Genomic DNA, 144179 nt, shown 5'->3' on the forward strand with positions numbered 1-144179 from the left:
GATTGATTGAAGTACTGATACCCCATTAAAAATTTTGAATGAATAGTAAATCTATGCCAGTCCTGAAAATAGGAATACCTCTTAGAGATATTTGTCCACGCCCGACTTTAGAGCTGAAAAGACAAAATGAATGTGTCAACAATGTCAGTAAATCCTTCTGGGTTTGTTGAATTCATCACAGCAAAAATAAGACTGTTGAAATCTTCTGCAAAAAAAATATGGATCTGTGCCTTCATGTGTATTCAGTGAATGCCAAGGGAGATACCACACAAAATATTCCTCATGAGGGAGTCTAATCAACAGATAAATAGCCTGTCCAAAAAAGCCAGTGGGTATAACAAAGCAAGAAATCAGGTCACTTTGTACTGAGCCCATGTATCTGAAAGAAGTCACACAAATCATACAAAGATTTACTTTGGATTTCTAAGATTTCTTACAAATTTGGAAGATCATTTTGTAGCCAATAGCCTGAATATTCTCTGTGACTTTTCCAAATAATTTGTCTGCCAAACCATTTATTGCCTTCAGCTCAGGTCATCTATTGCATATGTTGATCTCACAGCCAAACCTCCTTAGTCTGTTATGAAAGGAGGTTTATTTCTCCCCTTCATTTGCTTGGGATTTCCCAAGATCTCCATTAGCTCCACCTTGATTTCTTTGATATATTCTTTTCACTGAGAAAGTTACTGCAAAGTGTACTGTTGTGAATTTATAGCACAGTCATTCTCCTGCACTTAATCCCTCACAGTGCTGATGCTCTAAGGACAGAGGCAGATAATTTCTTTTTACTCCAGCTGTGCCTAAGGAAGGGGTTTCTATCCCCAGGTACCAAAAGTTTTTAGCTGTTCCTCTGAATGAGGTGCTTTCATGAGTATGTCTTAGCCTGCTCTTGGAAAAACGAATGGGAGTGGGTTATGTCTAAAATGTGGTTGTTTTGGGGGCTTTTTTTTGGAATTCAACCCACAGATCTGGTGATGGTAGGTCTCTGTCCTTATGGTACAGCTGTATTAAATGGTATAACCCAATTTCATGGTTTACTGCAATTAAAAGGGGTCATCTTGCACTGTTCAGGTCTCAATTTCCTCTCCCTCACTCCCACCTAAACTTTATGCTACCACTGACCCCCTTAAGAGAAGAGGTGACACATCTGGTCCTCTGACTGTGGAGTGCACTCATTCAGTTCACTGAGCCAGCAGCACAACCCCACAAAACAGTCAACAGTTTTTGTTGGCTTAACAAACTCCACCGACTCACTTAGGGGTCAAATGAGTGCCAGATCTGTGCAATGGAGAGGATGAGACCACACAACTTGAAGGGCTGGAGAAAAAGTGGGAAAACGGGGCCTTAGAGAAACGGACTTCCTCTTTTGGCAGCAGCGAGCTGTTAGAGCAGCTGAACTGTCTGTCTGAACGGCACCCTCACCGTGCACAAAGGATGCCCATACGAGAAAGAATGCAGTAGTGTGCTGTAAAAGTCACACCCCTGTATACTTTGCAGTAACTTCACTTGAGCCATAACTCTTTTGTTCTGTATTTGTTCTCCAAATTCCCTCCCTGCAGGCAGGTAAGGGAAGTAGCTTCAGCTAATCCCCTTAGCATACCTATTGTCTGTCTAAAATACAGTCATTATGTTCAACAAGCCTCCATTGTAACGAGTCTGGAAGAGAGAAGACACAACCCATGTGAGTTGGATACCCATTTGCCAGGGCATTCAGAAATACAGCAAACCTGCAAGCTCACTGCACCAACCAGAAATCCTAAATCTTACCCATTCACCCCATCGCTGCATTATGTCAGAGTTCAAATTACTAGACATTGATTAGGTGGGAGAAAGGTTTGCCAGAAAACTTTTCTGGCTGAATGCACATACATTCCACAGCAGAACATGTCTGGCCCCTTATCTAATTAATTCTGTAATTAACAGACATTGCCCTGTTTTGGAGAGATCAGCCTTTTTGTGAGCACAAGTAATGCCAGTGACTGGGACAGAAAATGTGGGTTTGAATTAAATTTTCAGTGACCAGTTTTGACCTATTCCCTTCAGTAATTAGCAAGAATATTCTACTAGAATCAATGGCTTAACAACAATAGAGGCAGCTCCAGGATATGACTATTGGGCTGTAAACAACCATTGCAGATGAAATGGAGTTATTTTCTAAGTCTACTGCGACTTGTTTATCTCTGCACTCCCATGTCTCTTCCCAGAAGTAACTAAATACCATCTCTTCCAGGAAGATCCCCCATCTAAATCACTTCTGCCTAAATTGATTCAACTACTTAAGCAGTGAGGAAAACAGTTTTGCTAATTTGCCTCATTTTTGTTGAAATGATCTAGAGAGTGCTCAGGTGGAGGGAATATGATGTACTGTCCCTAGGCAGATGATGAGTTCTACCTCTTCAGTGGCACAGCTATTTGCAGAGTACATTGTTTACCTCTACTGCTGCAGTCTCCCAGGAAGACAAACCAGGGATATCTTCAGCATAAGAAACTTTTAAGGTGCAATTAGATATATACTGGGTAAACCATTAAAACATTATTTCATTTTAATGATTTGTACCAGCAAGAGGACATAAATTAGTAATGGCTTATCAAACTTTACAGTTAAAGTTACTTAAAAAGACTTCTGAATAGTAGGTGATAGCAAAATATGTGTATACATGTATGTATATATGTATATTCATATACTTATATAACTACAGAAAGAGCTAAAATCACTATTTTTTTGTCTCTCACAAAAGAAATGGTTCACACATGCTGTCCAGCTTGAAAGTTTCCAAGAGAGCTGATTGCCAGCAATTATTTTATGTTTTATGATGCATTCTTTCACTCTATATTTGGTTTTGTTCATATGGAGTGCACAGTGCAATACAAAGGTTTGTAGGGGTTTGGAATTCCTAGATTTCTTCTGAAAGCTTGCTGCTATTAACAGAGGCTGCTTAAAAAAACTTTTCCATGGCTGCTGGCTGCTCCTGAAATGCATAACAAGATTTCAAGGGAAAAAATCCCAACCTGTAAAGAGAAAAAAAAATGAGAAGACACTAATTTCCCTCACTCTGAGTAGGAGGTATAATGTCTTTATAAAGTAATAATTAAAAAAGTACAAAACAATAACTGGTGCCTTATCTGGACTTTGCAGGTGTACTTCCCTCTTTTGCATTAGCAGTGTGTGTTCTAAGGTTATGAAAAACCATGAAAATTGCATCTTAAGAGGAGTTTTATTCTTTTTCCTAGCATTTGATTGAAACAGACAGCTACATTTTGTGTATATATAATTAGGCAGTAAAATAGGCTTTGAAGGCAGATTTCTGTTTAGTATGTGAGTCACACGCACAACAGTCTTTCATTCACCAACGAAAGACTGATCTTTTTAATGCCTCAACTCGCTCAACATGTTTTCTGAATGCTACATCTTGCAGGAAAGAAAAAAAAAAGGAGAGAAGGGGAAAAAAAAAAAAAAAAAGACGACACAAGCAGCTTTAAAGCCATATTTCTCTCTTTCTTTCTGGTTTTTTTCCTTGTTTCCCCAAACGAAACACAATCTGAAAAGCCAATCTAGCTAGTCTGTAGTGATTTAACCTTATGACAAACTGATTTTTATCGTCTTTCTTTCCAGATGGTTGTCCAGGGCAGCACTGAATGCTGCACCAGCTCTAGGCGTATCTAATCCCTCTCATAAAAGGCCATTGTGGTAGTAAAACTGAGACCAATGGCTTTTTCATTCTCCACATCTCAGCTCTCCAAAGTAATGGCAATGGGGTCTCCTCTTCATGTTTTTCTTTTCAGATGCATAATTTCTCCTTTTAATAAGGCTAAAATAGAGAGAAATAAAAGGAACACAATCACATTTTCCTCAAAGCTCTTTCTATAAATACCTTCTGGATAACTGAGCTTAGGAACAATTATCTGCATTCTGAGTTGTTGTGACACTGTGTGAATATAGCAAAGCATTCATGGAAGTTTCTGATCATTATGAAGTATGTGAACATACTCAAATTTTGGGCAGATATCACTTAGGGCTTCATATTTTCTGCTTAAGGTCACACTGGCATTCTTCTTCATCCTAAAGCCTAAGGTTGCAATAAGGGTAGCGCTCAACACCGGGACAGTTCTCATACTTATTCCTTGCAAAGTAATAATGTAAAAGCAATTATCCACTTATTTTGTGCATTTGCAATGCATTATTGCCAACAACATTTTCCTTAAATCATAATCCATATATTTTTACAAAGAACAACTAAGAAGGTCAGACAGCAAATATTCTCTGGGAAAAAAAAAGTGCGTTTTCCCTTTTTTTTCTCCCCCAAAAAGCCTTGACCTCGGTGCTAAATGTTTTTATTAACAATATGTTAACAGATTATATTTCAGAACGAGTTCACCATTTTGAACAGCAGTACGAGAGAGTTGGCCTGCATTTAATTACAACTTTTTATTTGACCTCAGAGGAATGCTTTTAACCAGCAAAATACAAAGTGCTAGATAAAAAGATTTACAGCCAGAAACAGTTCATATAAACTCATTTCTCCAAATAAAAAACCACTGCATTTTAATACACCTGGTTAATATTGATGTACTTACAGATATCTTTTTATATTACCATTAAAATTAAAACCCAGCAACACTACTTAAACTTTGATTTGGGCAAAATATTAATACAAATTTTTTAATTCTGAGAGAATTACATTAGTGCCCTTACAATTATAGAAGTGTAAAATGAAAAAGCAAAATTTTATAATAAGAAATATACAATTTATTTCTAAATTTCAAATGTGGAGTCAAAAGGAACGAGAGGTATTTACTCTGAAAAATAAAATTCCATAGCATGGAATAATTCGTAAGTATCCTTGTCTTTTAAATACAAGAAATCTTCTGGGCATTCTTGATGAATATGAGCTAAAATACGTTCTGTAGAAGCAGTGATCCTCACAAGATTTCTTCCAGGTTCTTTTATAGTACATCTGTGGGAAGATGGTTGAAGCAGCACTTCTGGCTCCAGGACAGCACAGACAACCTCCAGCCAGAACAATTCCTAAACATCTCTCTTTCAGGAGAATTACAAAAAGTGCACCAGATTTTCTTTTTTTACACATCCCCAGGCCGTTCAGGGAACAAGACAAAAAGTCTGCTTCCATCCTGGCTTAAAAGGTTTGAAAGGACAGAGCATCTTTACATAAGGCAGATAAAACTGAGACCCCTGTGTGACTCTTGGAACTTGTCATTCTTTTCTCTAGTCCCAAAGAAGAGAGCAGTTGCAGTCACTCGAAGGTCTGCTTTAATAGCAGCTATTTGCAATACACGTCTAAATCTAATGCAGATGTTCTTAATCACATTACACTTGATCTCAATATGCTTAACAAACACAGTCCTCAGGGCACCCTGTAAGGTAAGTAATCACTGTTACACAAAATTACAAGTGAGGAAGCAGAAGCTTTGTGATGAGAAGACCTGCAGGTTTCAAAGCCCAGACTGTGCAGAGGCTCACCAGCTAAACAGACCACCTCTGCCTTGTTGTCTGACATGAACAGTGCTATGCTTGAGCACACACCACTGCTTTAAAACAGACAGATGTGAGGTGCTCTGTTTAGCTACAATCACAACTTACTTCCATTAATAAGAAGAATGATCAAGCAGACATGATGATGTTACTTTCTTGTACCACAGCTGCGGCGTGTAACACCAGCTATGTTTCATGGCCCCTGCTGTGGTACAACTCCTCAGTGTTGACCATAACAAGGTGCATAACAAGACTATTGGAGTATTATAAACATACCACATATTAACAGTAGGAAGTCACTGAAATAATTTTGCATGTTGTATAAAATACTCTAGATTCCCAGGTGTTTTGTTGCCTTTAGCGGGAAATTCTCACTGCAAGTTTTTGGGTTTTTTTACTTGATGTTCCTTACTTCTGGAATGTACTTCTCAGTGCATTCCTTGGAGTTTTTTTATTTTGGTTTGTTGTTGGTTTATTCTTTGGGGTTCTTTTTGGTTTTTTGCATTTTCTCTTTTATTTACCAGGCTTCTTTTTAAATTAAACTTTTGCAATCATACCTCTGCAGAAAATATCTAAAAACTTGATGGGTCTTCTCCTCAACCTTCAGGAATGCAGTTCTGCAATGTTTCAGGTAGCTCCATGGAGAATGTAAACCTTGAAATGAGCAATGTCTCACCTGATCCCATTTCATCATCCACTAAAAAACATAGCTGAGCTACTTTTGGCTAAAGGAATCAATGATATTTTTACATCCACTTATTGTTTTACTTACTATTTCAAGGCAAGATGGCCAAATCACAGCTGTCACAAAATGATTGTGAGACAGCTGAGAACAAACTGCCCCAATTCCCCATCTTCTGTACCAACCTTCCCTTTTTGTGATTACAGTGTCCTCTTTACTGTCTCCCTCTCTTGGTCTCAACCTCCCCTCCCTTTCTCTCCTACTGTCTTGCTCCCTGTTTCCTCATGCTGTTTTTAGAGCAAGTCCGTTCTTGTGTAGTCGAGGGTACAAAGCTCTCTTTGTGTTTCTCTCCAGCCCCAATACAGCAAAGGAAACAACAAAAGAGCAACAAGGACAATCAGGAAAGCAAGAGGGCACAGTTGCCTGCTCTGGTACACATAAAGAAGTTCTTAGGGTTACTCTCTTCACTTGCAGCTCCAGTGGCCAACATATTTAGTTTGTTTAAATGCTTCTCATCCAGATTATCAAAATTTTAGGTATTTGTCTTGCCCCAGAGCATAGGTTTTCTCCTTCCTCTGCAGTTTTTAAACCTACTGGGCTTAAACCTACACCCAAATAGACTCTGATACTTCTCTGGTGGATTTTCAAGGGTCATTCCTCTTTGAGCTCATTTCTGTCAGAAATGTAGCAGCATGTTTTCCTCATTCTTCCCCCAAGGATGATATACCTAACCTTGGTTCTGAAAACTTTCAGTCATTCCTCACTTTACAGACAGTATGCATTCTGACTGTTAGTCACCTTTATCTTATTCCTAGTATATGCTGATTTCATATATGGCCTATTCCTTCTGCTTGTCCAACATCATGCTTCTTGCTCTCCTTTCACATTGGGAAAGCCCCTTGCAACCTGCTTCTGCTGCAGACTCTTTATGCCTAGCTGGCTACTCCTCTGCAAATTCCATTTCAAGACTCATCTTCCCTCTCCCTGGCCTATGACTCCTAGCCTTTCGTCTAATAAAGCAATCCAATCCTATTCACTAAGCCTCAGTTTCATTTCCCCATGCTCATTTGTTCTCTCTGAAAATCTGAAGTATGGTACCCAGCCACTGGCCTTTTGTGCATTTTTCACCTTAGCATGATTATAACGTGGACACACTGTCCTACTAAAATACTGAAACTGCATCCATCATTTCTATTACAAATTATAATGGACTGTGAAACATTAAGCTAAGGCTATGACAAGACCATAACAGATTTTAGCATGTATTGCCTGTTTCTCAGAGCACACTCTCTATTATGAAAGAAATAAATGTTTTTAATATTATCTGAATGTTTACACAAAGCACTACATAAATAAATAATCTGTTTAAATTACTTGAGAAATTTACTACCTATACTGAAGTCTATACTCATGTCTAGGCAAAGGGTTTGCAATACAAATTCTACACTTGAACTTCAGAGAGCTGTTAATTTACAAAACAGAAAAGACTTACTAGGTCATTCAGTCCACTCTGATGCCGAAATGGAGTAATTCCCCATAGTATTTATTTTCAGTGCTTTTTCCAGCCTAATTTTCAAGTCCTATGCCATGGGACTTAGGAACTTCCTTCTTACTTATTCCTTCCATATTTATTTCACTGATTAGCACATTTCACTGTTAGGATTTTTATGTATTTATTTTCAACTGCTGCTGTTCTCTTTTCCTCTTTCCTTTTTATTTTCTCCATTTTCTTTTCCTTTTTTTATTTTCTTTTGTTTTCTTATTTTTTATTTTCTCTACTTCCCCTGTGCTCTCAGAAGGATAGTTTCTATCCTCTTTACATTTTACACTCACTCTGTACCCCCAAATAAATACAAATACAGACACAGAGGCTCTTTCATAAATCATTCCCTCTAGTTGTCAGGTCATCTTTGTTGCTCTTCAACAAACAACATAGCAGCACTTTGTTTCCATATAGAACCTATATTTGTGTGCTGAAACATCAGAGACACTGACCTCTAGATTAGGTATCAAACTGAGACTCCTTGTGAATATGCAGATAAATGTAAAAGAGTCTACGGACTGTTCTAAAGAAGAAGGAAACATTGCCAGTATTGCCTCCGAAAAAAAAAGTATCTAGCAGGAGTATCTGCCAAGTGTATAATGACTCCTCTGTAGTTTGTATCATCAGTTCCCACACTCTGATCTATGGATCACTGGCAGTCAGCAATGCTATAATAAATTACCCACAACTAATCTGCAGACCAGTAGTTTGTGCACATCAATTGAAAGTTCGTCCATAATACTGTGGGATACTCCGAGGGTTCTAAGGATGCGCTAATCCAAAGTTCTTGGGTCAATACAATTTCCAATGTACTGCTTTCAAATCTTGCTACGAGAAAACTTTTATGTGTAAAACCTTGTACAGGAGAGAAACGCCACTCATGGTTTACATAATTAGTCTGACAAATAAGTCCTGATGAGAAATGGATTTTTGTCCTCTCTTTGGTGCGAAGTTGAAGACAAAGAAAACGATGGTTCACTCTTTGCAGACATGCTGTCTATAACAGCGAGATTGGAGGCGCGGACGCGTACCCGTGCTCCTGCAACATGGAACGAGGGAACAAAGGGCGCAGTAGAGAGAGGCTGAATGAGGGGAAGCAATTAAGGCTCTGCTGTAAATGACGGTAGGACTACGTGGCATTACAGCAATTTACCCCATCAAGTTTAACCCCAGTGATGTCAGCAGTCCTCCCTGCTGGCTGTGCGGGGCCGGGGCGCGCAGCGGCTCCCTCAGGCCCGGTGCCGCCGCTCCCCAGAGAGCTCGCCCGGGGCCCGCGCGCGGGGGCACGGCGGGCGCGCGGCCGCCGCCCCGCCCCGCCCCGCGCGCCGCCGGCCAATGGCGGGCCGCGAAAGCGATTTCTGGCGCGCTGATTGGGCGCCGCCCGCTCAGCGCCCGGGGGAGCGGGCAGCGCGCGGGGTCCGCGGCCGCGGGAGGGGCGGGAAGGAGCCTCTCCTCACGGCACACGCGGGCTGCAGCCGGCCCGGGGGCAGGGATCCCCGCCTCGCGTCCCTCCACTAAACAAAGAGACCTTTGCCGGTGATTTTCCTTAGCGTATGCAATGCGTATGTCTGGAAAGGTTAAAAAAAAAACCCAAAAAACCCAAAACAAACTCCCCAGCAAAACACAAAAACGGGACGGGGGGCAGGGAGGGTGAGTGGTGATCTCTTGGTATTATTAGCGGTCTGCAGCTGCATCAATTAAACCCGCATTTCCTATTGTAGATAAACATCATTAACTTATTTGCCTGTCGTCTGTCGTCTTGTAAAACGCACAGAAATACAAAGTTGTAATTTAATTTGGCAAGCAGGTAGAAATTAAGGCGGAAAAACCCCTAAATCACACAGCGGGCCCTGGCTGCTGACGTTCTGAACCTGACAAGACAATGTGAATTAAGCGGTCCTTTTGCAGCCACTCATGGGAATCGGCTGGTGCAGATGCACCCACGGGCCTGCGAGCAGTCTTGCTGTAATTTCTGCCACAGAAGTGGATAAATAAAACCCTGCTTCGGTAACCATGTGGTACGCTGGGCAGGCTCCTTCCCTGTAGAGTCATGCACAATAGCCAGGAGGGAAAGGGGCGAGAGAGGAGACTCCCCTTAGAATTTTGTGATCTAAGGAGGTTTTTAAGGATGCTTTACCCATCAGGTGGCCTCTGTGGTTGGAGAAATGGCTCTTCCACTGACCGTTGCTTTCAAAAACTAAAATGATGGTGTAAGGCAGATAAAGCAGAGGCATTTTTGCAATCTCTCCCAGTGACTGTTCCTTGGCTAGTTAACAGACCATCTATTCAGAAGCAATTTTCTTTGGGCTGAAATTATGTGCTGACCGTAGCAGATCACTTCCCATAATACCCCTTCCCCCACCCAACGCTAAATACAAACCGTCTCCTACTCACTGTATAATAATGTGAAAATGACTGTAATTTCGCAGACGAGAAGCAGCCCAAAGTTAAACGTGTCTAAACAGTGGTCGATACTGAAAAATCAAGGCCATTACCTAAATCTGAAAAATACATACTGTAAAGAAAGAGGAATAGTGATCCACGACTAAGTAGACCAAAAGCTTGGTGTTGCTGATCTTAAAATTTTGCTAACCGCTGAGTGACTCAAGAGCTACCCCGGGGAAACTGTGTTTTTCGGTACCTTGTAATATTATACATGCCCACTCCTCCACGAATTGCAAATGCTGGGCACAAGTGTCCCCTCCCTGGGGGGAGGCTGGCAGCGCCCTCCTTGCGGTTATCCCTGCGTTGTCCAAACGCCCGGGCGGGAGAGTGGGGATGTGTTCACTATTTACACCTCAGCATTTCTTCTTTGTACTACCCACATGCCATGATTTTTTTTTTTTTAGCTTCGTTTCCCCTCTCCCCCCACCCCCGCTTTGTAACGGCTTAAACATTTAATGTGATCAAGGGCCTCCTTGACAATGAACTTATCCCTGCTAATAAACCCTTCATTATCAGCCCCTGAAGGGGAAGTATTTTTGTACAGGAGAAATGGAGCAGTCTCAGACCGGGCAGCCTCAAGGCCTCCCAAAGGAGCGTATGTTGGTGACCCCAATGCCCGCGGCGTGAGGCCGGAGGGGCAATCGGGAGCCGGGGCTCACAGGACCTGGAGGGCAGCCTTTCCTCCCGGGGCCCCTGGTCACGGTGACGTGGTGGCCAAAGCGCGGTCGGCTGCCATGCCACGGGCGGTTTCTAGCTCCACTAGTCTTGTTTCACCTTCCGCAAAGCCTCCTCAGCAAAGCCGGGTCTGGGGGGGCTTTGCTTCTCTGGTACCTCTCCATTAATCGCCCCTTTGAAGGGAAGAGCGCAACGCGGGGACGCTGACGCGCGTGATTTGCTCAGCTGGATGAAATCCAAAGAGGTATTTTGTCACCCTGTCATGGGTGTGCAGGACATCGTAAATGCCACTCTTTGACTTCTTGCCGGAAATTTTGACTTGGGCAATGCGTGCGCTTGGCAAGAAAAACATCCCGTATCGATTTTCACAGGGAGATCAGTCCCAGCGAGATCAAGGGGAAAAGGAAGGGGGGAAAAAAAAGTAAAAGAGAAAAACAAACAAAAAAAAGTAGATCGTGCTTAAGGGTATGAAAAGGAACAGGGTGCCTGCGGGGCCAGGGGCAGTGCCCCCCACCTCCCGACCCCCCCCGTACCCGCGGGCGGCGGCGGCCGCCGCCGCCCCCATCCCACCCCCGCCGTCCGCGAAGGGTTAAACGCAATTTAACGCAGTGGTGTAGCATAATGGCTCCCAACGTAAACAAAAGGAATGATTAAGGGGGATATTTTCGAGCTACACAAAGCCCGATAGGGAAGATTTGTGTTACTAATTCCTGTGAAAGGATGTTCACGTGGTAGTTATAGGGTCGCTGGCATTCACACTTCAGTGCGTGCGGCAGTAAATCAGCAGTCTGGAAACAAAAGGGTTATTTTCTGCTCCCCTTCCTTCCGAAAAAGAGGAAGAAAAAAAAAAAAAGAAGAAAGAAAGGAAGAAAGAAAGAATAAAACCCGACCTGCCTAACTTAAGCCATATTGTAAAAACGAACATGTAGTAAAATACATGAGGAGCTGAAAAAGTGAATACAAGAAAGAGGGTTGATCCGAGAGCGGAGCAGCGCCTCGGTGACCCCCAAGCAGAGGTGGAGGTGCTGCCCTACCCTGAGCCTCCCTTCAGCCCCTTCCTCCAGACACTGTTTGCTTTTCTCCTCCACTAAGCACGAAAATAATAGCACATGTGTATCAGCAACCCTCTCTCGCTGGCTTCAAGCTGTTATAATTTTGAATGAGGGGGCATTTAAAAATTATGACTGAGATTCTAAATTGCCTCTTTGAAACCGGCACAGAAAAATCATTCATCATGGCTTCGAAAACTGCCCTGAAATTAAATTAAAACGAAATGAGGGAGTCTTCCTCCCGACGTGTGAGTCTTGGCAGAGCTACACTCCACCTTGGTTTTCTATTTTTTTCCCCTCCTCCCCCTCTCTCTTTTTTTTTTTCCCCCCCTCATTTCTTTTCCTCTCCCTAAGCCCTAAATGCTATGTAGGATAATTGAAATGGGAAACACGATTTGTATCTGGCTGCAGAAAGGAGGCTCGGGGTAGGCTGCGGGCTGCAGAGAGAGCGGCTGCGTGCGTGTGAGTGCACAGTGTGTGAGTATACAGTGTGGGGGGGGGGGGGTGTGAGGGCACCGTGTGCGTGAGGGTACAATGCGGGTGTGTGAGGGAACAGTGTGTGCGGGTGTGAGGGTACAAGGCGTGTGAGCGAGGTACAATACGCGAGCGAGCGCGGGTGCCGGGGGTGCGAGCGGGTGCGTGTTTGTGTCTCTCGCCCTCGCCGGCAGGCAGGAGGAGCGGCGGGCCAATCGCAGCGCCCGGTTTCATAAAAGCTGGGTGCTGATTGGCCGGCAGCGAAAGGGCATCGCGAACAAAGAAAAGTCCCTCTCAGGTACCGCGCGGAGCGAGGCTCCCACTCCCCCGCCTCGGCCGCTGCCGTGGGGGCAGCGCCCCTGTCCCCTGTGCCTGTGTGTCAGCCCGTGAGGGGACAGACACACATGCCGGGTTTTCCTTCTCTGGCCCGTTTTTCTTTTTATTTTATTTTGGTTTCTTTTTTTTTTTTTTTTTTTTTGGTTGTTTTAATTTTGTTTCTAGAAAGAAAGGAAGGTTCATGATATCTGGTGCTGTCTTCCTCCAAACACAATAAATCTGTTGAAGACATTAGAATTTTTTTTCCTAAAATAAAAAGCGGCTGCAACAAAAACACACTCAATGCAGTTAGAAGGAAAAGGTCAACTCGATCCAATACAGACCGTAAGTACGGTTGCGTGGTGTGTCTATAGCACTTAGAGGGGATTTTTTTTTTTTTTTTTTCTCTGCAAACGGGAGTGTTGAAGAGTTTTGGGAGTTGAGATAACTAGGGTTCTTGGGGATTTTAAAAGGAGGAAAAAAAACCCCAAAACAATCCCACAAACAGGGTGAGTTATTTGAGGGAATGAAAGCACTGTAGCCACACAAACCATACCTGACGGTGCACTTGGGGGGCGTTAAAGCGTAGTGCCTTTTTTGGGTTTTAACTAACGCAGGGCAGGGGGAAGGGGGGGAATAAAAGTGACACCATTACAGCCAAGCCTGCATTGCTTCCCCGCCCCCCCCGGCCCCGAGAGCACGGCGCTCGTTAGCAGGAGCGATGGGGCACCGACAGACCGGGAGGCACCTCGCCTGTCACACCGAGACACCGGAGACGCGAGGTTGGAGCTGGGGGGTGGGAGTGGGATCGTCCGTCGGTGGCTGATGCCTTGGCCGCTTCCACCGCCGTCTCGTTCTCCCGGCCCTGAGGTGCGGGAAAGGGAAAGCCCCGAGGTAAATGCGCCCCCCGGGGAGGCGGCGGGGGTTCGGCGAGGTGTTCCTGGGGGACACCCCGGGGCTCCAGTGCAGGCGGCGGGGCCGCGGGCAGGGCGCGGCGCAGCCCGCCGGGTGTGTTTGGGGCGGGCCGCGGCCCGGCCGCGCTCCGCGCCCCGGTCGGCGGCGGCCAATGGTGCCTGGCGGCGTCACGTGACGCGGGCGGCGGGACCGCCGCGCCTCCCCCCGCCCCCCGCCCTCCCGCCACCGGCAATTCATTACGGCTTTTAGCTTCCCATCGCCGGCTAATTAAAAATACTAAGCTAAAGCTCCGAGACCGTCTGACTTGGGGAGGGGGGAGGGAGGCCGAGGGAAGGGGGAGGGGGTGATAACGGTAGACTGCGAGGTTTGCTGAGACAATAAGGTGGGAGCGATCTGTCCTGACAAAAAGGTCGTCTGCTTTATCTCCTCGGACTCTAATTACTGAATTACTTACCGCATGACTGACTAGCCCAAGCTCACGGGTTTTTCGTTGTTATTATTTTTTTTCCCCCCGAGACAGCAATTCGAAACTGATACGTGCCTATGCTGATTTTTTTTTTTTTTTTTAAATTTTATTTCCTATTTTTAAAAAGCGCTGATCTAAGACTAGAGGGGGGAGGGAGGGACGGAGGGACGGGGACAGGCACCCCCCTCCCCGAAATCTTACCCTTGGGAAAATTTAGTTCTTTTGAGGGCACGCAGTCCTTCCACTCCCACAAAATGTTTTGATAACCGGTTTATCAGATCAGTGATTCCCCCCCTCCCGCTCCTCCTCCTCTTCCTCGCCCCCCCTCTTCCTCCTCCCCCCGCCTCCTCCGCCCGTTTCCCCTCAAGTTACTTCAAGAAATCAGATCTGTCAGGACGGGCGAAAAAAATGCCACTTCCCAACTAACAGGCGGAATCCAGCCCAGATTTTCAGTCCTTTCTTCTTCTTTTTTTCCTTCCTCCCTTTCACTAATTTATCCCGATGTTAGCACATTCTGTCTTGTAACACCCGGGCGCCTGTAGGTTTGTTTCATGGGATCATTACTTACTGATCGGGATGGCTCCCAGGTCCGGGGCTGAAGACGGAGTGTGAAGTTGGGGAAACATTTCTTTTTTCTTTCTTTTTTTTTTTTTTTTTTCTTTTCTTTTTTTTTTCTTTATTTTTTTTTTTTTTTTTTAATATTACTGTGATGATTATTACCTCTCGGTGCTTATCCAGGAAAAGCAAACAAACAAAAATCTGGTCCTTGATGCTCCACTTCTGAATGTGAAATATTACCTCCCAGCTGGTAAAGTTGTGAGGCGCAGCATTTTTTTTTTCCTTTTTTCTTTTTTTTTTTTTTTTTCTTTAAGCAAGGACGAAAAAAACCTAAACAAACAAACAAAAAAAAGGACTTCTGATCCGTGGGCCAAAGTAGGGGGAGATATGTTATTGACCGATTTATACTGGCTGAGATGATACTTGCTTTCTACTTGATCACTTGCTCTTTAAGTAAAATGAGGCACAGAGTTGTTGCTGAGACGAGTGGGAACAGCATTTTGATTTGCTGGTTTAATTAAAAATGATAAAGGATTTAAAGGTAAGAATTATGCATATATATGTATAAATATTTCGGCAGTCGACTGTAAAAGGGAGAGATCCCTTTAAAAATCGTTTTAACTAAGCTTTGTCAAACACACACTCATTTGCGGTCACTGAGGCCACCTTGGTGCAGATCACTTAAAGTGTATGTCTTAATCAGTTTCCTGTACAGTCAGTAATACTATATTTAACAGACCTAACAATTGTGTGACCTAGGAATACATTAGAGCTGCTTTTAAAACTGTTATGTTAAGAATATTTTCTTAAAGAAAAGAAAATTTTTATTTTTCCTCACCTTTTTTTTCTTTTTATTTTAACCTATGGACTTTAATATTTTGCAGTTAACATTTCTGTTTGTAGGTTGTTGTTTTTAACAGAAGGTGTATTGTGGCAGGGAAAATGAGGTTTCCCACTTCCCTTAGCACTCTCCTCCCCCCACCCCCCCCAAGAGACTAAGTGGAAGGGGGGTGAAAGATAATATAGAAGAGTCACAAAACTTCAAGGGTTTGGTTTAAAGCCACAAAATCCATGGAATGCAGTGAAGAGTGAATCCGTGTCCTTCCTTTTCTCCTTTTCGTGCCTAGGTGGTGGTCCAAAGGGTTAGATTACAACATGTGCTCCAACAGCTAGGCACCGCTTCTATGACTGTATTTCCTGAGCATTGTGGATTTAAATCATGTAGATAATTTTTTTCTTCTTTTTTCTTCTTTTTTCTTCTTTTTTCTTCTTTTTTCTTCTTTTTTCTTCTTTTTTCTTCTTTTTTCTTCTTTTTTCTTCTTTTTTCTTCTTTTTTCTTCTTTTTTCTTCTTTTTTCTTCTTTTTTCTTCTTTTTTCTGGGCATGGCTTTTTAAGAGAGATTGTGGATATTGGTATACAATTGGATTAAAGGTGCTTGTTAGAAAAACATCACAGGTACTGCCTCTGGTTTAACGAACTTAAGAACGTGGCAATGGTGAATGTTTTCGCTCCCCCCTACCTTGCCCCCTCTTTATTGAGTGACGTTATATCATGGTAACACCCAGACAAATACTTGACTTTCCCTCCTCACAGGACAAGGTGGACGTGGACTGCAGGTTGTGAGCCTAGACACACCTAGGGGAGGAAGACAAGAGTTGAACTTAAGAGAGAGCCCAACGGAGATAAACGAATGTCCCCACATCTCCAAAGGAAAGTTCATCGGATTTTTACTCTAGAGATCTCATCTTCAGGATGTCATTGAACACTTCCACTGCAGGAAAAGGTGTGGATCCAAACGCAGTTGACACTTATGACAGTGGCGATGATTGGGAAATTGGTGTTGGGAATTTAATAATCGATTTGGACGCCGATTTGGAGAAGGACAGACAGAAATTTGAGATGAATAATTCTAATACCACCAGCAGCAGCAACACCAGCTCCAAGGATTGCGGGGGTCTGGCTTCCAGTGGGGCTAATGCTACCTCAGCCTTAGCTGATGGCCTAAAATTTGCTTCTGTTCAGCCCTCTGCTCCCCAGGGGAATTCCTCTCACAAAGAGACTAGCAAATCAAAAGTGAAAAGGAGTAAAACTTCTAAGGATGCTAATAAATCTCTGCCTTCTGCTGCCTTGTATGGGATTCCTGAGATCAGCAGTGCTGGCAAAAGGCAGGAAGTCCAAGGGCGCCCTGGAGAGGCAACTGGCATGAATTCAGCACTGGGTCAAAGCGTGAGCAGTAACCCAAACGGCAATAATAGCAACACCAGCAACACCACCACCATTGCCTCTTGTGGGAAAAACAAAGAGGAGAAACCAGGTAAAGCCCCAGGCAGCAGAGGCTCCAAGCGGGATAAGGATGCAGGAAAATCCAGGAAGGACAAGCAGCATGACCTGCAGCAAGGCCACCCCAACGGCAGTGGGGGTGGCAATAGCCAGCTTCCCTCTGGGCACCTCTATGGCTTCGGGGCCAAGGGAGGCAGTGGTGGAAGCAGCAGCCCCTTCCACTGCACCTCCTCTGCTGTGGGGGAGGTGAGCAAAAGTACCCCGGATTCAGGGTTAATGGGGAACTCTATTTTGGTAAAGAAGGAAGAGGAGGAGGAGGAGAGCCACAGGCGAATCAAGAAATTGAAAACAGAAAAGGTAGGACAAAGCTCCTCTCCACCTCTTCTGTGTTTCCCCATGTCTATAATAAGTGTGCTGTGAGTGTCCCATGACCATATGTCTGGCTCCTCTGTCCTCTGCTGTGTATTTGTGACATGTGTATGTTCTTCCTCTTTCCCTTTCAAAAAAAAAACCAAACGAAAAAAACCCAAAACAACCCACAGACCTCTTCCTTACACGGACGACACCACGTTTCCAGTGTGCTGCTCTTCCTTGTGGTTTCCTCTCCCTGTCTTCACCTAGAGAATGTTTCTGTTTTGCCTGTTTGTTTTAATTGCGCTTGCCCAGAAGGAGAAAGGTAGAGAAGACCCTGACTGAGCTGTCCCCAGTTTTAGCAGAGAGCAGCGGTACCAGTGGGATGGCATGTGTTTGCATATGGGGGTGCATAGCTCAGGCTCCAGGTGCAGCAGGTCTTGTATGTGCTGACTCTCTTCCACAACATCAGCAGGCATCTGTGGCCATTCGTCTCCCAAAGTCTAAAGGAACCCCTCTCCTCTCTCTGACCCACTGCCTGGAGCTGAGATTGTGCTTGGGGGAGGAAACAGGAGCTATCAGCAGAGACCCAGGCTCTGCCGTTGCGCTTCGTGGAGACGCAGGATGCTTGTTGTGCTGGGGGGCTCCCGTGGCACTGTAGCCCAGAGGCCCCAGAAGCTGGTGTAGCAGCTGGGAGGAAGGAGCCAGCAGGCAGGCGGTGCCTCTTGTCTTCCTGGAAGGAGGATGCTGGGAGGAGGGAAATGCACCTTGTGCTGAGAAGCGTGTGTGCGAAACAGCTTTTGAAACAGAGGGGAGCAGTTTGTCTCCTGTCTTGGGGAGTTTTCCTCCTCTCTGAGCCAGGCTGCCTCTTGGATTTGAACTACTTGTTTGTTGAGTGGTTGAAATGTATGAAAGAAATCAGATGGGCGTGTGTGATTTTATTCCTTTCTATTACCTTATGAAGGATGCTTTCTGTATGAATAGATGGCCACTACTCTATTCTTCGGGAAGGGTGGAGTGAGACCTTGTTGTCTTGTCAACTGCTGGTTCAAGGATGTTCTGGTGTTGGTGGGAGTTCTGTTCCTAGGGCAGAAGGCATCTCCTGGGGGACCAGAGGGTGAGTGTTGGCCCAGGATTACAAGTATGATAAAATTCTACAGGTTGTTAAACGAAGACAACCTGCTCTGCCTGAAAAATAAAGGAAACCAACACCCTCCAAATGAACAGTCTCAGGGTGTTAGATTGTGACACTATTGTCAGATGTTGGTCTTAAATTACCTGCTTTTACAACTTCCCCCAGTGAACGTTCAGCGATGGGGCAACTTTTGGGTTGGTGTTAACTGTATGGTCTGCAAGTGTCTGGGAGGGCTGAAGGTCTCATGGAGGGGGGAGTTATATCTTTTTATGACTTGTTACCAGCTTTTTGTATTTCAGTCAAGAAGTTTTTGTAATTCTAAGTTGACTGGAGGATTAGATCTGTGTTTTTGTGACATCAGATATTTGTTAGTACTGGAAGACAATTCCAAGGGACTCTGTTAAAGGCAAGGAACAAATTAGATTTCATATTGTATGCATATTATTGCTTTTAAGATAGCATATCTATGGATGAATTTGAATGAGCCTTATGACCTTGTCTAAATGCAGATGAGAAAACCAGATTGCTGTGTAATTCATGTATATATGTTTGCACTTTGATTTATGAAAAGTGCTGCTCGCGGCAGAAGGTGTCTAAAAATCTCATGGTCTCTTTATTAACTTAGTACAGTAGGCATTTACTTCTGTTGCCAATAGTCTTCAAATTGCAGTTCTCTAATCTGTTTTAACTATCTAGATAAATTGCCCTAATCCGGTCTTCACAATGGCTGTGGTTAAAGAGTCAGAGCCATTTGATTGGATTCAGTGGCTGCCTGGAATGTGGGAGGTACTGCCCTTTTGCAACCCCCTTAGCCTTTTAATCTCTCAACCAAATGTTCACATTCAACAATTTTGTTTAGCTGGCAATCTGAACATTTCAGTATCTCAAAGGCTGCTGCCATGGCAACAGAGATTAGAGGGTGGTGTGGTTTCTCCCTTTTTTGTGTTCTTTCAACTCTCTAGTCACACAGGAAATTGTATGAAGAATCCATATACGTACGAGTAATTTTATGTGCAATGTAAATGGGATGGCATGCAAATTCAGAGCAAACGTGTATGGAGGAGTTCAGCGTCAGTGGCACACTCTGTGTGTTATAGATGTCGCTCCAGGAGGAGGTCTGGAGCTTGCATTTCCAGCAACAGCCGCTGCTGTTGGCACACACCGACTTTAATACAGGCTTTGCACATCAGAGTCGTGCAGCCTTAGCCATTGTCTGGCACAATGGTGTGCTTGCTTGCTGTCTTAAGTAATGTCCCTTAGCGTTTTTCTTTGCCAAGAATGTTCCCTTTTAGACGAATAATAATAATGTAGCTTGTTGCTGATAATGGTTGATACTTTAAGTCCAGCCAATGGCAATATTAGTAACACTCGAGTGTTTTGTGTTTGTTGTTCTGTTTTTGGTTTGGTTTGTTGTTTTTTTTTCCCCCAAATGATTAACAGTCCTTGGAAAGAATTCTTTAAAGGTTTCAGACTCCTGAAGCGTTATTGCTTTGACTGTTTATACACTAGAATATATATGCCATGCTGACACAAAGCACCTTGTATCTGTAGCTAAATACATAATTTTCAGCCTGCATGTTGAAACCAATGTTCAGTTATCTTACTATTGTGCAAGACATGCCTCATGAATTTGGAAGTTTCCTCTTAGAATCAAATGAGTTCATGACTGCTGATTCAAAATCTACATGTTTTTATGTGTGGCGTGGAATATAATACTGCATTTGTTTACTATTTGTGAAAAGCTTGGAGCAGATTCCCAGGAGTTGTAGTCACTGTTTAGCTTTCACAGCATGCTTCAATTCTATTTTTAGTCTAATTATTATGTTTTCTTGCTGCAGAAAGTCATGTAAAACATGATAAATTGGATCTTATGAAGCCTAATTAAATCAATGACTGTGTTCTGCTGGCTCTTTTATGCAGAAACCACAAATATGTTGTAAAAGTCGCCACTCCCCTAATATGTGGATAAAGTCAAAGTATGCTGTAATTCTAAGATGTTTGAGCTATATTCGTGCAGTCCATTTTGTGGCTAAGCCACCACTGACATGTCTGAATAAGTAGCTTTGACAGGTAGGCTAACCACTCCTAAGATTTTTGGTGTTAAAACCTGTCTCCATTTTCTGTTTCTCATCCATACTGTTTTTAGCACAGTTAGTGATTGTTTGTCAGCATGAACTTTTCATCTGTTTCAGCTAAGTTTTTTGTATTTTTAACAGCTGTTACATTGAAAATTGTTCAGAATAGCTACAAAATTTTCTTTGTGTGCATTGTGAGGAGGTTTTGGAATTCAGTCAGTCATAATTTACTCTGAGATATGGGAAAACTGTATTTGGTGTGTGAAAATCAGTATGTTTACATGAAATTAATGCAGAAGATACAAAGTTGTAATCAGAAGGGATAAGTTACAGTTCTAAATGTATCAGTCTAGTGATCCTTCAGGATTGACTTTTTCTCTTTTTTTAGCTTAGTGCTTCTCATTAAGACTTCATTTCACATTTGTAAGTTGTCTTCAGCAAATTAACATGTTGGCTGGTATTATTTATTCACTTCTTTTGTTGTGTTTTAGTGTTAGGATTTGAGAATGTTTTGTACGCCATCAGGACTCTCTGGATGAATTTTACCTATTGATGTAAATCATGATTAATGATGTTATGGAGATATGCTCTTCATGTACTTTTCTTGCCGGCCTTGTGTGTAGTTTATTCACTGTGAAATAAAAGGGCAGGGAGGTCACTTGCTGTAATTAAAGAACAAAGTCTATTGTTGTTTGACAGCAAACTGTTTTGAAAGCTACATAAGGGATTTAGCTGTTAAAAACATTGATAAGTATGGGTGTCTAACAATAAGCACAACTCAAGGTTCTTAAAGTTCTGTAGTGCTGTCTAGTAGTGTGACGGTGCTTTTCGAGCTGGGTGAAGAGGTGTTGCCCTTTGGCCGAGGAAAGCTTTCTGTGTGAACCTACTGACCTCTGCCAATATGTATGACCAGATCTGCTATTGAATTCCTGTGCAAAGCAAGAGTTATTGTAGCACAATGGAGGCTGGTCTAGAACATCTATCAAATGAAGTAGGGAAGCTGATAACCATACTCGGAACTACTGGAAAAATATTTCACCTTGGGCATTGGTAATTTTACAATTTTAATAACTTCATAAATACCCAGTAAAAAGGAAAGGATTGATTGTCCAGATGTCATGAGGTTAACCATGTTCTCCATGTTAAAGGGCTTTCCTGCAAGATTGTTTTAATTATAGCTATATAAAGACTTGTTTTTCCAAAGTAGCATTTTATAGTCCAATAAATGAAATGTATGTTAAAAGTGCTAAGCAAAATCTCCCGTAACCATAGAGGTGTTCAATAACCAGATTCAAGTAACATGGAAAGTACCATCTGTTTCTAGTTTTCAGCATAAGCCCAGGAATTGAATAGCTGAGATTTGCTCGTATTTTTCCTACTCTCTTTCTTTTTTTAATTATTATTATCATTATTTTAAAAAGTTCACCTGGCACTTTATAGAAGCTTTCTGAAATGCAATAATACAGGAGAGACTGTGAAAACACATGTTCGTACACACAGTTAACCAGTTCCACTTTCATTTAAAGAGATTTCCAGAAGCTCAGTCATTGAAGAATTTATAATAGTGAATCACCTCCTGCAGGCAAACACAATAAGGGTCAGTTCTTCAAAGGTCTTGCTATTGAGGTAGAACCTGATTTACTCTTTCCTTATGAAGTAAAAGGAAGGGAAAGCCCCCCCCCCCCAACAATAACAACTAAAAAATCCCACCCCAACCTCTCAAAGGATAACTTTAGCAAGCTCTTATCAGGCACTTAATTGCATATGATAAAACTATTGACTAAAATTTTCCATGCAGACTTTACTGCTGTTCAGGGAAGTGTTCTGGAATTGTTGATAGGGAGAAAATCACTCTTTTAAAGATAACTTGTTCTAAACTGATAGGCAATGAGATTCTTGGCTGTAGCCTATGAGCCCTGGATAAAACGCCATCCGGCCCTTGTTTGAGGTCTTTTACTAAAGCTAATGACTGGTCTTGTGCCGCCCTGAGATAAATGACATTATCTCTGAGTGGTCTGACAGGAAACAGACATGTTAATGGTGAAGCTGCGGGGAGGATCTGCTGTAATTCTGACAAAAGAGTAAAGCTTGGACCCCTGGTTGTGATCATTAACACAGAATGCATTCCTTCATAATTGGAAGGCTATTTTATCGACAACAACGTAAATCATAAATCTGAAATGTGCAGGGTTTTTTGTGTGCTAAAACTGGTGCCTTTCCCCTCCCCTCCCCGCCGTATAAGAAATGGGTTATCTCCATAGTACTGACATTAGTGGGAGAGCCTGGGGTCTGCTTTCTGTTAACTGGACACATCCTTTGCACGTTGAATGCAGGTTCCCCTTTATGTGCCCTGTGATGTTGGGGAAGATGAAACAGGAAAGCCTTATAAATATGATTGCCTGACAAAAGATTTTGGGAATATGAAAACTATAAGCGACATCGAAATGAAAGCCACCTTTGAATTACCAAGTCTTAGTTACTGAACAACTAGAAAACAATGGTATGGCCGACTGAAGGTAATCCCCTCTTGATGGAGCAATACCCTCTGCTTGCAGGCAGGTCCAAGGGTCAGAGCAGACCCTACTAGCTCAGCAGAAGGGGTCCAAAGAGTAGTTTTTAGAAGTTAAGATGTAACACTCTATGGTAATATAAGAACTCTTATAGGCTGTATGTAAATGCTGTAGGATTTGTATCTTGTATTAGATTGGTTAGTGACAATTAGAATATTCAGTACAGAAGATGATTTATTGTATTGTAACCAGGACTTCAGACACTCTTACTTTCTCTTACACACTCTTATTACTTCTTCTTCACTCTCATTCCTCTCGCTCTCCCTCTCTCTTTACTTACCTGCTTACTCTCTTGCTCTCCTGGGCCTGCTCCGAGCTGAGTCTGGCAGCTCTAAGCAGTGCCCCTGTACCCACACCCTTTGCAATAAACCGCATGTTCCAAGATCTGACTTCAGAGATCTCTCGTCTCCGTCCGTCCCGACCGTCCAACCCACCCAGGCACCCGCATGTGTTAACCATGTGATTTGCATTTCTAAGAGAATAAAATAACACCTGTGTTTCTTCACATCTTATGCTGTTATTGATACACGTGCTACTGAGCACGTTTTACAAGCATCGTCAGGAGTATCATTGCAGAAGTATTAACATTTCAGCTATCTCTTCACCCTTTCACCTTTACTCCCATTTTGGATAAGGACGTATATATCTTTTGGATTTCAGTCACCCACCTTTTTCAAAGCAAATATATTGCCTCTGCATCAGTTTGGGCAACTTTGTGTTATTTCCACATGGTCTGTATTTCTCAAATGTAGAATTCCCATTTTGAGTGGCATGTTCCAGATTTATTCCAGGGTAGACAGTTGAAATTGCTGAATGTAACCATGTTTCAGTCTCTCCTGCGGTCTGAGCTAAGATACTTTGTACAAATGATCCAACAACCAGGTTACTATTTTTATCATATGATTAACACTTTACCAGCTTTATATTGTACCTATATGACGTTCTACTTCACATGGTGATATATTGCTATGTTCTCTGAATGGCTGGAGAGATTGACTTCTTAACTGTGCTTCATTTTTTACAACAGAAATACATCTTCCCCTGAGTCCTCAGATAGGCTCACACCTGTGGATGCAGTGGCTTCAACTGAAGGGCTGGCCATACTTTTTGCTAAAAACTAGCATTTGTTTTAGTGTGTTTACATATCAAGGAATTATTTTTATTTCTTAACAAACAATCACAGAATATATATATATGGATATTTTTTAAAAAATATGGTCTGTACATAACATTTCCTGTTGGGTGAAAGACAGCAAAACGGTCTTCCATGAAAATTTCTGATGATGACATAATTGCAAAAAGTAAATACCTTTCTAAAAATCAGAAAAGTTAATTTTATATATATATTTTTTTTTTCTGTTTCATAAACCTTTTTCTTTTTCTGTTTTTGTACCAGTGTTTCTGCCAGTGCAGCTCTTTTTCAGTGCAGCCTTTCACCAAAGTGAACAATAACACAATCTATCATTTTATAATTTGCTTAAAAATATGTTTGAAATGTGATAATTTTAATAAAGATAATTGCCTGTTGTTATAGGAGGACTTGAGGGGTTTTCCTAAAGGAGATTTTAAATCATGATTGTTTAAAATTATTATTACATTCTTGATTTAATACCACAATTTACTGAAGGAAATGAGTAGCCATTTGGGCAAAGAAGAAGGTCAGACAATGACTTTTGGTTGTGCTGTAGGATTTCAGTAAGCATTCTCTGTTGCACTTTCTCTTTTAACTCTTACAAAATGGTCTTGGCAATTGGAACAAAGCCTTTACATTTGAATGAAAGGTTGTAAAACTATTCAGAGCGACTTGACTGACAAGCAAGTTCTTTGTAATATTTTTTTTCTGTTTTGAAAAAGCTGAGAGAAATATCAAGCTGTGGGAATAGGTAGTTTGCTCTGGCACCCTATCTACATGTACGCTTCCATAATATATACGCATATAAATATAAGACTACTTGATTAAACAATTCAAGTGAGCACGTAGGGCAAGTTGCATGCAATGAAGTAGGATTCATGTCTGTATATATAGGATTTCCAGCCCTAGGGTCACTATGGTGTTGATTAGATTTTCTGAAATCTTAAGCCAACTCTGCAAGTAAGAAAGGTGCATTTAGTGACAGATTTATAATCTTACTTTTACTGTAAGTTGACAAATACTGCTAAATCTCAAGGTGAAAAAATCAACTTCTCTAGCCTGTAATATCTATTGGGAATTAAATGTGAAGCTCTTTGTTTCACTAATTTTGAAGTGCAATTGTGCCATGTTCAGTTGTATGTCCTTTATGATAAATCTTCATCAACCACCTTCAGAAAAAAATGCCAAACATTTGGTTCCCTTATCTTCTCACAGTTTCTGAGTCTTCCTAGACTAAATCGCACTCTTGTGCACAAACCCAGCTTGGCTGAGGTGTTTGTCTCCAGAGAAACTCCACCAAATAATAATGGATGGAAAATGACCTCATGAGGATTTTTGAAGCATATGCCAATAATGGCATGTGAATGCAGTTTTTGCAGTCAAAAGAGCAAACTAAAATCTATTGATTGTGGTTACTCGGTGTTTTCAAAACACTAGCATTCGAGTTGTTGAATTGTCCTGTCATGTTAGCCAAGAAGCAGATGGCATAACACCACAGAAGTGTATTTTTACTTAAAGAAACTTTAGAGGTTTTGATGTGTTTTCTTTTCCTCTTATTTCCCCGATGGCTTCTTTTTATTGAAGAGTAACATGAGGAGACCTGGTAGCAATTTTATTGCTTTCCCATAACAGTTTAAAATAATAGGTTGGTCTTTGGTTGCCAGTCAAATTTCTACCAGTCAGTTTGATTCTGTTTTTTATCATGTGGCAATGGAATATAAAAAGTGTATGTTTGTAGTTTACCCTCAGAAACTAGCTTTTTTCTCCATGCTTCAATTAGCAACAGAAGACTAAGCTTCAATTGGTCACACTTTCATAAACTCTGAGAGCTTGCTTTCTTCATTCTGATAAAAGAAAGTGCCAAGTTTAGGCTCTGTTTCCCAGGAAATTTTGAGGCACATCTGGCCTCTTTAACTGTGTTCACTAGACAGTTTGATTTTGCACACATTTAGTCATTTGCATTATCCATTGAATTAATTCAGGGGTTTTGTTAAGCCCATCCCCCCTGCAACACAAGTTCATGCTATTCAAATGCCACCTTTACTCATGAATTTCAGTGATGCTGTGCTCAACTGTGGTAGAAAGAGGTCTGTGGGTACCATAGTTGCTTGTTACGTAAGCACAGCTTTCATAATTTTCACCGCTTCCCTCACCCAGTAAGAAGAGTGAAAAGCAAACTGTAATCTCCTTTCTCATAGTACGCAGGGCCAGACCAAATTATTTTTGGATTTCCTGTCACCTCCTTGGCTGATTTCTGTAGATGGCTTATGTTAAAAGCAACAATAATGTTTGAATTGGAAGGGTTTTGGTCTTTGGGTTTTCATTCTTCATGGAGAACTGTTTATTTGAGTGTGGTTCACCACACTACATGGATAGTACTATCAAATCTGTGCTTTATTATAGGCTTGTAGCAGTGAAGTAATGGCTGTATTTGCATGTTTCAGGGTTTCATGTTCTTGCCAATTCTTTCTTTTTGAAGGAGGGAAATGAAACTAGATCTGTATCTCTTCAACAAAAGGTAATAGTTAGAAGCAAATACAATTAGAAATGGACCACATTACTTCATTGAACTTTGTTTTGCTGGTAGGAGTTTTAAATCTGATTTAGTAAATATTGAGGGATTTGTTTAGTTAGCTTGCACTGACTACAAGGATCTAATATTCCAGGAATATTTATGGGTATAATGAACATATTTGACATTAAGTTTTGATGGTTAATTTTTGCCCTGGGTTTAAGGTTAGGCACTATATGTTGTATTGCACCAGAGTTCTGAAATTTGAAGGAAAAATACTGCTGCATTTTGAGAACAATGAAGGTGGTTGTTCCACACCCAGTTTTACTGAAAACAAAAATTGATGTTCTTGCCCACTTCATCTAATAGTAAGGTGCAATATTATGTAATAGTGTTACTAGTTGCTGTTTAAGGAAATGGTTGTGTACACATATGTGTGCGTATGTATATCAGTACAGATATTCACATATATGCTGGAGGTGTGTGTATATATATGTATATACATACATGGACATACATACACAAGAAAAAAGAGCTGCTACTGTTTTATAAATACAGCAACTGAGTTTTGACTAATAGTTTTATTTACATTTCATGTCCAGATCTTTTAACAGTTTTTCCTGTGACGCTGCAATGGATGCCAAGCACTGAAGGAGAAAGCTAGCAGCTGTTTCCATTACAGCATTGGTACATTAGCCTCTGCACTTTATTTTCATTTTATGATCTCCTCCAACCTTTCCTAATTACCCCTTAAAAAGGCTTTTCCCCTTCTGCCTCTGATTTATCTGTCTGCAGGGTTCTGTGTTTTTCTTAGCTTTAAAAATGTAAAAATCTGTGTGGGTTGTTTTTTTTTTTTTTCCTAAGAGCTTAATGCTTTGACTCTTACCCACACTGAGCAAGGGCTTATCATCCTTTCTCCATTCAAGTAAGTAGTTCCTTGTGTTATGTCTCTGTAAGCCCTTACTTGAGATGAGTCCAGGTTGCAAAACAGGACCCACTGTGACCAATTTGATTATTCTTGTAACAGCTTGAGCCACTGTATGATTTACAGGTTTTTTTGCATGCCACCTGAATAGTGTTTTGTTCATTCTTGCTCTTTCCTTCGCCATCTCTCTGAAAATAATTGTTTCATGGCTGTATGCTCTTATTGCTGAGATATGACTGAAAACTGCATGAAGTACAGTGAAGCACATTCATTTTCATCTAGTACCCGTTTATTGCCTTGAGCACTGTAAATCTGTCAGCTCTTCACGATGCTTTCACCTCTTTCTTCATTTGCTCCAGCTTCTAGTTTGACAATGTTCCCCTGAGGCAGAATTCTAATCTGCTTCCAATTAGTTGCAAAATGTGACTCAAATTTCCACATTATGGCTGCTGTTTTACTTGCACGAACACATCTAGAAACAAATTAATGCTCTTGAATATTTATTTTTGAGCCTTCAGATTTACTCTAGGTGGAAAAGTTGCCAACTACATTCAAACTACGTCCAAGATTTATATTTTTTTCTCAAACTGAAATATTCCTTAAAGGTTTAAAATGCCTCTTAGTGCTTAATTTTCACAAACCGTTTTCAACTGGTTGGTAATTATTGAGGGTACATTGTATTGTGATAAATTAAACAAGTTTGCAATACACATAATTAGCGTTTAAATATGGATGGGATTGCTGTGTCAGTTTAGGATAAGAGGCATTTCTTTTCTGCAGGGCCAGCACAATCTTTTTCGGAACCTTTAAGTAGTTTTTCAGGACGAACATACATACTTGACACCTGTCTGACTGCCATCTATTATCTGCAACTTCAGAAGTTGTCATTTGGCTGAGGGGGAGGGAAAGAGACTAATTTGATCTCTGGTGAGTCTTAATAGGTACAGCTAATTAAAATCTTTTTGTGCGTCCTTTTGTAAGGATCTGCGCTTGTCTATGCATCCATATAGATGAGTGCATGGGTGTACATTTAAAATACGATCTCTAAATTAAGTTTCCAGGGTTTTCCTGTAGCGTTCATTTTCCTATGAGTAGCTGCAGTAGGAATATGTTGTATTCAATGGGGAAGAAGTCAAATTTTCTGTGGAGAGTGTGGAAATCAGGATTAAAACACCGAGGAGAGGACTGGAATCTAATGGGAGTCTGAAGTTCATTCCTTATTCAGGCAAAACTAGCATGAGAGGCTCCATGACAATTCTGCTCTATTGCCCATCCACCTCTAATGCCTTACATCTGAAGTTGCCTATATAGAGAAACACAGAGTATTTAATTCAAATATACCAGTAGCTGAACTTGTAGGTGAAAATCTTTAGAGGAGATTAGCACTCTAAAGCCTGGCAGATTGATGTCAGAAGTTGTAATAGACTTTAAATAGGCTTGCAGAATTTCATTGGAAGTATATTGCTGAAATTGAAATAGCTAAGTACCTGTCATTTCTAAATGATATTAACACCTGTAAATTTATCTTTCCATTTACAATACGTTACTTATTTAAAGTATTAAGTATTAAAAACATACAGACATGTTTTTAAAAAAAAAATTTAATTGTCTTTACTGTCCTGCGTTGAGGTGGTAGCCTGCTATTCCTGTGTTATATGTAGAAACATGTCCGTGAAAGCAAATATACGCATGCTGTGTTCTGGTTTTAATCCCTGAGAACTTATTTTCCAGAAAGAAAAAAACTTAAAAATAGAGATAAAGCAAAATTATCTCAATGTTATTTTATTTTCTCTTGAGTCATGAGTGACTTTTAACTGCAGAGATGAAAAAGCTAACGTTATTTATTTCTCTGAAGGTTTCACTTACTCTAGTAGACTCCTGTGATTCACAATGTCATTCTATAAAGAAACAGTATTTGCAAACATTGTGAAATGCTGCAGCAGCATGGCATTTTTTTTTCTCATACAATATCAAAGTACTTGAGGTTCAGCTTTGTAGCCATGGTGAATCACAGTTCCTGTGATTGTCAGTTGTTGATAAAAAGTACACAGACAATTAAAATTCAAGTGAAATGCATGTATTTGTAGCTTAGAATAACTGACTTAAAGACATGCAGAGTGAATAACCAGGCCAGTACATGAAAAACCTCCTCCACCATATCCACGCGTATGTGTACACATATATAAACATGCAATCACACATTATTAATTTTTCAGGCAAAAACCACAGTACTTCAGAGAAGCATTAAATGCTTTTGTTGATAGCTTATAGTTTTATAAACTCTAAATGAGCTTATTGCCTTTTAACCAGCACTAAATAATAGAAGAACCTATGAGCCTCCACATTGGACAGCAGCCAAGCAGCCAAAGAAAGAGAGGGTAAAAAAAAAAAAAAAAAAAAGTGAATGGCTTAATTGTAGAGCAAATCATTTGTTTACAGATTAAGAACTATTTGGTAGCTAAATCCTATGGACAAGGTGGTGAAAGAATGAGGCACTAAGGTACAGGAAATAAGCTTTATATTTTGTGCCCAAGTCCTGCTATTTTTGCCGCCTCCTAAAGCAGAGGAGGCAGGGAAAAAATGAGTTGTTTAACAGCAAAGACTGCTGAACAAACCGTACATATTAAGTAGGAACAAAAGGGTGGGAGAAGGGAAGTGTTGATGAACTTACGTGCTGACAGGAACCTGACAACTGGAGCTGCTTCCAGCTAATGGGCACCAGTCTGTGGCAAGATGAGCTGCCCTATTTTGTTTTCCTTCTGAATGGGGTGGGGGAGAAATGCTTCTGTTAATTTGAGCAAACATAATACATTTTCTTGAAACTCTCTCCCCAATATGCCGTTTGGCTTGCTCACTAGAACTGCCTACCCCCCCTTTTTTTCCTTCTCGCTTTTTATCCTCTCTTCTTTTTAAGAGCAAGGTTTTTTTAATAGGCCTTTGTTTCAGTATCGTAATTAATTAGTTGACAGTTTCAAATGGTTAAGAATTGCTTGTGGTTCCTGCTTTATTGTTGTACAACATTTTTTTAAAGACCCACTTACTGGTGGCCTGTAAATTTGAAGATATCATTTTCATGAGTCATTGGTTTAAAGATCAAAGCCAAGAAAGCATTATAGCAGGAATGGAGTAACCTCTGCAGTAAATGTTGTTTAAGTTTCTTCAGTTAAAACTCACTTTTTCAGTAATTCATAATCTTTCAAAGTTCTTACCTTCTGACTAGAATTTTCTGTGGCTTCTTCTCTTCATCACTGCTGTGAAAATGAATTTACGAAGTCTGAGTAAGGAAATAGGTCCATAGGTCATGGAAAATAAATCATTTTATTTTACAGAACATCCCTGCTGTCAGTATCTTGGTAGGCAAAGCCTTCTGAGAAAATGTGCCATGATTATTTGTGTGGAAATTGGCTTGGATTTGATCAGATTATAAACCATCTGAAGAACATGTTTGGCCTGTGTAAAACAACTATTCCATTTTCCATCTTCAGTGGCTGTACTAATTTACATGGGAAAAAGAGTAGACATAGCTGAGTTCGGTAAATTGTGTCTGGTCATCTGTACTAATACAATACATTTCTAGTTTGATCTCCTTAACTTATAATAAAATGGACATTTTTATCCCTTTGGCTAGTGGCAAGTTTGTGTAAAGAAAAATCAAAATATGCATGAAAAAAAGAACTTGTCAGTTGTTCTTATTGAAATCCAGTATAGGAAAGTTTTTAGTGTACATTATATTGACTAATTTTCATAAGGGGACAAGGAAAAAGTTAATGAGCTTCAGGAGTGACCTTTTAAGTGCTTGGCAATGCTGTGCCTTGTTTCTTTACATATTGCTTGATTGAAGTTCACTGATGTGATATAAAATGTTGTGCTCTTCTTACGTATAAACAAATGTAGAGTGTGTTGCCAGTAGGTTGTTCTATTAAGAATGTATCTCCCTCCAACTAGGAGTCTACTAAGTAGTAACCTCAAGAAAAATATTCTTAATAGCACTTCTTTCTTCAGATTTAGTTTCTTCTGCATTTCCTGATCACAAGAATGAGGTATAGTGCATGGAAAAGTGCTCCCAGCTGCATTTCCTAGTCACAGGCCACTTCACCCATTGCATTTAGGCACAGCAGCTGATTGCTTCAAAATGAGCAGCAACATGAGCACTGACATCTCTGCAAGAAGAATGCTGCTGTGAAAGTTACGTAAGAATTGTGTCTTTTATATGCAGTCTAATTATAAACATATTTGTATATGTTCATGCCCCCTTTGTGTTTTCCCTAGGCTCTGAAATGACTGTGTCTGTTGGAACATTAAACCAGGCTGTTATCTGATATCTGTTTGGTAAAATGAGCATTGACATATTTGACGTGATTGAAAGCAGTGTTCTTAGTGGCGATTAAAGAACTTTACATTATGTGCATGGCATTGTGATTTTGTTCACACTGTACTTTAAAATGTGTATAATGTGACTGGCAAAACTATAACACCTGTTTGTAATAAGAAATTTGCAGCAGGAAATTTTAAGGCAAAATGGTAGTAATTTTTGCATCTACTTAGACATATATAATTTTCTTGTTATTATTGCTTCTAACAGATACACAGTTGGTCTTCAGACTACAAGTTAAAAATTATAACATTGAAATAAAAACTGAAGTTTCATAAATTTTCAAAACAAAATTGCTCTTTTTTTTGTGGGTATGCATATGAAGCTTAACTACCAGTAGACAAATTCACTCCAGAATAAGTATTTCATTTTTGATAAATGTAGTGAAGTAGGACCATCTTTTTCTTTATCATTAGTACCTTACCAAATGCTTGATGGACTTAATAGACTTGTTTGTATCCTTGGCAGAGTAAAAACCAATGATTAAGCAATGTTGCCCTGACTGTGGGTCTCAGTAAATTCAAAAGGAAATGTGCATTCTAAATCAACAATTATAAGACAAAGAAATAATTTAATCTCAGGATTTGGGAAAATTTGATTGACATTTTTTTATTTTTTGTTATTGTTTTTCTTGTACTAGAAGCCAAGGGTCTGGTAAAAGTCTGAGAAAAAGGAAGTTGCTGACATTAGCTCATTAGGATAACAATAGCTCTGGATAATATTTATGGTGTCATAAGAGCTCATCTTTCATATAATTATGTTTATCAACTTTTAATTCTTTCAGGAAGAGCCATGCTCTTTATTTATTTATGTATTTACAATATTACTTTCAGAACTGAACGGGGAATGAGTGGTGTGACTTGCACTAACAAATTTCAGTATTTTGCATGGGACAAGCCTTTGATAAGTTTAAGTATAGAGGTCAGAGCACAATTTTCTCTGTCCTGTTCGGCTTGCCATTGTTGCACAATAAGTCATTGTGTTTGCTTTTGTGAATAAAAATCAGCTCCAAGGATGAGGAGTATGACACTTTCGTGGTTCATTCCTACACTTGTAGTATTTTCAGTGTTTTGACTTGGAGAAGGTCATTTGATCTGGAAGCCTTAAAGCCGGAAGTCAGTATACCAGGTTTGTCAAGTAATTAGGCTAATTTGTTTTAGTTGTTACTGAATTTGTAGAGCATTTGCTGACAGACCAGGCTATGAGCAGTGAGGAACTATTACTTAGAGATCAAGTAAATCTCCTTTTAAATTGTGGCTATATTTAAAATTAAACTTGTAGCCCACTTTAGAGTTGAATTACTGCATTTGTTGGTTTGGGGTTAAAGTTAGGCTGCACTTAGAGGAAACAGCATCTCCAAGACTAAGTCCTCTTACAGCACTACAGAAATTCTTCAATCTGGCTTTTCCACTGTGGAAGTGGGCTATGGTAAATCTTGTTTTCTTCAGCTCTGGACACAAAAGGTCATATTTTTGCTCAGTTCTCCCACAAAAGGAGCTCATGCAAAATAGTGTCTGCACAGGTCTTGGCTGTACCCTAGTCTTTGCATCTAGATAAGCAGTGAAGCTGTATCTGTGACATGGGTAGGAATGAAGCAGTGCCAGGACAACACTGTAAGCTGATGACCAGAATATGCCTCAGCCTGCAGGTATCAGTGGAACAGTTTTGTTAGGTTTCTGAAAAAGAAACTTGAGCTGTAATACCATGTTCTAACAGCATCTCCCCAGAATACTATCAATACATATCACTGAGGAGTATTTCTACAAGGTGGGCCATTCTCTAGCCTGCTCCAAAAAGATGTCCAGGTGATCCACAATAGCGTGCTTTTTCTAACCTAGTGTCCAAGTTGACTAGGGTGAAAGGGGAGGGTATACAGACAATGTAAAGGGAAAGGCAGTTATCTTCAGAATAGGTGTGTTTGGGTTGGTGATGAGTACCTAGCTTTGATACCCTCATTTCTATTTACCTCAGCTGTAAAAAGGTATGTGACTGCAGCCTAAATCTGTTGAGTTTATTTGGCCATTTAAACTGATGTTTGGAATCTCCTGAATAAACAGAGCAATTTATTTTAAAAAGTAAGCTTTACATTTTTTCATAAAGGCCATCACGACTCGATGTATCATGCTTTCTCCTTCCCATGAGATGAATGATCATTCAGACTTTTCCTTGAATTTGTGAGATACTAGTTCCTTGCACACTGTAGTGCCTTCTAGTATTTTTCCCATCTTACTCCATATTCAGTGTTAGTAAAAGAGGTGGAATTTAAGAATAGAATTACCTCAAGACTCCCCTGTTCATTTGACAGATTGTGTATGAAGTCAAGTCTCTGGTTCCATGGTGTATTATGTCTGTCTCCCCTGTTGTTTCTGTGAGCTTCCCAGCTGGTTACTGAGGAGAGAAAAGTATTTCCAAATTAATAGGAAAATCTGTTGTGAAACCTCAAAAATGTACAGAAGTCTCGAGGGTAAGCTGTGTATCTGGAGCACTTTGTCAGGGCTTTCCTTTTTTAAAAGCTTTCATTAACCTGAAGGGATAGTGCTTGTAGAAACCTAATTGCTGAAATCCCTGTCTCCCGTTTGCTGTCCTGCTTTGGAGCTCTCCATCTCTTTAGCAGCATTTGAAATTCTTATCTGGCTGTCTGGTGGCTAAGTGCTCTGGATATAACTAGGAAGAATATCACAGGTAGCAAGGAGGACAGATTTTTCAGGCATGATGGTCAGAGTTGGAACTGAGTCACTTGATATAAATGAAGCTCACTTATCTAAGATTAAAATTCATGCTTACGTTCTTCAGGGAAATCTCTTGGAGTGAGGTTGGAGCGGGGGGGGGGGGGGGTGGAGATTGAACATCTGTTATCTGGCCATGAGGAGGGTTTTTTTTGTTTTGTTTTTTTGTTGTTTGTTTGGGGGTTTTTTTTTGTTTGTTTGGGGTTTTTTGTTTTGGTTTTTTGGGGTTTTTTTTTCAGGTTTTGTTGGTTATTTTTGGTGGGTTTTTTTTTGGGCCATAGTTTTCACACTTACCACCAGACTCTGGAAAACATTTTCTGTAGGTGGCACAAGATAGGAACACCCTTGTCTTTATGTTTAACAGTCTTTTGCTTCTTCATTGGTCTGTCGATTGTCTTGTGTATCCAGTGAATTAGTTTATGACAACTTATGGAAATAGGCAAGCATACAATTCCTAGTGTAAGTGATGCAATTTGACAGATTCTGTGTTTATGTGTAAATCTCTGCTGTTTAGGAGACAGGTGTGACATTCTTTTCCTCTGCATTTAATACACATTAACTAGCTTTCTATAAGATATTCAGTGATGAGGAAATTAAAAATCACCTCTTTGTAAAGGAAGAGGAAGCAAGTGAGTGTATGCCTTTGGCAAGGGAAAGGCAGTCTTTCCAATGACTCTGTTGCCCACTTGAAGCTGTAGCACAAAAGTGACTCTTGGCTATTTCGTCCCTCTGTGGCCTGAGCCAGATACTATTGGTGGTGCTGTGTTTAATGCTGAAATGTATCTCAGTAACCATTATAAATCAACAAATATTTGGAAGTTCCTTCCTGTTAGATGTGTTTTCACAGTGCAGAGAAGGCTATGGCACTAATTGTTGAAGAGTTAGTTTTTTCTTCAGTATGCCGGTGTTTCCATATAGATGCTTATGTGTGTAGTTACTTGGATTTCAAGCTATTTTCATCGCATCAAGAGAAGCCTAAGAAACATAAGAGATGTATACTGGCTGTGTAAGTACTGAGGGCTGAAATCAAAACACTATCTTTCTTTCCTGGTTACAGTTAACCTCTGGTTGAACTCTTGACAGCTCAAACTGGCACCAGCCCCATTTCTTCCAGAGCTTCCTCATCCAAATTTGTACATGCAGATATGTGGGAGTTACTAGGATGATGACAGGTGCCATTTACAGGACACTGGAGGTCTAGCTTGATTGACCTGACCTGAGAAATGTGCTTTAAGTAGCCGTAGAGACAAAGGTATTTAATGTGTGAGTCAAACAAGCCTAGTAATGACAGTAGTTTCCAGACTGTTTTCCTTTGTCTAGCCTAATTAAATATCCAGAGAGTTGTTTTATAAGCTATGTATTGTTCAGAGAGCCATAGTTACTTCCATAAAAGTAAGCTTAAAGAAATGTGCATAATTGGAGAAAAGATTGTGGTGGCATGGGTGTGGCTGCAAATCTTGAGTTTATAGACAGGGAAGCTGTCTTTGGTTTGCCCGCAAAATCTGTGGTTAATCTAGTGGATAATAACGTAGCTTTTGATTATCAAACAGTTTCAAAGTACGGTGACACAATGTTTGTTTCCAAGCTGTTAACTTTCTGAAAAGTCACTGTATCTCACTTAATTAATAATGTTATAGGGTCAGCATGTTGCTCGATAAGCAAATTCATCACATTAATTAAAACGTGAGTGTTGTAATCTTAAAATACAGTTATCTGACCTTTTAAAAGAACGGCTTGTGTGCTACTCCGTGCCACTGTTATAATGAATTAGAAATAAAAATCTAATAATGAGTATGTTTTCTTTCTAGTGGAACTAAGTATGGAGATCTTTTCCTTGTGTGTCACTGCTGTTACAGTCAAGGGTGTTGTCAGTATTAAAATTTAAATACCACCTCCTCCTCGATGTGATGACCCACCCTTAAGGGGAAGGTGGGTCATCACACGCACTCATCACCGCTGAATAAAGTTGTTTTTGATTGTAACTTTACGGATTAGCAGTTCCTTAGTTCCCATATTGCTGTCCAAAGCACAGGGGTAGCCTAAAATGGCTGCAGATTACGATGTATGGCTGCTCTTGTGAAGCTGCAGCTGTGAATCTCAAAGAGGATGTAACCATGCAGAATCGCTCTTTTAGATGGTCATTAGCGCTGCATAAGTACAAGCCTCTTTTTCAGAGAGCATTTATTCTTCACGGTTCTTCTACTAGTATGTGATGGCAATGTCATTTGCCAAGCATTGAATAACAATGAATGTTTTATTGAAGTACAGTATTCTGAACCAGTGCTTTTTTTAAGCTGTTTAAGTGCTTAATTTTCGTTTGACTGCTCCTTTTCATGCAAATGTGAGTGTAGCAGAAAAATCCAATACATCCTTCTCCCTTGTGCTTGTGTGATGTATTGGACTAAGCTGAAGGCTTGTGTGTGGCAGAAGGAAACACAGCATAATTTATCAGTTATCCACTGGCACCCTATCCTATTCCGGTTTTAGTTGTCTTTTCTTCAGTTTGTTTAGAACAAACATGTGCAAAAAACCAAAGCAAACAAAAAAACCCCGAAATTTTTCTGTGTGATACTAAGGTAAAAAGCAAGTCAAGAAACAGTCTCTTCCTTGCCCTTAAAATTCCCGTCAAACAGAGAAAAAATTAAGCACAATATTCCTTTTTTGTGAATGAAAAGTGGAATTAGGTCTAAATATTTCAATGCATGGTTCTTTCACTCTTCTTCCAAGGACCAAGTTGCACGTGGAGGCATTATAACTTCATTTATGAAGGGCAGGTTTTTAATGTTGTTAGCATCTACAGCTTTGGCAAGATTTTTTTGAACAGGCTAGCACCTACTTTTGCCATTATGAGGATCTGAGGCTAAACTCATGCACCCAGTCTGCTTTGTCCTTTTGAGCATCTGGCCCCTTGTTTTGATTTGTGAGCTATCTTGAAAATCTGGCATCAGTCCTGGGGTTTAAGTTCTAATTAAATAAAGTACACAGTCTGGCCATAAGCTTTGCAATACACTGAGGAAAGGAAGAAGTGGGAAAAAAGCTATCTTCCTTTTATAGTCAGTGAAATTGAGATGGCGAGACTACAGAGTTATTGAAAATAGACAATATATTTCCATGCTGAATATTTCTTTCAAAAATGGCTTTTAGAGCTTACATACAGACCAAACCAAACGTGTCTGTGTTCTCAGAATTCCTAGGTTTTAATACCACAAAGCAAGTTATGACATTATGGCATGAAAATTAGCCATGCCATGCCATAGTCCAATACATCATTGTATCCATTCCTGTATTATCATCAGACTCTTTACCATGATTTGGGAATGCAAAGTAATTTTCACTTGTTTGGGGGCAGAACAACAGATACTGTGCTTGTTCCGTGGAACAGTAAACAAATACTTGTCAGAATTCAAGTGCTGTGATACTAATTTTAATAAAACATGTGATCTTTCCTTCCTAACTATAAACAGTATCAAAAGCAAGTGGTCAGTCTTCAGGAGATACTCAAATTGATCCAGTCTAATGTCTCTTAAATATGTACTTCTTTGCTATGTAAGAGCAGAGAACTTTCTATATTATGCGTATCGAGATCAAAGAAGCTTGTGTTTATCTGATTCTTTTTGCCATTTTTTTCTCTATAGAAAAGCTAAGTTGAAATGTAAGAATGTGTATGAAGTTCTTTGCTTATGTTCAAAGGTCCACTAGTTCTACCTCTGTATCTTGGGTGTATGATTTTTCCAGAGTCTGTGTGTGTGTGAGCCTTCTTTCTCTATCCTCAAAGAAGCAATGCATCTTCAGGTATCTTTGATCCATTTTCTGGTTGGCCATTAGTCATATTGATTCTCCAGTGATAAAGGAAGCTTTGTTCTCATTGCAGTTTTAACAGTTCAGTGTCAAGGTCTGTCACATAAACACTGTTGACATCAAAGATAATTAGCAAAAATGTATAATTTTGCAAAAATACAAACTCAGTTATATTTCACCTTTTGTATTTGAGATCAGGAAAGGAAAACTGAGCAGGTTGGTTTTAATATCCAAGAGGAGGGAAATTCCAGGAGCAAATGAAAACAAAACAGCTTCCTCAAAATTGAAAAATAAACATGTCCTTAATTTAAGTATCTGAAAGTAGCGATTTGAACTACTTTGTTCACAGGTAGGCTTTGAACTAAAATACTGTTTACATACATATTGAGAACTGTTGTCAACCGGTGCACTTCTTCTATTTTATTGTAGTACAATGCTTGCTTTAATCCATTTAATCCATCCAAGAGTCAGTCCAATGAGAAGGAAGGGAAAGGCAGCAGAGGTGTAATAAACACTGATTTAATTTTTACAGCACAGTACATTATTGAACTATAAAATTGTGTGATTAGCCAACTCATTAACACTGTCTTAAAGCAAATAAGTGTTTAGAGCTTGACACACTTAGTGCTGAAAACCTCTCTAATAGTAAATTTTAAAAGTAACCAGTGTTGCTTGGAATAAAGATTGTGCTGCTGTGCATCATCAGGAGCTCTGTATTAGGGCTCTCATCCAATGATTCCATTTGAATGCATTCCCTGTTTTACAGCACTCCTGTCTGTACTGCTTTGACACTTCCTTGAGAGTGGTGCCATGTAGAACCTGCAGCACACTTGTACAGGACTGCCACAAAAATAACTTAATAGATTTAAGTACTGCCTTCCACTTTATAAAAGGGTTTCTTTTCACTTGCTCTTTTGTCCTGCATTTATTGGTAGTGACTTAGGAGGCATAGTAACAGCCAATATGAGTCATTGCAGTCACCTAAGTCTGTATCTTTCTGGTAGAATCCCATTGATCTAGTTGCTGAGTTAGTTGTTTATGCCCTTAGCATTTTCAGTGGTGATCTAGGAGAGATCTAATTGCCTGGTATGAGACATCTGAAAATTCCCATATTTTTGTACATAGACTGCTCATGGAGTGCTTTTTGAAAATGATGTATTTGAGCTGAAAATTTAGAAAGTCTTGACCCCTTTTGGAAGAGTCTAAAAATAGATAAACAGTCTCTTTTTAATTTGCTAGATACTGGGAGGCCACTCCTGTCAAACTTAACTCATGTCACTTTGCGAATTAACTCCAACATTTGGTATTAGTTTGTATTAGTTCTTTCAAATTTGAAAACAATGTTAGAGAATGCTTGGAAAACAAATTTACTGTCTCAGCCAGCTTAACAAAGACATATCATCTCAATAAATTTAACTTTTTTTTAATCAGATTTTTTTTTTAAAAGTAATTATTAGCTATACAATGGTGAATCACTTTCTTGTTTTAATCCTGTGCTTACAAAGTTACTGCTTTGGAAGAGATCTGCCTGATGAATGTTTCCCCAGGTTGGCTTTTAAGCAATTGAATTGTAAGATCACTAGTTGTTACAGAATGACAGAAAGAGGGAACACACTGAAATTAACATCTTGAGATGTTTTAGGGTGAGGCTCATAGCACACTGGGTTTTTTTGGGTATATATCAGAGATAATTTTTTAAAACAGATATATTCCAAAAACATGTCTAAGACAAGATAAAATGTATTTCTAAAATTGTGTCAGCCATTGAACCTACAGGTGATCTATCTTTAAGGGCCTGTTGTGTTCCAGGCATTGCTTTTGCTATGGGAAAATAAGTGTAAACCTGAGTGAGCAAGGGACTCTCACACACAGTATTAGGCTATGTGATTTAGCTCAGTGATGCTTAATCACATGAGTTTAGGATGTTACATTTCTCTAGCAGCAGTTGCCATCTGCATGTGCTGACAGAATGATTGTGGGAGAGAGTTCTGTCCCCTTTGGTGCAAAGCACACATGGAGCCTGTGGTTCCGCCTCTGGAGAAGCCAATTTCAGACTGAGCTGTCACTGCCACGCTCTCTCATGGACCCTGTACAATGAACTGACATGTCAAGATGAATGCCACCAAAAGTGTGAGACAAGGTGCGGGCGGGATTTAGGTCAGATCCAAGTTGTCCACAGGTTTGGATGTTAGAGACACGAGTACTGCTACAAGACTGTACCCTTAGTGAAAGTTGTCATTACAAGTGTCCCTGGAGCAGTAAAGCTGTGGAAGCTAGCAGTGCCATGGCTGCCTGAACAAACAGTCTGAGGCTGATACCTCTTTAGTCCAGCTGTTTACTAAAGGAGGAGTTCCACAATATGAATCTGGTGCTTGACATACTTGGTGCCTTTATGTGCTTGCTTGAGTAGTTAAGACCCTCTTAGCTGTGTCAATTTGACTAACAGTATGCCATCCTGAAGTAGGATATGAGATGTGTGGTACTCTACGTAAGAAAAGTAAAGGGAATGATTGTCTGGAAGACCACAGCAAAGTGGGAACTGTTAAAATTGGTTTATGTCAGAACAGAATATGTACTCTGGAGCTGTGCCTAGAGCTACTGGCTCTGGGACAGCGAAGAGTCTAAAAGGTTCTTGCTTCTTGCTTCCTCTTTGCTCAGAGGTTAATTACTGGCAGTAACTGAGATAGCTTGTATAAAGGTAGCTCTGGAAAATCCCTACAAATAAATTCTCTCTTCCCTTAGATACACAGTATTGGTAGGATTGGATTCAGGTTTTTTGCAGCCATGCTGTGAAACCTCTCTATTTTTAGACCCTCGAGTAGAGTCCAGAGAGAGCAGACAGTGATGGGACTAAACCATCCAGCTGAAAGTGCTGCATTTAAAATGTCAGCAACAAGTCGTTTGAGGTCCATCTTCATAGGCATGTTTACTTTTGTACAGAGGAATAACTGTTCCTGTTGGAGTTACATTCTTGGCTTGTTTCCATACATTTATATGCAAGAAGAGTAAACCTCTAGTCAACTACACTCCATAGAAGTCGTTAAAAAAGGCATAATTGTGGATTTTTTTTCCCCACACACATTTGAAGACCAAAATGAACCTGAAAATGAGTTGGTAGTATTTCTACTTCAGTTTTTCAAAGTCATTAGCAATACAGAGTAAATGGATGCCTTTAAGTCTGGCTAATTTGTATATAATGGTAAATAGATCTGAGGATGAGAAAAGTCATCAAACACTTCGGTGTATGGATATTAATTTCCAAATATCTGAATAATGGTTGCAGGATTGATGCGTTCAGGAAAGGAACACACAGAACTTGTTGCCTTTGTCCACCAGCTAGAGCTTTTCCAGCCTTTCACAACTTCCCATATGTCAATGAAAAACATTTTCCGAGAAATTGGCCGCTTCGTGCTTTGTAACTAATGCCAGCTTTTTCATGGACCAGTTCAAGGCAGAGCAAAGGGAAAAATGCCTTGTTTTAGTGCATGAATTACTCTGACAAGCTTTCACATCGCTCCTCCTCTTATTAATATTCTTTTTGATGTGAGCTTGTAAAACAGAGGATTGGCTGTTAATCTCTGGGATCTCAAGGGCTTTTGGCAGTGGCCCATAATTGATGTGTTCACATGGCTGTTGTCTGACTACTAATGATTAGACAGCAGTGTTATCTCCCAGCTAAATCAGTGTTGCTTATAAATCACACTTGATAAAGTGCAGTTTCATTTCTTCAAAGGGTCTGTGCATGTCTATATAGTTTGATGCAACTGCCAGAGCCATTTCATGATTTTGTGACAGGTTAGATTAGGTTTATTTTTATGAGCAAGATATTTGAATTTCTACCAAGCATTCAGAAATGTTTTTGTTTTTTGGGGGCTTTTTCTGTCTTTGTTTTAAGTTTATTGTGCGTGGGTAGAATAGAAAGGATATGCACAGTTAGGGCAGACCATCCTAGAAAGTGCAAGTAACTGGAGAATATAACACATGAAAAGTGGAGTACTTGGACGGTCGAATTCTTTTGCTTTGTTTGAACAGAGAGGGAGCTTCATTTGCAGTAGGTGTTGATCACTCTGTTACACTATAAAAATAGTCTGTGAGAGCATAAGAAAGGACATATGGAAACACAAGGTATTTCAACAATGGTGTCTGGGATTTTCCGGGTGAAACTGGGTCCTTTGCATGCCTCCCTTCTTTTTCAGCAGAACAGGAATGATAAATCCTTTATAAAACTCTTCAAATAAAAACTTCTGTGTTTGGGCTCCTAGAGAGCATGCTAATGAGGATCTTAAGGTACTAAGGCAAAATCAATAGGCAAAAATGTTGAGATAGGGACATGAAAACAGAGATCTCAAGGTGACCTGAATACTCAGCCACTGAAAGGACAAGATTTGTCTGTCTGTTAGGTAACCTGTAATCAGATAACTTGGTGCTGATAGTGAGGATGCTCTCATGAAAAAGAACTAAATCTGGGTTTCTCCTCTCTGCCCAAACTGAATGACCTCAGAATTGAGGCAATTAGGTCAGAAAATTTTGAAAGGTCTTTCTTGCTGACTTTGGTTCTTGTATTTGCCTTCATATTGTAAGATTAATCCTTCAGTCTCATTATTAAGGGTATTGAACACTTTGTGTCAGAAACCGGCGCCAACCCAATAATTTGGAGAGAACAGATATTAGTGGTTTCCTCCTCTCAAGGATTATTTACCCTTAAAAAAATCTTTACTGTACATGTATTATTTTTGGAATTTTTTTAGAGCTCTTATTTGAAATGCTATCTACTTTTCTCCCTGGTAAAACAACGACTACAGTCCAAGCGCTGCCCACAGTTATGCTTCAGTGGACCTACTCTGGATTTATACCAGTGAAGGTGTACATCAGCTGGGAAAAAAAAGTCTTGTCATGAATTGTCTTTCCTGAAGACACTGTAAATAGATCAAACTGCATTTGAGAATAAAGACTTTAACTAGATATCCAACAGTGGGGAATTTCAAGGAGAGCTAAACAATAACGCTTCAGCTCCTTTTTCAGTTGAACTGTCACAATGAAAAGGAAAGCTGAAGGGTCATTTTAGAAATTTTCCTTTAGTGACTTGCTAAATAATCATGAATGTGTATGTCCCATTCTTGAAAGTAATAATACTGTCTAGTCCTTTAAGTAAAATTATGACACAATATCCTACACTTCGTACTGTTTGTAGCTAATAGTGTGAAGTTAGCCTAAGGAATATAGAAAAAACCTAACTGATATGGATCCTACGCGCTATCAAAAAGCACAAGGAGACCTCTAGAGCAATAATACAGGAATATATTAGTCAAAGACCCACATGTCTTGCCTAAAAAGTCTAAGGGCTTTTTAAATTAAAAATTTTAGGGTCTGTAGACATCAATAAATATGGGGCCATTAAGTCAAATGCTTAATTTTCAGAACATGCTGAAAATGCCATCCCTAAGAATGTAGTCAGGCATGTTAAAGCTTTTGGTATGCATAGGCCATCAACAAAGTTCAGTTCTGCTTGTGAGGATTATAGAAGGTCTTTGACAACCTTTTGGAAGAGAAATTAGTTTAGACAATTTTTCTTAACAAAAATGTACTGAATTCAGGGAGCAACAGCCTGAATCATAATGTGTGCAACTTTGCACTCGCAAAGTGAGTGTTCAGAAAGTGGGTAAAAGGCAGCAGTGGGCCGTTGACATGCAGAAAGTCAAAAAAGTACAATGAAGCCATTTCTCTTCTGAGTTTTGTTTGCCACTTTATTATACATTGTCCTGGAGTCCTGGAAAAACTCCAGAAGTTTTATTGAATGTCTTATGTTCCTGTACTCCGGAACGGCTGAAATGGCAGCTCTTCCACGAGGCTGTGGTTGCATCATCAAGTAACTGAAACCATCTTTTGGTAGTGGAGAAATTCTGCTATGGAGTCATAGAGTCATGATTTGGTTGGACATTAAGAATGAAAATTTGCAGTGGAGCAGTGAAATGATGATGCAATCAAATTAAATATTATCTTCCTATATACCATTAAAAATGAGAAAATTTTCCTTAGTCTGTTGGAGTCTTGATCTGTCATAGAGCAACCATGCCTTCCTTCTCGGGTTGAAGTCTTATATGTGTTAGAAATAAACATTTGAAAACTGAGGGTAATATTTATTTATAATGCTATGAGATTTATGTAAGCAAATAACATATCTATTTTCAGGCTCAGAACCCTGGAAGGTTGACTGTGGCAGAAACTTTGGAATAAAAAGAACTGATTGCCATTGTTAAAATGAAAAGTTTTTTTCTTTAAAATGAAAAGCTTCTAAAGGGTCATATAACTTCATAACCCTCATAACATTCATAACCCTAGGAACCTAGCCATCACCAGTAGGTGGACATGCCTTGGTTTTTGCCATATTCAGTTGCATGACACTGACAGATACTGGACATCATTCCGCAGTTTCTATCTAGCCCCAGACAATCCAGAGAAATAGCTTTCTTGACTATTCAGAATAATTCCTTTCTTAATTGTGGACTACAGTGTACCTCTCTACACAGGATAGATATCTTGAGTGAATTTCAGTACTTGTTTATTTTGTATTAAAGCTTAGCAAAGCATAATGGCTGACTGAAGAAAAGTTTGGAAGTGCAGACTGAAGAGCTGACCAGGAGAAATCAAGACTCAATGCAGAAAGGTGTTCTAGAAACAATTATCTCAATGAATGTGATTTACTTAGGCTGAATGAGGAGAAATGTCTCTACGAGAAATTTGCAGGTGGTGATCTGGGCATCCTCCCAGGACTCTGCCAAGTGTTAGAGTTGACATACAATTTTTCACAGACACAGCCTTGGCAAAAGGATATCACTGGCAGCTGTCAAATGCTAATCTTTCTCACAGTAAAATATGTGAATGGCTTGGGAAATCCCAATCATCTGAGCTAGAATGGGAGATCCAAGAGAGGACAAAGAAGTTTCCTTGCCTTTTGTTCAGCACTGTTGTCCTGCATTAGACCCTACTCAGAACTTTGGCTTTTCATCATAGGCTTCATTAATGCTGTTCTAAAAATAAAATACAAGCATTATCATGTCTTTGGAGGTGCTGCAGATACATAATGTCACATAGTCACATAAGGTCTGAGGAGGTCTGGAGGTCACCTTGTAAAAAGAACATGCAACTGTGAAAAGATGAGTTTGCAGAACTCTGTGTGCTGGTCAGCGTGGCTGATGTGAGTGGCAAAGAATATTTTGGGTACAAGGGGGACTTTTTTTCCTTGTTCCCCATATTGAAAGTTTAGTAGCAGAGTAAGAGTTATAAGTGGATATTTTTTTAGCTTAATAGCAACTGTTCAGAATACTGAAATCATTCCAGATGTGAGTGATTTGCTGCTTTACTAGGGAAAAAAGTGTCAGTTCTGTTAATGCCTTTTTTCTCTCTCCAGCTACTCAGTTGATTGAAGTGGAGAAGTTAATTTTAAGAGTAGGAAATACTTGGAAACTGCAAGTAGACGCTACTTATGTTACTCAGTTCAACAAAATTACGCATCGCGTTTCTTGTTCATAATACAATATTTGTAAAGTATAAGCATTTAAAAAAATATTCCCAAACAGAGGTTTCAAAGTGTGAAACTTGGCTGAAATTTATCAGTTTGAATCATCTTTGTTGTTCTTTTATGTTTAAGCTCTTGTGATTCTCAACTGGGTTCACCAAAATAACTAATTTTCGTAGTATCTCTGATCTTCCTGAGTTTTGAATGTAAAGCTTGTAATAGATATGTCTGTCCTATGGCAGAAATTCCCTTCTACATCCATGTCTTACAGTATTTCTTTTTTTCTATGCTGTCATTTATGGCATTGACTTTTTTCCCCCTCAACAATTTGATGTAGAACATTTGAAGAAAACAAAATATCATTTCTGTTAAGCATGATATCACAATGTTTCTGAGTTGGCCTCTGATATGATTTATAGGCAAGAAATACTGAACTGAGATTAAAATGGGATCTTTTAGACAAAATGGAGATTTTTCATAGTGGTAATTCCTGTCACATGGTAGAATATGAAGGAGTAGCTTTAGGTTTTGGATATGTAAATTCTCTGTAGGGCAAGGTGTGTAGCAAGAGGAGAGTTGAAGATCAGTGAGATGTTTGGAAGTGCAGACATGCTTCTGAGCACACAGGCATTTTTCTCATGTCACATTCTCCCATATTTGTTTTCTTCCAAAGGAGTTACATTAATTTCATTAAAATTACTTCTGATTTATGATGTTGTGCATGAGATTACAGTGAGGTCTTCTGGGGTCACTGTTGCTTTAGAAAATCAAGATGGAGGCAGGTATACCTTATGTAAAAAAAGGCTAGTCTCCTTTTCACTGTAAAATCTAGAGAAAGCAATTTTTAGGACTCAAAACTTCCAGATAGGGCTGAATTCCTTTATTTCCTGTTTTCCTTTCCAGACACAGTGATTCTGTGAAGTATTAATTCAAAACTGTAAAGAACTTCTCAATGTAATTTTCAGAGTTGGAAGTTTCTTAGTCCTTTCTGTCTTCGTGTTGTTGTCTTTGAGAGGGAAGATTTAGGTTTGCAAAGGGCCAGGCTTTGGTTTTCAGTTAGACTCTATAATAGGATTCAGATCTTCTTTTCACATTCTTTCTATTAGTGCAAACATTCCCACTGGGAATGCTTTCAGTATTTTTCTTTTTTTCTCCATTTAAAAATAAGTGCTTTCTGGGAAGGGCTTGTACTCAGACTGAAACCTTCTCCTCTGCCTTTCTTCTGGCTGTGTTGGTAGATGGATTAACTGGCTTTTGGCATATACATTTCAAAATCACCTGGTGTATGACACTGCAGTAGTGTACGACCCACTTTGGCCTTAGATTGGTAGACCACGTTATCGTTGATACATATCTCCAAAGATACACCTTCATGAAATCAGGAAGGTGAGTTTTGATACACAGAACTTGATTCCAGCATGTAAAGTGCCTGAGTAACTGAATGGCAACCTTGCTTATTAGAAAGTCTTGTCTATTTCTTGTTAGTACGATATTTCCTTTCTTTTCCGTGTGTGCTTCCTCCTACTGACAAATGTTATGCAGCCACCAAAATAGACTTTTTTTTTTTTTTTTTTTTTTTTTTCTTGTGGTAAATGTTCAGATAAAGGATTGCTCCATGGAGCAGTGACTAGATTGTTTGGCAGGCAGTCTTCATTTTCTGTGAGCTTTCTGCTACTAAGCATCATAGCTCTCTGATACGATCAAACACTTGGCAGTGGAAAACTGCCGTGAATAACACTGCAGCTTTGTAGCCTTTGTCACCAATCAGCTCTCAAAAGCTCTTGGAACTAGGTGAAGAAAATATTGCTTGAATATTTCTGTCTTTTTGTACTCCTTTGATTATGCGTCTAAAGAGAGCATCTATGTAAATAACCTTCTTCAGATTCAGATTTTCAATCTCATATTGGAATCTCTTGTGTGATAAACAGCAAGGCTACTGTTCAGTATGCGCCAACACCTGGGAATAATAATGAAAAAATAACAGTGAGAAACTGCAGAGCATCTGTTCTTGACATTAACTTTCCTCAGTTTGACAGACTGCCACCACCAGATGTTAGTCTTATGTGCCTTTTTTTCCACTGGAGATGGCGGCCTTCCTGCCTCTCTTTGCCTCTAATAGCTTACATCAGTGCCCTTTGGAGAATTCATGAAAACGATTGTGTCACCACAATGATCTCTAAGAACCACCACTTTGCAGTGCTGTTACGATTATCAAACAAGATGGGATAATTTTAAAACATGGAAATCTGGAGCAATGTTTAAGCTTAGTATATTTTTTTCTTTTGAGTAAGGTCATATATGTGCAATGAACAGGTACCTCAGGGACAGTAAATGTCCACTTATTTCTCAGCCAAAGGTTTAGTGTTTTAATTCACAGAGAAACAGCCCCGTTTAGTGCAAGCGCTCCTATTTGGCCTTGTCCTGGGTGAACATTTCTAGCGGAAAACACGAACGTTTATTAATGGCTCTAAATAAACCAGACCTGAGTACAAATATTTGTTACAAAGAACTTAATAGGATACACTGTCAGATCCATGCTTTCGTTAGCTCCCCCTCACTGTTTATAATACTCAAAAATGGAAAACACATCTGTCAGTTTAGTCTACATTCACTTAAAACATTGGCTAGTTTAGTATGACCACAGAAAACACTTTGGATTTTTTTTCCTCTGGTTTTGTGATGAGTATATTTTACGGAAAAATGATGTTGCATTTGTAGTAGGAGGTTTTGCACAGCTTTACAAAACACCATGTAAACTGTCAAACAGGCTATTCATCAGCATTTTTTGGGTTTATAATGGGATGTGGCTTAGCTTTTCTTAAGTGCTAGGCTCCATTTTCCTGCCAGTTACTGATCCCAGTTCTCTTCTGGCTTGAAGTAAGGTATGTTAAGAACTCCTAAATTATGCCTGGGGTACAGATTGACCCCGTTTCACTGACAGAGCACCATTACACAGCCAGTGCCAGGGAGCAGGGCTCTGTGCCATCCAACCGTGTGCCTCCACTTGGCAGCAGACAGCAGGAGCTGTAGAGCGTAGAATCAGTGTCTCCCCACGCACGGCATACACAGTTATGGTTTTGTGTGATGTGTGCTATTAGATACTGCAAGAAACAGCTGCTGCTGGGGGTCAGCTGATATTTGACTTTCCTGTGTGCATTCAGGTCTGCTCTGCAAAGCATTCTGCCTGTGCTTTAACTGTGCAGCTCTGTTGGCATAAAGAGAAGAATAAAGACATCATTGCTTGAGTGCATTGTTCCTATGCCACAGGAGCTCTGCTTTAACCAGTAGAATGTTGACAGTATTAGTAGATTTTTATCCCTTAGGGACGCTTTTAGTATTTATGTTTTGCTTTGGGTTTGGTGTTGTGGGGTTTTTTGTTGTTGTTTGTTTGTGGTTTTTTGTTTGGTTGGTTTTGGTTGTTTTGTTTGTTTGTTCTGGTTTTTTGGTTGGGTTTGTTTGTTTGGGTTTTTTTACTTACCTTGAACCTGAAGATTTCATTCTAAATAAAAAGAATCCCCTCTAAATGAGGAATACTTTGGAGAAGACTGTGATTATGGGTCCTTCCCCTCTCCTGCCTAGTTCTAATGTAATTGAGATCAGAATCCAGGCTGGTCATACTAAGATCATACAAAACATTTTTACAACATTTATTGAGAAGTGTTCAGCACACATAAGGCTTGCATACACAATTAAAAGCCTTGACTCTCAGTTTGAGTCAATGAATAATGCTAAAAGCAACAGAATTGTTACAAAGGCCAATAGTAACAATTGTTACAATTTTTAAAAAGGTCTTCCTAATTTGTCATTTTATTTTCTCATTATGAAAAGTGTCCATTTGATGAAGTGAGCTGATCTATGATACATGTATAACACCTATTAGTTTGTCCTTTTCTTTGTATCCCCATTTTGCTTTACAAGAAGGCAAAATGAACTTTGATCTACATTAAGATACATTTCAGCAAAACCTAGATGATGTATGGTGAGTCATTATGTCTTTTCTGTTGAGTCTTCTTACAAGGTCCAAAATGAAAAACATAGTCTTGAAGACATCTGATCATCTATTTTGATGCAGCTAAAAAGCAGCTGTTTTTAAAAAAAATTATTATGCTGAAGAGTGGTTTCTTCAGGTGATATCTGTGATCCAGTGGGCCAAATGAACATGAGTTCCAGGTGGTTTAGGTAGTTGAATGGGCACACTCACATCCTTATCTAGCTGTCTTTTATGTGACAAGGGATGTTAGAGCCCAAGTGACATATCGAAAACCTTCAGCCATATCTTTACACAGAAAATCTGCTATTGAGGAGATTGGAAGTTATACGGGAGAGATGATGATGATGAGAACGTCTTCAGTTCATATGCAGATATTGTCTCTGTGAATTGTCTTGTGCATAGACTGATTGTCTGGCGGGATGTATTCTTCTAAATATGCATTTTGGAAACCCTGAGAAATTAGATGGTTTGGCTAGATTCTTACAAAAGTCCTCATCTGTTATTCCAAGCAGAAAGATCTAAATGTTGTCTGTAAGGTATTAGGTGGGTCATCCTAATGTATTTTAAATGATTGGATGACAAGAGATTGTATTTGCTGCCGTATGGATATTAGAATTGTTCCAACTACTAATTTCTCTATGATACACATGAAAGAATGGCACTTGTGTCTTTGTACTGTCTTTATAAATGTTTTTCTTTAAATAGAAAATGAAGTTCCCAGTTCGCAAAATTAATTTCCATCCACAAATCAGTCTCTGTCAGTGCCAAGAAAAAAGTAAACTTAATCCTTGCTTTAAAAACTTATTATTTCATACTAACAGTCTATGACAACAGGGAATAGTCTAGTAGAAACTTAGCAAGTTGCCTTGTTTAGCGTGTATGATAGATATTTTTGTACTTAATTTTTCATGTGCAGCATTTGGGCTAACGTCAAAAGATTGGAACTCATAAGACTGAAATTACCTGTGATACACCAAATCCCTACATAAAGAAATGCAGTCTTGGCAAACTGGGCTTCTTATACTTTTTAAAAAATTTATTTATGTATTTTATTTTTATTTTATTTTACTTTTATTTTTTTAACTCTCACAGCACCATTATAGTAAGTTTGTCTGTTGTTTTCAGGTTGATCCCCTGTTTACAGTGCCTGCACCTCCACCTCCGATTTCCAGCAGTATCACACCTCAGATTCTGCCTTCCTACTTTTCCCCATCTTCATCCAATATTGCAGCACCAGTCGAGCAGCTTTTGGTACGGACACGTTCAGTGGGTGTAAATACTTGCGAGGTTGGAGTAGTTACAGAACCCGAATGCCTTGGACCCTGTGAGCCTGGGACCAGCGTGAACTTGGAAGGAATTGTGTGGCATGAAACTGAAGAAGGTAAATTGTTTTTTCCATTAGGTTTTTCTGTGAGATTTGTTGACAAGGATACATGCTGTATCGGCCTGGGTGCTAACTAAAGGCTTGCTCATCTGTTGGGACACCATTATATACAATGACAGTCACAGCTTTACAGCTCAGCTAGTGAGTTTTTATTTTGAAAACAAATGGCAGGCCTTTCTATTGTTTAAAGCAACTGTGTTTTCCAAATGACCTACCCTGTAACCCCATCTAATAATAGAATTGTCTCCTCTTGCTATATTAAGAAAAGCATATGAAGAAATTGCTAGTAGAATAGCATAAATGTGCTAATTAAATGTACATCATGAAGAGGTGTTTATGTGATGGGAGTTGATATTTGAATAGTTTAGATGAAAACTTAGCTGAATATTTCAGCTGATAAGAAATGCCACCATTATGTAACAATAGAGGCCCCAGAGATCCTGCAAATTGATGTGATTATTTTTGCATTTTGGTTATCTGAAATATGCTTTAAGAGGAAAGCTTTCTTGCTTGAAGAAAAGTGTTCATGTGGTGAAGAAGTGCTATCAAAACCAGACTGATTTCTTTAATATCCTTTGAAGACATTTGTCCGAGTAGGAGTGCTGGAAAGCTTTGGGGAACACTAAACATTGATTTGCTATGATTTAGAACAAAGTAAGTAGGAAGAGGATTATGCAGTGATATGCAGATTTTTCGATTTTGGTTTTCAAAAGCTTATTATTAAAATACCAGCTTTCTCCTGCTAAATGTACTGCACGTGTACACTAAACTTCTGCAATTTTTCGTTAAATAAAAGCAGATGTTTTCATTTATTCCTGTGTGAAAATCTTCCTGTGATAGTTCTTATATTTCTTTTGAGGATTATTTAATTTTTAGTGATCTACCTTCCTCAACAGTGAAAACAAGATTATTTACAAAATGATATAATGACAGAATACAGCAGTGCATCGCTTCATCATAAATCCTGACATGTTTCAGACCGTATGCACAATGGCATTTCGTCCTTTGCAGTGATATATAAGACCTCACCAAAGTGCTCTACACTGTCCTCTCAAAAATCAATAGAGAGAGTCAGATTTACTTGCTTTTATATGCTCTCATCCATCCATCTTTCTCTCTGTGTATGTCTGCAGCAGATTCATAAGGTAGATTGATCCTTTTAGATTGTTTTTAAAGCACAGTATAAATTCTGTTTTAAAATATCCCTGCAGAGATGACTGCCCTTAGCAACTCCAATCTTTCTTGACTGGCCTATATTAACCAGAGTTGGAATGTGTGGGTGTTAACTGTGTTGACATGAAAGAGCAGTAGCTGTTAATGGTGTTATTCTTGCTGAATAAACTAAACTTCTGACCCCCACTGAATTTAAGAGGGCTTCCTTGCGAAAGGTTTGGCACCAGAAATGAAGTATTAAAAAAAGTGCATTCTGTTTACCAGTATCTCAGCACTCTAATGGTTTAAAAACCCTTGTTAGTTAATGGAAATTAACTCCCTTAGCCTTTTCCTAGTTTGTTTAAAACAATTTTCTGAAACAACTCAATTCAGTGATGGCATGTTTGAGCAAAACTGTTTTGAGTGTGCCTGTTTTCATAGCTTTACAAACACTCTTTGGGAACACTACAGCTATGAATGACTGCTAATACAGATAAAATGGGATTGTAAAATACTCTAGAAATTTAACTAGAGTGTAAATCAAGAGACTGAAGATAGTTGATATGATTTCTTATTGTGTGGTTTGTACCATGCTTTTTGTGTTTGAGGGTTTCAGACCCTTCTGACTGAAGAAAATAATAAAAATTTGACTGTTTTGTCCCAGAGTTCACAATCAACACTGTATTAAGAAAAAGGAGTTCCTAATGATGATTTTTTGCATTTAATTAAGTTTTGATGTTTGGAGCACTCATATAAGTATATATTTAGGTGTTTTCAAATTTTCTGACGTGTTCATGAAAGCAGTTATATAGATGCTTGCATGGAGCCATTTCTGTCAAATTCTAGGGAACAGCATGCAGATGGGTCTTCTATTTATCTTTAACAGAACAAAAAATATTACCAGATACTAATTTTCTCCAGTTATGATTTTGACTTTAGGGTAGAACACAACCTTTCCTAAACTGGTGTAAATCCAGCTTACTCTAAGTGAAGTCTTTGTACCTAGGTACATCTAAAACCATCTTGATGTTCATGATGACGTACAAATTTCGTTTGTGATGTTCATATGTTTCTTTAATATTCACTCCCTTTACTGCTTTCCAAAACTTAGTAAAAATACACATACAAACAGACATTTCTTTAGCTGTCTGGATATCCTATAGCTTCTTAACATAAAACAATCCTAAGAAGCTAAGGTATGAAAATTTCTAATCTTGGGTTGTGTTTTGAGATATTTGAATTATTTTATATCTAGTTTAGCCATTCTGTGAAATTAGTTGTGAGGTGATAAGAATAGGCTTGTAGGATGTCTGCATACTGTATTGCATATGAACCAAATATGCTGCTGAGCAGCCCTCATGTCCTGCAGCAAGTAGCTGTGGGAATGCAAATACAGAAAGGATGTGGTGAATCACAGTTATTACAACAAGAATAGTAGTGTGAGTGGGGAAAGATAAAATCAAATCGTTTATGTAGAACTCGTTATTAGCAAAAATGTAATACATGCTCTATAAAAAAGAAGGCATATACTGAGAATTCCTGTTATGAAGGTATCTGAAATAACCAGTTTTATGTATGTTAAACAGGTTGTCACATTCTGTTGCATTTGTTCTTTGAGGTCAGGAAAAGGATGATGTTCAGGTTATGAGTCATATTTTTAAGATAATCACTTCAGGGGTGGGGGGCAGGGGAAGAAAACAACACTGGATTTCAGACAAAATTCTGAAAGACCAAAAAAGGCATTGGTACACAGCTCTTTTCATTACTTCTACACCACTCTATTTAGTTGACTTGATGTAATAAATCAGACCATTTTTCCCAGAGTGTTTTAATCCTAAGAGGTGTAGAAGGAAGCTGGCATCTGAAGTCTGTGACATTTAATTACAGGGAGTGGTAACTAACCATAGCTGGTTACTCCTACAGTTGACTGAGACTGCTGGTTATCACGTGGGAATTTCTCAGTTGCTCCACTAAGCAGTGTAGTGCTTAATTTCTACGTATGTGTGCCAGAGGCATTGTCATCTGCATGACAACCTTGTTTGGATGTAACTTGGTAGTGTGGCCAAAGTGGTGGTAATGTCTGTGAAACAGAGCATTGAAGGAACTATCTGAGGCTACCCTGTAGAAGAACAAAGAGAAAGGATTATGTGGGCAAGTCAACATGAAACTGGCAGTTGATGTGGATATTTGACATCAGAAACTATCTTCAGTAAAAGTCCTTCACAGAAACAAGCTTGGTAGTGTTAACTGGAGTGTATATTCTGGTTTGGTTGGTTATTCTGATGTTCTGGGAAAGAGCTGCTAAAAGTCTCTATTGCTATACTGAGAAAAAAGCTTATCTAGAATCAGGTACTTGCTAAAATGTGTCATTATCTTCTGGGAAAACAATTTCGAAGCAAGTAATAATTGTTTCTTATTGCCTGGAGGAAACATAAATGACCCAGAAGAAAGGGAAACCACCAACCAACTTTCTAAATTGCTTAGAGCTTGCGTTTTTGTTTTGCTTCTCACACGCAGTTGACCCAGTTGCCCTGGGTCGTGTCCTGGTTTTGTTTCTGCATCTAATAGTAGTGTCTGCCTTTAGATGGCAAGCAGTAGTTCTGATGATGTCTTGTTTTCTTGAAAACTGCATAGGAGACAGTCCTTGCTGCCTTTGTGTGCAGAATGAGCTGTCTGTATGAGGTGACATTCTTCCTCTTTGTGCAGCTCGGGTGCAACCTGCTGTTGTTCAGTAACAAATAATGGGGAAATGAGTTGTGTTTTTCAATCAGGGTTAGCTTGTTGGTCTTTATAACTTGAGACTGGTTGTCAAATAAAAGAAACAGGAATCTGCGCGATCTCAGAAACCTGATGGGATCATTTCTAGGGTATTCCTAATTTATCATAGCATCAGTTCTGACACTATTTTGCAGCATTTTTAGAGAAATTTAGTAGAAAGGAGAAGGCTTAGAAGACAAAGAGGTATGCTGGTATTTGTTGTGTATAGGGTTTCCCAGCCTGCCACTTTTGCAACTAATACGCATAGTTTGTTTTGAAAACATTATCTGTTGCACAGAGCTAATGTGGATTCTTCTCTGCCTTACTATGTGGTCTTAGTTTTGCAAAGAATACTTTAAAAGAACAGTCTGTTTTAAATATCTTTGGTTAGATGTGTTTGTACATGTGTGTGTAAATAAGGGTGTGTATGTGTCAACAGAAATAGAAGAATGAGTAGACTGGCTGCCTGTTATTCCTGTTAGCAATTTTTGTAGTTTAACAACCACATTTTCTTACTTTCACAAATACAAAGGCATGATGAAACAATGAAACTTGTAATGGAGAAAGCCATGTCAAATATGTAAGGAAACAAACGTAGGCATTAGAGACTTTTATCAAAGAACATTACAACAATTCGTATAAATTTAGAGAAACATGTTAAATCACACTGTTGTCTTGAGTTCAAGCAAGGTTTATTGAGAGGGGCAATATGTTTTATTAAACCTAGAGGTACATTTGTAAACAACAGGTTCGCTTTTAGACTGGATGCATTTATTTTGCTGTGTGATGTAGACCATTGACTTGCTGGGTAGAGGGAGTGGTGGTTGGGTATTGGTAACCACCATATTTAGTTCAGAATTGTGTATTTATATGACAGAAGCATAAAGATAACTACTGCTCAAAAATCAGGCTTTGTTATGTCCACATTACAGAGAAGTGGAGATAGTAGGGTTTTTTGGCTAGTTATATTAACAGAACAGCTAAAATCCAGCTGTTCTCTACTGGTGCATGGGTCATCTGCTGACCCAGTATGAACATCACCCACTATCAAAATGCCATCGGTTAAGAAAAAGCCTTTACATGTATTTATATTTTTACATGTTATGTTTAATTTCTGCTCTTTCTACTGTATGTGATACCAGACTCAGTAAATCAGTGGATTTATGGAATCCTTGAATATGTGATTTTTTAATAAACCTCAGCTGTCTCATTGTATTATCTCAGGCACTTGGAGTCTGGCACCTAGTACGTGTTACATAGAAACTTGAAGCAGAAGAGATATGCTCTGCATGTCACAATGGAAAGCCACAGTCTTGTGTAAAAATGTTTGTGGTTTGTGGGAGGTCAACCTACTTTACAGAAGGAATCTGGGATGTACACAGACTATCTTAAAAAACCTTTAAGAGTTTAATGTTACAGGATTCATTCTGCAAGATGGATTTAGCTGTAGTTAAACCAAGGTTTGTCGTGTCTGAAGGGGCCATTTTGATCATCTCAGCTCTTTGCCTGACCTTATCAGAGGATGCACTTGTTTAGGGACATAAATTCTGGCATCGTCCTCTAACTGGCTTCTGCACACTGTTTCTTGTGAATTTCCTTGAAACATGAACTGCTGGCCAGTGTTAGAGCCAAGGAGTGCCTACCACTTGTAGCCTGTTTTATACAGGTTTCATCTAAAATCAGTGAAGCAAACAGTAATTTTAGGGTATCCACAGGCACCCCTCAACAGGTTTTAAGCCATTGGGACTGACTCTATGAACCAGGTGCGCATGGTTGTGATGTGGCTTCAGTGAGTTGCCCTGAATCAGCTGGGTCACGATAACCAAACCTTTTCAGGCTCTTTGTTCTCAGCAAACAGTACATGAATCATGTCAGTATAAACATCAGTGAAGCAGAAATTAAAAATAGGCTGTGGATGGTCCCTGCTGGCAGAGGAAGGGATTCAGGAGATATTTTGACTTTCCTGAGTTTAATTCTGTTGCAAAGAACTCCTTTTCCCAAAAATGTTCAATTAGTCATTCATATAAACATAAATTAAAGTTTGAACTTCTTTGTCTAGGTGATGTAAAGCACCACAGATTAGTGAAGGTCTGTAAAGGAAAAAAAATGAGGTGAAAATAGAACCACTGTTAATTTCCAGGCTTTCTAAGTGCAGCAGAGAAGTTAAGCTAGATCATCACCTTTTCCATTTCATCTCAATACCATTGCTTCAGATTTTTGAAGACTGCAGACCAACACTGGAAGAAAAGCACTTAGGAAATTTGTGCTGTTAAATGTTAAATTTGGTATTTAAAAGTCAGCGTTCCTTCTTGAACATAAGCAGCCCACAGGGTCTAGCCAGCTAGTCCTACAGATTTGTTTAGAGAGGCTGTACGCCTCTTATTGCATGGAGGAATGTGCGATTTCTGTACCGCTTAGTGCTTCTCTTGTTGGTTCACCCTTACTATACTGATGTAATGCTAAGCAAAGTGTAGTCCCAGTACAGTCATGATAACTGACCAAAAATATGAAAAGTGTCTTATTTACCCTGGATAGCAACAGGCAACTTATCTAAAGGGACCTGGCAAATGCCACATTTCCAGCTGAGTGAGAACCTGGGTGTAATTCTCTTGGTATAACCCAAAGCAGAGAATGAAAAAACTTAACAAATTCCAGACTGTGCTTACATAAAACTCTGCATATTGCCAGATTCCTACAGAGGAAGACTCCCTGTGCTGCTTGTACATACATAGAAAATTATCCCTTTTACAAACAAGCATATGGGGGCAGGGAGGGTGCCTAGAAAAAGGAAGGAGGATAATTGAGACTGGAAACATTTGCTTGGAGCTATTTGAATGTGAAACTGAGCCTGCTCAAGCAGTGAGGTTATGAACACTGAAGGAGTTTCTTCAAGAAAAGCAACAATTTTGAGCATTTATTGCTCAGAAAGCAAAGTCTCAGTAGCTGCAGATTGCTTAGAAGTGAGACTGTTCCAGTACGAAATACTTGGAACATGCGATGTTTGGATTTGTAGATAGCAGGGGGAGAGATGACTGCTAATGAAGTGTGTGTACATCCAAGTGTTTCCTTACTAAATAAATACCATTGGAGTAAGGAATGAAAGCACAACTGAAATGGCATGTTTAGTTGCTGTGCTTCAGGGATTAATCCACTTATTTAAAGATGTTCTCTTGGTCACTCTTAATTTTGTACATAGTTTAAATACTTAGGACAAGCTGTTGTATTCCAGTGTTGCTGCACTCCTAATCAGTGCCAACCTTGCGCAGTGGTGAATGAGAGGTTCTCTTGGTTGATAAGACCAAGAGAATTTAGATAATTTAAAAAATAATAATTTTTTCCACTGTTTCGGGCTACATCATAAAAAGCTGCTTTTAGCATCGGGACTAACCTTCCAATGTAAGATCAGCGGCTGGGCTAACAAGCATTTCATTTTTTTAGAAATAGTAGACACTTATATTTTGTCATCCTGAGGCGTATTTGTAATTCTTCCCAGTTATTACTGTTATCGTAGTAACTAGATACTAATATGGAATTTTTGGTGACAAGTAGCAATCCAAAAAGCAGAAGGAAAAACTCAATTAAAATATTTTGAACAGTGAAGAGATCTTTGACCTTCAGGGCTAATAAAAATTACTGCTTATGTTTTTGTTCTAAAAGAGGGAGGCAGGAAACACAGAGGTTGAAAAGGTAGAGGTTGAGGGTGAAGAAAAAGAATATATATATAAAAGAGAATATATATAAAAAAGAGAAGCTCAAGGGAAATATCTTTCTTGATTTAGTCTGAAAAAGTAGGTCTAGATTTACAAAAGCTAGTGTTACAATGGAAAACACAATCGAAGTTCATCAGTTTTATATCCCCAAGTGCCATGAAATTTAGGGTAATAAAACCCTCTAGAAACATCTGGGATGAAAAACAAAAGGCCAGTATTAGAGCACTCTGCTTTAATTTGGGTTTGTTGTTTGGTTTTTTTGGTGTTTTGTTTTTTAAGGAGTATCAACTAAAGCAAAACATTTACATGTCCATCAAAATTAGCACTGGTTTGTGTTTACTAGCTGTAAATTTAAAGCTTAATAGAATTTAAAGGGGATATAGCTATGGAAATAAAATTTATAGAATTATAGATTTAATTTTTAAGGGCAGATTTTTACCATCCTTGTTAAAGATTTAAGCAGAATAAAGAAGAATATTTAAGAAAATCCTTCTTTTGCCCTACTTTTTTTCTTTTCCCTGTTTTAAGATGTCAGTTAAGCTTATTTGGGATGTTTACTAGGCCTTCAGTTGGGTTAGTACTTAGTGTATTTAAGTGATTTTTTTTTTTGTTTGAGTTCTGCTGTTGTTTCTGTTTCAGTGTTTAGGGGCAGATCAGGCCATGCTATTTCTGTAGTAATTTAGCTAATAGTGTAACGATCTCCAGTAATGAAATGGGACTGACACTAGTTGTCAGGAGATGGCAATTCTGTAGCCAGATCCTAACACTAAAGATAAGTGTTGTGGAAAACCAGTTTCAAGTGGGGGTAGTTCCAAATCAATCTTCAAGTAATCTAGAGGTGGTTCGTTGATTTTTTGCTTTTTTTCCCGGTCACTTAAAACTTCTTCATTTAAGTAGGTTGAAGCAAGTAATTATGTTTTACTGGCTGTTTACTTTCCCCTGCAGTGACTGAACCTGTACTTCTTAACCTTGCGTTCATATAGAGCTGGCTTTAGTGGATCTTTGAAAGCCCTGAGGCTATGTGACCCGCTCAAGCTGGGATTTAGAAACAGTAAGAAGAGTCTCAGGTTGCACTAAAGGAGCTGTTTTCCTTAGGGAAGAGAGAAACTGACGTCAACTTTTAACAGAGTATGACTTCTAGTGTGTTACAGGTTTTAAGAAGAAGCTTACTTTATAGGTTTTTCTCTACAATTTTCTGAAAGTCCTAAAAGTTAAGACTCTAGATTCTGTGGAGAAAGTTTTGCAATAAACTAATACTGCTTCTTGAGAAATTTTGTTCAAACACCACCTGTGACAGTGAAGGCAGTAAAAGTTTGTCTGCATCCAGGCCAGTTTCATCCAGAAGAATCACTCGCTGTTGGTAGACTTCATATAGTTCCAGACTAGGAAGAATCACTGGTTACAAGACTGAGCAATTTAAGAAAGTAAAAAAAAAAAAAAAAAAACTCCCGTGTTCCAGAAATTTCCAGACAGACACTTTTATTTAGACATGATACAACCTGAAGGAACGCCAATAGATGCTGCTAATGTTCATTATCTTAATGAAGATCAGATTATTTTTGCTGAATGTTGAAACGAGAGTGGCATCTCTACATAGTCTGTGAACTTTTGAGAAAGACTTTCATTTTTCTGTTACTGTGTGAAAGAAAGAAAAAAATTTCCTTGATAGTCTTCTAAAAATTTAAATTCAGGATTTTTAAGCACATGCAACTCCCAAGTGGCAAAATAATTTAGTCCTTTGACAGTATCCCATTTCTGAGCTTTTTCATCAGTTTTTTTGCAAACCCCATCTGGGCCCCATTTCTTTCAGGGTGCGGCCTACTTAAGATAGGAGTGAAAGATCTGGGGTTTGAAACATAATGACACAGTAGTTTATATTTCATTAAACTGCATAGTCAGGGTTGGTTAAAAACAGATTTATCTGGGAAAATGTCCGAACGTACTTCAGGGGTGGGAGAAAAGGCTGCAGCAATGTTGGTGGTGGAAGTGTTGCTGGAGAGATCTCCACAGCACTTGGGCTTTCTCTGGCCAGTGTGGACATCTTGTTTGAGAGCAGTCTCCTAGATCTCTCTTTTTTGTTTTTTTGGGGTTTTTTGGGGGTTTTTTGTTTGGTTTTTTGGTTGTTGTTTTCGTGGGGGTTTTTTGTTTGTTTGTTTGTTTTTGTTGTTGTTGTTTTGGTTTTTGGGGGGTTTTTTTGTTGTGTGTGTATCCCAAAAGCTGGACAGACTGGTTTCCTTCCAGCACCTACACTTCTGTGGGCCTCAGCCGCTGTGCTGTTGTGCCAAGGCACTCCCACTTGCTGAACAGGGAAGCTGTGGGTGCCAGCTGACTTGAGGTGGATTTTGAATGACTGCATCTCCCCTGCAAACACCTTCCTGTTGACAGTGGGGATGAAGTTGTATAACATTTTAGTAATTTATTCCTGATACTCACTGAAGGTTGTTTTGCAGGAACTGACAGTTTCTCCCTCGGATAAAGATTAAAGGCAGCACAGAGGTCCAGATTTATTAACTGGTGCATTTTTATGAAATATGAATGGATAGGCTAATGCCATTTCTTCTTACTTTGATTATGCCCACACAAGTGGAACATGAAATTAGTGAAAATGAGGGGGAAGAGGGACTCTTGAGGGGCAGGAGTAAATCTGTACTTGGTTTTGCTTCAAGGCAGTAGGTGGTGATTGCATTACAAATTATTCTGTTGGTCTAGACAAGCAAGTGACAGGAAATAGCTTAGAGAAAATGTTTTTGTATCCCCAAAGCATTATCTATAAGAAGCACAGTTAGTAATGCAGTTGTGAAAAGAAACCTCCATTTGGACAGACAGCTTGATGTGGGCAAAGCTGCTAATTTGTTTTCAGCTTCAAGGAGATTTAGAGTCTTTGCATCTTTGGCAGTAACACACAACATAATTGTCTCCTTTCCCCTTAATCTTCAGTCTAGATGCATTGGCTTAATGTGGCTAGGAGAGGCTGGAATGTTGACTGAATTAGCTGCACCAGATAGCTTACCCTAACAGGCGAGGAGAAGTTATTCCAGCACTCTTGACTTTGTAGTATGAGAGGAGAACACTGGCTGTTCTTTTCATCATTACATCTAGTGGCAGAAACCCTTTTAAGCAGAATGGAAAATAAATTGCGGGGTATGAAAAGGAGGTGACAGAACTAATGTTCTTGCACTGGCAACATTACTCAGCTATTAGGGGCTCTCTGTAAGTAACGGCTTTGCTTTCATCTATTTTCTGCCTCTTTCTTTCACAGAAGTAATTTCATAACACTGCAATTTTTAAGTACTGCAAAAAAAGCTAACTGTGCACCGGGAGATTTGTTTGCATTCCTATTATTCAGTTTGGCATTGTTGGTGGGCAGCAGCTGCTTACACTTTTGGAATATGTGCCATTAATATGCCACTGGTTTAAAACTAGCTCAATTCACTGAAACTACAATCTTCAGTAAAGGGATATAGCACATCATTGAGCAATTACATTATTTAGTCAATCCAGTGGTTAAGCTTGGGTCAGCTTTGAAGGGTAAATTTCATTGCTGGGATACATTCTTGGCTATGAATGAATGCATGAATAATCTGTCTTTGAACCCTAAGATGCACAATAGACACAATAACTCTAGAGTTGAACTCTTGAGAGTGGGCTGATTTATGGGCAGCTGTTGAAAGTACTCCTAGTCAAATTATTTTTTAATCTGTGAAGTAGAAACCTGAAGTATATTAATTAATGTATACCATTCCAATGGTAGACAGAAAAAAGCTGTGCAAGTTTTTGTGACGGGTTTTTAATTTATAAATTAAAGATTAAAAGGAAAAAGTAATGATTTTGGCATGGTACATTGCCATAAACTGAAAATCACTTGTCAGGGCTCCAGCAGACAAATAGCTGAAGGCGTTGTTGACCTCAACTGCTCAGCCAGTTGATCTGGCTAAGTTGCCTCCCATTTACCAGAGGCAGCAGTGGGGACTGTGCATTCTCCCAATGCCAGCAGGTTCACAGACTTGCACAAGCCAGTTCTACTTTCGTTTACATTAATGGTGTGATTGCAGGTGACCAAGGATCTGACACACATTTATTTCTACCTTCCTTGTTCCAAGGTCCGTAGCCTCAAGCAGAAGGCAGGGGCTGACGTACAGGAGGGTGAGGGTGTAACATTCACTACACCAAGATTTGGCCAAGATGGTCTGCTGGAGGGCATCAAGAGGTCTCTTTTGTGATCAGCAATAGTGGCACAGCACGTTTTCAGTGCTGGGGAGGAGGGAATTCTTCTTGTCTCAGTACCCCTTTCTGAGCTATTGTGTCTACATTACATGGTGTTAACACGGTTTGCTGATTGTTGTAAGGCATTCTGAGATATTAAAATGTGTCATGGAAGTTGGGGGTTTTTTGGGAGTTCTGAGAATTAGTTACAGAAGGAGCAATTTGATTTTATTTTCTTTCAGCTAACAGGCCAAACAGATGGGGAAACAGACCTGGAGTAGTTTTGCTGGCTGGCTGCCACGATTCTGTAAATTTTGATTTGTATGGATATGTAACAGTTTTATTTTTCCCTTTTTAGAAATGTATGCCTTTAAGTCTTTGGGAAATTAATCACTGGTTTCCTGTGAAACGTGCACTTGTAAAACAAATGTTGTAGCAGTGTGCCATGCAGACCCTGTGTTGTGTCAATTAGGAAATGTGACATCAGCAAACTCCGTAGACTGTCAAGGGCTAAAGAACTTTTCAAAGCATTGTTCATTCACAGCTCTCCAGAGAAAGAATTAAAAAAACAACAGAAATTTGAGCTGCAGTTCAGTACAATTTTATTGTTTTTCTTCGCCACTCAAAAGGCACAGCGCTTGTAATTCTACCTAAATGAGATTTTTAGTACCATTTGACCTTGCACTATTTTGTATTTGAAATTAACAAAACATTCATATTTTCAAAATCTGTAGTAATAACCAAGCGTGAGTTCATCAAAATGTGGAAATCCTAAATTTAGAGTTCCAAGGGAGAAAGAAGAAAAATAAAACCCGTGTTTCACCTTTGGTCTGTCTCCCACCACTTCATGCTACTCTTGGCACCTCCACAACAGAACAACCTTCAAGAAAAAGTTACTAAAGCGTTTATTTTAACTGTGGTATCGATGATGACATAGCCACTAATTACACACCAAGAGAGCTACATTTAACAGTAAAAAATGCTAGAAATTTAGGCACATGACTGACAGCCGGGGTCAGAGTTCTTTTTTTGTAGCTTTTCCCCTGGAAATTTAAAGAACTGAGTTTCTTACTGCTCACTCAGCATTTGGATCTTTGAGATCTAAAGGCCTTTCCTTCAAAGAGTTTCATGTTGTTATTTAAATGGTAATTGGATCTATCCTCAGTTTGACTGTGAGCATTTTAACTTCAGTAGACTTGGGATTTTCATTATTTTCAGTTCTGCGCTTCTAATGGAGGAAGTGATTTGGGCAATGACAAAGATTAATTGCAAATTTGGAAGCTAGTTACTAGTGACAAGAGTTTAGGAAGTCACATAGGCTATTTGAGCAACATGTGCTCCATAATGAATGATTTTGCTGCTCTAATAATTTGTCCCTTCTTTAGTGGTGACTTTTGCAGCTAGAGTAGTTCCTTACTGACAGGTTCATATTTCTGTGTAGTGTGGACTGTGAAATATACATAAATTATGAGATTTGTTACACTATTTGCCTGCAAACTTTTGGTTTGATACAGTACTCTCTCAAGAGAAGACCATGGCCATGAAATGCTGATCTTCAGGGGGACAGTGCTTGAAGACTACTTAACTTTGGCGTATACCTTCTACTATAATCTTCACTACTTTCTGGTGAAGAAAAAATGAATGTTGCATCAGTCATCATAGGAGACAGAGCCAACATTCTGCTTTAATTCCTACTCTTTGCTGGACTGGACTTCAGTTCCTCTCTTGTGAAGTCTATTATCTTCAGCTGTCAGTGTGATGAAGCAGCATGAAAATTGCTATCCTTGTTATCCAGGAAAGATGCTTTCCCAAGGAGATGTATTGCTATATGATATCACTATCACTGTAGTAAGTAAAGTACTACTGAAGAACATGACGAGACACAACTGTATTTCCTGTTCTTGGTGACTTGGTTTTCATTTTACTCTGGGGAGACCCCAAAACACCCTCAGGTATAAATACCATTAAAGTGGCTAAACCGTATTCAGGATTAAAATGTCCTTGTGCTAAGCATTACACAAGAACCTGCAGACCTGAGTCAGAGAAACAAGTAGTTGAGTGTGACAGTTTTCAGAACACAACAGTACAACTTCCATGTGTAAAGGAAAGAGGCATCTGCAGAGTCAACAGTGGGGTCTTTGTATTGGTGGTATAGCACCACGGACTGCATTAAAAATCTCTGGTGTTTTCTAATAATATTAGATGTACCTTCCCATTGATAAGCTCATTTTCTTTAGACCACCCAACATCACATCTAACCTGCAGCCTTTTTTCCCCCGCAGTCTCCTTCCTACCCTCCCCCAAATGTATGGTGCATGTGTATTCATGTTTTTGCTTTCTGTTCACGGAGATATCCAGCTGGGAAAATATAGTGTGTACAATAGTTTCTGCCTTCAACTGACATTTCTCATAAATTGCAACAGAAACACTGCTATCAGCAGCTAAATAGCAGGTAGAATACAGCTCTACATAGCAAGTCTCAGCAGGACACAGAAACTATGGTTACCAAATTTCCAAAGAGAAAAGGTTGGGAGGGAGAGTTTTTATATAAGAATAACTGCGGAAGGGGGATGAGAAACATTTAAAATGGATTCATTGAAAGCTGCCTTTTTTTAAAAAAAGGCTTATAGGGGCTGACTCAGTGGCTTCACATTCACTTTTTGCTGAATTGTTGTTTTAGAAGACCTCACAAGAGGTTTCTATTATAAGCAATGCAAAACAGTCTTTCCTAGTTGGTTCTTAAAAACACCCCTACCCTCCACACACATTCCTTGAAATACTTTTTGGAAAATATGTAATACTTAACTGCTGCTGTAGTATAAAGTGTTTATGACAGAAAGCCTGTGTCAGCCACAGTGCATTTACAGTTTGGTGGAAATAGACTAGTAAATATCATTATGCTCTTAATCACAGGATTTAATAAGTTTCATTTGCCCTCAGCTCTGCTCAAACTCAAATCTTGACTCGAAAAGCTAAAAAATAACCTCACAGCATAGTTTAGAAAATATAACACAGTATTTATGGACTTAGGATTTTGTAGGGTTTTTTTCCATGTCTGGGTTTTTGCTGTTTCTTGGGGTTTTGCTGTTTTGGGAGTTTTTTTAGTTGGTTTGGAGAGGATATTAAATTGGATGAGATCTCATTTATAACAGGTTGGTGTGTTCTTTGTGACCATGGCAGAATGGGCAGGAAACAATGATCTTAGGCTGTGGCCAGAGAGATTCAAGTGATATATTAGAAAAGCATTTCTAACAGCAAGGATAATGAGGCTGTGGAGTAGGTTGTCTAGCAGCTTGTAGAGTCTGCCATTAGAGAAAAACCTGTATGAACGTTTTTTAGGATAGATGCTGACACTGCATCAGAAGTAGGAGGGGTGGACTGGGCAGCTCTGGAAGTCTTCTTTACTCTGTAGTCCAGTTCAGTGAGCAGTATAGTTCATAACTGAGTCTAGTTTTCATTTTGGAGTTTGGTTTTGTTGGTTTGGTTTGGTTTTTTTACTTCCCACATGGAGATTTCCTAGGAAATTAGGACATGGTGTGTCACCTTCTTCCTTTTTTTTTCCCTTAGATTAAAAATTAGGTGAACAGCACTAGTGAAATATTTTTAAATGGCCATAAAAAAGAAATTGTTCTGCCTAAACCAGGGCTATATATAAATTATAGCAGACAGCTATTAATCAAGGGCTCATTGGAACCAAATATGGAACAGAGAATAACTCTCTTATGGACAGCTTAGTAATGAAGACCAACTGTTGAATCCATACAGCTAAAGGAAGAATAAGGAGAGAGTGAAGGTACTCTTTGCTGGAAAGTTACCCCTGTGCTTGGCTTAAGCTTTAATTTTTCATACCAGTACCTAGCTAGTAAATACCTCAACATTTTGAAGGATGCCTCTCCAGTAACCTTTGCGTTTGTGCAACATAATCTTTTAAAGCTGTCTTATGAGGAATGAGGGAAGGCAGTGTTATAAACATAGTACAGCATACCAAGATCCAAGAATGCCATCAAGTCTGAGTGAGGCACATAAATAACACTAATCTTCCTTCTGCGAGGACAGCTATTGGTTTCAGTTTGGAGGGTAATGAGGATATACTGCTCTTCTTCAGTTTATTAAACTATTTTCAATGGAATGTTTTTCTAGCAGTAAATCTTCATTAGCATTTTTGTTTGTTTCTTCGAGTGGTATTGGTTGTATGCTGAGTTTTGCTTGGAGAGAACTGAAAAAAAAACAACTCTTCAAGGTCTCAAAGATGTGGCCAGGTCTATTTTATTTATGCCATCCATAAGACAGTTGGCAGACAGCCTTCAAGAGACAGTTTCGCTCTCAGTCTTCCCACTTTTCTCATTCTCCCTGCCATCCAGTGGTAATAGTATTGAAGGTTTTCCTAGTTATGTGCTGTTTTCCCTGTAGCTTATTTCCCCGTGACAGATAAAGAGTAAAAGTGAGCTTTACCACTAATGTTCTTTTTGATTCATCCTTCTTTTGGTTTCTTTCCACAATCTTCCCTTGCACTCCTGAAGTTTTATGAAGTCTAATATCTCATACGAATTTCTCAGTTAGTCAGCCATATAGTTCTGTCAAAGAGCAGTCATTATCCATCTGGTTGTCTAACCATGAATCTCCTTGGCAGTGAGCAACTAGCTTACAAATGCATTACACTTCTCTCTGTACAGACTCTCTAAAAGAAAGAGGATGTTTTCTCATGGACATCAAGAGAAAGCCCCATATTTCTCTAATTGTGTAGGCAGATAGTTTACTAATCTCCCATTGGGAAGACCTTTAAGAAAAAGACCTTTAACCAATAACCACACAGCTTTTGATTGTGGCTGCTACATTCTCTAGGCAGGACAGGTGAGATGAGGAGTCAGAAAAGTAAGTTTAAAGTTTAGAATCTAGACACCATTTCATACTTTACATCTGCATTGATTATAATTGTGAATCTCTGAAATCCAGATAAATTTGGAAGGTTCTTTATGAAATGCCTTTGCTCTCAAAAACAAAGACCAAAATTAGCTTAAATCTTATTGGAAGCGTTCTTCCTTGACTGTCTTGTGACTGTTAAATATTGGAGAGAAAAATTATCTTTCTACTCTCTGAATGTTTCTGACAGCCTTCGATCTCTAGGGTACAGCCTCCTGTCCATGGAGGTCATTTTCAGCAATTCCCAAATATACTGGGAGTGGGCATATTAAACCCCTAAAGATATATATATCAGAGAAAAAATAGGTCTTAATTTTTCTAAAACACTGGCTGTTGGCTTGTGAAATTTAAAAGTACTTGAAATAAACTCATATGGATGTAATTTTATGTGGAATTATTTCTGAACTGCCTTAGTCTAGCTACTGAAAGAATCACTTTACGGTCTTTTAGTTTAAGGATGTTTTACTTCCAGTTGCCAGTTTTTCAAGTTTACCAGATTTGCCTTTTGTCATTTTTTGTCTCAAGTCTTTGAACTAGTCTACTGGTGATTAAAAATAATTTAAAAAATCAGAAAAAAAAGGAAACTTTTTGAAAGGAATAGTTGTTAAATTCATATTTAGGAAATACAGATTTTTTCATGACCGTGCTTATATCTTCAGGATCTTCTCAGTGTAAACAACGTACTTATAGTCCTTGTGAACTCTTTGGTCAAGTTTGCATTTCTAATGGAACAAATGCAAATTTTCATGTTCTTAGAAATAGGTCTTAGTCACCCAGCAGTCTTATCAAGAAAGGGGAAAAAAAGCCTTTTCAGAGGACAGAAGCTAAAAGTAATATAAGCTTGCAAATCTTACAGGAAAGTTAGAATACATCTGTTGGGCAACAGGGAATCTTTGCCCAAGAGGTTTTTCGATAGAATCCTGCTGTTTTCAAAACATTCAAACGAAGGGTAAAGGTAGCAGCTTTCTGCCAGCCTACCAATCCTATCAGCTGGAAAGAGATCGTGAAAACTTGATGTGGATTTCTTTTGGTGTAGCTCTTGTGTATCCTGCAGCCTTCTTCCTTGGAAGCTGATTCATTTCACCAAGCAGCATTTTTATCTGTCTGTCCCCAAAAGGTTTCCTACTAAAAAGCAAATGTTTCTGATTGTGCGTGGGCCTATGCAAAATAAAATAAGGCTTCTAGAAAGTACAATGCTAACTAGGTTTGGGCTGTCTCTAGTATGGTGAAGGGAAAAAGACAAATCCTCTACAAATCTTTTCCATGGACATTGGATAAAATCCTAGTGTACTTTCCTTCTCTTTTGAGTAGTCTGGTAGCCATTTTAGATAGCTTCAGATCTCTGTTAACAAGAATATATCAGTTCCTGTTATTAAATCTTCAGTCTTCAAATCTCCACTGGTGTTTCTTGTTTCAAAGGCAAGTCCCTTCTGTAGAGTTTTCATAGGTAATTGTAATTTTCTTTCTCAAAATGACATTTGCAGAAGATTTTCAACCAGAACTAGAAAGGTGTTCCAGGAGAAAACATCCACTTACCAGTCCTGCTTTTGTTCAGTTCCCAAAAGGGGCAGAAAGACCTCTATGTTCTTGTGTCCCTTAACAGATGTAACAAACGTATGGTCTTACTTTGATCTCTAGTACTCTGTCTCTGTCACAGAGGACAGGCTATGAGAAGAAACCCAGCCTCTGTAATCTAAACAATTATTTGAATAAAGCACTCAAAGATCATTGGGAAGACCTCTGAACACAGTGAAACTGTGAGGAAAAGGTGCCACAGCCTTGGCTGCCTTCTGGGTGAGGAGAGAGGCTTCTGCCGGAGATTTGAAAAAGGCAGCCAACTGTCATTCCTTTCACACCTTCCCAGAGTGTTACAAACTTCTTGTTATGGCATCTGTTGTTACTGCATTTGGTTGTCTACTGCTCAGAGATGCAGTTCATCAACAGGAGCCCATGGGTGGAGACATATGGAGGTCTGATTTTATTCCTCATTGCCACCCTTCCTTTGTCAGTGCTGCTTTTTTTTACCTGATGAAATGAAAGTAGAGATTCTACTTTATCCTTCTTTTTAAGCAGCCTTAATCTTCTGGTGAATATTGCATGGGAAGCATAAGAGAACAAAAAACAAGTACAGTATCACTTTTTGCTAGTACAGTATCACTTTTTGCTGATCACTTTTGTGGTTTCAAATGGTCATCTTCATAAAATCATAGAATATGCTGAATTGGAAAGGACCCACAAGGATCATGAAGTCTAATTCCTGGCCTTATGCAGGACACCCCAAGAGTCACACCATGTGCCTGAGAGCATTGTCCAAATATTTCTTGAACTCTGTCAGGTTGGCGCTGTCATCACTGCCCTGGGCAGCCCAGTGCCCATTCACCCTCTGGGTGAAAAACCTCATCCTGATGTACAACCTAAACTTCCCCTGGCACATTCCCTTGGGTCCTGTCACTGTCACCACAGAGGAGAGATCAGTGCCTGCCCCTCCTCTTCCCCTCACAAGGAAGTTGTAACTGCAGTGAGGTCTCCCCTCAGTCTCCTCCAGGCTGAACAGACCAAGTGACCTCAGCCACTCCTCACACGGCTTCCCCTCAAGGCCCTTCACCATCCTCATGCCCTCCTTTGGACACTCTCTAACAGCTCAGTGGCTTTTCTGTGTCGTGGCACCCAGACCTGCCCCCAGCACTCGAGGTGAGGCTGCCCCAGTGCAGAGCAGAGCGGGACAATCCCCTCCCTTGCTCGGCTGGTGATGCTGTGCCTGATGCACCCCAGGACACGGGTGGCTCCCCTGCCTGCCAGGGACACTGCTGATTCCTATTCATGCTGTCATTGACAGGACTCCCAGGTCCTTTTCTGTGGCTCTGCTCTCCCGCCTCTCATTCCTCAGTCTGTCCGTACATCCAGGGTTGCCATGTCCCAGTTGCAGAATCTGGCACTTTCCCTTGTTAAACTTTATATGGTGGGTGATTACCCATCTCTTCAGGCAACCTTGTCTCCTGAAACACAAGACTCCTCTTTATAAGGCAGGTTAGGTGAGTTAAAAGATTCTAACCATATAAATAATGTGGAGAGCCAAGAGCAGGAGAGCAGTCTTACCATGCAGTTGTCTCTCAGCCAGTAGGAGGGTGAATATCCACCCCAGTGAACCCCACAATCTCTAGGGCTATACGAAAAAGTGCATTGGTTAAATGTATTTATGAAACCACATTCACAGGCTAGGACTGAGGGAGCTAGATTTTATAAGGGTTTGATACATCACCACTGGCATTTCATGAAAGGGGAGGTCCATTTGAGATATGCAGATTATTCCATGTAGTAAATGATGGCATCATTTCCCTTGCTTCCATCCTGACAGAAACCATTAGCTGTAGTGGATTAGCTGATGTCTGAGTGGAAGTTGTTCTGACAAAGATGATCATGTAAGCAGTGAGCTGTAGTTTTATATTAGGAGAGAGATCAGAAAACTAATGCATCAGAGGATTTGAAGAGAAAGAACAAAACACTCTCAGAAGCCTTGCTTTTGTGGTCTGTCAGAAGCAGCTTTCTTCGTGTGGCCAGAAAGAACATAAATGACAATAAAACATGGAGTGAGGAATTGTATTTAATCTGACTTAATGCTGTATATAAAATCTTTATCAGTCTTTTCTGCTCCTGCTGTTACAGGCATATATTTTCAGGCATTCAGTTCATTTCCCCTTCCCTCTTGCTCCTGGTCAGGGGTTGCAAAAATTCAAATTTGTTGGAATTTTCAGTATCATAAATAGAGAGCGAAGGGTAATACTAGTGTGACCCTAGTTCAGACATGACATTTCTTTCCTTCCACCCCCCCACATCAGTTATACTGCATTACTAAGCACAATCGACAGTGTAGTGGTGATCGAGTTTACAAGCACTGTCATCACAAAGATGGGAAATGAAAATGTTTCTTGCCAAAATTTATGAAGAAGTAGCAGGTGAGGCATGGAAATCAGAATTAGGCCCTTGGGGCTTTTGGTCAGTGTATGTTGTACTCTCCAGCGCAAATCTGCATAACAGAATGAAGGGAAGGGTTTTCCTCATTAATTCATGTGACAAGGAAGTGAAACAAACCACACAGCTTGTACTACAAAGTTTTTATTGCTTCATAAATTTTATTGAGATAGAAATTAACCAGTTTCCTCTGTGTTTTAAACAGAATCAGTTTGTGTTTATTGACACAGGGGAAGCTCATCTGTGTTCAAGAATAGATCTGTTTTCAGTTAGAAAAGGCTGCAGAGAATTTTTTAATGGTATAATGTATTAACTTGACACACCATGCTTAAGAATCTGTGGTTTGGGATTTTTAATTTAACAACAGCAGTTTTTTCTACCTGATTGGTTTTACGATAAGCAGTGAAGTATCATGAAAGAGGTATTGAATTATAAGAAAACCACTCTGAGCTGCAACAGATGTGCCAAAGTCAAGAAATACTTATATGCATTTCCAAAAATTTTTCAGCACTGCATCCACACTAAGTCTGCTGCCATGTTTATTGAACCATTTGAATTTTTTCTGCTCATTTAGGGAGGACTGTTTAGGCATGGGCATTTTATGTTGTGGCAAACATATTCACGATTTAAGCTTTCATTTAAGCTGTATTATTCATTAAGCGTTTTAAGCTGCCCTAATACATGCAGAACTTACACAGATTTATTTGGGTGCTTCAATGCAGGCATGTCCATATTTGAAATGGAAGCTTAATGATCTGTGACTATCTGAAAAATGAAAACATATAGGCAGAGCCCTTGAAACGTCACCCATCTTTTTTCTCTTATTTTTACAATAATGATTGTACAGGATGGGATTTGCATCTCTGAGCAATGAGTTAAATACTTCCAAATCTCCTTGAAGTCAATCTTGTGTGTTCATGCATACAGACTGAAAACCATGACTTTGAGATTTACGTTCTGTGAATAAAATTTACGTTCCCTGAAAAGCAAAGAAGGCTGTCATTTCATGCTTCCTAACCTTCATTGTCTATTTCACTTCAGCAGAAGCCCCGTGCGCCTGCGCACAGTCTTGAGGAGCAGCTTTCTGCTCTGTCGATTTTTTGTTTCATAAAAGCCCTGTTTTCTTTATTGGATTTACCTATTACATCTGTAAAATTTATTAAAGCTGTGACAAATTTCTTTTTGGGCCTGGAGTCCTAAGGAACAGCAACCATCGGGCTGTTGGTAAAAGATTTGTTGGCTGTGACTGTTCATTAAATGGTAAGAGTCTGTGGGTGAGGCTAGCTGTCTAAAGCTGCTCTGAGTAGGTGGGTTATGGGCTGTACTTAGTGAATATACATCATCAGAGAGATAAATGTGCTTCAGCAGCCTTTTGTTTTGTTCAACTAAAACGTGTGTTGATTTTGGAAAGCTCAGCAAAATCACTGTCATTTTTCTAAATTAGATATCATTCAGAGCACCCATGAAAAACAGCTTCTAGGTTAAATATAGCAGCATTACTTGCCGGTTTGTAAGTTGACAAGAATAGTATTACATTTATTTCCCTTAAAAAAAACGCTCAAGCTGAACACAGTGCCTGTGAGTGAGAGCTAATTGGCAGCACTGTAAACAGGAACCCTTGCACACTACAAGCCCTGTACAGTCCCAGGTGCTGCAGTGCTTACCTTTTCACACTGCTTGGCTGGTTTTTCTCAGTCACATTTTATGTCCCTGTAGGGAAAAGAAATTTAATGTTGGTACTATTTAAAAGGAAGGAAATAAAAGAATATTCATAAGGATAAAAACTTGAGTTACTAATACTGTGACTGTTTGATCTACAGTGTCTACATAAATAAATTGAAATTTTTACTTTTTATTATGCTATTCCAGCACTACCAGTGCTTACTGCTCTGTTTATTCAGATGTCCACCAAAGTAACTGTGAAACTTAAGCACAATCTGAAAATAAGATATTTGATGGACTACAAATTATGAGTTCTTCTCATTCTTCAGGGTGTAAATATGCTTTCAGCTGAAATCCAGGGAGGGAGGGGAATCCTTCATTTGAAACAAGCTTTTAATCTGCACTTGATCTCCTCTGGTTTTGTATGAAAAGCCACATTGGACTGAATGACAGCTGAAAAGGCAAGCTGCTGTGTCAGAGGATTTAGCAGAAGGAAACTGCTGTTCTTTCAGCTAGCACATTCCCAGAAAGCTCTCTGCATCTTATACCAGTTCAGTGCACTTGTGAAGTTGGAGCACTAAAAATATGTGGATGAAACAGTTTAATTGAAAATATATCTTGCTGCCTTAGTACTGAGATTCAGGTTTAAGAAAGTAAATAAGCCTTCACTTATGGCTGCCAATTTCTTGTCTGTAATTTAAAATGAAACGATCCTTTCCTAAAAGCTGAAGTTACAATGGCAGAATCATCTAAGGCTACAGCTAAGTTAATTTAAAAAAACCCACCACTACCACCCCCCCAAAAAAAAACCAACCAAACAAACAACAAAACAAAAAAAAAGCCCAAAAAGACAAGGACATCTTTGTCAACTGCAAAATCTAGTCATGTTACACAATGTTGAAATTCTTACACAAAAAAGGTTTTTGTGTATGTGGTGACAGCACCTGTTGGTGGTATTAAGATTTATGCATGCAGCTGAAATCATAGTGTCTAATATTAGTAGTAATAATGAAGGGCGAATGTTTTCAAAGATAAGTCAGTGTTCTTTCTTCCCTGTCACACATGTAGAAATCCCGCTTAAATGATCTTCAGACCTCAGAACAAAACTAGGAAAAAATAATGACATCATGATTAGTTCTGAAAGTCTTTTCATTTTGAGCACAATGTGATACTGATCTTGAAATACTATAGGGTGACTAAAGAAGAAAATATTCATTTGTCCACAGTTAGCATAGCACAATTCCACTAGGGATATTTTTAATCAAATCTGTTATGGTCACTGGTTCTCTAATACACAAGCTATGTGTATGTTATGGTACATGGCAACATTTGTATGACAGTTCTGTGTGACTGAAAGGTTATCCTTCTTGGTGTGCATAAAATTATCTTCAAAAATCTTTCTTAGTATGTAAAGATGACAATTCTATCTATGTCAGTGTTGTACCTTTCTTTCACATAAGTCTAAGGACTGATCTTTGTTGCCTATGATTATTAGCAATTAGGAATGTGTTACTTTCAAGAAAAAGGCTTTGGGGCCATTGTTGTACAGCTCAGAGTCAATAAAATCTGAGCTGCTCATAATAGCCTTTCTTTCTCATTGAAGCCTTGGACTTGCTCTAACTTCATCAGAGCAGAGGAAGAAAAGAATAATGTGAACAATAGGAGCCCTGGAGTTTGACTTAGGCCTAATGTGAGGAGGCTGTAAAAGCTGTCAGGGAGCTTGATTGATTGGCTCTTGGGCTGCAGTCTTCAGTGCAAAGCAATAATGTTCCTGCCTCTTATGAGAGGGCTGGATGTGTCACCTGGGGTCAGAGCTTATCAGCCTCAGGGGCCAACATTTCAGATGAGGCCAAAGTGCAGTCAATAATTTATACAGAAATTTGTGTGTAGATTCTGGAGTAAAGCAAGCTTTATCTTGAAACTGTTTGTCTGACCAAGGAAATAATTAAGTAATGTCTGAAAGTCCAGTCTTCCTCCCCCCTTTAGTGACATGGGAAAACAGTCTCCCAGTATAGAAATATGTGTTTCTGTCATCATGGTGGTTGTACTTTTGATGAGGGAGGGCATGCCTATGATAATCCTTTTAGGGATGTCACACTGCCAAAAGAAACAGAGATTTTCAGCTGAGTATATTAGATTTCTTAGCATCCTAAGTTTTTGCCTACCTTTTATGCAGTCTTCAGGGCTGTCTTCAGGGTCTAAATAGTTTTGTTTCTAAACCTATGAGGGTCAAAAGTTGATCAGCTCCAGTGCATGAAAAAGCCAAGAGAAGCTGTAGTAGAGGCATAGATCACAGCAGGCCTCGGTAAACTAGCCAGGCTGCTGTTAATAGGTGGAGAAATTGGGACAGCGTGTGCAAAGGATACTTACAGGAAAGTTGTTCAACCAGTTGCTGGCAAGAGAAGGAAAGTCTCACAGAAAGTATAGTCGTCTCTAGTGGGATATCATTTTGCCGGTAGTCTGCCTTTGCATTGCATCAGTATTGTCAAGCAGCTGGAGTAAGCCAGCTGGTTAACTAGATGTTTTACTAGTTTACCCACTTGGAAGATAATTTAAAACATAGGAAAGAAAATCACGGTGAACTTCTCTGCAGAATTTTGACACCTATTGAAGTAGGCTAGCTAACAAGTAGCTCACTTTTGTTCTGTCCCAGCAAAATGAGTACTTTGCTTCAGCAAATGCTAACAAAAGCCCTTTTACCTTACTTCTGCTCAAGGAGAACACTATTAGTCACAGTTCATTAGGCTCGTTTACAAAACTGAACTGGTATCTTAAGTGTATAACTGAAACACTTTTGACTGCCAGCGGCATCTCTTCCACTACAAAAATGCAAGAATTTTATAATGGGAAGGATAACACTGCCTACTATTTTTCAAAGAAAATAACTAGTTTGTAGTATAAGAACTGTAAAAATTATGTAGCATATAGCTTTGGCAATGCATAATATTTGTTTTGTGGTTTTCAAATCTAGAAGGTGAAGTTTCAAGCATAGTTTGGCTTACAATCTGTTAGCTATAGTAACAAAAGACCTTAAAATAAGGTTACACCAAATCCTAAACTGAAGCAATTGTGTAGGAAGAAGAGCCCCCATTTTATAAGGTGTTTGATCTGCTTTTTCTACATAGAGGAAAATTAGAAATGCTGAGCCTGGCCACACCAAATTGATTCCTTTTTGGTGCATGAGTGGGAAAAAGGTAGAAGAAAGAGAATTCATCATTTACACTTGCAGTTTTCATAGGACTCTTATGTACACCCAATGCTTGCCTATAGACCACTTTCATTTTTATGTATTTTGCTGTGAGGTTTCATGGTGGCATACTACTGTATTCAGATCTTAATAGAGTTTATATCCACAAACATAAATGATGTGTCTGTGCAAGTCCCATAAACTAAATGAAAGAAGAGTTATTTGTCTCTTGTTAGCTGTAGCAAGAAAACCTGAGGGAGTTCTGCAAAAGAAATCCCAAATGTTTTTATTTCCCTCCCCTTTGTCTTGGATGTGTCTGTCTTAGGTGTTTACTTACCCTTTTCCCAGGCAGAAGACAATGAAGTCTTCATGAAATCAGTGAAGCTTAATGCAAAGAGAGAAAGATGTAAAATGCAGTTCAGTAGATTTCAATGTTTTCAGCCACGGATTTAAATTGCTATTTTAAATTCTAGTGAGTGGAATAATAGAGAAGTTGTCATGTCTACTAACTGCAGTTGGCCTTTGTAAAGAATGGCTTGTTAGGAGGCTTTATGATTTACTGAGGCCACAGCTGGCTGCCAGCAGAGCTACAGGAGTGTGTTCTCTCTTGGGCCTGGAAGCTAGAGATGAAAAGGATCCAAAGCTGGCACAAAAGCAAATAAATGCTTTGACTTTAAATAAAGCATCATAATTTATAAGGGGCTCTGCTTCTCAGTCCCAATGAGGTACATGGATCAGCAGCAGCGCTTTGAGTTTGAGCAGAATTGTCTGGCTGGCTCGACTGCAATTCTGGTATCTGCAGTCTACAGATTTGGAAGAATTTTCATGGTTCAGGATTGGAATTGTTTCTTTATTCGTGCTGTTTCTTTTCCATAAATTCGCTCTCTTCTGTCTTCCATTCCTTTATGTTTCATTAGTTACTCTACTGTTTGATAAATAATTGTACCAGTGTTTGCACCTGGCAGCACTTTATCATGATGTACAGCACTGGGAAACTAATCACCAAAGACACCTGAAGGTTTATAGGTACGTTTTGTCATCTGTTATTTGCTTGGGTTTTACTCAAGTTCCCACAGTAGCAGAGTTCAGAGCTGGGACAAAAACTTCTATTGAGATATCCTAATACTCGCCTTAGGAAGAAAAAAAGTGTATGAGCTCCTTACGAGGTTTTGGGGTTTTTGTCGGGTTTTTTTTATACATTTACACACACGCATACTGACATAAATTTATACCAGCTTCCCCATTTCTGCAGCTGTTTCTCAACAGTCTGCTGATGAAAACAGTATTTCTGTGGTCTGATGTCTGAGAAGAAGAATAGAAATGAGGCAGATAATTCTTAAAAGGAACTCCTGAATGCTTGTCTGAGTGAGAAAAAAATGGTTTTGGTTTTCCCTTTTTTGGCCCTACTTCTTGTGTTGAAACAATAGCTCTTTCCCCCATGCTCCAGGCTTGTTTTGCTTTGCTATTTACTTGCTTTTAAGGGAGAAACAGTTTGGGAGAGAAGTAAGTAGCTGAAGAGTTCCTGTAATTAATATAGAGTGCAGGAAGCAAGTGTGACAGATTAGTTGAAAAGCCCTGTGTTCTGTTGCTTATCTCAAGTGACATATGGTCCTGGAGTACAAGCAAAGGCAGTGGATTGTGGGGCTTCTTTTCCTTTTGCTCTACAAGAAGTCAGAAGAGCGTCCATGTGTTCAACAGGCCAGCAACAGAGGAGCTGAAATAACACTCCTTGAGAAGTGAATGGGAAACTCAGGGGATTACAGAACAGCATTTACTTCTTCTAAAATTGAGACTCTGACACTTCTCAGTGTCAGGCTATGTGAATCACAGTTATGATTACTGAAGTAAAAAAGAAAAAAATCTGCTAGAAACAAAATACTTTATTTCTGAAACAGATATGCTTTTCTTCAGAACACACAGATGTTAAATGATTTTCAACTCGCATTTTTAGTATCAGCTGAAATAAAGTAAGACTGCAGTTTTATTCTCAAGCTGTGGTGAAACATTGAAGCTGTTCAGTTACTCTGGCCAAAGAAAAGGTATGGGCTGCACAAAAACTAACTCTTTAGTTGTACTCCAGAGGTCAGAAGCCTATGGTTAGTTTATAATAACATTAATTGCACATTTTCCTGTAAACACTGCAGTCATGTGGTCTGACATTCAAGAGATGTAACAGCAATTTATCCAAAAGTTTTCCTGGTCCTGCCAAATTCTAATCACTTTTATATAAATCTGGCAGGAAAAAATTATGTGGGTTGCTGTGGCTTCATAGATTTCAAAATCACCACTCTAAGTAGCTCATATTTTAGTAGAAATATTTAGTTGTGGATAAATCAACAAGCCATTTTGGACCCAATCTGATGTAATTTCTGGTGTACTACCCAGTTTTCATTGAGTCTTTTATTGGTCTTCTAATGACTGTGAATTTTAGCCTTGGATTTGATTAGGACCATTCATATTTCTTTCAGCTCTCCATTTGCATCTAGATCTTGGTCACTGGTTATTTGTTAGGCAGGCCATCTTTAGAAGAAATATATACACTGGAAAAAATACAACTATCATTATAATGAATAAGGGACACGAGCTCTTTAATTAGATGCTGCCCTGTTTTCCAGAGCCAGCCTGACCCCAGCATTTCAGTCATAGCTTTGTCCAAAGAAACTACCATTTCAGCTTACCCTCAGCTACATGTCTTCCTAACATGCTGGGGTTTTTTATACTAAAGCTGGAAGAGGATAATGTTGCTAGGGAGGCAGGAAAAAGAAATGAAACCAGAGCTTCTTTTAGCTGACCATTCAACTGAATATTGACCACCTGTCTTCCTGAGAAAGAAATAGATGGTGGTGAATAAGCTAGAGTCTAGTTTTCCAAGAAGTTCAATGATTTTCCCAAATCAATACAGCCCATCAGGCTTCAGAACAAAGGATGTGGGAGACATGACAGTGATGGAAGTGGCTTGTGTTCTTTTGTGTATTAAGCACATGGGCTCATGGGGAAACAGGATTTCTTCAGTTATTTCAGTGTTTATTCTTTTATATGCACTGGGATAAACTTCTAGATTAAGAAAATCTATTACAGTAATTATTAGGTAGGATTAAAAAGTTGTCTGCTTGATGGCCCAGATCCACGTTTCCAAGAGCTATTCCTCACTGTATATTTGCTGTTTCTTGTTTGAATGTAAATTGGAATATGTAATGCATGTCGAGGGAATAGGTTCTATATAACAGCTACTTTCAAACCAGGGTGGTAGTTCCCCCTTTCAAAAGATTTAATTTTACCAATAACTTCATAATGAAACGAAAAGAAAGGGTATGACATTCAAATAAACTATCCATGAAATTTAGGTTGTCATTACTCAGAATTTACTGGAAATCACACAGATCTAATCTTACTCTGTTACGCCATTGCAGAAGCTACTGTAGTTTGTAGCCCAGCTTTAGCCACCAGCAGGGCAACATTAACTAAAATAGCAGGGTTTAGGCTCTCAGCCCTATAACCTTTAAACTTCCTATGCTTTCATAAAGTACAGAATGCAGAATTAACACCACAGCTAAGTGCCTCAGCAGTTTATGACTATACCAGACATGTTTCATTACGCTTCTTTTCCTTGATGCTATCCAATCTTCTCATCTTCATTGCTGTACAGTATTTGTTCAGATAAAGTCCAGTGCCCAGGATGACTAATTGCAGATCTGTGCTCCAGATGGTCTGATTACAGGATGTGGTTAAAGTGACTTTTCAAACATTCACTGCAGCAATAGGGTTCTCAAAAAAGCCCCCCAAAAATCCCACCAACAAAACAGAACAAAAAAAGCCAACCCGACAGTCTTGCATTTTCAGGCCACCTGACAATAATTACATTCTCAGGCTGACTGATGTTGATGCCTGTTACATGTGCACCTGCTGTAGATGTAGTTAAGTTCTTGTGCCATGCTAGACAGAGAGTGTGATTAAAGTAGTAAATAAACTGTACGTCTCCCAGATCAGCATTCAGTGTATAAGATGTGGCTTCATACGTAGAATGTTTGCTGTTAATTTTAGATTACTTTCTGGATGGAAGCAATCAAGGAGAAATAAGCCATTTGCATTGCAAGTCTAATATAAACATTGTACTGTGTTTTTTCTGCTTGGATGAATTGCAGGTGTATATGTGGATGTGGGATTGATGATGATGTGGCGGATATGTTGGTTGTGAGGCAAATGAGTTACACTGCTTTTACTAAACCAGTGGCAACAAAAAAGTTGAGATAATCCTAAGAATATAGATTTTCATCTTGCAGCTTTTTGCACTTCATATCCTTTTAGTATTGTTAGAAAATGATGTCAAATATGTGGGACCAAAAAAATTGCAATGCCACATGCAGAATAACACATGTTTAATCGATGGTGGTGGTGTACTCACTGATGACAAATATGCCATGGTCTGGCTATCCCAGGCATGTTGCAGAGCCGCACAGGCATGTCTGTGTTATTTGTACTTGGCATGGCTGGGACAAAAGGAAAATCAAATTTGACTTGCAAACAAATCTGTAGATTCACTAGTCACAAAGATACAAGGAATTGATTTTACTTAATTTTACATCAAGTAATGATATGATGCTTCTCTATACCAGGGATTGCATTTCAGCCTTGAAGAACTGCTATGCCACAGAGATTTTTGCCACAAGGATTTATTTATCATATTAACCTTTTAAAGAAGTAATCTTATTAAAAAATTCTGCAAAGGGTGGTATACTTTGGAGATCTTCCTGTGGCATCAGCAAAAGTTGTTTTAAAATATACTCAGGATAGTAAAGGTGTAGTAGGCAGAACTGTTAATTTCGGAATTTTGACCACAGAGGAATCCATTTATGTTAAAGTGTAAGTGACTTATGTGAATTTTAAAATATACATGACTTTTTAAACATACATGACTTTTGATGACTGAAAAGCAGACAAATCATTCCTAGTTTTGAGAGATCATTTAAATATTCTTCAACAAATCAGTTACAAAAGTGTTCAGAAAGAGTTTGAGCAGATCTGCTTTCTCCAGAATTTTGCAGATACTTATGGCCAGATTCTTTACTAAGAGCAGAGGGAGCAGCTCCTTTTACAAAAATGAAGGCTTACCCATTCTGTCTTCTGAGTTTCCTGATAAAATAATCAGCTTGAACTAAACCAAGATTTTGTAGCATTTGCTGTGGGTCTGAACACAAAAGCAGTCTATGCTGTAAAAATTAAGTCAGGCTTTCCAGTCTGATTAGTTGAGTAGCGTCTACTTGTATTGGAATTTGAACATGTTTGTTTTCTTAAGCCAGTGTTTTTAAAAGCCGGGGCCTGCATTTAGGATAGTAATGTGATAATTTGATTCCTCACCACATGATCTCATTTTCAAAGTTTTGAATACAAACATAAAAATTCTTGGCTTATGTTCATTGCAGAAAAGAGAGTCAAGAAATCAAAGAGATTAGTATCTGTTTTAGACTAGATACTTCAGGGGTTTTTTGTCTTTAAATGAAGGAACATCTGCAAGAGTGTAAATGTGTCTGCTAAAAGTGTGGGGCCAGAGCAGTCCATATGAACAGTACCCTTGCCTGGTACTGAAAATGCCTTTGATTGTGATGTTTTTATGTCAAATAGCACATCTGCATTTCTTAGCAACAAGTTTAGTTACTTCATTTCCAATTTGTGATGACATAGTTCATTCTATGACATATAGTTAATACTAAATAGCAAATTTTGATTCCAGTCTTTGTTATGCAGTCACTGAAAAGGAGGAAGTGGGAAGGGGGGAAGAGGAGATACATTATATACACAGAACTCATTCAAAGTGTTTTTTTCTATAGGTTTCTGAAATTATTTTCTTACATACCGCTTTTGTGACACACGACCTTTAATCCCATAATAAAATTCAAGTACAAATTGTCACAGTTGTTTTGTACATTTTATCTATCACAAGTGCTTACATAAAATGGCTTTGTGCTCCTACAGGCATGGGTTAGTTCTTCCTGTCTGGGAAATTTTTTGCCATAAACATTGTGGTTATGATTATGATGAGAAAAGAAAAAGAGCTCATAATGGTACCTGTACTGTGAAGGAAAAAAGCAAAATACAGCATCTCTTCTTACTCCTAAAAGGCTAATGACATCACCTTTGATGTTAAAGGAGGAGCTTCTATGGACAGTGGTGGGCACCAGGTGACATCCTGGGTGTACCACTGTCATGCCTTAATGCTTTTGTGTATGATCGTGCCTTGGCTAGTAATGGATTTTGGCAGAAAAACTACAGTAGGTGAACTGTAAAACTTCTGGGTAACATGACCCCATTTTCTTACATTATAACACCATGTTTTAATTCCCACACATAAAATATTCATTACTTACTATGTCTACTCTTTAATGATAAAGGGTAGCCTGGGTAGTAACTTCAGAACTTCTAATTCTAATATTCTATTTTGCTTTCATTTAGGACACATGACACTGAAGACGGCAGAAATTATTGCTAATTTTGGATATACTGTAACTGTGAATAGTTACATAGTTTGCAAACGGAATGATAATCCAAATTAAACCAAAAAATATATACCCTTATTTTGGGAACATAAGTTTTTCTCTATTACACCTAATTCTTGTGAACTGTGCTCTGGTAATTGGTTAAACTCTTTGAGTTGACACCCTTACTTGCTCAAAGAAACATTGGCATGTAGTATATAGTCACTGTTGTTTGATCCAACCTCACAAGAACAGAATTAGATATTTGGCTAGGTTTCCTCCTAAATTAGAATCTTAGAGAGTCCAAATACCCTTAGGTACGTTTCATTACAAACATCTGAATTTTTTCCCATTCTTCAGTAATAACTATTTTAAAAAGTTTAGCCTCTTGAGCTTGTCTTAAGGTGAAAATTCATCTTTGCATTCAGACAATATGAAACCTGTGGCCTCCTCAGACTGCACGTTCTCTCTTGTTCAGGAAATGTTAAATAAATTATTGCTACATGATGGGTAGTCTAATGTAATAGGAAGTCCCATTATAGTGACTTTTTATGACTTGACACAGCCCTGGAGAGGATTGGTCCTGTATGTGATATGTTCCTTCACAAGGTTGGAGGGGGTGCGTGGGCACACACATGCACAGAGGAGCTGGAACGACCCGGAGAAGGGTTAGTGCATCTCTGAGTGCATGGCCATCGTACTCATGGGTGATCCTTGGAGCTGAGCTGGACACTGCTCTAGCTCTGCCTCTGGGACAGCTCAGGCTCAGCAGAGGTTCTTGGTTTGAGCTTGAAGTCCTTGCCAGGACAAACAGCACACCCTGACTTAGAAGAACAATCCTTTCTCTTCAGCACTGCATCAAGGACTTTGTGTGGATTACCAACTCGGTCATCTCCACTTTAATTTTCCGGTGCCTTGGTCTAATAAGCCTCCACCAGTTGCACGTTTCCTTAGATCAGTCCTACCTCTCATGTTACTTATATTCTCCTCGCCCATTTCTATGATAATCTTAGAGGAGTAAATGAGCTACCTTCCCTGCCAGTTCTGTGGAATCTTACTTGGGGCTGAGCAATGTGCTGTCCATTAGGGAAAGGAAATGTATTCCTTGCCACAGCTTCTCTAACACAGCGTGGAGATTAATATTCTCTCCTACTTGCACGGGATCTTTGCTAAGTGTAACAAATTTAACGAGAGTTAAATTGTATATATATGTACATATAGTATGTATATGTAAGTATATATATGTATTCATGCTATACGTAGCAGACTTTAAGGGAGGAACTTGTGTTTGCTTTTGAAACACTGACTTTCTTACACTGGAAGGTCATTTAACTGCCTTCTTAGAATTACTGAAATATGTATTGATTTCAGGGGCTTTTATTATTTTCACTATTCTATGCCTTCTACAGACTATCCCTAGGTCTGGTATATAAATTAATAAATGAATAAAGTACATGTAGAGATCAGCAAGATTACAAATATCAAGAAAGATGGATGCTTAGGTCAGAATAAACCTTCACTAACACTGCCCCCCCGCCCCCAAACAAATGAAAACAAAAGAAACAAACCCCAACTCAAAAAATCCCCACAAAAATAACAATTACTTTTTTAAAAATGGATAAAGGTGAACTAGCTAGGGAAGAATAAATGGCACAGACAGCTCATCAATATTACTCTGTGGGATGTCAGAGAGCTCTCCTTGCTTGGTACATTAAGGAGACTGGACAAACATTGGTATGTGGGCTGGAGGGAACAACTGTGTTGCTGCAGATAGATGGGCTGCATGCCATAACAGAATTTACCGGTGGAAAATACTCATGATTTTCACTTGAAGCCTTACAGAGTCACAGATGACAAGCTGTTGTAGTGGAAGGAAGGCATCAAGGCTGCCAGAGAAACACCTTTATAATCTCTCCTCTCGAGGGTGTGAATGGCAAGTGGGAACATAGCTTGGAGTTGCTCATTGTAAGAAATCCCATTTCCACTGACAGGCATTTCCTCTTGGATGTACTGGATTGTTCTCCTCTTCCTCCTCCTCCTCCTCCCTGAACCCCAGCACCCCCTGGCTGCCTTCATGCCTACACAGGGGGCAAGATAAAGCAGCCTTGGTGTCTTTGCAGGCTGCCTAGTTCGCCTAAGTCATAAAAATACAGCATGGCATTTTAACCCTGATCACAGAATCACAGAGTCAGTTACGCTGGGAAGGACATCTGAGACCATGGAGTCCAACCTATGACCCAACACCCCCCTGTCGAGTAGACCATGGGACTGAGTGCCACATCCAGTCTCTCCTTAAACACCTCCACCATGATCCTTCTAGGTACTCAAAGCCTGGCTCTGACACTGGCTGGAAGTGCTATTTGTCTTTCATGCTTCAGACCAATTCACCCCAGTGTACAAAATTCCAGTTGCGTAATCACAATGAAAAACCATATGGGGGATAAATTTTAAATCTGCTACAGAGAATTTTCAAGGAAATCCCTTCTTCCCTGGTACCTCTGCTAAGAACATTTAAAATACTTCCCTGCTGCTAAAAGAACCCTGAGGAAATGAGCAGCTGGTTGTGTGTTAACTTCACCTCACTTCAGCAGAGAGCGATGATTTTAGTGCAAAATTAGAAATTGCGCTGGTAAGACAAAGAGAAAAGATGGGCTGGAAACATTCTGGCACAATGCCATCTTCGTATCTGTTACAGACGCTGCAGATAGAATAAGGGAAGTGCAGAGGAAAAGCAAGGCAGTCAGCTGCAAGTTGGTGTCTTCACGCCTCTCATATATTTGGAACATTTTGTATTGTGCCTTCCTTTGTTAGATGACATGTATTTTTTATTTCAGTGTGTTTTCTAATGAGAAGAGATGTCTGGTTCAATAATACTACCTTGTGTTTATCTACGGCAGTTAATGAATTAAAGGGGTCATTATGCTGGCTAGTCCATAAATATGATGGCAAATTATGTGAAGAAGCATTTGAGGGCAACCTGAAAACATTTGAATGGCACCCCCTGCATTTATTTTCCTGTTACTTACAATAACCTTACCATTTACAAATTTTACAGGGATAATTCAAATAAAACAAAATTAGAATTCTGCTTTAGGCAGGCAAATTTGCATTTAATAAAAGTCATAAGTGGAAAAGCAATTAAATTACAGTAGGTTTTTTAAAGGATCCCTCTTCCTATATAAATATATATTGCAATTACTCTTAACCTTCACTGCTGTATGGTTGAAGTTTCATGTCTAGTCCCTCACTTCCCTCTCAGAAGCAAAGGCAAGGCAAATAATACATTTTTCCAGATACATCTACTGAACAAAACTTGCAGTGCATACATGTGTGTGTTTGTATGTTTGGATATGAGTAATTTCAAGTAAATAGAAGCATCATTATCATATTGTTCAAAGCAAAGCAGATTATTCTTCTCAGTCACCTTCTGATTTAAACACTGTAACTGGTGCTTAGTTTATGCTGGCTGGCTGCCAAGTGAAAGCAATTATGTGCAATAACAGCAAAATTAAGAGGTGAGTGTTGCTGTTTTACAGCAGGACATGGCAAAACCCATTTCCTTCTGTCATCTGTATCTTGATTACACACACACAGTCACACAGGCAAGCTGTCTTACACACACATGCATGCACACATTCTTGTTCTTTGTCGTTTGCTGTCTTTCCTGTGGGTTTTAACTTGAGGTCACTGAAACCAGAAAAGAGGAAGAATACAGACCAGAGTGTTTGAAAGCAAATGAGAATAAACATCTTACTTTGTGGGGGAAGGACAGGAAAAAAAAAAAAAAAAGAAGAAAATAAAAGAGCAAAACAAAAAGTCTATCCCAGTTATTGTTCTAACTGTGATAATTGTTTTTTGGTCACTGACAGGTGTCCTAGTGGTAAACGTTACATGGAGGAACAAGACTTACGTGGGAACACTGTTGGACTGCACAAAGCATGACTGGGCCCCTCCTAGGTAGGCAAACATTCTGAGTCTGTTTTTTCTCTGCTGTATTTTAACCCCTAATCTCAGGCAAGAGACGGTACAGAGATTAATAAAACACAGCTGGTTATAATTGAAAACATGCACCAGCGAAACGAATAGTTCTCTGTTCCAGGGTGAAATGTGGGGTGGAAGTTCTTTTTTATTTTACTTTTGTGTTTTTGAGAGGGGAGGGGAAATACATGGGATTCAGTCAGAGAGCAGTTAATTTCAAAATACATTTCTTAAGTTTCTTAACAAATTTTTTAATTTGTTAAGATTTTAATTTAATTTCTTAACAAAATTTTTTGCTCCATTGTTCTAATTAGCCGTCCTTGCCATTTTTGTCCTTTTTTCATGTCTTTGCCTTTGACACTGTAATATTCTCATTTGTCAGAAGAACATCTTTCCTTTAACATGTGACGGTCCTCTTATGAGACGTGGTGGTGGTGGTTTTTTTTTTTTTAGTTCACGGCTCCTGCTGATGAAATCTATTGTTTGCACAGGTTTTGTGAATCGCCAACGAGCGACCTGGAAATGCGTGGAGGACGGGGCAGGGGGAAGCGGGCAAGGTCCGCTGCAGCTGCGGCTGTACCTGGGAATGATGCGAGTTTTGCAGAGTCCAGAGGACTTCAGAATAAAAATCGAGGTGGTGCCAATGGGAAGGGGAGGAGGGGCAGCCTTAACGCAAGTGGGCGCAGAACACCCCCAAACTGCGCCATGGATGAAGTCAAAGCCAGCCCCTCGTCCACAAACAAGAGGAAATCTAAGCCTCCTATGGAGCTAGATTTGAACTCCAGTTCAGAGGACAATAAGTCTGGAAAACGCATTCGTACTAACTCTAGAAGCACTCCTACCACCCCACAGGGGAAACCTGAGGCTACTTTTTTGGACCAAGGCTGCTCTTCCCCAGTGTTGATTGACTGTCCTCACCCCAACTGCAACAAGAAGTACAAGCACATTAATGGATTGCGTTACCATCAGGCTCATGCACACTTAGACCCAGAAAACAAACTGGAGTTTGAGCCTGACAGTGAAGACAAAATTTCAGACTGCGAGGAAGCACTGAGTAATGTGGCACTTGAATGCAGTGAGCAAAGCACAAATTTGCCAGGCTTTGATCCGCTAAAAGCACCGACATCTCCTTCCTCCATTGCTACCCCAGGGACCCCCAAGGGAAAAAGGGAACTGACCAGCAATGGCCCTGGTTCAGTTATCAGTTCCAAAACTGGCAAGAATTCTGGCAAAAAGAAGGGTCTGAACAGTGAATTGAACAGCCTTCCGGTAATTTCTAACATGGCAGCCACACTGGATAATTGCTCAGTAGCAGATGGCAATTTGCAAACCGAAATGCCGAAATTGGAGGCTGAAGGGTTAATTGACAAGAAGAGTTCGGGTGATAAAGGGAAGAAATCGAACAATTGCAAAGTGGATAAAAACCTTTCCAAACTGAAAACAGCCAGGCCCATTGCCCCAGCGCCAGCACCAACTCCTCCCCAGTTAATAGCTATACCTACTACAGCCTTTACAACCACCACTACAGGGACAATACCAGGACTGCCCTCTCTAACAACTACTATTGTTCAGGCTACACCAAAGAGCCCTCCACTGAAACCTATTCAACCAAAGCCCACAATTATGGGAGAGCCAAGCACTGTAAACCCAGCTCTCACATCACTCAAAGACAAGAAGAAAAAGGAGAAGCGAAAGCTGAAGGACAAAGAAAGCAAAGAGACGGGCAGCCCCAAGATGGATTCTAAGCTGGGGAAGCTGGAGGATTCAAAAGGGTCTGGAAAAGACTTATCTGGACATTTTTTAAAGGACCATCTCAACAAGAATGAAGTGCTAGCTAATGGACTGTCAGAGTCTCAAGAGAGCAGGATGGCAAGTATTAAGGCTGAAGCTGATAAAGTTTACACATTCACAGACAATGCGCCCAGCCCTTCCATAGGGAGTGCCTCCAGGATGGAATGCAGCACTTTGGTGAATGGACAATCTGCCATGGCCCCACTGCACGTGTTGACACAGAATGGTGCAGACAGCACGGCCGCTAAAACCAACAGCCCTGCTTACTCAGATATTTCTGATGCAGCTGATGATGGTGGCTCTGACAGCAGGTCAGAGGGCATGAGGTCAAAGGCCAGCTCTCCATCAGATATTATTTCTAATAAAGATGGTGTTGTAAAAGGACATTCTTCAACCACAGCACAATCAGCTCAAGCAAAAGAGTCTCATTCTCCCTATTACCATGGCTACGATCCTTATTATTCCCCAAGTTACTTGCACTCTGGACAGGTCAGTGCCCCAGCAGCTGGGAACAACAGTACCCCACAGGGGCTGAAGATTAAAAAAGAGGCTGAGGAAGAGGCTGAAAAGAAAGAGAAGGCAGAATCGTCAGATGCCAAGAAAAGCGAAAGCACTTCCTCTAATTTGCAGCCACAACACCAGTCAGTAATAACTCAAAGACACCCTGCACTTGCTCAGTCACTTTATTATGGACAGTATGCCTATGGGCTCTATATGGACCAAAAGTCCTTAATGGCCTCCAACCCTGCTTACAGGCAGCAGTATGAAAAATATTATGAGGACCAGAGACTAGCAGAACAGAAAATAGCACAAAGTGGGAGGGACTGTGAAAGGAAGAATGACCCCCCCTTGAAGGAGATTGGGAAGGATGACAACAAGCAAAAAAATATTCCATCTGCTACTATTTCAAAGGCCCCTTCAACTCCAGAGTCCAGCAAAAATAACACTAAAATAGGGTCTTCAGTTCCTAACAAAGGTGAGGAGACAAGCAAATCACAGATCCTTTCCAATCACCAGCAGCAGCTTCAGTCTGACACTTTCAAAGCCAAACAAATGGAAAACCACCAGCTTATAAAGGAGGCTGTGGAGATGAAATCTGTTATGGACTCCATGAAGCAAACAGGAGTAGATCCAACCACAAGATTTAAACAGGTAAGATCACAGGAAATGGAACAAGAGTGTCTTGGTTTATCTTTTAAGTCATGTGAGATTTTCTCCCTGATTCTGCTATGTTCTTCTGCCTCTGCAGCCAAACAAACTCCACCATCCTTTTTTCATGCTGGATGGTATTGTAGTCTGTGAATAAACCTTCCAGATGAGCTGTTTGAAAAGAACAAAAAAATAAATTAAAAAGTCTAGTGAGGTGGTGACAGAACCCAGGCTTAAGACCTGAATAGACTATTTTAAATTATATGCATGAATAAAATAGAATTAGATTTCTCTTTTAGATGTAAATTCTAAGCATTTTGCTTAGTTCAGAAATGAGAAATTTCAAGCAAAATAAGCAGCTTTCATTGTAAGAGGACTTAAAGTAGATTTGAAACATGGTTTGAAGTGTTTCTTTTTCTTGTTAAATGACAGTTGGCATTTACTAAAGATGGGTGAGCTGGTTCTTTGAAGAGTTGGCTTAAAGCACAGCTCTTTATCTTAACCCAAGGTGACCTTTCTGAAGCAGTTAAGTTCCCCTTCTCTCCTCAACCAACCTCAAGCCCCTACAGACCTACACAATGGATGAAATCCTCTCTCCATTGAAGTCAGCTATAGTTTTGCCATTGACTTCAGTGTAACCAGAATTTTATCCAGTGGCTTCATGCTGACCTTCGTAGATGTCACATTGCCTTCATTTGAGGCAATGCCACTGTCTCCGTGCTCTGAACTGGAGCCTCAATGCTCGGTGCTTTCATGTTCTGGTCTATGGTACATCCCAGACTTCACCCTTACGGGCTGTCTTTCAAGGTACAGTGGGGTCAGGGGAGTGGGAGTAGCAAGCTCTAAAGGAAGTGGGATGGTACAGCCCTAAGCAGGAGAAGATTTCTGCTGATTCAAGTGAGTATTTGAACCAGACTGTCCAAGTGTTTAGTTGTGTGCTTATATTTCTGTGGCGTGTGCCATAACTGTCTGTCAGTTGGAGAAAATGTTTACAATTAGCTCTTCTGTATACTGTATTAGAAAAATAAGTCTTTCTGTTACTTCTCCATACCAATTTGCTGTGGTGCTGTAAAGAACTCACATACCTAATTCTATCACGTTTATAAACTGGTCTGTGTAATATATTATGTAAAAAAGTATTTACAGTGCCCAGTACATGTTCATTAAACCATGTGATCCTGATCCAGTAAATACTTCCCCATCTGTAACTTTACGAACTTGTCAGCTGAAAAAGTCTGCTTTAATGTCTGACTTCCACTGATTCCTGCATGTTTGTAATGTCAGAGGCAGTATTAGGATCTTTCCAGCTAGATCAGCTTTTCATGTGCATTGTTCCAGGTATTCTAAGTGCTCTGGCATATCATTAGCCAGCTCTAATTTTGTGGTTCACAGATACTTTTTCCTCTCTAGTGGGAAAAATCTCTCTGTGGGCTTTAATTAAAATGTTTTATGAATAACATGGTCTCAGAACTTTATTACATTGCATATGTATTTCATTATTAAACTAGTTAAAGGCATGAAGGAGGATATAAGATGAAGCAATTGAATTAAATTTTGATAATAGACTCTTGCTCCTTCATGGGAATATTGGTTTGACTTTGAGCTCGAGGCACTCTGTAGCAAGCAATCCTCTCCTCTATGTAATAGGGATATGGTATTAAAGCAGCTATTAAAAATACATTAACTGAAATATGGGAAATATCAATAACAAACTTAGTTCTATGTCCAAGTTCAGAACAATCTTTTTCTCCTCTGTATTAGGATCCAGATTCACGAACATGGCATCATTATGTCTATCAGCCCAAATACCTTGATCAGCAAAAATCAGAAGAACTTGATCGCGAGAAAAAGTTAAAAGAAGACAGCCCTAGAAAAACACCTAACAAGGAAAGTTCCCTGCCTAACCTTCCTGTCTCATTAGCAAGCATTAAAGAGGAGCCTAAAGAGGTCAAGCGTTCTGATTCTCAATCAGTGGATGAGAGCAAGATAAAAAACGATGATCAAAAGACTCCTGTAAATTGGAAGGACTCTCGGGGTGCTAGAGTAGCAGTTTCCTCACCAATGAGTCAGCATCAGTCATACATCCAGTACTTGCATGCTTATCCGTATCCGCAGATGTACGATCCCAACCATCCAGCCTATCGCGCAGTCTCTCCTGTCCTAATGCACAGCTATCCTGGTATGTATTCTGAAATTCGTCTTGCGCTCTAGTTAAGATTTGCATCCTCACGTTCGCAAAATCTGCATTTTAATATTTCTGTTAGTAGCTAGGGTAAATTAGAAATTTCATGGGTGACGTTGTGTTGCTTGTGCTTCCACTAGGGAAAGTTCTGTAGATGAAACTGATTTAATACAAGACGTTCCTTTTATGAACTCTCAAGTTTCTCAACATTTGACAGTCTGCTGTTGCTGTTAGACTGACAGGTAGTTTATTGCCTATAAAAATATTCTAAGCACTTACTGTCAGAACCATTATAGTTACTATTCCTTTTACTAAAGAGGACCCATAAATGTCTGAAATGGCTATCAACTCAACCCTCTTTATAACCTCCATTCATCAGGGTAAATTAGGTAATATGAAATTGAAGAGCAGCGGTGCCATTTGGTAGTCATGTGATCTACTTTTGATGTTATTCTCAGTTCTGACATTGTCTCCTCCTACCCTGATAAAATAAAAATGTAAAAACAGTAACTTGATGTGGTATTTATTGTTTACCTGCAGGGGCCTATCTCTCTCCAGGATTTCATTATCCAGTTTATGGGAAGATGTCAGGGAGAGAAGAGGCAGAGAAGGTCAATACCAGCCCAAGCATCAATGCAAAATCAACCACTGAGTCCAAAGCACTGGATTTGCTCCAGCAGCATGCCAACCAGTATCGCAGCAAGTCACCTGTTGTAAGGCTTCGTCCATTCTTACTGAAGAGTTTTACGTACAGGGAGGGGTAGAGCAGGAACGTAATCATAGGAAGCACACAATCTGGCATCAAGCTGTGAATGCATGATTCTTCTTTATAGTACTGCTTACAGTAAAAGCAATTTATAGTCAGGATGCTTCTGTGGCATGAACGGGTAGTGACACACACATCTAACACAGTTCTGTGCTGAGTTTTCCTATCTTGAATGGACTCATACAGAAATACAGATTCAGAGAGACCTCCTGGTGCACAGATTTTTGCAGTTAAACAGGAAACTCCTGCCTGGAAACAGATAATGAAATGAAAAGTTGGGCTATGGGATTTGATAATATCCCCTCCTTGTATTTGCCAAGAATTCACATTTTCCAAGTAGCTGATTACCAGCCCCATTTCTGAAGATTTACAAACAAGATTTACAAAGTTGGAACAAATACTGTTATTTCACTTTCAGATAAGTTGGTGCTGGTTTTAATTGTGAACAAATCACTGACTCTCATTCTATTTTTAAAAAGGTTTTTCTACTATTCAGTCAAACTTGATCCCCAGAACGTTTTAGAAGATTGAGGATTTATTAACATCCCTTTTCAGCAGCTCACCTAGGTTGCTCAGGCATTGGCAAGCCAGCCGAGCTTCAGGGAGCCCAAAACTAGAAATCACTGTGGTGTCTTCAAGATGCAGTGTGTTGCCCCAAAATCTCTGTGCATTGGGAAATCTTCCATTAGCCAGAAAGACTAGCATTAGACTAGAATCAAGTGCAAATACTCCAGTAGAGATACTTCTTCAGAAAAAAATTAGCTTAATCATTTGGATTCAAAAGGTTTTTGACAGGTACTAGCACATGGTTTTGTTGTGATTTCATCCCTTCTAAAATTCTCACATCAGTTTTATTTCAATTTCTATTACTAGCCTGTGGAAAAATCACCAGCTGAGCGTGAACGGGAAGCAGAAAGGGAGCGAGACCGCCATTCTCCTTTCAGCCAGCGGCATCTCCACACACACCACCATACACATGTTGGAATGGGCTACCCCCTTATACCTGGACAGTATGACCCATTTCAAGGTGAGCAGAAAATTTTCAGTGGATGGGATTGGTTTGCCTCATGGAATTGTTGTCTTGACATTGGAAATCATGCCTACATGAAGCATTTTGAATGGAGATCCTGTTGTTAAATCAGAAGTGCTTTACACTTAGGAAGGGTTAAAAATTCATGGCATGTGCTAGCAATAAATTAATAGCTTCATGCCTGAGAAATACCAAGTTTTGTTTCCAAAACTGGGTGTCAGAACATTATTAAAGATGTACGAGTTAGGCTGTCATCCACATGAATGTTTTGATTCCTCCCACAAACTGACATTAACTGGCTGAAACACAGTAAAAAATCCAAACCAAACAACCTCCTTTTTGTATAATTAGGGTTGTGTAAGCAATGGAGGAAGTGTAGCAAAGACAAAAGCTTTTTATACTGAACATATTTTATGTACAAGGCATTGCAGTCACAAGGGTTTGTGCTTGTTATAATTTGACTGTTTGAAAGAGGAGTCTTTGTATTTTGGCAAATGCCATGCACAAAGTTCAGTCAGGGAAAAAGCAGCACAGTGAGATACGATTTATTCTCCCTAGGTTTTATACCAGTCTTTGAATGTTTTTTCTCTAACCGTGGACTCTAGTTGAATTAAAAGGAGGTTTCCTCCCATGCAGCAAAGTATGTGCTACCACAATTGGTGGCTAAATGACATTTCTTCTTTACATTCACTTGGTGCCTCAGTACTTATTTTTCCTGTGTAAAAATCTTGACATTTCTCAGTGTGATTCAATGATTCCATATGCCTTTTGGGATGCATTATGCTTGTTCAGTAGCAAAACTGTAAAAATGGTAAGTTATTATGAATGTATTGTATCCTGAGCAGCTGGCATGTCGTTTCTGTAATTCACTGTGACTTTTGATTCTTGTTGTTTCCTGGTACCTATTATTTCTACTGAGCTTCCTATTCATGAACTCATACAAACCACTTAGCATCATGCAGTGCAGTATTTGGAAAGAAGTAAGTCAAAATGCTGTAATTTCTTCTAGAATATCTATCAAAGACAATTCAGTTTATTACAGAAAGGTATATTGATCATACTGGGCAGGCTGTCTTAACAATGTTCCCTGCAATATTTGCCATTTATGTAGTGTTAACCCCTGCCACACTTTCTGGCTGTTTGCTTTAGAGATCCTTCCTACCATTTCTCTGAGCACAAAAATCCATTAAAACCAGACGTACACCAGCATTCCTTTGTTTTTTCTTTCCCTCAGGATTGACCTCTGCTGCCCTTGTTGCCACTCAGCAGGTGGCTGCACAGGCATCTGCATCTGGTATGTTTCCTGCACAAAGAAGGTAAATAGACAATAAATTATATATCGTAACATAGACAGGAGAAAGCAAATCATAGAGTTTTTAGCCTGATAGTGTGCATTTCCTTGTACAACACAGTTTTTAAGGTTGAGGAAAAGCTTGGTACTTTGGGTTAATTGCAGTTTTGTTCTCCTTAGAATGACATTTTGTCCTTCCTTAGTTGTGTTCTTTAACTGTAACACAGGTCATTAAGAAAGAACAAGTAGTCTGTCTTCTGACATTTTCCATAGAGTGTGTTTTAAGGATTGGTATTAAGAGAAAACAAGAGATTATGAAATACTATATAAGATCCAAATTTTTAATGAAATTATTTTAAAATTAATGTTCAGTTGACTATATGAATGACCAGAATAACTTAGTATTTTATCTATTCTGCAAGTTGGCCTGGTTTGCTGATCTTGCTTTCAGGGAGGTTTGTTTGGGAGCCTGTTAGAAATGGCTTCATATTTAAGTTACACACCCATTTCACACATTTGCCTCTCAGTTATTTACTAGGTTGTCAAGAGGAAAACTTCTGTATCATGATAATCCCATATCCAGTGAAAATCCCAAAGCATCTTTTAACATTAGGGTTTTGTTCATAGCTGCCATATTAAACCTCAGAGTTTAATGTATTAAATAGAACTGTGAAGGTCCCTGTTACAGGTGTCTGTCTGCAAGCTGATGCTGAAACAAGCAACCATTAGCTGGAATTATTTGAGTAAGAAAGGTTTGTAGCCCTGAAAGAGCTGATGGATGATAGGGTATCAGAACAGAGGATAAATCCTGGCACAGGTTACTTCTTAGGATGTGGTTCCTGGTAGGGGAGGGATGAGGACACAGCTTGGTGTCTTTTCTTCTTGGGTTTGAGAATACTTGTACAGATTTCATTTCATGATGCATTCAAAGTGCAGGACAAAAAGTGTGAGGAAAGGATGCTGCTTACTAAAACCTTTTTCCTTCTCTTTTCAGAGAATGATGAATTTGGGGATGAACATTGTCATGTGACTGGATCACATGAGGAAGCGCTTTATTACAGACATCAGTTCCATGGTGTTAATTTGAAATGCCTTAATGGCAGGCAAAAACCAGTCATTTCATTTTTGTAAATTGCAGATTTTATCACAGAGTAACAAATGTTGCTGTAATTAGACTTCTGTTTTTATATATATATATATATGCGTATATATATATATACATATATATATAAAAATATATATATATTCTTTACTTTTTTTGTATCAGTACCAAGGCTCGCACACAGGGTCTGCTGCTAAGTTGCGAACCACACACTAAATGGAGATATGTATTTGTCATGTTTAGAAGGCGTTAACTGCAAAAGGCTGTTTGTTTCTTTTCTCTTCTTCTTCCCTTTCTTTTTCTTCTCTCTTTTTTCCTTTCCAATTGTAAATAAATAATGTTATGTATCAGTGTGCCTGAACCTTGCATACCCTTCTGGTATTTCCCACAAGCTCTCAGAGAGGCTAACTGTGATGACACTTTGGTACAATGTAGATGTCTATTTGGTGGTTCCTATTAAGATGCATCAGTGTAAAATGTTACTGTATTCACTGTTTCATTGTAATTGTGTATTGTGAAAAATATACCTTTGGAAGGCATGGGGATTCTAGTACCACAAAAACTGTGTTGTATATAATGTATAGATTTTAAATGGAGATAATGAGCATCTGTGAATAATGAAATGTCTTTTTTGATAATCTTGAATGGCAGATAACCTAATAGCCTGCATACGAGAAGACATCTGTGATTGTTCTATTACTTGAATAGTCCTGCAGTCTTTTTTTTAATGTTTACAATTACCCAGATTTAGAGGAGAGACTTTAATGCCATTACCTGTTTACTTGTTTTATGCTGTAACCTAGTTTATTTTATGTAAAACCTATATCAAATGCTTTCATTTTTTTACTTGCCTTAAATAATTTGGCAATCAGAATAATGAAAAAAAAAATTGATTTTTTAAAAAATTTTATTTTATTTTTCTTTTTTGATTTCTGGGTGTCTATGAGCCACTTTGAAAGATGTGTCATAGCTGTAGATAGCAGAGGCTGCAGCAATGGCACAGCTCCTAGTCGTGCTCCTGCTGGGCCTGTGCCATTGTCCTCTCCCAGCGGGCAATGCAGGGTCCAAGCCAGATGGCAGATGGACCTCTTTCAGTTGACCCGAATAGGCTCAAAAAAGGCCCATGGTAACACTTTGGATGGTATTAGTGGAACTGAAGTCTCTAATACCTGTTTTAGAGCAGCTCTGTATGCTACAAATTATAGGCAATTTTTTTCCTATTATATCTGTATTGCCCTTCCCCCCAAAAATGAGTAGATGCCTAAAAACAGAGGACCTGTCAATTAAAAAAAAAATAAAATTCCTTTGCTGTGTTTAACCAGCATTACCACAAAATAAATGTTTTATGTGGCTATACCACCTGTTTTGTTACAATGCAGTTAACACAGTACACAGTAACATGAAATCACTAATCATGATGTGAAAAAAAATGAGATTTACTGGACAGGTTTTTGAGGCTTTAACTTTTTTCCTTTTTTGCATATCCCAGTTACATTGATTGTCAAAACGGCTTTTTAAAGTTTTACTGGTTTTTTTTGTTTTGTGTTTGTTGGGGTTTTTTTGACAGGGTGAATTACTGCAAGTTAAAGGTTGTTCTTGAAGTTGGTTCCGTTTCTTCTACCTTGTGAATACTTAATACAGAAGGATGAATTAAAGATTCCCAACAGACAAGCACACTTGGACTTTTATATTACTATGATGAATCTGCCATTAATATTGCTATAATTGTTTTATTTTTATAGGCATAAAATCAGTTCCCTTAGTGAATAGTTATAAGGTTTATTGATTTTTACTACACATCATTCATCTGTGGCTTACTATTATTGTCTTGTTCTGAACACATTCAGAAGTCTCACAGTGGTGACATACTACAAGTTAGCCTCAAAAATGGGAAGGAAGGGTTGTTTTCTTTGAAAAAGGGGATATTGTGAATGCAGGGCTCTTGAAATAATAAATGCCTTATTACTTCTATAGTAAAGGCTCAGATGGCTTTTGTGTTGAAATGTACCATTGACTTTTGTTTTTTTCCACCTAAACCATTAATGCTACCACAGCAAAACAGATCTTATAAATTCACACTATTGGTGATTTTGAATTAGTGTGGTTTGAGTGTCAAAAGTAACTGGAATGAATTACTCTGATTGATACAGAGTAAGCAACGGTTAATATTACAATAATGTTATAGCTTTATTGTATCTTTGAAGTCTGTAAGAGTGGCTAACATCTATTGCCGTTTATTGTCTTCTTCCACTTAAGATTATTTTGTCTTTCATCTAGCTTCATAGCTTTCTTTTTGGTTTAACACTCTCCATACTGACCTCCGTAAAGGCTGTGATACAGTGTCACACTCTCTGGTTCAGCATGGTCTGAAGCCAAAGGGTATCCCCCCATGTCTGAGCACTGATGTGCAGCTGCCAAGGTCATCTCACCATTTGTATGAGCATCCAAAGGCAGAGCAAACTGAAGCAGTAATACAAGGACGGCAATTTATACACCAGGGAACTAAGAGCTGCAGAGTCTGGTCACTGAAAAGGGGTAGCAGAAGCATTACAATGCAGATACATTTGCACTCTGTTTACCACAGGATGGAATTACACTTTTTGCTACCTCTAGCTGACCTCTACCACCCTGTCCTTCCAGCAGCAGCTAACAGTGACCTTGCTTCTGTCTTTCACCCAGATGCTGCTGGATGTCTTGCAAAGGTGAAGTAGGGCTTATGCAGTACACTCATTTGAGTTTCTAGTCTGTCCATGTAAATGCAGCTAGAGAAATGAAAGGTTTGTCAGTGCAAGCCCATCACCCAGACTCAAAAACCCAGCCAGGGAGCTACTGCCTTGGATACTTGCAGTGGCAAAAAAATGGATGTGAACAGCAAAGGGGTGTGGGGTGCTTTTTGAGCTACCATGTAGCTCTAGGGGCTGAAACAGGACTGGGATCTAACCAACTGAGCTGGCTGGCTACCAGGGCTAACCTAGAGCTGGTGAAAATGGGGGCTAGAAGAAACAAAACTTCAGTTCTGTAATTTTGGATTGCCTGGTGGCCTTGAGGAACACCTGAGAAGTCACAGAGCTAATTCTGTGCCATGCATCCCCTCCTTTCTTCTGATAGATGCACTGGTTGCGTTTAACCACTTGGTCACTTGTCACACTTGTCACTCTGCTGTCAGAACAAGGACCTCCAAAGGACATGAATTTAGAGCATCCCTGAATCCATTCTAAAATGCACACGAGGGATTGTTGACAGCAAAAAAAATTGGCATAAACAAAGGACACTACAGTGCCTTTCTACAACTCTCCACCCTGGCTCTTCTCAGGGAACCAGTGAGAGTCAGGCAGGGAGTCTAATTCATATTTCCTTCTGGCATCAGAGTCTTGCCACTATCACAACTGACAAAGCTACTGTCCTCATGTTTCTTTCTGAGAACCTCACTCCAGTGTTTGCTTGCCACACACTCTCTCCTCTTTTCTCCTCTCCCCTCCCCTCTCTGTGTCACTTGCTAGCTTAATGAGCCCTCCCTCTTACATCCGATATCATCAAAACTCTATTTTCACATCTAAAAGCTTTCTGCATACATTTGTGAGCTTGACCCTTGATTAGTTCTCTCTCTTTTTATCACAATTTGTCCATTGACCTGTGCCTTTTTTTCTATCTTAGACTGTGTTAATGTATCCTGCCTCTCTTTAGCCTACAGTGTTTGGGACACAGAACATGTCTCACTTCAAATTCATATAGCATAGCTCATATTTATAGCCACCTCTTAATAATAGCTACAGCACCTCGTAGATGATAGCACAAGATGCCATGAGTAGCTAGGAGAGACCTCTGTTAACAAGGAGCTTAAGGTAAATGACAAAAAAATCACAGTTTTCAAAGGTATTTTGAAACCATCCAATGACTCAAAATTGTGAATGATACGAAGCCCACATAGGAAGTCTGAGCCTTTATCTCCCTGCATCAGAGAGAACTGGAGACATACAGTCATTACTTAATGTGCCAGCTTTGTTCTGCTTTAGAAAGAGAGCGCTGATTTCAGCTTTAGCACTTAGCTCTCTGTACTAAACACCCTATAGCATTGCTGTGAACTACAGCTCTCTCTCGGGAATTTTTTTTTTCCTAGGTCAGTATTTCCTACATTCTCATGGCTTCAGCCTTTTTTGCAAGGTTGGCTGTTTTTTCTTTCTTTTTTCTTTATTTTCTTTTTTCTTATCTTTGGAGGGTGTGAGTCTTACTGTTACCAAGAAATGCAAAAGAGTTTTCATTCAGGAGAGGAGACATCAGCTGAAGTTGTGCATGTTCCAGTGGTGGGGTGATAGACACCAGTAAAATTCTTACACTGGCTGTTAGTAATTTTTGTGCAACATATGCTAAATAGGGCTTTGAACCTCAGTAGCAACTCTGAAATTTCTCATCTGGACTGATAAACTACCAAACTGAAGGACTGAGCAAAGGTAATTATTACTTGCAGCCTAGAAATATTTGTCATGAAGAAAACTTAATCTCCACAATAATATGATAGAGAAATGTTCTGGGGACTATGAAAGCAGATTTTACTATAAACATATGAACTCCTGCAGAGCCAGCTGATACTGTAGTTCAGTCCCAGTAGCCTCACAGATGTTTTAGCAGCATTCTGTGGTCATTTTGAATGGCATAATGATGTATGTTAATTAATTACATGATATCTATCATTTGAGTTTGCTGATGGTAGGATGGTGCTTGCTTACTGCTTTGAACACAATGCTACAGGATTTCCTCATGAAACAGTGCAGCAATGCCTTATAAAAAGTAGAATTAGATCAGTAGGCAAAGGCCCTCTGAAAGCCTGCTTAAACCCTCAATACGGGGGACTAATTTCAAGCCATCCATCTTCACAAGTAAATTACTTCTGCTCTTTTAATTGTTTCCACGGCCCTGAGGGTATTACCAAGCCTTGCTGGCCCCGCCCAGCCACCCACGGAGCTTGCTCTCCCCACCCCTTCTCGGTGACCCAGGACTCCTAGTTCAGTCCAAGCTGTTCGTCCCTGGCTCAGGGACACGGATGCCTTGGGCTAGTGCTGTACCCTGGTTGTCTTTCCCTTGGCTGGGGGCAGTGGGGTGGGACCTGCCAGCCTCCAGAAGGCCCCAGCCCTGGCTACACCTTCAGAGCGAACAAGAATGTGCAGTTTCTGCTCTTAAGGGATTTGTGTTTACGCTGTTTCTTACAGAACATTATGCAGGGAAAGGGCTTCAGTAAGACCCCTGCTAATATTTTCTTAAATAGACAAATGTAAGGTTAAAGAGGAATTTTGTCTTTATATGTTTCAAATCAAACATTGGAAATGAGGTGTGGAATAAAAAGCCCCAGACTGAAGAACCCCCTACATAGTTAACAACCGCCATGAAAAAAACAGACCTTTTTTCCCTTAGTTTTTAACCCTTCTTTCCTCAATAGTATAGACTTGTGTTTGAGAGTCCAAGTGACACTAGAAATAGGGTACAGGAGCATTTTTTTCCTCTCTCCTTCCAGTGAGAGTGACTGAAAGGGACAATTAGCTGTAAAAGGAGCTGGCTCTTAATACATGTACTCAAACTAGACACCTTCTGTATACAGAACGTGTTTCTTATTAACGAATTCCCTATTCAGCAGCGGTCAGCTCTGCTGGCTGCTTCAGCAAGCTAACTGGCTCCTTCCTTTGGGTCTCTCTCTTCCCCAGAAGAGAGTGGGAGGCACCACATCAAGGGCTACATGGACTGCAAAAACAGCTGAAATTTCTGCTCTTCCTTTGCTTATAAAAGCCAGAGCAAGGCTTTTTATAATTTCCTTTTGTCCATACCTTTCTCCACTCTGTCACTAAGTCAGTTTAAGTATTTGCAGTGATGAGCCTCATCAAGCCACTGATTTTCAAGTAGAGCCCCAGACAGAAAAGGTCATTAAAATGTCAATGACAACATGTTCCATGCCGTGCATTGGAACATAACAATTTAATACCAAGCTTTGCCACAAGTATCTGCAGTCAGTCATGATCTTCCTGCTTGAAAAGAAGCTGATTTCCTTGAATAGAGAAATTGCCAAATCCTCAGACTCTAAATGACTTGTGGCTTTCCTGAAACCACTTTCCCTTTGATCTGTCAGGAGTCTGTCCCCATGTTTGGATTTATTTTCCCAAAGAAAGCGTAGAGAAACTGCTACAGAAAGAAAATACTAAAAATAGCAAGACAGAGTCCAGTTCTTTGTGCTAGAACACCTCTCATTGGGCTTAGGCAGGCTCTTCTGCAACTCAGATAAGGATTTGGTCCCTTGAGGCAGAGCAAGTAATTGCTATTTGGTATAGCTCCTTCCTTCTTGCTTGAGTACAGGCACATGTACTCTCTCAGATGCTCATGTACTCACTCTCCCCTTTGTTACAGGGTCACACATAAATGCTATATGCATGATTTGATACCAGTTTCCTTAGAGGTTTCTTTTGTAGCCCAGTGGCAATAAAATAGCAATGACTGCTCAGCTTTGGAGTTTCATATCTGCCCTTCACACGAGATCACAAGCTTTTAAAACCTGTCCCACTTGTAAAAGGGTTGGTGAGCATACACTAAAATTCATTTCTCTTAAGGAGAGATGTACATCAGTGTGTTGGCCTAACAAATCATTCAAGATGCACACAGAAAGGGGAGGGAACAATTAAAGCTGGCCCTGATACATAGGCAGGACAGGAGGCACTGACATAAAAGTGACCGGGCAGAAAACTTCTGAGTCTGCTCTAAGGACTTCGGTGCTCTGCTCTGTAATGAAATACAGGACTTTGGAGATTTGTGGGTCCAGCAAGGTCACCCAAGCAGCACAAGGAGTAGTGGTGTCACATAAGTCACTGAGCAGGCGCAGGTGAGTGCCCAGACACTGACACTAAAAACTGCAGTGAGTCCCCATAAAGAAAGCTCTGGCACTGGACAGGCAGACCCTTCACTGTGGAGTTAAGATGGGGCAAATGTCCTTGGGGCAGATCTGACTCTTCTGAAGCTGTTTAGTGCTTGCTACAGACTCACATGCCACTGCCTTATGAACTGCCCTCTCAGAGTGCTCTGCTTTCCTCAGTGGCACAGGCCTGCAGCATCAAGGGACAGGGTGTTTACAGTCCAGAGAGAGGTGAGAGTTACCTTAATACATCTGAGCAACTTATAGAGGATAAGACAGGATAAAGCATGGGTCAGTCTTAAAGTTCAAGCATGGCCTGACAAAACGTTTTCTTTAGAGAGCACTACACCTGTCACATTACTGAAATGCAACTCCCCTCCCAGAGGACATATTTCTCCTGCTTCTGGCTGCTATACAGCAAAAATACACCTTCTCTGTCTGTCCTCTGAAGGCAGGAGTAAATTGTAGAGAAAGACAACTATTGCAGGGTACAAAATTATCAGTTAAGGGACTGTATGTGGCAAACCAGAAGTGTATGTCTCCAGTTACACTTCCTCTCATGGCAGTAAGTTGAAACCTTCGGTACTGTTCTCTTTCATTGTTTGTTATCATTATCAATTCTTACATTCTTTGGGCCCCATTAAATGGCCGTATTAGATTACTTTTCACCGGTGTAAAGGGCCCATATCTCTTCATTAATAGGCTGATGTGTGTTTGAGAAGCCATTTTGACTATTTTTCGCTGTAAGAAGGATATTCTATCATGGGATGTTATCGTTTTGTACTTGCTTTTGTTTTGGCTGCTCTGTTTTTAAACATTAGCACTTCAGTGTTCAGCTTAGATGAGCTCAGCTGAATCTTCAGGTTGCAGTATTTCATGTGTTCCTAAAGTCAAAATCAGTACTATACTTTCATATTAAGTGCCCCATATATTTAGTAATGTGTTATAGACTTGTGGGTTTGTTCCTTGTTGTGGTTTTGCTTGTTTGTTTGTTTGTTTTAAGCCTTGTTCAATTGAAAGTGAAAAATAAGCTTGCAGTAATTCAATTTTGATAGTTTGGGGTTTTTTTCCACATTTTTTTAAAAGGACAAAATTAATTCACAAGTCATTCAGATTCTTGTCAGGATCTGGTAGCTGGTAGGGAAAACAAATTTCAAAACAAGTCATTGATTTAATGAAGACAACATTTATCAATAATATGATTACCCCTCTGGCTCATGCTAAGACTCATTTGACTAGTATATAATGATCACTAGGATGAAAATCTACTCAATTTTGACTCTGTAAGGCAAACATAGGAAAGTTTTCAGGAGGTTTTATCAGGGTGGCTAAGAGCAGTTAGGGATGCAGACCAGACCGACACCTCCCTTTCACAACCCTGCACCCCTTTTAGATTATGCTTTGCCCCTGAGTTGCTACTTGAATTTGTTATCCATTAGTCCCTAGTGATAACATCAAGGTCGGATGCTGTACTCGAATCAACATCTGAATCACCCCTATCTTCTGACACCATCAAAAGCAAATTGCTAGCTAATGACTAAGGAAAGGAGACAACAACAAATAGTTTTGTGACCAGTGAAGCTAATAAAGACCAGTTTTCAGTGGATCTCTTTTGTATTTAGACCCTCAGATGTTCAATAAAGTGTGAACTTCTTAAATTTTTCCTACATGAGGCCACTAACAGGCCATCTCTGCTTTGCCTTTTTAGCGATACTTGTGAAAGTAGAGACTGTCTTTGGAGCATCTAGTTTATTTGCAACTGGTCAATAGGCTCAAATGTTTTGTGCTAGGGAGAGGCTGTAGGCTTGGTATGGTCACAGGAACTGTAAATGAGAGCTTTGCAAGGGTCTCCTCTGCATGGCCTTGTTATGTGTGTCTCCTGGGCAGTTGAAAAGCTGAAAGGTGCCAATGTGTTTAAGAGCATCTTTTTGCCTCACAGAGATGAGGCGTGTTCAGGGCCAGGCCATGGACCGTTTCTGTGAAATCACTCCACTCCACTCCACTCCACTCCACTCCACTCCACTCCACTCCACTCCACTCCACTCCACTCCACTCCACTCCACTGTCTTTCACCATTCTCTGCACCACAAGTAAGGTGCAGAACATCTCTGGCATAACAGCTGTGAGAAACTGGCTCACAGTTTAATATTTAGACTTAGGGTAAAGTTATGAACGAGGGAAACTGAAAAAAAAACTAGGTCATGGCTTTGAATCCTAAATCCATCAATAATCATGAGAATGTATAACTTGGAAGTAGTCTATTATATTTATGTATTTAGCTGTAGGCTTTATGTGTCATTATTATATACACATAGGCAAAAAGGGAGCCTGGATTTAAGAAAAGCTGTAGTCTCTTTTAAATGCTTTTGGGTGCCAGCAAACAACAATGAATTTTTCTAGGTTAATAATAAGCTAGTTAAGATACAAAAAAAGAACAAAGTTATTTTTGAAAGCGCTGGGTAATAAGAACATAATGGTTTCATTATCTAAAGTTCAGTCACAACAAGGACAAAAAAAATCCCTCTTATGTATGCTGAAGAGCTTTTCAGTTTTGAAAAAAAAATCAATACTATATTCACACTAATGTTGACTTGCATAAAATATTGACTGTAGTCACACTGGTGGTTTTACATAAAGACTTAAAAGCAATTTTGGTTGTCTGAAAGATTCTAATTGTTTTTTCCCTTTCCCGAAAGAGTAATGAAAGGGCAACTAAAAAGCAGAACTATATAGTTATTTTATAACTGGCACTAACAAATTTCACCAATTATAGAGTCCATTCTGTAAGCAATGAATGTGTGGCTCCCAATTAATCTAGTGTACCTCCAGGCAAGGTCTAAATCAGCTGGATACAGCTAAAGCAATTTGCACACAGCTAAAAGCAAATTGGAAAATAAGTGTTCCACGCTACTGCCTATCTTTTCAAGCCAAATACACAATCAGTATTCTGGCAGCAGCACTCTGTCATGTTATTTGCAACTATCAATTTTAATTATAACAATTATTGATTAGTTGGGAAAGTGAATAATCTAATGTTCAAATGAGGTTGGCGCGGCTGCTGGGGATCGTTTTTTGCTTTCATGCACGTGTACATTCAGTGTTAGGAAATACCACACAAAGAATATACCTGCAGCACAGTGATGAGCTCAGATAACTACCTTTGAAGGTGCAGCTGTGATTTTTTCTTTTTTATTTTTTCAATTTGTTTACAACAAGCATCCAGTTTTAGGATTCACCACTCTGCTGTACAGAAAGATATGAATTCTCTTTCTCTATAAGATATGAATTGAATTAGGGTGTGGGAGGACCACTGAGGAATATAGGCAAATACTTTCAAACTTGGGCACCTAAAATCAAACTCCAATTTTCTTACTTAACCACCCAGAGTGCTCTTGTTGCCCACTGGCACAGGCTATTTTGCTAACCTATTTGCTTTTAGACTCAAGCTGTTCCTTTGTAGAACAATGCTTCTCTTGGAACAGAGAAAAAAGAAATATCCAGCCCTAGCTGAACTAACAAGAACATTATGTGTTTCAGCTAAATAAATAGCTGGGGGAAGAGGGCATCCTGACTTGAGCAGAGTTACAGCCACAAAGGCTGAACATGAATTCTCTGAATCCGAGTTCCTGGTACAGGTTCATCTCCACTGCTAATCAAATGCCCTGTGTAGTGTTTCTGAAGACATTCTGTTTCCATTTGAAGTGACCCAGTAAACATTCCACTAATAATTACTGTGCTCCAGAGAAGCCTTTCAAGTGCCCTGCAGACTGCCTCTGCCAAGGCTGGGAGAGAGCAGGAGAGTGCTCCCGTCACACGTGCTCCTCTTGCCTCGTGGCTGAACGTGTCCGCTGTGCTGGGGACACGTCCTGCTGCACGGCCCAGAGCTGGAGCCCGGCACTCCTGCGGGGCAGGCTGGACACAGCCACTCCACCTGGCTGGCTGCTGCTCACACAGGCATGGCTTCTGTGATTTAAAAACGTAACGAGGGTAGCTGGTGGTAGCAATATCCCAAAGCTCAGGGCTATCACTGACGGCAGATGAGCGGGATCAGATCCAGGATCACAACACTGCCCATTCACCTGCTTTTGAATTTAAAGCAGTGTACTAAGTAAACTTTTTTGTGCAGTTTTGCACAAAATGGCCAGTGGATAACTGGCATAGTAGGTGGTGCATTGCACTGTTGCTGGGAAACTGTGGATGGATGTGAAACTGGGAAGGTCAGCTCCTGCAATTAGTTATCAAGAGAGAATAATTTCAAAGACCTGCACAAGGATTTAGGTATGCAACGCCCACTGTCTTGGCAGAGCCTAGTACAGCTAATCATCTGCTTTGAAAATGCGAGGGAATGCGTCCTTGAGTTGGACAAGAAGATCTCTCTGCCTATTCACCAGCCGAAAAAATGTGCTTACAGTGTCTTATACTGAAATGGAAAATAAGAAAGGAAAAAAAATAGCAAAGGCATGGAAACGAACCCTGAGTGTGCCAAACATGGGAATGCCAGTGTCTAATAACAAAAGTGCTCTCTGAGAAAAAAAAAATAGTGAGATGCCTAGATAAGTATGCATACATATGAGATAATCTGGTAATCAGGTACAGCTTTGGCACACGTGCACACACAGTGAATGTGATACTGTTGTCTGACACGCCTCCTGCTCAGTCTTTTGTCTTTCTGCACTCTTTTGTTTGGAGTTTAAATTATTTTATCCTGCCCACCAAAGCTTCCAACCTGCGCAGCGTGGTTCTGCACAAATGCACTTGCAGGGAGAGGCCTATCCCCAACATATCCATTCTTCTTTTCTTTCTCTTTTGTTTTGTTGAGGGGAAAAAAAACCCACATATGGCAATTTCCTGTCTATTAGTATTTACCACTACAAGTATTTTTGTAATAGAGAATCACAAAAATTTATAGACTGCAGTCATTTAACCTGGTGTAAAACAGTGTGATTTGTATTTTTTTAAGCCATAAATTGATAATGTCACACCTTCTCTATTATTTAAAATGTAGTATTTATATAATATAATATTAAAATTGCCATGCCTGCCCTTAACTTTGGGATCAGATATGTATCTCAAGGGATCTGCCTCCATCTGCAATAAGTGCTTTTCACTTCAGATTAATATATTTTCATTGCCCTGTCAGCCTATGCAGATGGAGCAGGCCTCAAACCACACGGGGTCAAGTAGGAGCCCAATTAGTCAGAGTTATTTTTAAGTTCTGGAGGGCACAGGGTCAGCACACTGGAGAGATTTAAGCACCTAAAGATGTACATAGGTGCCTCATGTATTTTCAGAAGTGCTATCACTCTGCAGTCAAGGGGAGCTAGGCATCTGGTAGCTATCTTGAAAAACACATTCTGAGATTCCTGCAAAGAGTTTGAATCCTTTTGGAAATTCAGGTTTTTCAGGCCACGTAGCTGAGGCCACCAGTGGTTTCACTTTCCCAGTCTCATTGTCTCAGGTCTGCTGAGATTTATCCTCACGGCCAAGATTCCTGCGGCAGCCCCTGGACGTGCTTGCATTGGTCAGGGGGTCACATGTGCATCGGCCATCCCAGGAGTCCAGAGCATTGGGTGGGGAATCCATCAGGAAAAGAGGGAAGCCAGCAGCCATGGGTGAGCCGGCTGCATGCAGGCACGGCATGGGCATCTCTGGTGGATGTCTTGCCTGGCTAAAGGAAGGTCAGAGAACATAAGCTCAACTATTTTCCAGCTAGCTCTGTCATCAGTCATGGCCATGATTAAATGCCTAGAGAAGAGCAAGAGCAGGGAATGTATCAATGCTGATGCTCCTCTATCTTCTGACGATTTTCAGGGGGGTTTCTAGTGCAGTTTCTCTATAAAATAACTTGCAAACTTTTTTTTTCTTTTAGAAAAGCTAATAGGGTTTTTCAGTCTCCCCTTGAATTCGGTATGAGCTTTTTGTATCCACAATGTTCCCCCTTTGCCAAGGAGTTTCCCACATGCATCGCCAGTTACACAAAGACCCTCTCTGTGTCGTGGATACAGTCCTTCTTACCATTGTTTGCTGACCAAGGATTCTTGTACTGGAAGTAACAGCAATACAATGTCTTTCCTAGTCATCCCTCTATACCTATCATGATTTTATAGTCGTCAACATATTTCACCTTTAGTCATTTCTGTTCCACACTGAAGACTCCCAGCCTAATTTTTTTTCTCTTTTTCCTATGTGGAAGTTATTAACCATCCTTGCCATTCTTTGAAACTTCTGTATTTATAATATATCCTCTGTAGATGTAGGGACTCATATCTGTCTTTCTGCTGTAGAACAGCCCATTTCTTCCTACCTTTAACTTCCTGATTTTGGCCAGTTAATCTTTCCTATGCGTGTTTTTATACTTCTTTAGAAGGCATGGGGAAGGTCCCTGTCAGAAGCTTTATGGAAAGACACATAGGGGCAATCTGCTTGAACCACCCTTTTTCATATGTACATGAGTCCCCTGACTGTCAACAGGTTTGTGAGGCAGGACTTCCCTTGCCAGAAATGGTATACAGGAACCAAGCTTAAAATGTTTCCAGCATGAAAGAGAAGTAATGTCACTTAGAGCTAGAGGCACTTTGACATTTTAATCTTACGCTGTGAATTGTCTTGGGATTTTAGACACACTTGAAATACAGCAGGTGAGACACAGTCTTTTGGAGTCTTTTCAGGAAACAGCTTAGGAAAATGAGAAACGTGCACCCTCAGCCATATTATATTAAATCTACCTCATTTTCCTCTTAGAATCACGGAATAATTTCTCCTGGAAGACACCTGTAAAGGTGTGTAGTCCAGCATCTAGCTCAAAAAAGTTTTGATTAGAAGAGGTTGTTCATGGCTGAAGAAATTTATTTTAAAGGATGGAAATCCCACACCTCTCTAGGCTTCTGTTCCAGTATTTCACCACCTTCACGGTGAAAATTTCTTCTGCCATGCCTAGTTGAAATTTCCCATGTTCCATCTTGTATCTTTTGTCTTTTCTCCTATCCCTGTCTAGCTTTGGGTGGGGTCTGGCTACACTTTCCCTTCAGCCTTCCACCAGCCAGCAGTCAAATCTCCCTTCCTCCTTCCTTTCTCAGGGCAGAACAAACTCAGTGCTTTTTAGCCACTAAGAGGTGATGCATTGGTTTGACAGCACCAGCATGTTTCAGTTCTTGTTCCTAATAATGAATGGGACAGGACCAGGATGCAAATGTTGCCCACACAGAGTTGGAATAAATCCTTAGCAGGTTTTTTAATTAGGTTCTTAAAAAACAGGGAGTTAGATCTAAAGAATTTCACTGGAAGTCAGCAACTAATTAATTTCTGAAGCATTGGCTGAATGAAGTAACATGTATAGTACATACTGGGGCAGAGAGCATGTGCACTACAAAGTTAAATCCGAACAGAGGGGGTCATCAAAAGCCAGTAGAAATTAAAGCAATGCAGGATGCTCCAGCTTAGACTAAAGTGATTTCCATCAGAGTGGATCTGCAAAGACCAGATGAGGTTTTAACTGCTAGTTTGCATATTTGAGGTCTTACAATATCCAGCAGCTGTATGTGTTGCTCTTGATGTTCCTGTGGTTCCCAGAAGAAGGGATGGAGGGGAGGCAGAGAGAGCCTTCACCACAGTGCTGGGAGTTTCTGTGTTAGGTACTATCCCACTCAGTTGTCTGCCATTCCGTTTTTATCAGCCTACCAGAGAGTGAAGTGGGTAGGTGAGTCTTTTCAGTCTGCTGGTGATACAGATTCATATCTCAGTTGCTCTACAGAGCACACTGAAGTACATTTCCCAGAGTCTGAGTATGGTATGGGGTATGTAAAGCCAAATCAGCTGAAATCAGTCTGGAGGATGGCAAAAAACCCTTTTCAGAACAGCTGCTTTCATAAAATTCCTGATATTTTTGTAGGAAATACAACTGGCAGCTCAAGAGACATTGACCACAGCAAATCCAACCTTGACTGTCTGCTTAGATTGGAATCCAGATCTGAAATTTAAAATATTCAGGGACAATTATTTCAATCCAGCTGTGTGTCCTTGCATCTGCAGTTCTGAAATTTCTTGCAAATCTTTACCATTTCCAGTAAAGTGTATTTGGTGAGTGTCAAAAGAGGAACAATGCTGTAGATCACAAACCAAGCTCCAGTTTCAGGTTTGTTTGGCAGTCAGATACATGACAGAGGGTCAGACCCTGGTGCTTGCTCCAGACCAGAAGGTTTGTCTAAATATGTATTGATAGCTACGGCAGGAAAAGTGGGCAAATGCTCATGGTATACAGTTTTGTAATCTTGACACCTGTATGTGCTACCATCCTGTTCTGGTTTCTTCTCAAGTTCATTTTAGCCTTGATAGAAGTTTTGTGAGGCTCGTGGGCACACAAGTACAGAGACCTCGGTACCCACAAATCTCCTTTAAGAGAATATTAGTATTAGTTGCATATGTGTGTGTATGTGTGCAGAAAAAACAGTTCTGCCTAAAGGGACCAAAGAGAATCTGATCCATTAAATATTTCCAGTGTCAAATATGGCATGTTTTCCAAACAGCTTGCACTTCACACTTTTCTTTGTTCATATTTATTTCAGAGATGATAAGATGAACCTGGTATAGTGGTTCTTCATCTTGGTTTTCAGAGATAACAAGTGCTAAAAATGCAAAACAATATCAAGCAAATCTGGACAATGTGAAAAACAAATAATAAAAAAAAGAGCAGCCAAGGCTGACCTTAACCACATTTCTGCTGAATGTGACCCAATCTGAATGATGCATTTATCCAACCCAGGAATTTAAGTCTCTTACAAGTGGGTTTGTAATATGACAGAGTATGGGTAAGATCTTTTGAAAAAGAGGAGAAAATGGGCTCTGGTGCAAAGTTTAAATGACAAAAGGCTCATTAAAAAGCTTGTACTTAGACCAAATTTCACAGTCAAGTGTATTTCTTTCTGTTTCTAATATTATATGTAAGTACACATATTATATGTAAGTCTACTTTTAAAACTTTGTATGTATAGATATTTATTTAAGTATGTATACATGCATGTAAATGTGTAAAACTACAACTGATTTTCAGATGTTTAAGCATAAGTGAACTAAGTGCAGAAGCTTTAAGGGCTATTTGTGAAATAAGCCAGTTACTTTTGAATTAAACAGAGAAAGAATATGGATGTAGAAGTGGTGAGCTTCTGTTGACCACTAGCCCAGGGTGCATCCCAGCCCTGGCTGATATCTGTGGCAGGTTTCCCTCCATGCTCCAGGAGCAGTGAATGCCACCACTGTCGTCACTGCAGTGAGGATGGCACTCTGCCTGTGCCCTTCCTGGCACACCAGGCACAGTGATCCACTGGGAAGGGCATCAGACAGCACGTGCTTGTGGAGGGCTGTTAGGTGAGTCTTTACTTGGTTGAAGGACATTTTTTAGGTTTTGGGAGCTGTGTTGGGTTCTCCTCATTCATCACTATTTCTAATTTGTTTTAGAGGACTTCAATTCGTGTAAGATAACATACTACATTCCAGCATATGTTTAGCCTATACTCAGAAAGGTGCTGCCGCTTTTCTTCCCCCAGGAGCATCACTCAGTCTGGGGAACAGTGCCAGTCAAGGGCAGGCTTTGGAGTAGCAGGAATGACATTTTCTTTGTATCCACAGCAGTCTTCTTTTGGGTACTTTATGTCCTACCTCCCAGCCATCTGCTCATCAAGTCCTTGAATATTTGGATCTGTTAATGCAGTGCACATTTTGAGTAGGTAGAAGCTGCCACCACTAGCGAGGTTCAAAGCGATGATGAAAATGTTATGGTGGCCAAGTTTATTTTCTTATACTGACTCTTTCATTTTGCTACTTCAGCTCCACTCCACTCTCAGCAGGTAAATCATACAGTTTTATATTCACGGTGCCAGAGATGCTGACCTCCCCAATAAATTCAAATTCATAGCAATGTCAAAGGTATAGAGGCAACTTGGCCTGGTGGATAAAGTGAAGAGTAAAAAATATTCTATTCCCATAGAAATTAATGGAATTTGTTTTCACTTAAAGCAGGGCTGACTGTGGTTCAATGACACTGAATTTCACAGATTTGCATTGATTTGCTAATGAGAAATTTACACCACAGTTTTCTTGCCTTTAAATTTGACCTTTTCACTTCAGCTTGAATTGATGATTACTGTGGGAACAGAAGGAACTGGATCCACTTCTCTGGAGTGAACATAATTCAGTGAGCAAACTATAAAAGAGTTTGAGGGTAAAGTAATCCAAGGATTAAAAAAAGTCACCAAAGAAGCAGCAGAAGAAAGAGTGTCTGGTGGATGGTCACTGTGACTAGGATGAGATCCGTGGCACCCCTAAATGTTGGGGCAATGCACTTTGTCCAAAATGAATGCTGTGGAAGAGGGCAGGTGTACACAAATGTGATTTTAATAAACTCCTGAAAGGTGGTCTGAAATCCAGCCTGCTGCGCCTGGGTCCCGTGGTCGTGCGGGCTGCCAGGGGCCTGTCTGCAGGGATCTTGCTGGGAGCGGGGTGGTGGGTTCCAGGGTGCAGGACCCTCTGAGAGTGGCTGCAGGGTGGGCCGAGCCCAAGTCACGGCCTCAGAGCCGAGCAAGCAGCGCGGGCACCGGCGCTTTGGAAGCGGCTCACAATGCGGCCCTGAACCGCGCATGGCTGACCTGCTTCGGCTGAAAGGAAGAAAAACCCACATTAGCACATAAGCAAAGGAAGTCAAAATGATCTCATTCATAAGAGCTTTCTCCCATCTATGTCAGGGGAGTTTGTCCCCACAGAATAGCGTGTCTTTCTCTGGGCCACACAGGGCTGTCTGCCTAATTTTCCTCATTCTTAACCTTTGCCTCTCCATGGGACTGAAGTGCAAGACAATGCCAGGGTGCTTCATTCTTCCCTTATACCTTAGCTACAATGCTGAGGGGTTGGCAGGGCTAAAAATGTTTGCACACCCATGGGACAGCTTGAATTCAGGGAGCTGTTCTGGCATTGCTTTTCTGAGCTGCAAGGACTCACCAACTTGAGTACCTGCATCTCCTCCACAGAGATGAGTGTGGAGCAGGCAGCTGCAGCCATCTAAGCTTAACTGTAAGCTATCGAGTTTCAACTGATGGTAAAAAATAGCTCCTAAATAATAAAAGTCCCCAAAGCAAAACTTTCATCTAATACTACTAATTGCCTTTGAATTAGTTCTTCTCTATAATGCCACGTTAGCACAGCAGCACATTTATTATTAAGCAATATTTAAATCACTCTGAACTAAGTAATGCATTAATTTACCACCTCTTTTCGATGGGAAATACTTTTTGCAGTATGTTACATTTTTAAAATCTATTATTTAAAATAACATTTTTTGTTTGTCTTTCCACCTTACATAGTTGTGAATTTTTGTGAAGACAATGCTGCAATTGAACTGCAGGTACAGGAGAAAAGTATTTATCATATTTTTAATCTAATAACTAATATTTTTTTTTTAATTATGCCTCTTAGCAAAATATTTTTTTGCTGTATTGTTGGACAGCTTAGCAAATTGCTTTCTAAAGGAGTCTACCTGGATTTAATTAATTATATATGACACTAATAAACTAAGTATTCATAAACCACATTGATTGTGCCAACACAGACATTGAATCCATCTCACAATTGAATAGCTAATATTTACATTCCTCTGGAAAAGAATGTAGCCTTTCTGTGACTTTATGGGCTAACTGTACAGTGTAAAAGGTGGAATAACCGTCCCTAAAAGTAAAGGCAGGAACATAACACAGTAGAAATATACTAGCTAGAACTTCATTCCTTTACTACTATATTATTCTACAAAATCTTTCTTCTTTTAGCATATATTCAAAATATGGTTTTGTTATTTTGTAAGACCTCTTTTGTGTTGTCCTATAAAAAATACACCTAGGTATCTGTTCTATTGCATTTATCAAACAAATGCTTTTCCCTGGGTTTTTGAGGTGCTCAGACAAGAGATTCAGCTCCTGAGCAGAGACATCTGAAGATGCAGGTCAATACATCCTGGCCCATGTAAATAGACCCTCCAGAGACCCTAACCCCCCAAGAGATATGAGTATGTTCTCATGGAGGGCAGGCCTGTGAGGATGCTGACTTTACAGGCACGCAGGACTGTGCAGCGGGCAACACAGTATTGCACGTGTATGGAGTTGCTGGGAAAAGGGGAGAGGCACAACCATCGATGCTTGTCCTGACACATGTGATGAAGACATTCTTCACAGTTCAGACAAGATTTTTCTTTTCCCTCTCCAGCTCTCCATGAGCTCATCTATAGAATGCTGTAAGACCCAAATGAACCTCTAAAGAGTTTCATAGGCGTTACAGGAGCATCTACCTTTGCTGTGCCAATTTGCATGACCTGCCCTCAAGTGCTACACACAAAATTTGGAGGCACCTCCTTTATGTCCTTCCACTACATGTGGTGTTAAACTGAAAACAGTTATAGGAAATCACAATTAGATCAAAGCAGGTGCAGATCCAGGCTTTGCTACTGTCCCTGAGAAAATTATGGTACATGTCCTGTTGTAAGCTATTTTATCCGGGCATGTGGAGGGCAAAAATGTGACTGGGAAAACCAGTACAGATTTACTAAAGATAAATGGTGCCTGACCTATCTTGTCACCATCTGTGGTGAAACAACTTGCTTGGTGGTGAGCAGAAAGCTGAGGATATCAGTTACCTTGATTTTAGCAGGATGCTTGATGCAATTGTGCCATTATGTCCTGGCTGGCAACCCATTATGTTAAGGGCCACAAGGAGTATGAAAAACTGTCTGACTGGCTGGTGGTAGTCAATGGCTCAAAGTCAAACTGTTTGCCACTCATAAAGAGCTCCTCAGGGTGAAAGCTGGGACCAGCAGTGCTCAGCATCCTTGTAACTGGCCCAGATGATAGCACTGAGTGCATCCGCTGCTCCAGGTTCATGTGTGACACAGCAGGAAGAGCTGTGCATACTCAGGAAAGAATAGCCACTCTGTAGAGAGATGAGATTGGGTTGTAAAGAGATGTACAAGGTCCAACAAAGGGAAATGTGAATTCCTGCTCCTGGGACACAGTGATCAAAAGCAAAAGCACAGGCTGAGGTCTGCCCAGAGGGGCCCTGAGGTTCCTGGTGGGCAACAAGTCAGCATGAGCTCGGGGTATGTCTTCGCAGCAAGGCAGGCTAGTCCTGGGCCACATCAAGACAAATTCTACACTTGCTGTCACACCAGTTTGAAATATGCATAGTCAGACTCATATACCATGTCTGACAGGGCCCTATTTCTTCATTCTCAGATTTCTCCTTTTTACTCACTTGTTCCATACTGGTGCTTCTGATGTTTATATTCCAATTTTGGGCTCTTGCAGGACTCTACTGTCTTCCTCTGGATTTCTTACTTCATGCCATCTGCATCTAGTTCTATGAAAAGCTCATTTTTTTTTCACTGAGGTGGTATTTTCCCCTCATATACTTCTGACATTTAAATCTTCCAGACAATATCCCCTTTGGGAGAAAATCCTTTAACTTCATAACCTCAGCCTTCACCAATATTTGCATTCATGTTGGAACTACGCCCTTTCCCCCAAGCTGTACATTTCCCCAGGTGACTAATAACTGCAGAATGTTCAAGTGTTTGATGGATTATAAAATTGTTTAGATGACCCACTTGTAGGGCAGGATTGGAAGGAATATATGGAAGGATATCTGAATGTTGTGTCTCCAGTTTGTGATCCTTCCAGTCTTATCAGAACTAATGGAAGGGATCATGATAATGCATAAACATAAAAGCCTTCAGCAGAACTTTGCAACACTAAGTGGGAGACTCTACACAGCAGTGATATGTAGTTTTGATGGATGACCTCAACACAGTAGACAGAAGAAATCTTCTAAAACAGGCCTTTTAATATGAAGCATGAAATTTTTCACAATATCGAAATGGTATCATCTAAAGAAGGTCCAAAGATGGATATGTCTTTGTAAGCACAGAGGATTGCAATACAATTTTAGAAATGTGTAGAATCTATCTTTAAATAAGTTCTGAGTTCAGTGTTTTTCTAAGTATGCTCACACTCTTCAGCAACAGAAGGGTTTCTGTGTAAGTACAGCTGGAAATCTTCGCAAAGCTTTAAATTGATGTTTTCAGATGGGGAGTATGGACAACCAGCTGTTCTGCATTTGGCACTTTCAGAACTACTGTAGCAAACTGCAGTTTGGGTTTGATGAGATTGCTGTGAGGGGGACTCGCCTCTGGAACCTGGGTCGCAGGCCCTAGCCTGTGATAAAAACATCTTTTATTTTGTTTTGTTGTTTTCCCCACCCTCCAATTAGTCAGTTCAGGGCTGGTTTTTCACTTTTGCGTCATGACTGTGACTAACACTCCCTGTGGGGATACTTTCTAGGTGAATTTTCAGTCTTTTGTTTCCAGGGGGTTTTTGAGAATTTATGCCTGCTGGGACTTTGATTCACACCTTCCAGCTCTTTCCATATCTGAACTGCCTATGATCCTCAGCTGCTACTGTTTTCTGAAAGGTAGTTTGGAAGTTGGCACTATTCAGCAAAGAGCAAAAAGAGCAGCTGTGTTGCTGGAACACTTGAGAGTTACTATTTTATTCAGACTGAATTATTGGTTTGAGGAAACCACCTTTTGGGTAGGACAAATATTTTTCAGGCATGTGACATGCTATTTCTTGTGCCTATATGTCACTCTTGAAGTAATGTCTATACATCACTATGCAAGAAAACATGATGTTTTGTCTGTATCTCATTTCAGACTGTGTTTCAAATTCACTGTCCATGGCGCTTTCCTTCTGGATTGTTTTATCCAGCTTGTGCTGTAAAACCAGATGCCTAATTATTTTTAGCCTGAATGTACGAAGTGTAAGAAGATGTTTTGCTGTCTTTGCCAAGAGCAATTAGACTGCCTGATGGAAGCCAGTCGTCTCAGCCTTTCTCTGAGAATTGGGTAGGAACATTTTGACCAGGGTAACAAAGTGGTGAGTAACCTGACGGGTGAGCAAAGGTCTACCAGGAGATATTTATCTTCTCCAGACCTACCTGCTCTTTGTCCCTACTTCACTGATGAGATGATCTAGGAAAACAGGAGAGTAACAAGAAGAATAAAGGAGTATCATCTGCTTCAAAGAGATATTGAGGCTGCAGAATCACTATGGGAGGGATAAACTCTGAGTGAGAGACAAATGCAGATATTCTTTTTTGTGATGTGTATCCTTTATTGTCCAAGAATAAAGTGTTTTAAAAATTCCTTCCTTGTTCTTTTCTTTAGCAGTGGTTTCTAAGGAGAAACACTTTTGACAAGAGTGCCATGAAAGAGGAGCTCTTGGAAGATTATATGACCTACCAAGGAATCTTTGTGGTGGAGGGCTTCTTCCCTGACTCGTCCAAGATCCTGTTCTCAAGCAAAAAGGAGGCTCCCAACAAAGCACATACAGCCGCGTTATATGCAGGTGGCTCATGAGTAGAAAATATTCGGGATCATTTTGAGGGAAATCACAAGATCCAGACCCTGGATAGACCCTGGGTAGACTGACTGCCAAGCATGTGGTAAGAGTCAGCCTGTGCTACAGTGTAAATAAAGCAAGAGGTGAAAGAGCAAGATGGGAGAATAGCATTTCTGTCAGTGTAAATGTATCATATGAAGCACTACAGGAAGAAGGACCCCATCAGGAATGAGAAGGTAGGAGACACCATATGTTGGATAGGAAGAGATGTAAGATTAGGATGTAGGGAAATCCCCTGGTGAGAAAGAGATGAAGGGATTCAATGGTAAGAAAAAAGAGACTTCAGGGATAAAGGATAAAGAAAAATTAAAATGGTAGGGAAAAAAACCCAAGAAAAAAAAAAAAGAGTAGAATGCAATGAAAAGAATGAGAAGGAAGAAAATAAGAAAGATCACAGGAAAAGGAGAGGAAATGTGTGAGTCAGTAAAGAGTGATAGGCATAAAAGCATTAAAGAATGAATGGAAAAGAAACACTCTTTTCAGAGAGAAAAAGAACAAATAGTTACTGAAGAGAGGCAAGAGAACAACATGCAGAACAATAAAAATCTAAGATAAATAATACAGATGTGAATGAAATTAATCATAACTAATAAAAGAGAAAAGCAGGGGAAAAGACTGAAGAGAAAAAAAAGATGAGTCAATATTCAGAAAAAAATAGATGATGGATTTTAATTGCATTTATTTGTTTGTCTATATCTAATGGTCTTTATGTAAGAGGCGTATGTTCTGAGATTTTGGTATTAAGATCAGTGGCCATCTATAAAATAATGTGCTACATTTATCAAATTTTATGATTATAATGTTCATGGAATGGCTTTTACTAGTGCTGCATTAGTATAATCTGAATAATAGAGGGAATCTGTAGGAAAGGTTACCCTATAGGCAAAGTGACCCTCCCCCCCCAGATTAATTATTCTAATTATTTTTTCAGAGTAGAATTGAATTTAATTTTGCCTCTTTTAATTAAGGGGCCAAAAAAAAAATGATCTCCTTTTGAGTCATTTTTATTTCTTACACACCCTCTGTGTACAGTTCATCTGAAATCTGAGGGTCATATGCCCTGCTCTTTTGCACACAGCAAAATCAGCAGCTTACGTTTAAGATGTTTTGCTTCTTTTCTGAGCCTCTTGCTAGTGTACTTAGCAGAGAATGATTAAAACCTCTGCTCTGTTAGAACTGTTGCAGTGTTTAAACAAGGAAGTCTGTGTTTGTTTAAGAGAATGGGGAAATGGTTATCTTGACAGATTAGACTGAAAAAACAGGACAGCCACAGTCTAGCACAGATGTCCAAATTTGCCACTTGGCTGGTTTTTTTGAGGTCCTCTAAACAAAACTTGCTTGTGTGTTTGTGCTTTTGCTCTGTTTGACACCTGACTGAGGAATGTGATTAAGCATTACTGCCAGAGATTACATGTCTCTCTTGAGCAAGTGTTCGCAGGGCTGAAGTTTCCTCATGTCTGTCTAACTGTGTCATAGCCTGCTAAGGCAATACAAGAGAAACATCTCAAAATGGATTAAAGCTCTTGAAAAAAGGCTGGATTGTAATGAAACGACTTCTTTTGGACTGAAATCCAGTGAACATTTTTTTGAGCTGAGTTTTCTAGCATCTCCATTCACTCAGTGACAGAACACATGGAAGTGAGAAATGCATAGTTTGTCTGTGAAATGCTGACACCATTTGCAACACACATTACAGCCTCCCAGACATAAAGCACATCTCGGTGGAGAGAAATGTTACGTCCCTAATCAGTGTGAGATGATCATTTTCTAATACATTTAAGATGTATGCTTCACTTGATAAATCCGTACAACTCTCTACTCAAACACTTTATCAACTCCCATTAACATTATCATCTTGAATTAGTTGTCCTCACATTACTTCCACAATAGAAAAAGCAGTTTTAAAACCATTGCCATTTAATTTATTTAAAACATGCTTATGTGTAAATGAAGTTTTGCTTGGTTTGATTAACGTTAAGCTGAAAAACAATAACAAGTACTTGATAGATAAAGGCCATTTGCCTACCAGAAGAGCTCATTGCACTGTTCAGGCTCATGTGTGTGTTAGGGTTTGTGTTTTCACAGTGCCACATGAGAAGTTCTTTGCTTGGTGTGTGTGTTCTATGTATCACATACATCCTGGCCATGTACACAAATCTGGTGTACACTGTAGGTCCCCAGGAATATGTCAGAGCTCTGGGCCAGATCTCAAAAAAACCCAGCACTTCATGATACCTGACAGTGGGGATGTATAAATACCATTACAGCAATTGCCATTGATTCCAGCCTTCAGAAGCACTCTGGGGAATTCCATCTTTATATGTTTGTGTGATTACAGCAGTTTTTTGGCACTATTAATGGTGAATATACAGTTAGAATGAGAAAGATCTTTTTTTGAGAAATTACTGGAGATATGTTGGTGAGTTATTCAGACTCCTATTAGCACGGTGCTGTTGGACAGACATTTTATAAAGCACCTGTGGCAGAGGTATTAATGCAAATCTTCTGTCTTTTTTTCAGGCTGTCCTATATCTAGGATTCAAGTAGTGTTTTACCAAGATTAAAGCTATGTACCTAACATAAATATGAAGCACCTGATAAACACATAATACATGATGAATATGACATGTACGATAAATATGAAAATGAAACTTCTCTGGGACTCAAGTCTCCATACAGCTAAAAGGACCCTGTAAGCAATTCAATTTTATGACCGGTAGAGTTGTTCTAGGCTTTGAGGAGAGATTTTGATACCTGCTTGCATAAGAGTTGAACGTACTTCAGCATCTGCTGAAGTATCATGATACTATTTAAAGCAGTAATGAGATTGAAGCCACAGTCTTGTTCCACCTTGAAACTTAGCAGGTGTTTTATCTTTTTGCTGAGGAGCTGTGAGAATTTTCAGCCTGACATCAGAAGAAACGTGAGAAGGCCAAGGACCTTAAAGGAGAAAGTGTTTACGCCAGAAGACTTTTATTTAGTTGCTGATAGGCTTTTATCTGTTTCTTTTATCACCAGTTCCTGATTTTTGTTTTCTGTCCAGACCTTGGGCTTGAAAGTTATGATGATTCTGAAGTTATGTGCCAAACATGCTGTGAGAGCAGAGATGAGTAAACTGCTTGTGGTTGAAATTGTTGGCTTGAAACGCCTGACTTGCCGCAAGGTGCTTAAAAAGTCTCTGAGTCTTTATACTGTGCCTGTGCAAGTGTGAAAAAAGGGATTCTTTACCAAATCAAAACTGGAAACTGTACTAGTTGGTTTTTTCTTTTTTTGTGCCATGGTGCAGAAATAATTCCACCACCCTTGCATGGTGAAGAAAATGGGAATCCAGGTTAGTGCATCTTATTAGCTGAGGCTAGGAGGTAAGTTCATATTCAAATTCACTGAATAATGCTATAACAAATAAGAAAACACACTCTATGTAATTACTTGGAACAAGTACTTCCTGGAGTAAAAACTTTCCAAATGGTATTAAGAGTGATATATAAAAAACAACTCTTTAATCAAAGCTTTCAGGGGCACAAATATGGCTCTGCGTATGCATGATAAAGGATTTCTACAACTTCTGTAAGGTTAATTAATCAGTATATCTAGCAGGTACATCCAGTAGGGGATCAGTTGCCCCAGTAACCCACCCTTGGGTCAGCCCCTTGGAATTGGTCCAGGGGCTTCTTTGTCCCATTTTTTATGTCTCTTAAGTTCTGTTGGAAAACAAGATGGCCTCATCAGAAATTCCCTTCTTACAAATAAGACAAAACAGAATTTCAATAATGTGTTAGTAAGGGTTAACGTATTTTGAGAAAGGGAAGGAAAAGTTCTAGAAACCATACAACTCTATATTAAAAATCTACAAATTTGCAAATATATGAAAAATATTTATAAAGCTAAGAAATCTTTAGGCATCACAAAGAGTTGTGTAACTGTCAACAAAAATGAGCAAATAATTTTAAAGTAACCAAATCTTCTTCTCTGCTAGGGCATTAGGAGAGTAACACCAGATGTTACCTATCTTGACTGTAGTTAAGAGACAAACTGTGTCAATGCACACTTTGGCTGTGTATCACACAACGCTCTCAAACCCAAGTGGGGGAATTGTGGTGTTGTTAAGGTGTTGTGAAGTAGGAACAAATGTGACTATTAGCCTTTGTTTGGCAAATAATTATCAACACTTCTTGGTCAAACTACTGTGCGGACTGAGAAGAGACTCCCATTCAGCTGCTCTGAGACCACTCTTCAATATATTAATCAATACCTTACATACTGAAATAGAGTATATACTCTTAAAAAATGTATAGTTCCTCCCAAACTGGAACAGGCTGGAAGTGCATTAAGAGATAGAACTGGACTGCTGAATAATCTTCACAAACTGGAAAAGTACAGCGCAAGAGATACGTAAAACATGATGCATAGGTGAGGAAAATAAACTTGTAAAAGTAGTGGTTAGGTAGTGACTCTCTAGGGGTTTATCATGGATCAAAGTGAACAATGTCAACAATGTCATGCCCTTGTGAACACATCAACACATCCTGCTGGGATATGAAACAGCATGGAACACATTAACTAACAATCCCTCTCTACTGAGCAGTGGGGAGAAGTCAGCTCCGTGCCCTGTCTCTTTTGGCCATTTACATTTCAAGCTGTGGTCTGAGTAGAGTGAATCTGAAGGAGAATGGGAATTGCTAGAAATGGAGGATTTCAGTTTTGAGAAAATCTGATCAGAGGTGGAAGTCTTAAAACAAAGAAAGAAACCTCCCAAAACGGGAAAGCAACTTTACTTCATGGAAGTCATAGATAGGCCGAGAAGTTAAGGAAAGAGGTTCCAGCAAAGGAGGTTTACATTACTCTTTAGAAAGGCCGAGTGTTAAAGACTGTCTTAGAGGTTCTTACAAAAATTCTTGTATTCTATATGTACTGGTCATATAGCCAGTCATATATACCTGATCCTTGAAACATTGCTAAGGTGTAAGGTGTAACCTCTGAAGACTATTTCATGCTGAGATCCAGCCTGCATATATGTCTAATTTAAAGATATATATATTTTTAATATATATATCTCTCTATATTAAAAATGTTGTGGTGATATTTACATGTTCCTAAGGGGGCTTTTTAGTTTTGCATGACTTAAGCATGTGCAAACACCATGGTTGCTTTAGTACACTAAATGATAATGATGATGATTCTCTCTTACTAGGAGGAGCGTTCGTGAGAATGTTCCTGCTTCCACTTATCTTTTTGTTATGTCTGCAGGTTTCTAGAATTGCATGGGCAATTCCCAAAAAGATAGGGCAGTTTCCCTTTAGCTCACTATGCACCTGTTGGAAAAACACTTCTGTTCTTTTCCAGTTTGTTTGTTTGGGATTTTTTTAATTACAATTATTTGTCAAAAAGATTTATGCATGCTGAGTTCCACGTTTTTTTGTTTGCAGTCCATAATTGCAGATTGCTGGGTTTTTCAGCTCTTGTAAAGCCGGATGATCTCTGAGGAAAAATATTTTACTGTTGAATTGCCCAATGGTGTCTTGCGGGACCAATTAATTAAGCTTTGCTAACTTTCTGTAGCATTTAGTGCTCATTGATTTACCATAGATACAATCCTTTTGTCATCCTGTTCTGGACACAAACAGCTCTCCCCACAGTCAGGTCACCTCAGAATATCTGAATTTACTGGATTTTTCTCATCTCTTTTTTCAAACTTCATAACTGAATACGAGTTGCAGGGAAAGCATAAGGCTGTGAAAGGAATATGCTAGCTGAGATGGAAAAATTTGTAAAACATATTTTGACTTACTCAGATGCTGTTGTGGTGACTACTGACCTTTCTTTTATTTCCTGCAAGTTTTCTAAGTAAAATTAATACAGAAGAAGTAGATTTACTCCCCAGAAAATTTCAGGAGCATCAGAATAAGCCTCCTGCTATTTCTATACCGCTGGATTAAGGAGACCTGGGGACCATGCTGGTCCTAGGCTTACCTGTCCATACTGACACACTGCCAGGGCTCTTTCATCCCAGTTTTGGCCCACACCATCTGCTGGGCAAGAGGTGGGTCTATACCCAAGTTGTAGGTTTGGATTTGGTTGCCCTGTTTTGAATGATAGGATAATTTAGGGGAAAGAATGTGTGCTGTTCTGTGTAGGTTGGCTAGAGAATGGCCTTGGGCACACTGAATTTACTACCATGTCTTAGGCTATCTGTCCTGGACAGACAGGAAGGAATTCATGTTTTACTTCTAGCAAAGAAGTTTATACCTCATGGTGAAGGTCAGTAAAAGGTCACAGTGAAAACTATTGTCCTCTAATTGTTTACACAGTAACTACCTTTGCAGTCTGCACAAAATCCACTATCTCCCAGTGTAACCAGTGCTTTTGAGAGCACTGATATTCACTAGCGATAATGAGAGGAAAAAGACATGGAGCTTTGTTCTTTAGTGTTTGATGCATTTGAACAGCACTGAAGTCAAAGGATTGGAAATTATAGCTGATCTTGTTTCTCAGTAATCACTAGTACACCAAAACATAGAAAGAATATCCTAGCCAAAGTTTTCTGGCCCAGAGATCCTTATAAACTGTAAGTATGTTGTGAGTGGTGCAGCCACTGTCCTTCAGCAAAAATAGTTGTCAACATTGTGCTATTGGTAAGAATTTTTTTTCTTGATTAGAACATTATTAGAAACATTGACCTCTTACAGAGAGAATAATACATTCCCCATGAGACCTGGGATTTAACCTTGAAGGAATACCCTGTGGCTGAGTAGAAATCTGTATCTCTCTAGGTAAATGGAGAGGACAAACAAACAAACAGAATATAAAAATTTGAATATTTCCTTACAAAAGTGTCAATATAGATGTTCACATACTGGCTCCAAGGAATGTCCGATATGTTTGCTGAAAAAATTTAATTTATGACAACAACCATGTTATTTCTATTGTTAGTAAAGCTTCAAGGAACTAAGTTTGAAAATTTCAAATGAACTACTAGGGTAACATCAGTCAAATATGCCTTGCATATTGCTCCTAGACTGATAACAATGAATACAATATCATGGAATTTATTTTATTTAGCAGCCTCCAAAAAGTGCATGATAAAAAATGAGAAGAGTGTGACTACCAGACAGCCTTTAGCTTTTTCTGACAGCCCCCTTGCAGATCCACTCTTACAGTAGCTTTGGCCTTGCTGCTCTCTTGACTGTAACCCTAAAGTTAGAATCACACTGAGACTCACTTAGGGCCGCCAGCCATCAGAAAAACTTTTTCTTGTTTTCTTGAAAAGAAAGTAGATTTCAGTTTTCTTGACTGTTAGGGAGCACTTGTAGGTAGTCAGAGAAGTGGTTTAGGGGTGCAGGCTGCTGTTGCTGGGTGTGTCAGTACGGGATGCTGGGCCCCAGAAATGCTGCTACAGACTTGTCGGGACACCCAGGCTTGGAGCATCAATGGTGACGAGCAGCTGTAGCACCTGGTCCTCCAGCCCCAGCCCAGTGACTGCCCCAACACCCAGTGGCCCTGAGCCAAGGCAGCTCCAGGGTGAGCTGAGCTGCTGGGGTATCCCAAGGGATTGGGGTGCTTCGGGTGAAAGAGTTGTGGGAGGAGGCTGCAGTTGCTGGGCTAGTGGGCAGGATCTTCACATGCCTGGTGTGCTTACAGCTCCCAAGGTGAGGAAGGCTGGAAATTTGTGGTGGCTGGCAACAGAAGGAAACCTTTCCCATCAGCAAACGTGTTTGCAGAATACCAGCAGTGTCATGGTATCAAAGAGCTCTTCTGAGGGACAAGGCATGAGAGGTGGCTGAACCAAAGCTGGCAGCATGAGTTGCCAGACCAGTTCCCACTTTTTCACCTGAGGGGCGCACAAATAGTGGTGACCATGGATGCAAGAAGGCAAAAAGGTCACGGAGCAGAGAGGGGAACAGCTCAGTGGTGTTATGAGGACTGCACATGCATCCCACCAAGAAGGCTGCCACAGTCAACTCTGCATAATTCATGAAGTGCAAATCTTATTGCTTGTTTCCCAGTATACTCAAGTCTATCAGGCTCCAAAGTCCTGTTCAAAATCCATGCTATGTGTTTATCTTTGAGCTGGTAGCTTTAACTAAATACAGGGAGAGAGGGAAGGAGATGTCTATTGAAAGAGAAGAGGGAAAAGCAAGAGTGGAAATGTAGAAGGACTCAGTAAAAATAATACAAAAATAAAATTTTTCTCTTCATAATTAATGCTCCATTAATTCTAAATTCTTAAATAAATACAATTCACGTTGCTCATGTCTGTATGAGTTCTGCTTCACATTGTTTCAGCACACAGGCTGCTTCATATTCCATTAAAGAAAACACAAACCATATGAAAATACTTAAATGACTGTACATTTTGGTATGTTATTGCCTTTTTTTGATTGATGATGTGAGATTGCACACCTCATTGCAAAGTAATGCTTTTAACTTAAATCAAATCAATTTTAAGTGAACATGTTTTATGCATTTATGCTTGTAGTTTGAAAAAAGTGTTTCCTAAAAAACAGTACTGGCTTTTAATTATCCAGTGAACAAGTCACTGGAGATGCTTGCATGTCTCAACCAGTGAACATTTACCTGTATTGTCGTGCAACTGCTACAAGTTTAGGGCTCACAGAGCTGCTGTAGTCTTAATGAAGCAGTTAATGATGTGTGAATTATAGATCCTGACAGCCTCTTTTTAATAAAATCAACAGGACTGCATCCACAGTCTACCATAGCTGCTAAATAATGACAATACTGTCTGCTTAACATAATGCAGTATCTTTAAGTAAAGTACCATTCTTGAATGCTTGTACTGAAAAAATCTCATCAATGTAAAGAGGAATGTGTGCAATGAAGAACAAGCTGATGCACATGACACTTCATTTCTTTCAGTTTGGGAAAGAAATGCACTAGCCACAGGGAATTCACAAATGAAGCTTCATGTAAAGCAATGTGTTTTTCATTGTTGTTGTAACAGCACTTCTATGAGATCCTTCACTGGAGTAAAGAACAACATAATGGATAATGGACTTTAACAGTCAAAGTTTTCAGGGTGTTTTTTTGCTTTGTTTTGGGGGTTTTTTTGAAAGCATGTGAACTTTATGTTTCCAACAGCTTTCAATGAACAATTGTCTTCACATTGTAGCTAGCTAGAATGTGATCATTCCACACTTACTTATATGAAAATAGGTACTGTATATAAATATATATGTCAAGGGATTTTTTCCATACATTTAGCTAATAGAAAAAGAGTGATTGTTGTAAGAATGAAAGGGCTGGGGTTTTTTTTTGGTTTTTTTTGGTTTTTTTTGTTTTTTTTTTTTTTTTTTTTTTGGTGTTTTTTTGGTGATCAGTCTCACAGCTAGCTAACAATTCAGGGAAAATTTTGTGTGCTCCTTGTGCATATATTCCCTAAATAATCTTTATTGCCTGATAGATTGAAACTAAGCACTAAGGACTTTGGAAAAATCCAAGGCTATTTAATGTATGTGTTTGCTCTTTTTAAAGTTCTTTTTTCACAAAGATTTCAGGCAGCTGTCTTTCTCTCACTTATTTAGCAGATACTGAAGCAAAGAAAAGGGAAAAGATCCAAGTCACATTCACTAGCTCGTGTAATCACTTCATTTGCTATCTTGGTTCAGGCAATATCAGAGCAACAAAATACCAAAGAAATTGACATGTAAAAAAACCCTCCAAGACAACCCAGCTACAAAAGAAGGAACTACCTAGTCTGTTATGAGCTTGTGAATATATTCAGGATACAATAAACCTGGTCTGCTGGACTGAATTTACCCAAGTGAAATTTTTGTTTCCAGTAAATAAGCTACAGTCTGTAAAGCCTGTTGTAATTATTGTGTGCAAGCAAAGCAGCATGACTTGCTTAGGGAAGCACAGCCAAACATTCCCCAGAAGCTCAAAGTCTGTTTTCCTGCATTGCTGCAGCCATGTACAACAAACATTGGCCATTGCTGTACTCTTGAGCAAAAATCTTGGAAGTGCTTCCTGCATTTGCACCTTTCCACTCCTCTTTGCCTTCTTGCTTTTGTCTCCTGCCTCAGTCCTGTGAGTAGACAGATGAAAATACATATTCATACAAGCAGGTGTTTACATCTCCTTTCTTATGTGTATCTCTTAGTTTCCAGTACTTCATGACTGTCCTCTCTTCTATAATCTTTCTTCCACCCTTCTCAGTTAACAGCTTGTTTAGGCATCCCAAATAATATCCTGTATCCTCTGGTCCACTCAGCAACTACAGGGAAAAACACGACTGCACATCCCTTATGAATTGAGAGACCACCCCTACCAGTGAATCTATTTTTCCTCCCTGATCCACCCTCAATGCATGGGGTCAGATTTGCTGCGTGGAGCAGATACTGGAGAGAAGATGGTGAAAAGAGAGGCAGACCAGCTGTTAAGACAATTAATCTTCCTACAGGTGAAGAATTTTGGGTGACCACAGGCCTTCCAATCATTCCTCTCTTTCAAAGCAAACCCAATTTTGTATGGAAGAAAACCAGTGTGGAGAGGGTGGATGTACTTCTTGGGAAAAAAACTTATGTATCCAGTGCTGTGGATAAGGTAGAGTAGTAAAGTGCTCAAGCACTTTTGAAATTGAATACATGGAAGGCTTAGAGTCCTAATACCACTCATTATTTTTGCTATTACTAGAGTAATGAAAAACCCCAAAGTTGAGACTCTTTTATAAGCCAAAATCTCAGCCTAGTAGCTACTGTACAGCTCCTTTCACTTGTCTCGTCATTAGCATCAGTGGCAGCAAATCCTCGAAAAGCAGCGGTAGTAAAACTGCCGTCGGAGAGAGGCTGGGAATATGCCTGCTCGGGAGCACGCACAAGAACTGAAACAGAGTAAATCTCCCTCCAGTGCAACATGCCATCCACTTCAGGCAGCCTGAGTGGTGCCATATGCTGTCAATGTTCCTGTTCACATCAGTCACTTCCTTGGAGAATAAAGCACCACAGCTCCTGGGAATTATGGAAGGGCACAGGTCTTGAATTGATAGTCTCCAGCACTGGAAAATCAGTAACAAATGTGAAAAAACTTAATCTGGGGACAAGATTGAAGCCAGCTTTATCTTTTTGGTGAGAAAGCAAAAAGTATGCTAACATTTTACTTATTTAAGGCTTTTTCATTTAATTATAAGGTAAATATCACAAGCAATATTGCTTTTCTTTTATTTTAGACCACCTACCTAAAAGAGAATAAGAGATCCAATCATGCAATGATCCTCTGCTTCATTACCACACGAAAAAGGTTTAGAAAAGCTTAGGATAAGCAGTGGGATTTGTGAGCATGTTTCTGAGTCAAACCTTAGAGATTTCTGAGTTTTGCTTACAATCCCTTGCCTTTTTCCGCAATCAGACCTTAGAGGACCTTGGAGAAAGACAGGTCATTAAATGATTCAGTTCTAATCTATAATGGCTTCTATTGATATCAGCAAAACCTGTGCTTTCCATGAACCATATCTCTAAGCAGTATTCCTTAACTAGGAAAATACTGGCCTATCCTGATTTTTCAGTGAGATTTTTTTCACAGTGGTACTTTTCTTTTGTTTCTCAGTAGTTTATGTATTCTTCTGTTGCAATGTTCAAGAGAAAATCGTTGTGAAGGTGTGTCTTGCACTGCAGATTGCCTTAGCTGCTTCAGAGCTGGCAGTGTGACATATCTGATTACAAAAATGGCAGTATTTTATTATTGCAACAGAAAGAGCTAGAAGGTGAAAATCAGTTACACTCAATAAGCTCTTAAAATGCATAGGTGCTTTCATTGCTGTTAGTGTTTTTCAGGGTTCTGAGGAGGCCAAGCCAGTTTCATGTGATTCAGGGACTTTTAAAGTCGTGTCTCAGTGGACTGCGCTGCTGTTTTCGTTAAAGCACAGATCTCATTGAGGCTGGTGCTGTAAGGAGTGTAAACTGGCATGATGCCACCAAAATGAATGCAAATCTGCTGCTTTTTGCATTGAGAAGGTTGCCCTGAGATAAAGCAAACTCAATTCATGTCCTATAATGACAATAATGCACCACATAGAAGCACTTTTAAATTTGCTTTGAGTAAACTCAGAAGAAAAGCATGTATCAAAATACAAAAAAAAAAAAAAAGTGTCATTTGGTCTCACCTAAGAATACATGTATATAAAAGAGTGTAGCTTTGATGGAGACACTAGTGAATTGGTTATGTTTTCATAATGACTTCTTTACATTATTGAATACAATGGGAACTTTAAGGCCAACTGCAATAACAGTTTCTCATGAAAAATTAACAAAGAATTTATGGAAATGTAGAAAAAGTCCCAAAGCAATTAGCTTAGATTCCTCTAGAGTCTGAGAAAAGCCTGGATAATTGCAGACAGAAACTGCATAAAGTGGCTATTTTCATTATCACAGGATACAGAAAGTCCATTTTCATCACAATGGGGCATAATGATGTTAAAGCTAACATGGAGATCTGTTTAAAGAGATTGAAGCACAGTTTACAGAATGGTTTGATTTACATGGCATTCGGATCCATATTAAAGATCCTTCTCTAAGTGATGCAGTGTTTTTTGTCTTCAAAGGGGTCTTCAAAGCCTCCTGCAAGGTAAGAAAGTAAAACAGATTTCAGTCTCAGGAAGCTAATTGCACATTAGGAGTGGAATGCACAGGAATTAGTTTAACTTGAACAGAGAGAAGCGAAATTGGGATACAAATCAGTACATAAATACAGATATGAAAGTACTCATTATATATATGTTTATAAGCTAGTGCTACATAGTTTGGAAACAGAGCGTTTGTGCAGGTTAAGGTCACGTGAAAATCACCCTTAAAATTATAAGAACATTGCTGAGAGCACCTGTAACACCTCCTCAGCCCTATTTTCTGTTTTGTCTATGAGATCCATTGATGCATTTTATTTTATTTCACTACTCTGCGCATGGTGTGCTCTCGCCAATCTAATTACTCCTCACATGGACTGGAAAGTCATATTCTGGTTGGATGCCAATGCTCAGATGATTTATATTACATAACACAAGCAGCCTATCGTAATCACAGATGTCCTTTGCAATGTCACTCGCTTCAATCTACAGAGTATTTCTGCAAAAGACCTCCATAAATGGCTGTAGGTAAAAGTTTTCTATTACAGCTCAGAATAATTTCTACACTATTACAGTACAGCCCTGTGGTCATTGTGCAGGTGAAGTTTGCATTGGTCCACAAGGGGATTTTGACTACACATTCAGGCCTTATATGTTCTCACAGCTGAGTACCACAAATAGCATACAGTCTAGCTGTTAGGTTTGATTATAATCTTGTTCATATCAGTGTAAATCAAAGCAGCCTTGCCAAAGTTTTGCATAAGTGGAAGTCTGAAGTACAGATGGGCTAGCTTCTTTTTCCACTGGTTTGCCAGTTTACTTCTCTCTGAACACTGATATATATTGGTATAATTATAATTTAGATCCATTTTACAATAGATTAAACATGATTAATATATGCTAATGCATGATCCTTTTTTCCTCCATGAATATTTTGATAATCTTTTTCTCCTATGTGAGCGGGAAGGATAAATGGTGTCAGTGTTTTAATTGGCAGGGAGTTAACATCATAAATCAGAACTCATAGGTAGCTGCTTATCACCTGCATGAGCACAAGTGAATTTATCTAGATAATCATCTGACCAATTTTATCTGGTTTTGTGTTTTCACAGTTTTAAAAGTAAATATGCTCCTAAAAAGTTACCTATTTTCTCCTATCATACAGTTACATTAATTGCTGTATGAGACTAAGTAATAATAAGAGTCAATGCTTAAATATGGCAAATGGTTGTGATCTTTTTTTCCCCAAAGACTGCTTCACAAAAGGAAAAGAAAAAAAAAAAAAAAAAAAACAGGAAAAACCTGCCACATGAAAAAAAAAAAAAAGCTCCACAAAAATATTTCTATAAGCCTTCAAGGACCAAAACCCAATTTGGATTCACTGAACCAAAAGCTTACTTGAAACTATGCTGAACACAAAACTGACATTAAACACCCTTGGATCTGAAACTTCTGAATGGTTTAGATACCAGTAGGTCAAATGAAGTCATTGCTCAAGGGCTAGTTTAAAACTACTTGTAACATGTTTTGATTTACAGATTATCAATTCAGCTGAGCAGCAGAGGAACATATTCGGGGAATCGCATAAACAAATACATTCAACTGTACTGCGGATTAACCTAAAGTGACACATTTATTTAAAAATCTGCCTACTACTTGTCCTCATTGATTAAATGCCCTTAAGAAAGTGAGTCTGATGAAACAGAAGCCATTAAGATTCAGCACACCTCCTCCACTCCTTTTGATGGTTGACACATTCCCTGGAGTGGGAGATTGGACGGCTGATAAGCTAACACTGAATTATAAGCACTTTGTGCAATGTCACCGGCAAATGAAAGATCTACTGTTTTGCTTGCAAAGCAACAGTGCACCTTAACAGCTCAAAAATATACACGGTGCAGAATTATTTCATCTGCTGTGCTGGGAATATAAATGAATGTATGTATATGCATTTATGTACATCATGTGTGGATTTTTATGGCAGACACCAGCTCACAGCGCAGTACAGCTTGCTTGGAGGCACAGTACCATTGATCAGGAATACAGGAGTGTCTGTTTCAGTGTTGTCAGAAAGCCAAACAAGCATGGTGTGATATCTCTATTGTGTGTGCCATGGGAAGATTTTTCCAAAGCCAGTTCAGGGAACAAAGAAATGGAGAAATGTCCTTCTCTCTAAGTCTCACTGGGCTCAGGAGGAGATTATGCTTGAGTTTTAGAAGGACCAGATGAAAACAGTCTAGCGATTACTTGGAAAATGAGCTTTGGCATTTTGTACAGCTCTGCGTAACTGTCTTAGGCTGTTGGGAGCCATTCATGCTAATTACAAAACCTTCTACAAAGGTGATGATCTCTGGGTTATTCCAAATGGCCAAATAGCAGAAACTAAACCTACAGTCTCACAACAGTGTGTTCAGTAGCAATGAAGGTGTAGAAAGCTGAGTCTTTCCCTTTCATCAGTCACTCCTTTAGCTGCCAGCCCAGGACACCACCAGGATACAAGATGACCCTGAACTGAGGAGCCAGTCCAGTAGGGAAAAAAACCAAACCTTAAAAAAAAAAGTCATGTGGACCCTACCACCAAACAAGGAACTACAGTCTCCAGTTTTTTACAGAGCTTGGCGTGAGCTCTGTCCTCTCTGCCACAAAAAACCCAAATCAAAACTAAACCACTTGACTGAGCTCTAAATTGTCTTAGCCTGTTGTAGTTCCAAGCATTGCACAGATTTTATTTGCAGGTAGCTAATTGTGAGGTCCAAGACCTGCTGTCAGTGCCTGTGTTAATACCTTATTGGTTTCTCTTGACATTGTTTATTCAATTTGTTGTTAGACACATCTGTGGTGCTGAGCCAGTTTTGACAGCTCCAGATCAGCTCACCTACTCATCTGGGTTATTTAGGGCTCCAAATCAGTCAGCTGTACTGTAGATATATTTGGAGTCTTGCTGTGGGACTTTCATGATTATTAAGAACAGTTGTCAAGGAAAATGTTCTTAATAATGGTAAAGATACTGCAGCATGACAAGCTCTGCCTCTAAAAACATCAGTGTAAATTGGCAGGAAAAGGAAGGGCTAGAGGTGAAGGTGTATAGACAAATAGAACAATCAAGCACCACATTTGTTAGTTCCATGAGCTTACTGATGGGTTGCTCCTTCTGTTTATAAAAAATAGTTTTCCCTGTATGAGAGAACTAATGAAACCTGTACTTCTACAGAGCAGCATGCTTTATCCTGCATTTACAGTGCCATCCACGTAGTCAGTGCTGCTTCTCTACCCTTCTGCTGACCCCATTGCAAGGGGGACCAGTCTGCTCTGGTGCTGCTTGTGCACTGCTGGCCAGTTATGGCTGAGTACAGCCACTCTTCCCCTTTGCGGGGGCACTGGGAGTATTTCTGGCCTCTATCCAGCTGCCAGTTTTCACACAAATTCTAGGAACTTTATTATCCTGGAATTCTACTCTTCTTTTAAATTCAATGGAATTGGCAGAATTACAGCATGTCTTTTCCTCCTTTATTACTCTACCTGCAAATTTCCCTTCTCAGTTTCCTCCTGGCAGTTTTATGCCTCAGCAATATATGAAGAAACACTCAACATGCCCTCCCACATACCCTATGCTAAATACAGCTCTTTGGCATAGCTGTAAACCAGGACTCTAAATCACGACATTTTGGTGTTCGTGACAGGGAGGACAAATAAAGAATGGACTAGCACTGAAGTTTGTGCAGGTGAGGAGTGTTTCGGGTAGAGAGACTGATAAAAAGCACAGATAAAGGCACGTGATAAATTGAGTGGGTGGCTGGGTATGTGTTACAGGATGACTTTTTTGAGGCCACCACCTTTGCCTTGAAAGATACAGAGAAAGTTGTTAGAGTATCTCCTGACTTCCAGCATGAGAGCATCTCCTAGAGTGTCTTTCTGCAATTGAGCACTGATGGACGGACTCAGCTGCCCATATAAGGATGTCAGTGACATGGTTTTCCAGCTGCCATTCCAGAAAGCCACAGGATTCCCAAACACTGACATCACCTATGCACAAAGACAGTGGGTGTCTCAGACACGTGAAGATCTGGGAGTGGCCATCACTTAACAGCACCTGTGTGTAGGCAGTGGAACTCATCCCCAGATTCATAAGTAGTTCCATCAGTGTGGAAGGAGAAAGTGGGATTGGGGATGCTGGGTAAATGTTTCACTTGTGGGGTTTCGCTTGTGAGACCACACCTGGAATGCAGGGAGGGCAAATATGTCCTGTTTTGGTTCCCCAGTGTATGACAGATGTGGGTCCACCAGGGTGGTGATTGGGCTGCAGCACTTGGCATGCTGTGTGAGCTGGAGGGCACTGAGTTAAGACAAACTGATCTTGGCCCTGAGAAGCCTGATCTAACAGGAATGGATCTGACCTGCCTGCATCCTTTCCCTGCCATGCAAGCGCAGGAGCTCCATTCAGGAGCCACGGCACCTTCAGGCTGTGCCCACTCCCCTTCATGTGGGCCAGCAGAAGAACAGGCAGAAGGTTCTGGACCATAAGCAGAGATACTCAGGGACACTGCTGAGCCTCGTGGCCTCTGGGCTCCCAGCTCATGCTGCCACTTGGCCTCTGCTGTGAGAAATACTATCCTGAGATGACAAATTTGTGGTGACTTGGGACACAGAGCTTGACCATCTGAAGAACAGCCTTTTTCCCACATTTTGACCCTATAATATATTAGTTTCAAATGTAATCTCATGGAAAAGCTTTTAAGAAGCATCACTAATTCCTTAGCAGTTGCTAAACATTCACCAGGGATGTTCTGGCATTCAGACCATTTCTTATCTAACAGCTGTCATGTGAGTGAACCTTATAATAATTTTTGTTCAGCTTCTGTTGCTGTTTTGAAAAGTCCAGATTTACTCTGTCTACCTCTTAAGGCTTCTGAAAGGTACTGGGATACAATGACAACTCTATAATTATTTCTTTGCCATAAAGAAAGTCATGCACAGCATAAAAAAAAGCAGCAAATAACAGAGTGCACAACTCCAGCATGATAAGCTTACATCATGTACTTGATTGATGTCAGAAAACCAAAGCCATGCATGCAAAAAAAACCCAAACCAGCCCCACCAAAAGAAGCCATTATTGTCTAATGATATGTCGTGGCCCAACCCCAGCCAGCCACCAAGCCCCAGGCAGCCTCTCACTCACCACCAGCAGGAATAGGGAGAGAATTGGAAGCTGGAAAGTTCCTGGATGGAGATAAAGACAGTTTAATGGGGAAAACAAAAACCATGAACACAAACAAATTAAAACAAGGAATTATTTCATTGCTTCCCATGGGCAGGCAGGTGTTCAGCCATCTCCAGGAAAGCACGGCCCCATAATGCGTAACACTTTCTTGGATAAATGTCATCTCTCCAACCTTTCCCCACTTCTTCTTTCTTCCCCCCAGCTTTATGTACTGACCATGATGTCACATGGTGTGGAATATCTCTTTGGTCAGTTGAGGTCACCTGTCCCAGCTGCGTCTCCTCCCAGCCTCCCATGCAGCCCCAACTTCCTCACCAGTGTGGAAGTACAAACAGCAGAAAAGGCCTTGGCTCTGTGTAAGCCCTGCTCAGCAATAACAAATACAACTCTGTGTTATCAACCCTGTGTTCAGCACAAATTCAAAACACAGCCCCATACCAGCCACTGTGAAGAAAGTTAATTCTACCCCAGCCAAAACCAGAACATGACAAAAGCTGAAATATTCCAAAAATCACTGAACATGCATCTCAAAAGACCCCTTTTATAGAGATGCCCACTGCCTTGCTGATGATGTTGATTCAAGCGGTCTTTTGGCACAATAGCAGCTTTTAATCCTTGAAGCCTTTGTAGAAAATGTTGCAGAGAGAAAAGATGACCAAATATGATTTTATTTCTTCCTTCATTTCATAATATCCTTGATATATAATCTATACATGCTGCTAAGAATGTATATTTTCAGAGAATAGGTGTGTGTAAGCACATATTTATTTGTTCCAGAAATACAATGAAAATTTCTGTTTATTCATTTTTAATAAGTCAAACTTGGAAAAACTGCCAACTTTTTAATACTTATCCGTATGAATTTCTGTCAGAATATTTAGCATTCAGAAAATATGACTATACTTTGTAATTTATAGCTTTGATAACTGAATCCAGGGATAAACGGCAAGAAACTAAAAAAAAAACCTTATCAATTTAACCAATTTTATCATACAAGTTGAAACTCCTTTAAAATAAAACAAAACTCATAGTGAAAGAAAAAAATCTGACCCACTTGTTTTTGTACCTTTAGACCAGAGTAAAATTTTCCAGCATGTTCATTGAGTCTTTGGAAATATACCCAAGATTCTTCATTTGCATAAGTATTTAATCACATAAATACATGTTCCTCCTTACCTGTGTGAGTTCCCCTGAATAATCAAGTAAACCTTGCTCAAAGCATAGAGTCTCTGTGGTTATGTACAAACAAAAGTGATGGTCCCACACTTGTGCCAAATTTATCACTAGGCATTACTTGACCCTTGATGATAATTTTAGTTACCATAGACCAAATTGTCTGGAACTTGATCCACAAAAATAAAGTCTTGATTGAATGATACCGCTTTCCTTTGCTTAGAGTGCCTTTGTGAATAAAGGTTAGATAAAAATTATAAATCTTTTAAAAATATTAGATTCTTTAATATAGCACTGTCAAATGCTTTCTTTCCGTCTAAGGACACAGGGATGGGAAGCCTGCCCAGTCCCCCAGCAGACAGTCCTAAATAGGTCAGTGCTTCTGCTCTCTAAATCTTCACTGGTATTTAACACTGCTTGGGGAAAATGTTTGTCATTTCATTTATTTCAGGTACATGTGTTCACAGTGCACTGTGTAAAGTAGTCCTAGTCCTACTTAATGCCAATTTTTTTCAGCTGTGGTGTAATAAATCATGGAAGTAAAGTCTAGATTGTGAGCTTTCAAAATAAACCTGACCTCACATTACTCAGATTATAACATACTATAACCAGCTGATTGTATTTTGTTACCTACACTCAAATCTGAAGATTCTGAAAGATCTATTAGAAAAATCTAAGGAAGGACATAACTGTTAAATATTTATGGACTCAGTTGAAAGGCATTTAAGGCATATTGCTTAAGGAAATAAAATAGGAGTGTTTTTTAGAAATTGAATATGAAGTTCAAGGTTGATACAAATGTGGAAGTTAAGAGCATTTAAATGAATCAGATATTCAAAGCTAGCTGCATGTGTTTGACTGTACTATTACTCTCTGTGTGGGATTGTTTATTAGAAATTCAAAGACACACGAAGACCTAGTATTTGACTTGGCCTTCAGCTGGAGGCACTCATATTTCTTCCCAGCTGGACTATGTATACATAGCAGGAAAATGCAGACGAGAGCTACAGGAAGTGTGCATGCTGTTATAAACACATAGCTCAGAAAACAGTGTCTCAAAACTACGTTGACAGGGATTGTCTTGATATTAATGAGATGCCTTTCACCAGCACATATTTCCATAAATGCATATTAATATTTAAAAATGCCATCTAAGATTGAAAAAAATATTTTATGTTTGCTTAAACGTCAGCGTGTTCTAGCTGAAGAATACGTACTTAAAACACAGTGCTGAAGAATGGATGCTGCAGAAGGGTGCAAATGAAAGAAAAGATTTCTACCAAAAATCCCAAATAAATAAACAGAGAAGTAAAGTGTACTTAAAGATCATATTTGGAAGAAGGCTCTTTCAAGAAGAAAAGAGCTATCCATAAAAAGAGAATAGTATTTGAAAAGGCATTTGAGTTGTGGTGTGTTGTGGCTCTGTGGCATTGCACTGCTTGGCTGAAGAGAGGTTATGAAGAAAGACCCACCCACGGGAAGACACTGAACATCTCATGTGTGTTTCACTGCAGCCTGTATTGGTTTGTAAATCAGTGACAGCCTCTGCAAGTGCAATGCTTTTTGAACATCACTTTTGAACATGGTTTGGTGGCCTGCCTTGACAGAAAATCTGTGATATTGTTTGTGTATTCTCCCTATCACTTAATAGACCACAGTAAAGAGAAACTTACTTATCTTAGGTGGTTAAATATCCTAATGGATTTACTGCAAGTGGTATGAAGCTGGGTGAGTGTGGCAATTTTTCCCCCCTTTCATCTCCCTTTATCTACCTTTTAGCCTTACCTTCTTTGTCATCAGCTTTTATTATATCTATCCCTTAGAGGATCTGATTCAAAAGGTACTGCTGTCAATGGCAACCTCTCACTGACTTCAAAGGACTTTGGATCAACCCCCAAATGACTCATTTTAAGCAATTGTATTACACACTGCTTTTTTGTTTGCTGTGTGAAATCATTTTCTAAACAAAAAGATGTCAGATATTTGCTGAAATGGTAAAATGAGTGATGAAGAAAAATAAATCATTCAAAGGTATTTCTTCTAGGACTTGTCCAAGTTTAACCAGAGACAGTCAGTTTCTAGAAATCCATTTACATGCATATTGATGCAAAAGCTACTCCATATATTAACAAAATGAATATCACTGATACCAATCCCATAGCAGTTTTCACCATTAAAAAAACCCTGTACTTTTCCCCCTTTTGCTCTGTAACATATTATTTGTGGCTTGTCATTGTGATAGGGGTTTAGTTACAGTTGTTAAAGCAGCATTACCTAATATTTTGTTCTCATATACAGTGACACACTTGAAAGCACAAGAAAGCAGTGACCACATAGTAGATTAACTGTGGGTTAAACTGTTTCATATGGATGTCACTGGCTTGAATGTAGTGCATTTTGGCACAAATCAAGAAGCATCTGCTCTGAGAAACAATGGATAATGCAGTGATAAAAATTCGGTCTATGAGACAGCACCACTACTGCCACTGCTACTTGGTCAGCAGTAGGAGATCTCCCTAAAACTGGAGAGCCATTTTGCCTTAGCTCCACATATTTTGGTGATATATGCCAGAAACTTAAAAGCATAACAAAGCTATTTTTACTCACAGTTTATTCAATGCATGGTTTATTGCATGACAGGGATTTTCACAAAGCAAATCTGAAATCTGCTTAACAGCATGGAATTTCTTGGGCCTTTCTCTCTTGCCCAACTCTCCCAGAAGAGAGGATGTATGAGTCTGAATTATATCTTCATGTGCTGCAGCAGCCAACTTTTCTCCACTGCTTATATTATCTAGTTTAAAAGCAGGTGATAGTGCAAATGGGGTCAGCATGTGCTAATAAGGCATCATAAACAGATATTATGTCAATTTTCAAAAATTACAGTAGCTCCTCTCTTTCAGCTATAAACACTGCCAAGAGGGAAACAATACACTGCATTGCACGATTCTTAGGGTAAGCTCATACACTGTAAATAATTCAAATTAGTAACATGAAAATCTGTGCAGCTGGGCAGGAGTTAGACAATGTGTCTTTCATGTTGGAAATGATTGATAGGACTGGCCAGTGTGTATGGCAAAAATCTGAGGATGGATTCCAAATAAACCATGTCACACAATTGGTTATAACCCAGTAGTCAGTGTATGCTGGCAAACTGCATAGAAGAAAGGTGTACCCTATGTGCTGGAGGAAAACGAATCTACTTATGTCATGCATTTCTTAGCCTAAACTGGCTAATGAATATTCTTTACATTTTTGCATTATTATTATTATTATTACTGCTACAACTACTACCATTTTCTTTGTGTGCTCTTGTTTTGAAAGAAATTGTACTTGATCTGTAACATTTCCTTCGATGCTAAAATTAAGACCAAAAATTAGCGATAATCTCCTATATTTATCTACTTTCTTGTCCTGTTTGTCAGCGGGACCTCGCTAAGTTCAAGCTTATTTTCACTTGACTCTCTTGGTTTCTCTTCATTTTTAGACTGCTTATGGTAGTTAGTTAATTGTATGCTTTCAGGTCAAGCAACATCAAGACTAAAAATCTCCTAAAACTAAGTCAACCAGTAGAATTAATTTTTATGCTATAGAAAAAAATGTTGCAGTGTCCCCATTTCCGTGCTTGCAGGAAAAATTGAAAATAGAAGCACTAACACTGCAAATACAAAACTCCACCTTACTCTTCCTCCAAACTATCATAGAATGTTTGGGGTTGGAAAGGACCTTGAAGTTCATGGAATTCCAACCTCCCACCATGGGCAGGAACACCTCCCACTACCCCAGGTTGCTCAAAGCCTCATCCAACCCGACCTTGAACACTTTTAGGGGTGGGGCATCCACAGCTTCCCTGGATAACCTGTTCCAGTGCCTCACAAGATAATTTTTTAAATGATATTTTTAAAATATTTTTTTCATAATTAAAAACTGAAGTTATGAGAAAGGCAGTTAAAAAGATATCCTTTATAAAAAGAATATAGAAGAAATATATAATAAATAAAAAATAATATTAGCCCTGACAAGATATATTTGAAGCCAAAACAAAAAAAAAGCTAGTAAAGGTTTTGAAGAGAAAGTTATTAAAAGCAAAAAAAAAGACTTTTCTTGCCTTTTAAGTGCATCAGAACCAAGAACCTGTCTAGAGAGTTGATGGAACTCATAGATGATTGATGTGGAAAAGAAAGATAAAAACCATAGCAGAAAAGCAAATTAGATTTAGTTTTGTGACTCAGGAGAAAATCCTAAAGTCTACTGGTTGGGTTCATTTTGCATGACACGATTCTATAGAACAGCTTAGGCTGAATCATCAACGAAACCTGCTTTTAGCAAATCCAGGGGGAAAGAGGATCAAATTACTAAATTGAACCACCATGAAACCGCCTGACTTTAGGTTGGTGCTTTGCTTCTGTGCCTAATTTTCATTCCTGGCTTCTTCCACCTGCTTCCGTTCATCACATATTACAGACTTAGAGCCTTTTGTGGATTTGTTCTAAAAGACTTTACTGACACTGCAATCTAGGGAGCACTCCCAGGAGCTGATGGAACTCAGGCACTCAGATGTTCCCTAAGGCATCTCTCAAGTGTCGGGAAGGTGAGCACTTCACTCATGCAGTCTTTTCCTATTGCTCTAGCCTTGCTGCCAGCATTAACTCAAGACTTTCAAAACAAATCAGATATGAATATGATGAACCACCAACGGGGCAAAAGGAACAATAGCATATGAAGAACTGAGAGCAAAACAAAGAATTGCATTAAGCTAGCATATAAATCCCTGACCACACTTAAAAACCACTAATCTTGATTCCTAAATATATTATCTGTAAGGTAATAAACAGTACTGAAAGTGTGAAAAGGAAATGCTTCCCTACTTTTCTTGTAATACTAGGAATAGGAAGTATTCAATGGAAATCCAAGGCAATAACTGTAAGAGAAGCAAAAATTTCTTTTTTTTCTCTATACCACTTCTAACTAACATTGTCCTATTAATTGCTGCAGAAAACTGTGAAGGCCTTGAGCATAAGGGAATTGAAGGAGAGATTTGAACAAAATCACAGAATTAGGTTACTCAGTGACTGTTAAAAATGAGGATCTTGATTCAAATTCCAATGAGAGTCTCTAGCCCGTAAGTTGCCAGAAACAAGAACCTACACTGTGCTGTAGGTCCATTGTGCTAAAGTATGCTGTATCCCACTCTGAAGCACCTCATGCTAACTTGTGCTTGTTGGACAGATGCTTGATTTGACCAGTTGCAGTCCTTTTTATTTCTTTATATGAGTAAAGACAGAACATGGAGCTCGTATTTTGGTTTGCATTTTTTTGTTTGTTTTAAACAAAGTGACTTACATAGGATAAAATGTGGCAGCAACTCCAACCTTGGTACATACTGTTTCTTTAATGAAGAAACTAGCTTCATTCTAACCTAAAAAAAAAAAAAAAAAAAAAAAAAAGAGAGAAGGGAACAGTGTACATAATAATTGTGTTATTTATGATGAATAACCTTTTTTCATGTTTTAATTGGAACAAATTGGCAAGCAGCTACTCACAGATTCACAGATACTAATCACAGAATTCAGGCGTTCTAAACATTTCTGACAACATGTTTATTATCTTTTCTTTCACCATTTTAATATTAAAAGGCCCCTACAGTTCATTATGCTGTTAACAGCAGTTCAATATACACAGAGAGCCCATATATAGCTATCGACTATGTGTAAAAAGAGGAAAAGAAATATGGAGTGAAACTTCTTTTGTATAAACAAAAGAGAATCAAACAGTAGTAAATACATACACTCCAAAGTGCACAACTTTTTGCTAATAAATTCTCCATAAAACATTCATTTAGGTAATGTGAATTTGATTATTATTTGTAGTAGTAATAGTAGTATTTCAGCATATTGGATATCAGATTGTTGTTACTACTTCTGCATAAGAAGATGTAAAAGGGAAAAATCCTCCTTCAGTCTGTGGATCAAATAAGGTAAATTATCAGATAGTCTATAACAATATCTAACACAGATTATGAAACTTGCTATGTATTCCCAGTGTCTCCTGGATGAATATCCTACTTTTGGGTGAACTGCTGAGACCACCTTCATCATGAGTAGAGTCTGTGAATAACATTGACAATCCAGTTTCTAGTCCTGCAAA

At 39.5% G+C, this 144179-nt stretch overlaps 1 protein-coding gene and 1 long non-coding RNA gene across 2 annotated transcripts in view; one reads left to right on the forward strand and one right to left on the reverse strand.

The window, feature by feature from the left end:
• The first annotated feature begins 14424 nt into the window (after positions 1 to 14424).
• On the forward strand, positions 14425 to 95626 carry ZNF608 (zinc finger protein 608). The gene is made up of 9 exons (XM_032096669.1): positions 14425 to 15154; positions 16207 to 17250; positions 51122 to 51377; positions 87280 to 87367; positions 87880 to 90331; positions 92090 to 92507; positions 93051 to 93223; positions 94150 to 94303; positions 95541 to 95626. Exons 2-9 carry the CDS (start codon positions 16366 to 16368, stop codon positions 95624 to 95626), a joined length of 4512 nt encoding a protein of 1503 aa, XP_031952560.1. The 5' UTR covers positions 14425 to 15154; positions 16207 to 16365.
• Positions 95627 to 136821: 41195 nt separating this feature from the next.
• The window catches only part of LOC116438160, a 15346-nt gene continuing 7988 nt past the window's right edge, over positions 136822 to 144179 (reverse strand). The window contains exons 2-3 of the long non-coding RNA XR_004237614.1: positions 143376 to 143451; positions 136822 to 136858 (exon numbers count right to left, since the gene is read on the reverse strand). This is a non-coding gene — a long non-coding RNA (uncharacterized LOC116438160). The remainder of the gene's footprint in view (positions 136859 to 143375; positions 143452 to 144179) is intronic.

This window comes from Corvus moneduloides, chromosome Z, assembly GCF_009650955.1.
Source record: "Corvus moneduloides isolate bCorMon1 chromosome Z, bCorMon1.pri, whole genome shotgun sequence".
In the NCBI taxonomy this organism is placed as follows: Eukaryota; Metazoa; Chordata; class Aves; order Passeriformes; family Corvidae; genus Corvus; species Corvus moneduloides.

What these genes read in the sequence shown, in the direction of transcription:
- ZNF608 (XM_032096669.1), top strand. Translation starts at nt 16,366, where the DNA reads ATGTCATTGAACACTTCCACTGCAGGAAAAGGTGTGGATCCAAACGCA. An exon ending in CATGACTGGGCCCCTCCTAG is followed by an intron (nt 87,368 to 87,879) that starts GTAGGCAAACAT and finishes TTGTTTGCACAG; the next exon opens with GTTTTGTGAATCGCCAACGA. An exon ending in CAACCACAAGATTTAAACAG is followed by an intron (nt 90,332 to 92,089) that starts GTAAGATCACAG and finishes CCTCTGTATTAG; the next exon opens with GATCCAGATTCACGAACATG.